The sequence below is a fragment of the Aedes albopictus genome, chromosome 2, assembly GCF_035046485.1.
Source record: "Aedes albopictus strain Foshan chromosome 2, AalbF5, whole genome shotgun sequence".
Taxonomy (NCBI): Eukaryota; Metazoa; Arthropoda; class Insecta; order Diptera; family Culicidae; genus Aedes; species Aedes albopictus.
The window spans coordinates 22,903,146-23,047,324 of NC_085137.1; the positions used below are offsets into that span (position 1 = coordinate 22,903,146).

Sequence of the window (144,179 nt, forward strand, 5' to 3'; positions counted from 1 at the left end):
CGTGCTGAGGAGCGCGGGTTCGATTCCCGCCGCAGCTGTCAGGAAAAGTTTTCGGCTGTGCCACTGGGCGTTGCATGCTAGTCCGTTGTCTAGTGTCGTGCTTCCTTCAAAGAGCAAATAGCTCACTGGAATGCATTAAACGTGTCCGTGTCTTATCCAGCATACTTGTAATATGCCCTGCCCACTAGTATGGGACACGCTTGTATGGAAAAAATAAATCCTCGCTCCAGTCAACTTTTTAGATCCCATTTAGGTCCCATATGAACTGTGCAAAATTTCAGCGCAATCGGTGAAACTAAAATTTAGCGCAAGCGGTTCACAGTTTGCATAGGATTTACTATGGTAAAAGTTACACTTTCAAACATAAAATGACAGATGTCGCCCTTTGTCTCCTTAATTCAAATTGATCAACGCTTCCTATTGAAAAATCATTTATGAAACTTTCCTTCGAAGACCGCAAAACGATTGGATGCTTGTGGAAAAAGTTATTGATTTATTACTGATTAGTGATCCAATGAACGGCTTTTTATTTTGTTTTATCAGCAGCACTGCTACTGTCGTTGTTGCATGGGGTGGCGGGAGGCATCACCACCCTCAGAAACAGCAGCAGCCAAGGCAGCAGCTACAGTGCTGCTAATAAAACAAAACAAAAATCCGTTCGTTGGATCACTAATCAGTAATAAATCAATAACTTTTTCCACAAGCATCCAATTGTTTTGCGGTCTTCGAAGAAAAGTTTCATAAATGATTTTTCTACAAGAAATGTTGATCGATTTGAATTAAAGTGACAAGGGGCGACCTCTGGGATTTTTTCTCTAAAACTGTAACTTTTCCCATAGTAAATCCTATGCAAACTGTGAACCGCTTGCGCTAAATTTTAGTTTCACCGATTGCGCTGAAATTTTGCACAGTTCATATGGGACCTAAATGGGATCTAAAAAGTTGACTGGAGCGAGGATTTATTTTTTCCATACAAGCGTGTCCCATACTAGTCAAGAATTGTGCGTCGGCGTCGTCGTGATTCGAGTTCTCTTAGACCGGGAGTGAAGATTTGGATGGAATTTGGCGCGTTCTGAGCTTCTCGGTCAGCAATTGTCAGTGGAAGAAGAATCGTGCGTCGGCGTCGTCGTGGTTCGTATTCTCTGAGACCGGGAGTGAAGATTTGGTTGGAATTTGGCGCGTTTTGGAGCTTCTCGGTCAGCAATTGTCAGTGGAGGAAGAATTGTGTGTCCGCGTCGTCGTGGTTCAAGTTCTCCAAGACCGAGAGTGAAGATCTGGATGGAATTTGGCGCATTTCGAAGCTTCACGGTCAGCAGCGATGGTGATAGCAGTTTGTGGCAAAATACCTCTTCTGCCCGTGAAGGGAGTGGATTCAGAAATCCGCTGCGGCTGCATCCGAGTGTTTTGCGAGTGGTGTGAATGAGTGAACAGTCAGTATGGTTTGGAGAGTATTCTAAACCTATTTGCTACTGATACTGGAGGCATACACGTAAAACCAGCTGAAGAGGATTATCCGGTGAGTTCATTCCTTGCTACTACCTTTCATATTTGAAAATGACAAATACATGGGGATTTCGGAGGGGTAGCCTAAGGTAGCTAAATGAACTGGTTTCCGGGCAAATGTTCGTGGGGTGGCCAGACTTTGTCACGAGATAACAACCATCAGGTTGTATTCCGAAGGTCTCCAGTGAATTTAGCTTACCCTGCTACAACAAACCATCAGGTAGATCATTCCGTTCCGGTATGACTCTGCAGACATACAGGGGTTACTCAAAATAACTGGGACAGGTAAAATTTTCACTTTTCAAAAAATGTTCAACTCGCTGTAACTTTTCGAAAAGTGCATCAAATATTCTCAATTTTTTACTGTAAGTTCATCAACTAGTTGTGTATCAGTAGCCCAATTTTGGAGAAGATCGGACCATTGTCCACGGAGTTATAAAGATTCTAGAAAAAGGTAAAATTATCCGATAGCCAACTTTGAGCTGTTATATCTCCGGATTCAATGAACCGAATGCAATGAAATTTTGACCATTCATGACTTGTATAATGAGCTATGAAAAACCTTCGACTTAACTTAAAAGTCTTAACACGGAAGAAAATTATAACGATTAGATTATTTTTCTAATAAAACATCAAATTATCCAAAACTTCAACATCGTTTCAAAATTCAAGATGCAAATTATAGTTCAATTAATTTCCCTCTAAATGACTTATATATAAATGTGTTTTGAAGGAAAGTTACAACATAGCCGCTTATAAATTGAGAAAGTAATGGGATACATATTAGAAATTGATGAATTTACTAAAAAATCGTGAAATGAATGAAATCGTTATAACTTTTTCTCTTGTTAAAAATTTAAAGTTAAGTTAGACGTTTTTAAGAGTTTATCATATAAGTCATGTATGGTCAAAATTTCATTGCGATCAGTTCATTGAATCCGGAGATATAAAAGCTCAAAGTTGGCTATCGAATAATTATACCCTTTTCAAGAATCTTTATATCTTCGTGAAGAATTGCCCGATCTTTTCCAAATTTGAACCACTGTTACACAACTAGTTGATGAACTTACAGTAAAAATTTGAGAATATTTGATGCCCTTTTCAAAAAGTTACAGCGAGTTGAACATTTTTTGAAAAGTGAAAATTTTACCTGTCCCAGTTATTTTGAGTAACCCCTGTAGGTAATCCTTGCGCTGATGGTGGGTACACAATCATCATCATCATCATCATCATCACAAGCGTGTCCCATACTAGTGTACAGGTCTGCCACCGTTCCAAATGTTCTGGCGATAATGTTCATGTTGTCCGCAAAGCATTTTGTGAAAATCGTTCCACTGCTGTTGAACTCGGCTCGTCGCATCACACCTTCCAGAGCGGTATTGTAGAGTAAGCATCAGAGTCCGTTACCTTGTCGCAGTCCCCAGCGAGGTTCGAATGAACTGGATAGTTCAACCGAAACCCTTACACAGTTTTGCACACCGTCCATCGCTGGTTTAATCAGTCTAGTCAGCTTCCCAGGAAAGCCGTTTTCGTCTATGATTCTCTGCGCGGTCGATACTGTCGTATGCCGCCTTGAAGTCGATGAACAGGTGATGCGTTGGGACCTGGTATTCACGGCATTTCTGGAGGATTTGCCGTACGGTAAAGATCTGGTCCATTGTCTACCGGCCGTCGATGAAGCCGGCTTGATAACTTCCCACGAACTCATTCGTTTTACGTGACAGACGACGGAAAATGATCTGGGATAGCACTTTGCAGCATTGAAAATGGTGATCGCTCTGAAGTTATCATATTCCAAATGCTCGCATTTCTTGTGAATGGGGCAGATTACCCCTTGATTCTTTTCCTCCGGTAGGTATTCGGTTCCCATGTCGGATTCCATTATTAATTGTATTTCTGAAAAAGTAATTGGATAATGATCATTGCAGCAAGACTTTAACCATAGTCAGATGTTGGGGTCAATATGACCCAGCCAGGCACACTGGACGTGCCTTACGCCAGCGTGGTGCGCCTCTCCTAACATCCTAGGAGGGTTAAGTGTAGTGTTGAGTTTGACTCTTTGAACTAGCACCAGAGATTCCCAAATAAAAAAACAAAATCGACTTCTGTCAATGTTCCGGCCCGAACGTTCCGAAACTTAAACATAATACAGTTGTGTTTTGAGTCAAATTAGTTATCTTACATTCCAATTACAATTAATCAATAGAGAATCTAAAGAAGAATTTGACCAAATAATACTTCATTAGGCTTCACACCAATCATAAAAATAAAAAAAAGTATGAAAAATATTGGACACGGTGTAGGTATGCATTCGAATTAACTCACATAACAAGTTGAAATGCCATGAAACTCCACTGAACGCCTTTAAATTCCCTCCAAAATCTCAAATGACCACGTAAAAACCGCTGAAGCCCCATAAAATCCTCCTGAAATTTTCTGATGCCCTCTCAAAACCTTCTGCAGCTCTCCTGAAACTTCATAACATCCCCTAACAACCCCCTGCACTCTCCTTTGCCATCCCAAAAAATCCTTGAAATGCGCCTAAAATGACCAAAACTCCCAGTTATTCTCTTAAACCCCTGAAACTCTTCTTAAACTTCCCAAAGGTCCACTGAAATCTCCATAAGTCCTTTTAAATCCCCAGTAGTCTTCTGAATCTCCCTCGGCCTCTTCAGCATCTCCAAAGGACCCCTTCAAAACCTACAGTCACGGAAACCTCACTGAGACTCTCCTGAACTCCCTCGAGAATCCCGCTGAAAACCTTATAAAATCTTCCTAAAACACCTTGAAATCTTCAATAATGTCCCAAAACAAACCCCCAAAACCTAGCTTTTAAAGTTCCTTGACTCAGCTGTTAAAGCGTGGGTATTTAGCAAGACTATGCTGAGGGTGACGGGTTCGATTCCCGTTCTTTCCAGAAACTTTTCGTAAAGGAATTTCCTATAACTTCTTTGGACACAAAGTATCTTCGTGTCTGCCACATGATATACGCATGCAAAACGCTCATTAGCAGAAGCAACTCTCAGTTATTAGCTGTGGAAGTGCTTATAGAACACTAGGCTGAGGATCAATCTTTTTCCCAGGGGCTCTTTATGCCAAAAAATAAAGAAGAAGAACCCCTCCTGATTCCTGAAACATCCGTAGCCCCCGCTCAAACATGTCTGAGTCCCCACATAGTCTTCCGTTGAGGAGATATGGTGCATCACTAAGTTTTCATAGGAATCTTTGGCTTTTTGCCTATCAATGATTGTGTGTCTCACATTTTTTAAGTGATAAAAAAACAGGCAATTCTGTAACCAGGCTGCTGAAAAAGTATCATTGCGCTCACTGTGAGTGAGCATATAGGATGATACTTTTCCATACGAATATTTGCTTTGATAACTGTGATATATCACTTTGAAATTTATATACCAATATATTCAACATAACTGCTGATGATGGGCTACTGTTACAAGTTTTATTTTTGTGTAACATGTCCTATTTTAACTTGTAAATATTGTCCCAAGTTAAATTCACATTAGTAGTGCTGTGGCATAATAGGAGCGTCATGAAATCATATCAGTCTCATTTTGATGGCCCACATTCAGGTCATTTCAGTCAATGATTAACTAGAAGACATGTGTAAAGGGTGGCACGGTCAAAATTTGGTCACATAATTTTTTTCATAACTTTAGACCGCGTACTCCAAAACAGCTTATTTTTGCACCAGTAATGATACATTATGTGTAGCTTATACCATAAAATTTTCTTCAAAATCCATTAAGTATTGGTTGATATATAGATAAAACCAACGACCTGCCTTTTTAAAATTTTGTACAAAGCGCTCCATAGTAAACGTTCGGCAATTTAAGGACAGTAAAGCACATTTTTGATTATAGAACTACCAAGACTGCTCCGATTCTTATGAAAATTTGACAGTATAATACTATTATAAAAATATGTTCTTAGTTAAATTTTGAGCCACTTTGTATGAATACTTTCATAGTTGTAGCAGTTTCAATATGAAAAAAACTAACCGGGTGCTACATAAAAAAATATAACTTTGTAACGACTAGATAAAATTGAATGAAATTTTTACACAACATTTTGGCATGCATATTTTACAAACAGAAAAATTTTCATTGAAATCGGCTAAAACTTTCGGTTGAATTGAAATCGGCTTTCAACTTTTTCTGGCTAAAAAATTAAGGTTTTTCAAAACTAAAAATTTTCAAAAAATCGTAACTTTTGAACCAGTTGGCCGATTTTAAACTTCTTTTTTTTGTTTGAAAGCTATTGAATTGTAGTTTTCAGGAAAAATACGTTATAGGGGCTGACATGAAAAGAGTACTATAAAATATGCAAATATATTAGTTTTTTCACGTTTTCTTGGTCTCGGGACCAAAGAAGTACCCTGGTTTTATATTTTTATCAGAAAATTCAGGAAATTTGGCATTTGGTATAAAAAAAAATCAGAGACGTATGTTTTTTAGTTTTTGAGATATGATTTTTTTGAAAATAAAAGGTCAAATTTTCCCATACAAGACACTTTTTTAAATTTGATTTTATTTTGATTCCTTTATAATATTATGGATACCAAAACCACCAGGAATCACTTTAAAAAGCAATACTATGCATAGTTTTATGAGAATTTGCAATTTCAAGCAATTTTAGAGTAGCTACAGGGTGCGGCAGGAAAAAATGCGAAAAGTTCAAGGCACTATTACACGCTAAATATGGGATATGTATGACTATTTTTTCATGACAGTGTATCAGTCAATGTCTATATTCTAGCACTGAAAAATAAAAATGAACATATTTGATGTTTAACATGTGATAATGTAGGCCTAATAAGCGGATATCAATAAACTGCGCGCCTAATGGTCATTAAACAAAATGACTATAACAGTAACAAAATTAGCTCAAATTCGATGAACAACCAGACCACACTGATCCAGAGCCATGTAGTTTCACATACCAGATGAAATAAGTACATATATTTGATGATATTGTAGAGAAAATCAAAAATTTTGTTTTATCAGATGCGAAATTTAGCGACCTGTGCGATTTTCTGCGGTTTGAAAATTCTGGTTGTCTTCATCTTCAGGCGCCGCCCTGTAAAGGTTAGTGACCAAAATGGGAAATTTTTTAATTAACTTTTCAGAAAACTAGCCTATTATAGATCATGGAACGTTGAAACATAGATTGGTTAATGTCAAATGGACGAAAATGAGGTTTGAAGCTGAAAAACACTTTCGCATTTTTTCCTGCCGCATACTGTAGTACTAAAATATATGACTCTCTATATTCAAAAAATCATATCTCAAAAACAAAACAACATACATTTCTGATTTTTTGATATGTTACGCCAGATTTCCTGAATTTTCTGATAAAAATGTAAAACCAGGGTACCTCTTTGGTCCCGAGACCATGAAAACGTGAAAAAACTAATATATTTGCATATTTTATAGTACTCTTTACATTTTAGCCCCTTTAACGTATTTTTCCTGAAAACTACAATTCAATAGCTTTCAAACAAAATAAAGGAAGTTTAAAATCGGTCAACTGGTTCAAAAGTTACGATTTTTTGAAAATTTTTAGTTTTGAAAAATCTTGATTTTTTGAACCACCCTATATGAAAATTGGTCACCCTAATGACGAAATAAAAAATACGGGTCTAATTATTTCCGAAGAACTACAAGCCCATCAAGTTTCACGACAATCAGAGATGCACTATATCGTTTTTCAATGGAATGGCTGTATAAATAAAACAGTAAAAATGTGTTCTTATTTTTGAATCCTCTTTGTACAAAACTTTAAAATTCAACAATATCTCCGCAAATACTAAACCGATTTTGATGAAAAGCTACATACAATGTAACATTACTGGTCCAAAAATTAGTTATTTTGGTGTACGTAGTCTAAAGTTATGAAAAAAAAATTGTATGACCAAAATTTGACCGTACCACCCTTTAGACCCTTCCCTAAAAGGAATTATCATAGTGTAGGCCACCGCTGAAGTGCACCATGGTCCTCCACATTGGGCGAGATGGTGTCCAGTGTCCGGCCCTGCAAGCTAACCGTAAGAAAAGGAGTACAAAACACCGACTGGAAGAAGCGGAGTTTGAAGAAATAGAACAGTTTGGCTACTGCTTGGATACTGCTGAAGTTCTTGTAGAAACTAAAGGCAAAGGCTTCTTGTCACAAACCGAAATGTGCAGGGTTAAGGACAGTAGTGGGTACACTTGCCGTTAACCGTTAACGCATTGCGGACGAACACTCACTTCTATGGGGCACGTTCGTGTAGTACTAGATTTGTAGCACAAAAGTCACTCTATCAATGTTCCCCAATTTGCAAGTGAGGTGTAACTTGGAAAAAGTTCAATTTGAACTATTCGAGCTATTGATGAGCAAACACAATTTAAAGGCTAACATTGAACGAGAACTGCACAACTCCTCAACGGTTTTGGATGAGTCTACTACGGACTCCATAAGAATCTGCGGTAAAATAAGATTTCACGTTCACGTTCACGGAGAAAATGTAGTTTATTTTGTGTCAAAAATGGTGGTATTTTACAAGACTGTATTTTCACCTGTCGCCTTTTAGATCATCTTCCGCACAAGTTATTCAATGCAGGATCAGATTTCAGTTTGATCGTATAGATGGCTTGTGTACGCCATAGAAATGGTTGGATGCTTTATCGTAATCTACTTTCCCTGTATTATAATGAATCCACCCCATCAGACGGTAAGCTTCTGATACGATCAACAATACACCCTCACTTTCGTTCTTTCCTACACACCAACAATGGAAACCGCAACCACGTGCGACAACTATTGAGGGGCTTGACTGCAACCTGCTCAATTAGAGATAAAATAGCAGTACGACAAAAGTCTGGAGCACACCTTACTCGATAGCAAGGCGCTAGGCCGAGACTAGCTAGCGTGGGTGAAATATGCATTATGGAAGATCACCGCAAGCACCTTGGCTTAGCAACATATATCTACTGCCAGATTAGCGGACAATATGTGAAGTACTTTCAATTGAAATGTAACAAACCTTTCTATTGAGAGAAGAGTGATATCGGGTAGAGACGTTCAATGACACTTTGACATTGCAAAAAAGGTGGAAGGGGTTAAACACTCATTTTTATGTTTTGCGCTAACGTAAGAACAAACTGACATTCACAAGACGCGACGCGAGACAAGACATAACACTTATCGTTCTTACAATCGTCAAGGATTTAAAAAAATACCTTTTCTGTCGACCGGTTTCGGGCGCGATGTTGCCCATCTTCGGGACAATGTCCGACTGGTTACGTTGTCGTACGATGTTCGTACTCGTCCGCAGAAGAGAAATGTTTTATTTGATGGTGGTGTCAGCCAGATCGAAGAGGCACGATGTGATGGGGGGATCGTCTTCGTTCATCAATGGTTCACGGCGTGTGTATGGGAAAGGTTTATAACAAAAAATTGGGCATCGCCAAATTTTTCGCTATTCAAAAATAGAGACTTCCAGCTTTCATTTGCACGGTCCCTCAAAAAAATCCACCGAGGGATCTCGAACAACTTTTTCAGAATACTGTTTTTCCCCATACAAAATGAACGGTTCCAAATTAATCCCTATTTCTACTTAACAAACATACCCAATTTTTGTATGAAAAAGTTCCCCCGATGGAATATTTCGATGTTGGGCTTGAATGAAAGCTAGTAGCGTCAACTTTCACGTAACGTAAAAATTAGCGATGCCTATTTTTTTGTAATAAATTTCTTATACCAGACACACCGTGGGTTCCTCAGTGTTGGTGATGAACATTGATTCCCAGGCGTTTAAATGCGAAGCCTTTCTGACCGGTTTAATCAGCTTCGCATTTTTCCAATTTATATTGTGATGAGATGCCGCCGCATGCACCGCCACCCCTGATTCGTTGGTTTTGTTTGTTTCAACTGCTGTTTTATGTTCTCTCAGGCGCACCCTCATCTTCCGGCGTGTTTGGCCAATATAGACTGCCGGACAGTCATCGCAGGGTATTCGATATATTCCTGACTGTTCTTCTGGTGGTACTTTATCTTTGAGGTTACACAATAGGTCCCGAAGTGTGTTGTCGCTCTTGTGTACCACGTGAAGTCCTTGTCGTTGCAATGTGTTTTTGATTGGGTTTGTGGTTTTTGGGTAAAATGGTAGGCTAATTCGCTTTACTTCTTGTGTGTTGGGCTGCAGTGTTGTAATGTCTTGTCGCTGTTTTTTTCGTTTGTGTTTTTGTAATATTTTTTCTATGAACCTTTTGTCGTACCCATTGACTTCAGCCGCTTTGTAAATCCGAGATTTTTCTTCGTCAAATTCGGTCTTATCCATGGGCACGTTATAGAGCCGGTGCACCATTGAATGGAATGCAGCTTTTTTCTGGGAACCGTAGTGGTTGGAGTCAGAGGTTATGTAGCGGTCTGTTGAGGTTGGTTTTCGGTAAATGTCGAATTTCAACGTACCGTCGTCATTTCTGTTTATCGTTAAGTCGAGGAAGGGCAGTGTCCCATTCACTTCTTTTTCAACTGTGAAATTTATTGACGTGTGCTGGGAATTGAGCATTGTCAAAGTCTGGTCTAGGTACCGTTCTTTTATAGGGGCAAAAACGTTCGATGTCGCAGCATTGTTTCCGAGCGTTCCAGTCAACGATGCCCTGCAGAGTCTACGCCGACACTTGGAACGGAGCCGAGCACCGCCGAACCACATTGAAGCGTACCTTTCCATCGCACAGGTGTGTATGCATCAAAACTTTTTCTCATTTAGAGGGAAATTTTATAAACAAACCTTTGGGCTTAGTATGGGAAGCAAATTGTCACCCCTATTAGCAGACGTTTTTATGAGCGATTTCGAAACCGAAGCTCAGAAGAACAAACTTTTCCCGCGGGTATGGAGACGCTATGTGGACGACGTTTTTGCCCCTATAAAAGAACGGTACCTAGACCAGACTTTGACAATGCTCAATTCCCAGCACACGTCAATAAATTTCACAGTTGAAAAAGAAGTGAATGGGACACTGCCCTTCCTCGACTTAACGATAAACAGAAATGACGACGGTACGTTGAAATTCGACATTTACCGAAAACCAACCTCAACAGACCGCTACATAACCTCTGACTCCAACCACTACGGTTCCCAGAAAAAAGCTGCATTCCATTCAATGGTGCACCGGCTCTATAACGTGCCCATGGATAAGACCGAATTTGACGAAGAAAAATCTCGGATTTACAAAGCGGCTGAAGTCAATGGGTACGACAAAAGGTTCATAGAAAAAATATTACAAAAACACAAACGAAAAAAACAGCGACAAGACATTACAACACTGCAGCCCAACACACAAGAAGTAAAGCGAATTAGCCTACCATTTTACCCAAAAACCACAAACCCAATCAAAAACACATTGCAACGACAAGGACTTCACGTGGTACACAAGAGCGACAACACACTTCGGGACCTATTGTGTAACCTCAAAGATAAAGTACCACCAGAAGAACAGTCAGGAATATATCGAATACCCTGCGATGACTGTCCGGCAGTCTATATTGGCCAAACACGCCGGAAGATGAGGGTGCGCCTGAGAGAACATAAAACAGCAGTTGAAACAAACAAAACCAACGAATCAGGGGTGGCGGTGCATGCGGCGGCATCTCATCACAATATAAATTGGAAAAATGCGAAGCTGATTAAACCGGTCAGAAAGGCTTCGCATTTAAACGCCTGGGAATCAATGTTCATCACCAACACTGAGGAACCCACGGTGTGTCTGGTATAAGAAATTTATTACAAAAAAATAGGCATCGCTAATTTTTACGTTACGTGAAAGTTGACGCTACTAGCTTTCATTCAAGCCCAACATCGAAATATTCCATCGGGGGAACTTTTTCATACAAAAATTGGGTATGTTTGTTAAGTAGAAATAGGGATTAATTTGGAACCGTTCATTTTGTATGGGGAAAAACAGTATTCTGAAAAAGTTGTTCGAGATCCCTCGGTGGATTTTTTTGAGGGACCGTGCAAATGAAAGCTGGAAGTCTCTATTTTTGAATAGCGAAAAATTTGGCGATGCCCAATTTTTTGTTATAAACCTTTCCCATACACACGCCGTGAACCATTGATGAACGAAGACGATCCCCCCATCACATCGTGCCTCTTCGATCTGGCTGACACCACCATCAAATAAAACATTTCTCTTCTGCGGACGAGTACGAACATCGTACGACAACGTAACCAGTCGGACATTGTCCCGAAGATGGGCAACATCGCGCCCGAAACCGGTCGACAGAAAAGGTAATTTTTTAAATCCTTGACGATTGTAAGAACGATAAGTGTTATGTCTTGTCTCGCGTCGCGTCTTGTGAATGAAAGGGGTTAAACCTTGGTTTGAAACATATTGAAAATATTACCAAACATAATGTTTTTAAGTCGAATTGTTCACACCTTAATCATTCACTTCCGAGAAAATATTTAACTAATTCAATATCAGTTATCTTAATCCCTTTGCTACGTAATCGTAAATTGTTATCATACTGCTGATAAATATGATTAACATAGCTTACACATCAGTTAACGCACGGTTCAGTAACACCTATCCACAATAAAACAACGTTCATACAGAGCTCAGCTGATAAAACTACTTGCGTACAACACACCCCACGCAAGGCAAGCCATTGACTTACGGCAATTACATCCAGGAAAAAAATACGCACCACCGTGAGTCCCATTAATCACAGTTCAATGGCAAACGTCCAGCTTAGATGCCATTATCACTGTGAACTTTGGATTAGGATAATCTTTTATCGTTGCCATCGGTTTGTTTCACTGAGTAACGAAGTCAACATCAGTAGTAGTAGACTTCAATCGAAATTTTCTTTCATATAAAAAAAAAGCAAATTACACGCGAATCATGAATCAATACCTTTATTTTGGATAAATTCCGGTATCCTGAACTCAACAAATCATTCCTAATTCGTTTTCTTACCATCGTACGAAACAAACCGTGGCCGACTGGCCCGCACCCACTTGGGATCAGCCAAGTTGGCATCCATTTCGGCCGTAAGCTTCTCGTACTCGGCCAACATTGCGTCCCGAGTTCGCTTTATCAGCTCATCCAGATTGTCCTTGGTTAGGCCCTTGGTCGGAATCGGTTCCAAAACGTTCATGATCACATGACCAGGCTTAAAGCTATACTTTTTGGCATCAATGAAGTAAATGTGCGAGAATACAACCGGAATGATAGGGACCCCCGCTTCGATGGCCGTGTGGAAGCCACCCTTCTTGAAGGGAAGCATACCCCGTTCCGGATACCGAGTACCCTCCGGGTAGATGTACATCTTGAAGCCCTGCTCGACCATTTTGCGCTTGCAGCCATCGAGGGTTTTCATCGCCGATGGGCGGTTCTTGCGGTTGATGAAGGTGATGCCGGCCAGCCATGCCGCGGGACCGAAGGGGATGATGAACAGCATTTCCTTCTTGGCGATGGAGATCACGTTGCGCATGGTGCTCCACAGGATTTCAAGACCTGGTGAATAAAGGAAGATTTGGGTGAAAGATGTAATTTTTTAAACTTTCATCGTTTTCAATGATAGGTATAGTATCATTTGTAAGGCATTCATAGTAGTAACAGCAACTAAAACATATTTGCTTGATACTTCACCGGAAAAGGCTGCAAAACGGTCAATCGATGGATAAGGATAACGTTCAACATAGCTCTGGTCCTCACAAGTTCCTACCTCATACTTCCACGGGTCAAGCAATGACAAAGGCCGCCAGCTAAGAATTGTGTGCTTAGCTGGTAAAGCAGTCTGGACACTGTTGCCTTCTGACTTCAGCTAAATTGAGGAGGTGCGTCCCGAGCGTCTGTTCACCAAGGAGATGTGGCTCAAACAGCGTCTTTCCTAGCATCCAGTGGATGAGTAAAAAATGCTGTATCACGTCAGTTATACCTAAGTAGGTAGCCCCTTCAGCGTGATGTAGTCAGCGTGGCCTCGATAAAATAGCCTGCTGAAAACCTCCAAAGACCAAGAAAAGCAATAGTAGAGTATACGGATTGATTCAACGGCAACAGACCCGGCAAGGAATTAAGGACAACGATTGGAAAGTCGGAAACGTGAGAACTTTAAATGAACCCGCACGTGTTGGGTTCCAGGCTCGTGAACTGCAGAATGATGCTGTTAATGTGGTAGCTATCCAGGAGATACGCGAATTCCGAGCGGTGGATCCCTCCCATTCGCTGATGGCAATCAGCAGTACCTACATAATACGTAAGAATATCTGAGAAAACACACCTAGCAACACCCGAATTGTGACACTTGCTCGCAGATAGGCAACGTGCTGGTCGACAGACGACATTTTTCGGACGTCATAGATGTGAGGTCCTGCAGAGGTCCGAATATTGACTCGATTCATTGTAGTCGCAAAAATCCGGGCGCAATTTTCCAGCGTCACGAGTTAAAAACAACAGAACGATCCGTTTCAATGTCCAACGCTTGTCAGCCGAAGGACTTGCTGCACAGTACAATCAGAAGTTGGACGAGAGGATGGAGATGTCAACAGTATATGGTGGTTTATCCATGAAGAAGTGGCAATAATAGCACAAAAGGTGATAGGTACCGCTCAGCGACGCAAACGTAGGAATGGTTGGTTCGATGAGAAGTGTCAACGAGTGACGAACGAAAAGAATGTCACCATAAGCCGAATGCTAGTGGCCGGTATCCGGCTCAACAAGAAGCGGCACAGGGTGGCAAGAGCCGTTGAGAAACGAATTACCACAGTAGAAAAAAAAACAGCAGCACGAAGAGAATGTGATTGCTGAAGCGCAACAAAATATGGACAAAAACGATATGCGGAGGCTTTATGTAACTATCAATGGTGCGCGGTACAAGACAGTACCAGTGCAATGACCGGGAAGGAAATTTGCTGACAGACAAAACAATGGTGGCAGCCAGGTGAAAGGAGCACTTGGAAAATGTGTTGAATGGTTACAATGAAAGCTGACCCAGGAACAGGGCTACCTACCATAATCGATGCCGGCAGTAAGGCTGCTGGGACAGATGAGATCCCGGTCGAACTATTCTTAAGCACGGAAGCAACCAGTTGCATCTATCAATCCAGCAGGTTATTGTAAAGATTTGGGAGGATAATGAATTGCATACCAGCTGGTCAATTTACAGAAAAAGCACAGACTAGAGTATGCCAATTACAGAGGGATCACCCTTTTAACCTTCCTTTCGCATCACAACATTGTAAAGTCTAGAACAGCTGAGGAAATTTTGAAAATGTTTAATAATATGATCAAAATATGATTGAATGAATGCACCTCGCAAAATAAAAGTTGGTCACCGAACACGCGACGGTATATTATATGACGAATTTAACCCTACTGTTGGGAATTGAGCGTTTGGGCGGTTGGGATCGCTTTTGAGCGAACTTCGTTTTTTTTTTGTTTTGGAAGTTGATCGAGTCTAACCTCGCTCTTGTTCTCATCCCAACAAATCTTCTTGCCCTATATAAATCCTACAACTATTCTTAAGGCAAACTTAGTTCAGTAAGTTCAGCATTTTAATTCACCGTAGAATATAAGTTTTAATCCTATTTTAGATTGTAGTTTTAAGTAGAAAATTCAATTTTTATTACTCTTCTATAGAACGTGTTTCTGTTTTTCTCCTGTCCAAACAATACGTTGCATCTCCCTATTCTTTATCAAAGCCCTATGGCCACGAGAGTGTAAATGATCAACGCTAGGTAGTCCCACATAGCGGTCGTTGTGAGTCAATCGGGGCGTATCGCTCAGTGATTCCCAAGTCGGCAACATTCCTCGGCCCGTAACTTGGTCCGGAACTGTTCTGGCCAACGTTACCTCCATCGATGTCCAGTCTTGCTAGTTTCGCAACCGGTCGACGAACTACTCCAGAAGATGTTTGCAGGATCGCCTGCCGTACTCTTCCATCGGATCCCTGAATCACTTCAAGGACCTTACCTCTTGTCCATCCATTCCGAGCTGCCTCGGTTACGATGATCACCAAATCTCCAACGTGTATCGGCTTCACATCTTTAAACCATCTAGTTCTCCGGGCAATCGTGGGTAGGTACTCACGTATCCAACGGCGCCAGAACGAGTCCACCATGACCCGACATAGATTCCAACTGCTCCTGCACGCCTGGGTGGCCTCCTCCAAAGCCTTCGCCGGCTGTGTTGCTCCGCTCGAACTCATCAACAAAAAATGATTTGGCGTTAAAGCCTCTTGCTGTCCTGGATCAACCGGGATGAAAGTGAGTGGGCGCGAGTTTACGACGGCTTCAGCTTCGACGATCAGTGTTGCGAAGGTTTCTTCATCCGGATTCCTGTAGTGTACATAGCTTCCAGAGCCGTCTTGATAGATCGTACTAATCTCTCCCACGACCCGCCCATGTGAGGCGCTGCAGGCGGAATGAAACACCATTTCGTATTGGTGTTGGTGAACGTTTCTGCGAGTTCAGCGCTAGTGTTCTCCATTTCTCGTCGAAGTTCATTATTGGCACCAACAAAGTTGGTGCCATTGTCGCTGTGTATTTCCACTGGAGCACCACGCCGGGCTACAAAACGACGAATGGCCATCTTGCAGGATTCCGTACTGAGAGACTGGACTACTTCCAGGTGGACTGCCCGGATAGTCAAGCACGTAAACAGAGCAATCCACCTTTTCGCCGTCGCTCTGCCTACGCGCACCGCCAATTGACCGAAATAGTCCAGGCCTACGTAGGAAAAAGGTCGAACATAAGCTTGAAGTCTTGCTGTTGGAAGCGGTGCCATTCGTGGTACAACGGGAGCAGCATTTCGTAATAGTACGTATCAGCGTTCGATGACCGGGAATGTGGAACCGCTGTCGCATCTCATTCAGCACCGTCTCGCCGTTCGCATGGAGGTATTTCCTATGATACGATTCCACGAGTAGCACTGTAACCGGGTTATCCTTGGGAAGTATTATGGGACACCTGGTGTCATATGACGCAAAATACGCCTTCTGAATGCGGCTCTCTGAGCGCAATACTCCCGCGGCATCCAGGAAAGGCGATAGCTGACGTAGCTTGCTGTTCCGTTCCAATCATGCTCGTACATTTTCTCGCTTCGCAGTCTCCAGTACTCGAAGTTCTTCTCCATAGGCTGCCTCTTGTACCTGTCGCCAAATGCAGGTTTCTGAAGCAATCAGTTCCTCTTGCGTCAACGTTCCGTATTGTAGAGGTTCGCTACGCACTTTCTTCCGCAGGTTGCTCAGCAATCTTTGCACGTACGCCACACTTCGCCACAGCCGCTTCCAGTTTTAAAAACGACTCCATTCAATCGTTTCCGTATTAGTGTCTTCCCGATGAACCAGGCATGCCCGAATTTCTTCCGATGTCTCATATTTGACTTGGTTGTCTACCGGCCATTCTTTTTCCGACCGGTACAGGAATTCAGGTCCTCGGAACCACCGGCAAGCTGGCGAAAAGCAGGGTCCATTTCCCCATTTCGTAGCGTCATCCGCAACGTTTTCCTTCGTCGGAATCCAGCGCCATTCTCTCTCATTCGACTCGGTCAGTATCTCCCCGATCCTGACGGCCACGTACTGTCGATAGTTTCTGTGATCCGAATTTATCCAGGCTAATACATTCTTGGAGTCCGTGTGGTAGAAACATTCGTCGATTGGTAAACTGTGCGCTTCGCGAATCATCTTCTTCAACCGTACACCCAGTATTGCGGCCTGCAACTCCAAACGAGGGATGGACAGGGACTTCAACGGTGCCACCTTGGATTTTGCCGCAACCAGCGCACATTCCACCTTTCCGCTGTAGCCCTGAAGTACGCTACGCAGGCGTACGCTCCTTCACTCGCGTCTACAAAAACGTGAAGTTGTAGCGATTCTAAGTCTCCAGGACCACGATCCGGGAAATAACAACGGCCAATGCGAACACAGTTTAGCTGTTCACATAGCTTCGCCCACTGGAACCATCTTCGACATAATCTCTCCGGGATTGGCTCGTCCCAGTCCGTTTTTGCCCTCCAAATATTCTGTATGAGCACCTTGCCGTGGATGACAAAGAATGACATCAATCCTAATGGGTCAAACAGACTCATGACCGCTCGTAGAACTATGCGCTTAGTCGGTGGATGTGTGGTCACTTCCAAGGTCGTGGAGTAGGTAAATTCATCCTTATCGGGACACCACAGCATTCCCAGAATACGTTCCGTTACGCCGCTTTTATCCAGGGTCAGGTGCTTTTTCGTAGCCGTACTGGGTTCCCCGACCCGTCGAAGAACTTCCTCTGAATTGGACATCCAGTTCCGGATTGCTGGATGTGACGAACGACGATGATCCCTGTCCCGCACTGGCATTCTGACTTGGCTGTTGAACTTCGAAGCTGTTTCTCCATTGTGAATCGCTTATCGGAGGGTCCGATCTCATCCCGGAAAGTCCTAGAGATGAACCGCACGCATGAACCGGACATTTCTACTTCACATTTTGCAATAAAAACCTATCAATGTGTATGCTCACTTGCAGTGCATATTAGAGTGGATCATCGTTTATATGGAAAAATGAAAAATTCAATGGTTTTCCATCAGATCAAAGCTTTTTTGATCCCATTTCAGGACCGAAATAAGTGTGCAAAATTTGGGAACGATCGGTTATGTCTACGTTTTGCGCATCGCGTTTGAAGTTTGTATGGGGTTTTACATGGAAAACACACTTTTTTTTGCATTTCTCTCATTACAAGCTCGAATTTGTCTAAAACCATGTAACGATCAACGATCAACGATCAAATCTGACTATACATGTCAATGGTTGCTCCTCCGTGATTGATCTGAGCTGGTACCAATTGCACTGAGATCCAAATGAATAAGGGCTGGGAACTCCACTTATTCTTAAAGTGCAATTTAAGCAGCTCATACATTTTGGATCAATAACGGCGCCGGCCACGTCCTTATAGTCAGTTGGGAAGGGAAAGGAATGTTAGAATGTGCTGGTTGTTGCTACTAAAGACCGAGAGCACCTCTGCATCCCCACAACCAGCACCGACTGGGGTATTTGTTAGACAGAAAGGATGAGAGATCTGGGAGTCACCGTTGGGTCGATGATGCGATCCAAGGATAGGTGTTCGTAAGGTGATAGATTGTGTGGTGAATAAGGTATATAAGATCAAGCGGCACAGCACGCTTCGGTTGCATAACTTGTAGGCGTTATATACACTGTGCTGTGAGTGGAACTTGGAAGGGAAGGGAGGGAAACGACTTTGTTTTCTAATTCGTTTTTGGTTCTAGCGATGGCTATGAACATATCACATCACATCATATCACAAGAATCGTATCGCTTTGCGGTCTTCAACAAAGTTTTTAGAACATCTTAGGCTATCATATAACAATATCGGTTAAAAAGATTTAGACAAACTTTTTCAACTTATGACAAAAATGCAAAAAAGTATATTTTCCCTTACAAAATCCTATACAAATTTCAATTGCAATGCGCAAAATGTAGACGCAACCGATCGTGCTCAAATTTTGCACAGATACTCAGGACTCGAAACGGAACCAAAAAAACTTTGATCTGAGAAAACGGTTCCGATGACCCACACTAATACCTATAGGCATTCCTCCATGAACTCCCCCAGGGATTTGTCCAGGAATAGCTCTAGTGATTTTTCAAGTTTTTTTTTAGGGATTCCTTCAAAGATTTATGTAGGGATTTCTCCAGAGATTCCTCTAGGAATTCTTCCAGGGATTCTTCCAAGAATTTCACCAATGATTGCTCCGAAAATATATGCAGGGATTCCTCCAGGAATTTTTCTAGAGATTCTTTCAGCAGTTCCTAAGGGAATGCCTCCAGGCATTCCTTCAAGGATTCCTCCAGAAATTGCTCCAGTCATTCCAGCCAGAATTTGCCCAGGCAATCTTCCAGGCACCCAGGTTCCTCTGGAAATTCCTTTAGGAATTTCTTCAGGCATTCTTCCTCCAGAAAATTACAGGGATTCCTCCAGGTATTGGCGCAAAAAATTATGTAGGAATTCTTCCAGTGATTCCCCTAAGAAAATCTCCAAGAATTCTTTCAAGAATTCCTACAGGAAACCCTCAAGGGGTTTCTTCAGAAACTTTTCCTCTAGGTTTTCCTCCAGGAGTTTCTCCAAGGATATATTTCTCCAGGGATTCCTTCAGCCATTTCTCCACGAATTCCTCGAGGAATTTCTCCTCCAAGGATTCTTCTACGGATTCCTCCAGGGATTCCTTCAGGAATTCCTTTAGGCATTCCTTCAGGAAATTTTTCTCAGGCTCTCTTCAGAACTTTATTTAGAGGTTCCTTCAAAAATTTCAGAAATCCTTCCATCATCTTCTCTGATGCACCCAAATATTTCCCCAGGGATGCGTCCAGGAATACCTGAAGATGTTTTTGAATTACTTCAAGAATTTCTAGAGGAATTTATTCCAGCGATTTGTATTGGAAGTAGATCAGATTAGAAATCAGACAGTTTTCGGAGGGATACAGGATACAGATACATGAGAGAGGAAATTTTCCAAAAAGTGATCCAGGAATTCTTTCAAAATTTTCTCCAAGAAATCCTTTAGGAGTTCATCCACGGCCACCGAAAATTCCTCTATAAGTTTTTTTCACTTGTGTTTTGAGGGTGTTACCTCCAGCAAATTCTTCAAGAATTTCTCCAGGGTTTCCCTTCAAGAATTTTAAATTTAAGGGTTTCCTCCAGTGATAGTTTCAAGGTTTTTACGAAAACACCCTCATGAATTCTTCCAAGGATCTTTCCGGGAATACGTCAATTGACATTTCTATACACAGCTCAAAATTGTTACATCGAGTTCGCTGTGACAAAATGGCCTCCATCGCTTTCAACACAATTCTGCATCGGATTGTAAACGTACAGGTTGTCCGCAGTATGGAGCTTGCTTACAATTTCGCGTGCAAGAATTTGTTTTATGTAGAATCAAATAAAATGAAATGGAAATTTCATCGTTCTAATATTAACGTTAAGTGTAGTTTTCAGAATTTCCCATCAGTGTAGAATTATGCTCTAAGATGAATATATGCTGACTGTATATAAGTATGCAAATCTGTCTTTTGGAAAATTCCGGTAAGCATGTTCTTGGAACAATACAACTGAAGCATTATTCTTAGAGGAATACAGATTCAGAACATTCCAAGATTGCTTGTAAGCATATACAAATAGGATGATTAATTATTGAAATAACTCCAGCTAGTCAAAAAAGACATTATGTAAACATTTTCAAAAAACCTTCGGAAAATCTTAGTCCTAAAAAGCACGTTATTTCCAAAAGGGTTCAGCACCACGCTTATTTGTGTAGAACAGGTGAACTTTTTTCAACGTATTGTACAAAATACAACAGCATGATATCAAAAGGGTTAAATAATGGTTTTAAAATATAATGTGGTGCTCGCCCACAGTGACTTCAGTGATTTCTGTGCAACCAAAACTTGCGATACCGTGACTCTTCTGTTTCATATGCGCTGCTAGGGAGTGGTAAACTATGTACTGCTGGAAATCTAATTTTGAACGAAGAAAATGCATCAGTCTATAAACGAGTTATTGAAATGCACCATTTATTTTTACCGATTCCCGTAAATTATGATAAGCTCTCACAATCAGTGCGTCTTATCACAAGCCCACTGACTGCTCCCCGAAGATTGCGCAAGCTTCGCGTCATCATGACTGAATTGTAAAAGCGTTTAGCTGGCTCCGTCAAAACATAGTCCGAATTCTTTATCAGGTGTATATCGAATCGAGATATTCGGTACTTTGACCATGTCGCCACCGAAAGCGTTAATGCCCAAGTTCAATGGTAAGCCCTACTTACCCAAAATATCCATCGACGACTGGTGGTTGGCCATCACGACCGCCCCTTCCGCTTCCCTCAGAATTCGGGCATTTCGAAGTTCCCAGGTGATGGGCAGCAGGCTTGAAGCTTTCGATGCCACTGCACAAATTATACTGAAAATTGTAAAATCGATCAATAACTTTGTTTAGGATGATAATAAAACATTTTGAAAATCACTCTCTTGTACTTACCCAGCGTTGGCGGGATTCCGCGGCCTCAGCAGCGAAAAAGGTGCAAACAGCGTGGTGAAGGCCTGCGTTGCGCAGTAAATCATGCCGTACTTGGCGTAATATCTTAGCTTGTTTCCATCGCTTCCCACTTTCGAGGCCAAGATCAACAGGAACCACAACCCCAGTCCAGCCGCCCATGCGTAGAGGTAATATTTGACGAAAAGTTCTGGAAAATGTCGAAAAAGTTCAGTCATGAGGGAAACATCACACAGCAGATTCAAACAACTCACCGACATACTGGCACAGTGAGCAATCCGTCATTTTTAGTTCGACAGCTCAATCCAAACGATCAAAGGTCAGTTTCTTTCCGGGGGAATTTGATTTAAACAGAGAGCAGAAGCCGGGAACCTCCACTCGGACCGTATCACCGAATAATACTACTTGGCCGAGTCCGGCACAAAAACAAACAACCAACAACGCAACGACGGCGACCGAGAAATTCGTTCATTTGCCAATGGCAATAATCACAATAAAACGGTAATCAGTTCATTTGGCGAAATTTGATAACCGAATGTGTGTTGGGATGATAGGATAGGGTTTGCTTTGCGCGCGCATGCCTGCCATTGCCACTCGCACGATGACTCCTCTCCGTAACGATCGGGAGGTGTGTGGCTTGTTTTTGAATATGGGATTCAGTTTCAATGATGAGAATGTGACCACGTGCTAGTAAGTGATACTACATCTAAGTGAACCTCCTCGAGATAGGTGTGTGCGATGTGAGCTAATAAAGATTCTGTAAAATTACAAACTAACCATGCGTCTCCATAATATTATGTACTTACCTTACCGATCAGGCTCAGGCCGGGGTGGCCTCTGCTGTACATAGTAGCCGTCTCCATTCCACTCGGTCCATGGCTGTTTGTCTCCAGTTCCGCACTTTGCGTAGGGTACGCAGATCGTCCTCCACTTGGTCGACCCACCTAGCTCGCTGCGCTCCACGTCTTCTTGTACCGGTCGGATGACTCTCGAGAACCATTTTAGTCGGGTTGCTATCCGACATCCTGATGACGTGACCCGCCCACCGTAGCCTCTCGATTTTCGCGGTATGGACGATGGTTGGTTCTCTCAGCAGCTGATGCAGCTCGTGGTTCATTCGCCTTCTCCAAGTCCCGTCTTCCATCTGCACTCCGCCGTAGATGGTACGCAATACCTTCCGTTCGAAAACTCCAAGGGCGCGTTGGTCTTCTGCACGTAGGGTCCATGTTTCGTGCCCATAGAGGACGACCGGTCTAATCAGCGTTTTGTAGATGGTTAACTTCGTGTTACGGCGAACTTTATTCGATCGTAGAGTTCTGCGGAGTCCAAAGTAAGCGCGATTTCCTGCCACAATGCGCCTCTGAATTTCTCTGCTGGTGTCGTTGTCGGCGGTCACCAGTGAGCCCAAGTACACGAATTCTTCAACCGCCTCGATTTCATCACCGTCGATATAAATTCGGGGTGGCGGGCGCGGAGATTCCTCCCTGGAGCCCTTTGCCATAATGTACTTTGTCTTAGACACATTAACGACTAATCCGATTCGCCTGGCTTCACTCTTTAGTCGGATGTACGTTTCCGCCATCGTCTTAAATTTGCGAGCTATAATATCAATATCATCAGCGAAACCAAGCAGCTGAAAGGACTTCGTGAAAATCGTTCCACTCGTGAATATCCTCGCTCTCCTTATTACACCCTCTAAAGCAATGTTGAACAGCAAGCACGAAAGACCATCACCTTGCCGTAACCCTCTGCGAGATTCGAAGGGACTCGAGAGCGTTCCTGATACTCGAACTACGCACATCACTCGATGCATCGTCGCCTTGATCAATCGTATCAGTTTATCCGGGAATCCGTAATCGTGCATAATCTGCCATAGCTGTTCTCGATCGATTGTATCATACGCCGATTTGAAATCGATGAACAAGTGATGTGTGGGCACGTTGTATTCGCGGCATTTCTGCATGACTTGGCGGATGGTCCGTTTTAGCGCGTTCAGCCATGAATCCAGCCTGATATTACCCCACGAACTCTCTTGCAATAAACTTGTGATAGACGATAGACGTGTGATAGACGGCGGCAAAAATTTTGAGAGAGTATCTTGTAGGCAGCGCTCAGTAGTGTAGTAGTGTTCGCGCGGTAGTTCCCGCAATCGAACTTGTCGCCCTTTTTGTAGATGGGACACACGATACCTTCCATCCATTCCTCCGTATTTTAGAAGCTCGCTTGGTAGTTGGTCTGCTCCAGCGGCTTTGTAGTTTTTCAACCGGCCAACCTCCTCCTCAATCTCTTGGAGCTCAGGGGCCGGAAGTCTTTCGTCCTGTGCAGATACTCCTAGATCTGCTACCACGCCTCCTTCGGTACGTGCAACGTCGCCATTAAGGTGCTCATCGTAATGCTGCCGCCACATCTCGACCACCTCACGCTCGCTCGTGACAATATTCCCGTGATATTCTCGTCACATGTCGGCTTGTGGCACAGAGCCTCTGCGCGAGCGGTGCAGCTTCTCGTAGAACTTTCGTGCGTCCTTAGCGCGGTACAGCTCTTCCATCGCTTCGCGATCTCGTTCTTCCTGCTGGCGCTTCTTCATCCGGAAGACTGAGTTCTGCCTGTTCCGCGCCTGTCTGTAACGTGCCTCATTCTCTCTCGGTGTTGCAGCATTCTCGCCCATGCTGCATTCTTCTCGTTTTTCAACTGTTCACATTCGTCGTCGTACCAGTAGTTTCTGTGATTCGGAGTCGCGAAGCCTAAAGCCTGGAACACATAGCGTCCGTTCCGTCGAGGTTTGCGTTTTTTTGACAGTTTTCCCATGGGAAATGTGTCAAACTACTGTCACGCACACGCAAACGGATGCATTGTGTGGAGCACTTAAGATCTACAAGGGCAATATATGGATTTTCATTATATTACTGATGCTGTGCAACCAGAGCCGTAGCGTGGTCCCATGGCGCCCTTGGCTGGATTGGCGCCCCACGACAATTGAACATTGTTAATTGGCAAAAAACGTGGTCATTTATTCCTGGAGCAATTCCTGAATATACCTGAAGGACTGGCTGTAAAAAATTTGGAGAACCATTGGAAGAGTTTCTGAATTCTCGAAGGAATCCCTGAAAAAGTTTCCTTAAAAGGTTTTGTGAAGAAATTCCTGGAGGAATCCATGGAAGGATTGCAAAAGAAAGAAGTTTTGAATGAAATCAATGGCAGATTTTCTCACGGAATACCTGGGAGAATTCTCCAGCCTCCTGTCACCGCAATACTGCCCCACAGGAAAATAACGAGCCAACATCTCTGGTTCCCACTTCCAGCCGCCTCGTTGAACACAATAGCGGCGGCTCGGTAGCTTGGTTCCCCATGACAGCGCAAAGTTTGTAAACAAACATAATTCCAGGAGCAAAAATCAAAAGCGGCGAAACTTTTTTTCACAACCAATTTTTTTTTTCACTTGAAAAGGTCGTTAGTTTAAGCAAAAAATGATTTTTAATTTCGTAATTATTTATTTAAAAATGAAGTCGTAATAGTACCAGCTCGTCTTCGTCACGGGAGTAAAGTTTCCATAAAATTTATAATTGTTATTGATATGATTCAGCCCAGCCTCCTGTCACCGCAATACTGCCCCACAGGAAAATAACGAGCCAACATCTCTGGTTCCCACTTCCAGCCGCCTCGTTGAACATAATAGCGGCGGCTCGGCGGCTTGGTTCCCCATGACAGCGCAAAGTTTGTAAACAAACACAATTCCAGGAGCAAAAATCAAAAGCGGCGACACTTTTTTTCACAACCAATTTTTTTTTCTTTTTTTTAAATCGTTAGTTTAAGCAAAACATGATTTTTAATTTCGCAATTATTTATTTAAAAATGAAGTCGTAATAGTATCGGCTCGTCTTCGTCACGGGAATAAAGTTTCCATGAAATTTATAATTGTTATTGATATGATTCAGCCACAGTCAATAATCGTTCCTGGATTTTGATGCTGACCTCAAAAACATGGCCGCGTGACAGGAGGCTGGAATTTTCTAAGTGATATGAGGGATTTTTATCTTTCTAAAGCTGGTTGGATTTCTAAAATAACTTATAGATGACTTTCTAAAAAACTTCTATAGGAATCTATGGCAGATCATTAATCATAATCCGTAATCCTTACAGAATTGTTTTGCTGGAATCTTAAAAATGGAAAAAAATTTTGAAAAGTTTCTAAAGAAATTCGTTGAAGATTTTCCAGGATGAACCCAGGAAAAATAGTGAAATAAAATTGTTAGAAGTATCAACCCTTAGAAGAATTTTTTAAGGAATCTGTGGAAGAACTCCTTGAAGAAAATAATTTCTGAAATATTTTTGAAAGAATATCTGCAGAAGTTTCTTGTTTCTTCATGGAACTATGGAAGATTATCCAATAAAATTCTTGAAGGAAGTCCAGAGGAATCCCTTGAATAGTTTCTGAAAAAATCCTAGAAAACTTCCTGAAAGCCTTCCTGGAGGAGTTTCTAAGGGAATCCAGCAGAAATTCTTTGAGTTGAAGAAAAACAAATAAAATCTCACTGAAAGATTTTTGGGCGAATACGACTTATAAGGTTTGTGCTTGATTTACAAGAGTTTTAAGCCCAAAGAAACATAAAAAATTGTATGAACAGAAAGAGCATCATCTGAATATTTTACATTTAAAATACTTTTTGTCAACGCTATAAAATGTTTGAATGAATGCGATGAATGACCTCGGAAGTAACCTCAAGAATGTTAAGGAATCATTAGAAAGAAACTTTCACTAGAATTTCGAAAGCATATTGATTTCGCTTTGTCATTGAAAAAACATAAAAAAGGTTTGTCAACATCGTGGTATTCCAAATAATTTAGAAAAAATCTAACTTTTAGAGAAATCGGACGAACGTAAAAATCATTATCAGTTTAAGATATTTTAAACAGTGAAATCATGATAACATTCATCCTGTTTGTTTTTAGCATCAGGCCTTTTCGGCGCCCCTCTGAGGTTGACGCCCTTGGCGGGGGCCAACCTGGCCAACCGCACGCTACGGCTCTGTGTGCAACATCCTACAGGTCCATGGAGAATTGTTGTGTAATGAACTTTTTTCCAAAGATGTTCTAGGTTACCCAAGAACTTTCGTGAATGAGCCCTAAGGATCCATGTAGTGCTTAGAATCTACAAGCGCAATCAATGAATTGTTGTTTCATTATGATGCGGTGCAACATCTTTCAGGTTTTCCGGTTGTCAACTGCGACTGCGATAGCTATGAGCTTTGGTCAACTCCGGACTCATTATTGAGTTCTCGCATTGGTAAATAATCCAAAAGAGAGATGATTGGGTAATTTCTGTTTAGCCTTGGTCGGTACGAAAAATAAATGTTGCTGACTTATAAGTTAGTTTTACCGATTATACATACTCAATATAATCGGCCTACAATTCGACCTACAAAAACCCCCCATGACGAAGAGAACAAACCTGCCGATAATACCCTTCGTCACCCTATCTAGCTCAAAGTCCAAGCGGTGGTGAATCAACTAGCGCTAACGCGTTAATGTGCCAAGCCCTCCCATCGCATCAAGATCGAATATCTAGGGGGAGGGAAGAATTTCTTATACAATTTCTGAAGGGATAAGTATACAAAGTTTCTGAAGAAATTCCTGGAGAAACAAAAATATCAAGTAGAAATTTGTTAGAGAACCACCAGTAAATGATATTTTTGAAGCAAGCTTTGAAAGAATGCTTGAATAAACTGGACAAACCTTTGCAGGTGTTCCTTGGAGTTTGGTTCTCAGAGTGCGACACTGGAAAGGCACTGCTATGGACCGAGTCGAATGGAGTATGGGTACACCCTAGTTCTACCATACTTTAAGAGCCACCCTAGACGGAGCTGTCAAGAGAGGAGAGTCAGTACAAAACCGGCGCGAACCAAGTGAAGACTCGTTGTAAACATTTAAATAGAAATAAACCATTGTAGTCTTTAAACCGTCCGTTTGTTATCGCAAACAGTTCCGATCCCCCACAGTGGTGACCCCGACGTGATTCTCGGCAAATTTTCAATCCGGTTCGCTAAAATTCGCGTGAAATTCCGTTTTTTTAAACGCCAGTGTAACCTAACCTCAAACATGGCTAACCCTGCCGACGCAGCAAACAGCACTGGAGCAGCCGCCGTCGTTTCAGTGAAGCTTCCGGAGTTTTGGAAGACGGACCCGGAGATGTGGTTCGCTCAAGCAGAAGCGCAGTTTGTGTTGGGAAACGTGACCAAAGACGACACCAAATTTTACCACATTGTGGCGAAGCTTGATCAATCAGTGATCTGTCACGTCACCGATCTGGTGACCGCTCCACCGCAGCAAGACAAATACAAAAGCGTTAAGGATCGCTTGATTTCCCGGTTCGCGCTTTCACCAGGTGTGCGTCTGGAACGCTTGCTAGGGTCATCAGATCTTGGCGATATGCGCCCCACCCACCTGCTGGCCAAAATGCAGGAATTGGCAACCGGCTTGAACGTGAATGACGAACTCCTAAAAATGCTTTTTCTTCAACGAATGCCGCACCACATCCGGCCGGTTCTAACCATCAGTGACGGGACGCTTCTGAAACTAGCAGAGATGGCAGACAAGCTAATCGAAACGCCGCGAGTAGCCGCTGTCGCTTCAACTCCCGCACCGGCTCCGAATGCTGTGTTCGATCAAATGGAAGACCTGAAGGAACGATTGGAAGTGCTCAGTACGGAGATACGGCCATTGGCGTAAATAGGTGGTGGCCAGGGGGGCCTGGCCCCCTCCAGAATATTTCATTTCGAAAAAAAATCACCAGATTCATGCGATAAGTATCTTTATAGTACAAAAAATCTATATCGACATGGCCTTCGTCCCCCCTAGACCTATGACCAAGTTACGCTTATGGATACGGCGACTCAAACAAGATTCCTCGGCCCCCCGTAGGAATCGCTCTACTTCTCGCTCAAAGACCACCAGCGCTGCTACTGTTCTTTGTTGGTATCACCGTAAATACGGGAATCAGGCCGAGCGGTGCCGCCAGCCGTGTAATTGTGGTGCTTCAAAAAACTAGAGTATTGCTCACCTGAATCGGCGCAGGTGAGTGAATCGTTTTCCAGCCGACGACTCATGCTGATGGACAAAACTAGTGGAATGCGATTCCTCGTCGATACCGGCTCAGACGTTTCTATTATACCCGCTACGACAAACGACCGATTCAACGAGCCGATTCCCTTCTTGCTACACGCAGCTAATGGAACGTCGATAAAAGCATACTCGAAAAAATTCGTCTCCACCGATCTTGGTTTGAGAAGAAAACTAACGTGGAATTTTTTGGTAGCGGACGTTAGCCACGCGTTAATTGGTGCTGATTTTCTGGCGCACTTTGGGTTGCTGGTCGACCTACGCAATAAAACGTTAATCGACTCCACAACAAACTTGCGATCGAAAGGCAGCGTGATGACGACAAGTATACACAGCATTACCACTGTCAACGTAAACCATCCCTACCACGATCTACTTGTTGAGTTCCGTCAAGTTACACAGCCAACAGCAATGCGAAGCACAGTGAGCCATGAAGTTTCGCACCATATTATCACGAAAGGCCCTCCAATTGCGTCCAAGGCTCGTCGGATGCATCCAGAGAAGCTGAAAGCCGCTAAAGAAGAGTTTGCCTTAATGATGGAGTTGGGGATCTGTCGTCCGTCGAGCAGCAGTTGGGCCAGCCCCCTTCACTGTGTTCCGAAGAAAGATGGCCAATGGAGATTTGTAGGGGACTACCGCCAGTTGAACAGAGTGACGACGCCAGATCGCTATCCAGTTCCCCATGTTCATGATCTGCTCAACTCCCTACAAGGTAAGAAAATTTTCACCGTTATAGATTTGGAACGAGCATACCACCAAATACCAGTCGAAGAGGATGATATACCCAAAACCGCGGTAATTATCCCTTTTGGGTTATTTGAATTTACCCGTATGCAATTCGGACTTTGTAACGCAAGCCAAACCTTTCAAAGGTTTATGAACAAAGTACTAGGGGATTTGGACTTCGTAATCGTGTTCATTGACGACGTCTGCATTGCATCGTCTTGCGCAGAAGAACATAGCCAACATGTTCGCATTGTTTTGAAGCGTTTACAAAAACACGGGTTGGTTATTAATATTGCCAAAAGCCGATTTGCACAGGAAGAAGTTGAGTTCCTTGGTTATCGGGTGAATCAAGAAGGAATTAGCCCATTGCCGTCGCGGGTGCAAGCGGTTGCCAACTACGCACTACCAACCACGGTGAAAGAACTTCGACGATTTCTTGCACTTGTGAATGTGTATAAGGGGTTCATACCAAAAGCGGTCGACCAACAGTTGGCATTACGTAAAATGATTCCGGATAACAGAAAGAACGATAACAGGAAACTGCAGTGGAGTGAACATACTTTACTGGCATTTGACCGCTGCAAAAAGTCGTTAGCAGAATCTGTGTTGCTGCACTACCCGGATTCGAATAAAACGTTAGCTCTAATGATTGATGCATCCAATTCCGCAGCTGGAGCTGTTCTCCAACAGCTTTCCGGTACTTCGTGGCAACCACTCGGGTTCTACTCCGAAAAGTTCTCGGAAGCTCAACAAAAATATTCAACTTTTGGACGTGAGCTGACAGCCATGAAAATGGCCGTCAAGTATTTTCGTTATTTTTTGGAAGGAAGGAGATTCGTTATCTTTACCGATCATAAGCCACTAACCACCGCTATGGGTACCAACTCTCCTAGTAGGCTCCCTCACGAGGAAAGATACTTACGGTACATTTCCTTGTTTACCACTGATATTCGTCATATCAGCGGTATGGATAACACGGTGGCCGACGCCTTATCACGGATTGAAGCTGTTAGCATGATCGATCTTTCATCGATCGCTGAAGACCAGATTCAAGATGAAGAGTTGAAGAAGCTCCAGAAATCCTCAGCGCTCAAAATTGAACCTATACGCATTCCGAATGTAGCACGACCCGTCTACTGCGACGTTTCGATGAAAAACAAATATCGTCCTTTCGTTCCAGCAAAACATCGGCAGGCAGTGATTCGTCATTTACATGGAATGGCGCACGTCGGAGCTCGTGCAACTAGGCGACTTGTATTTGTATGGTGTCCCCGCTGGGAACCTTCGATCCACCAAAGTGCAGATTCCGTCACATTCATGTCGACCTTGTTGGACCCTTACCGCCTTCAAGGGAAAACCGCTATCTTCTCACAATCCTGGACCGTTTCACCCGGTGGCCTGAAGCCATTCCTCTGCCGGATATGACAGCACCTACAGTGGCCAGGGCGTTGACACAGCACTGGATTTCAAGATATGGATCACCAGAGACAATTACGACTGATCAAGGGCGCCAGTTCGAGTCGGAACTCTTCCGAGAACTAACGTACATCTTGGGAACACATCATATCCGGACAACCTCCTACCACCCGCAATCTAATGGGATGGTGGAAAGGTTCCACCGTACTTTGAAATCGGCCCTTATGTGCAAGAATACTAATAACTGGTATGATGAGCTACCGATTGTTTTGCTCGGCTTGAGAACTGCTTTTCGAGATGAGCTGAAGTGTTCCTCTGCTGAGCTTTTGTACGGGCAGCCTCTTCGAGTTCCGGGTGAATTCTTCGATCCACCTGAGAGCTCTATCGATCGATCTGATTTTGCTGCAACGCTTCACCGAACGTTTTCAAAAGTGCGACCGCCCAAAACCAATCATCATGGTAAACCTACAATTTTCGTTCACAAGGACCTTCAAAAGTGTAGCCAGGTATTCGTTCGTACCGACGCGGTGAAACGCTCACTGCAACAACCCTACGAAGGACCGTATCAAGTAGTTCAGCGACACGAAAAATTTTTCGACCTGCTGGTAGCCGGAAAGAAGCAAACAATTGCAGTAGATCGGTTGAAGCCAGCCTACGGTTGTGAGGACAACATTTCCAACTATCCTTCGGATGATCCCTACACCAAAGTTACGCCATCTGGACACCGTGTAAGATTTTTGGCGTAACTGGGGGGGAGCCTATGGGTACACCCTAGTTCTACCATACTTTAAGAGCCACCCTAGACAGAGCTGTCAAGAGAGGAGAGTCAGTACAAAACCGGCGCGAACCAAGTGAAGACTCGTTGTAAACATTTAAATAGAAATAAACCATTGTAGTCTTTAAACCGTCCGTTTGTTATCGCAAACAGTTCCGATCCCCCACAGGAGAATCCTACGTACATCAGAGGACACTCTGGCCTTAGTCAGACCGTTAAGGTACGTAAGTTTTTTGTTATTGGTGATGACATGGGTAGGTTGATCTTAGGAGGCGCTAAGTCGACAGAAACGTGTTTGTTTACGCAATGTTGATGTGACCTTTTCATTTGTTGGTCATGAATTACGTTTTCAACGATGCTCAAACATTGCGCAGACAAGGAATTTCAATTTCTTTCAAAATAATTGTTAAACAATGGATTATTGTTTACAGCTCAAAATCTTACTTATTCAGTATCGAATATAATTTATGTACTATTACGACATCGATGACGATACATGAGACCAAATGAATTAGAATATAAAAAATCGTTACTGCTTCAAATTACGATTGCTTTGAATTATACGCAATATTACAATAATAAATACTATGTTTTATATATAAAAGGGAGACGGTCGATAAACCTTACGTTTTATGTACGATAGATTATACAGATTTTTTTTCAATGATTATCGTTTAAAGAAAATATAATAATTTGAAATTCTATTTGAGTTTCTAGAAAAAAAATCGTGCGCGTGTTTGCTACATTATCTGACAATAAAAAAAATCTCATTGAGGAAATGCCCACATTGCCGCAGCTTTTATAATTGAACCTGCGGTTAATCATCAATTTGTGTCGATATAGATGTAGAAGATACTGCGAATTTAGAAAGCAGTATGGGAAATACGCAACACAAAAGATTATATGTATTTCCTAAAGAGCCATTAAAAGTGTCGTATATTGTTTTCGTTCTAGAAAGAAAAGAAGCTATTCTGAAAATGGTTGAAGAACTGGTGCCAAAAAACCCACACTTAGTCAGTAAGACGGATTTTTCTGCCAAATTTTCATCGGCTCAACGGTCCGTATCTACGTTATATATGAAAACGTAAAAAATATTACAATCAGCGTTATCTGTAAAAATAGGCACGTCACTATTTATAATAATAAAACAATAAATAATTTAAACCCATGTGAAAAAAATGGGGTGTTACAATTCAAGACAGTTAAGTATTTGACAGTGATACAATGACTGAAAATTAGAAGTTTGATAATCACGATAGTCTGATTTTAACCAGGAAAAACTAATATTGTTTCTACCTTCAGTAACGATCGAAACAGGTTAAACAAAGAATTCTATAGTTACAGTATATCGTAACAAACCGACCATGATAAACCTTCGTACTTCTCCGAAAAACTCTACAACCACAGTTGGCAGTTCATAAATTAGTAGCAAACACACGTTGAATCTAAGCATCTACTCCTCAAACTACCCTTATCGACACGTTACGCAGAAACGCTCCCACTCAACTTACAGAAATGTGGCCGTTGGGGCCAGTGCTTCCATCGCCACGTCCTCGTTCGTATACGTCATGTCTCCGGCCATCAACCGAAGGTCTGCGTGTTGCCCCTGGTCAATCATGATGATCATCTCCGGTGGCGGCTCCTGATCATCCGGGCGTTCCGACGCCATACAGTGAATTTTCGAATGCAGGCTCAGCGCTTCCTTGCGCAAAAACTTGGCATCGCAGGCCTCGCACGAGTAATACTTATCCCGGTGGACCCGTTCGTGCCGGAGCAGTTTGTCCTTCCGGGAAAATCGCTTTAAACACATTTTGCACTCGAACGGTTTGTGGTTGCTATGAACGGCCGTCAGATGGCGGTCCAATTCGCGCTTTCGGATGAACTTCTTCTCGCAGGAGTGGCACCGAAAGTTGCGAACATCCGAGTGAGTCAGCTGATGGGTATGGAGGGTGTTTTTCGTGAGAAATTTCTTCGGACATTTCTGACACGCGAAGAGCTTGGTTTGAAGCATAGAAGGATGTGCTTGGAAATCGCTGGTCAAAGGAATCACGTTCGAAAAGTTGGAAATGGCCGAAATTGGAGCAGCATTTGGAACTCCCGGATCATCTTCCGTGGGCGGCTGTTCAATTTCCTGATATGGATCCAATGCAATGACCATACTTTCCCCGTCAAACTCGCCCTGAATACCACCGGACGATCCGTGCGGGATGGACGCTGCAATCACATGAGTCATCGAGCGTTGCGTCTGATACTGTTCCTGAATAGCCTTGGCATAGCAGAGCCGCTCGTGGCTGAGTAGCTTGTCCTTCCGGGCGTAGGTATTATTGCACTTGCTGCACGGGAACTGCTTCCCCAGGGATAAGTGGATGTTCTGATGGCGGACCAAATCGGCTTTGTTGGCGAAAGATCTGTAAGAAACGATGTAATATTACAAATATATATAAAGGGAATGAGTCATTCTATATCTTACCTCGGACAAACGTTGCAAATGTGCGGCTTGAACCCCGAGTGAATTCTCAGATGTTTCGTCAAATTCGTATTCCTCGAAAAACTCTTCCCACACACGTGACAAGCAAACGGGCGCACTCCACTGTGTACAAACGTGTGCTTCTTGAGATCCGACCTCCGATGGAATCCTTTATTGCACTGAATACAGATATAGGGACGATCAATCCCATGAATGTCCCGAATGTGCGTTATCAAAAGTAATCGGATTTCTGTCTTGAATTCGCAAAACTGGCAAGCGTATGGCGCCAACAGGTCATGATCCTGTGTTTCATGGACGTAACAGGCGTTGGACATGGCGAACGCCACGTCACAATACTTGCACATGTGGACCAGTTTCTTCAACTTACTGTCATCCATGTCTTCAGAGGACTCATTGTTTGTAGCTATTTTTAAGCTTTCGTCATTAGTATCGTCTTGATTGCCCCCATCATCGTTGTCCTCTTCATCCGAGAACAACTCCTGAAGGCTTTGATTCGAACTTTCGTAATCTTTCGTCGGATCCACAACGATGGTCTCCGCAGATTCCTCTTCCTCTTCCTTTTCTTCATCAGCGTAATCATCTTCCAGAATTAATTCTTCCTTTTTAAAAATAATGCCAGTCTCGGCCATTGGCATCGGCATTTCCGGCTCCATGACACTTTCCTGAACAAACACCAGCTGTCTCAATTTCTCGTCGTTACGGATGCAGGTTTCACGAAACTCTGCGCAACTCTCGGTCTGCAGTAGACACTGCTGGCAAATGTGCGTCGGGAGGACGTCACTTTCACAAATCTGTAAAATTCAAGACTAGTTTTAGATTAGCGGCAACAAAGCGGAAACAAGCCTGACCTGAACTTCAAAGAATCGATGGATCTTCCCGCACAGCGATTCCTTCCCGGGCTCGTTAAACTCTTCGCTGAATACACTTATCAACTGCGTTCCGTCTCCTCCTAAGCAAAGCCGGCAAAAGTCCATATCCAGCACGGTTGCCGTCGTCGTGCCGTGGCCATTCTGCAGGGAGACCACTTGAAGGACCGTCTCATCGGAAGCGGAAGCCACCGTGACTACTTTGGATGTTCCAGTGTTTCGAAATGGTTCCCGCTTATCTTTTCCGATGATCAACCATCCACGGACACGGCTAGATTACCTCCACCACATAAATTGCGGCAGTTTAAATCGAAAGAGTTTATTCCGAAAAGTTACTCAATCGAATCGGGAACACAACGTAAACATAATCCTCTTGAACCCGTTAGCTATCACCAAATCCATAAACAAGTCTGTTTTCACTGAATTTTGAGCAAATTCACTGACACTAGTTTTACTCCACAACGCTACAATCTTCCAACACATAAGTTGAACCCTTTGAGCTGGAAAATCCACGAATTTCCACAAATTTTACACTAAATTTCAGAGAAAATCTTGCACTGAACACAGAAAATGTTGTTGTTGTTTTGGTTGTAAAAGAAAATCGATTGGCGTCGCAGAGAAAAAGAAGAAGCCAAGCAGGGCATCAGCGGACAGAAAAGCGAACAAAACGATCGAAACGAAACGAGAGCGGGAGATGGATTCTCATTGATCGGCCGTAATCTGACAAAGGGACGTAAGGGAAGATTCAAAAATTACGTCCATCGCTTTTCGGGATTTCCAGACCCCCCCTCACCCCTCTGTCACGCTATTTCCCTATACCCAATACACGTACTGTCACACTTTTCTAGACCCCCCCCCCTCCCCCAAATGTTGGACGTAATTTTTGAACGTTCCCTAAAAGCGCCAACGTATATTTTTTCCATTTTTCCACAGTAATGGTAAGTTTCCAGTTCCCAAGTAGAGCGCTCAAGTAAAATTCCTCCTTTTTCCGTAAGTAATTTTGACATTTGTTTAACCGCCAGCATTTTTACGAAACGATGCTGTAAGAAGGATGTGAAGAAAAGGGCACTGCATACGGCGGTTGCTAGATAAATTGTTCGTTGTTCGTGTGGCGTTTCGTGACCTTGTTGTTTACGATTTGGACTTACAGAAATTTTGTTCGTTTCCTCAGGTAGTGTGATTGAAATTTAAATTTAATTTTTGCGCGCGTATGGGGAAAATCCAGATAGTGAGATTTCAACGCCACGGTGTCAAAATCTCGATTATTATCAAACTTTCATGTACCTCGAATTTTTCTTCGGAAATTGTTAGTATTTGGTGAAGACGGCTAATTAGCCGTCTTCGTATTTGGGCTATATATTCATAATCGGAAGACGAGAAAATACTTTATCGGTGAAAATTTTCCCATACATTTTGTATGGGACGTTTTTTGGTTAAAATCAGTATTTAATTAATTTTAGTATGGAAAATAGCCAAAAACTTAGATAAAACAAAATTTCCCCGATGTAATATTTTAAAACTTTCCAATTATAAAGACATAAATACTGACTTTCTGTGAAGAAAGATCCGAGGTACATGGAAGTTCGATAATAATCGAAATTTTGACACCGTGTAACGGAGTTCCAAGGGAAATGCTGATGAGAGACGCTAGGATTCTGAGGGAACTTTTAATGGGTGTGTGAAGAATTAGCCTAAGTTAAAATTCACAAATAAAAAGAAATTAAAAAAAAAACTTTTAATGGTATTACAGCGAGAACTATGGTTGGATACTAATTATAAATTCTGCAATATTGGAGTTGGGACTACGGTGGGAGGAATTCGGCTGGGACTCTGACGGTTACCTTGTGGAGTTTTAGATGAAATACGAGGTAGGACGAAGCTTCACGGGGAATTTAATGAAGATCCACGAAAGATTCTTTGTGATGAATCTTTTGGCATTCCGTACGTAGGTTTTTCTTTGGGGTTTCACAGAAAGTCCTCTTGAAATTCTTGCAGATGTTCCACCGAAAAATACACCAGAAGTTCACAGGGGATTCTTATACAATGTCTCTGAGATTTTCATTAGAAGTTCTACAAAAAATCCCTCCGTGAGTTCCTTCTAATTCAGGATTTATTTATTTTGTTTTTTTTCTATTTTGGGATCTTCTAGGAGTTCCTTCAGGGTTTTCTCCAGAGGTGTTTTCTAAGATTCTACCAGGAGTTTTTTCGAACTATTTTACAATAATTTCATCCGGGATTTCTTAAGTATTTTTTATCCGGAGTTCACTCAGATATTTATTCGGAGATTGCTGCAGGAATTCCTTCCGGGATCATTTCAGGAGTTCCTTCTAGGATTTTTTCCTAAGATACAACTTTTGGAGATTCATCTAGGTTTTCTCTGGACGTTTCTCATGTGAATCCTCAAAGAATTCCTTTTGTAATTCCTCTGGCTTCTTCCGGGATTCCTCCAGGAACTCCTTCTAGGTTTCCTCTAGGAGTAAATTTATGGGTTCCTCTCATAGCTTCTTCTGGTATTTCTCCAGGATTTTCTTCTAAGATTACACCAGGGGTGGCATCAGGGACCTCTCCAGAAATTTTACCCGGGGTATCTTCCGGGAATTTTTCAAAAGTTCTTTCCGGAATTTCTTCAGAACTTCCAGACTCCTGGAAAATAAGTCTAGGTTCTTCCAGGAGTTCCTTCTAAGATTTGTCTAATAATTTATCCAGGATACGGGATTCCTCCAAGAACTTCTACTGGGATTCCTTGCAGATTACATATTCTGGAATTCATTCTGGAAGTTTCTTAAATTTTGCTCATGGAAATACTCCAGAAGTTTTTTTTTATTCTTTATGGAAGTACTCCAAGACTTGCTCTTGAGTTCCTTATAAAATTCCTCCAACAGCTTCTTAAGGAATATCTCCAGCAGTTTTGCAGGGAATATATCTCTCTCTCTCTTCTTGGCGTAACGTCCTCATTGGGACAAAGCCTGCTTATCAGCTTAGTGTTCTATGAGCACTTCCACAGTTATTAACTGAGAGCTTCCTCTGCCAATGACCATTTTGCATGCGTATATCGTGAGGCAGGCACGAAGATACTCTATGCCCAAGGAAGTCAAGGAAATTTTCTTTGCGAAAAGATCCTGGACCGACTGGGAATCGAACCCGTCACCCTCAGCATGGTCATGCTGAATACCCGTGCGTTTACCGCCTCGGCTATATGGGAATATCTACAAGATCTACACGAGCGACTTCAGAGATTCTTTCAGTAGTTTCTCCCCAGATAAAAATCTGAAGACATTCCAAAAGGTTCTGGAGAAATCATAAAAAAAACTCGTGAAAGAATCCCTGAAAGAACTTCTAGAATAATTTCATAGGAATCTTCTGGAGGAATCTCGGAAGGAATTTCTAGAGAATTCCATGAAGGAATCTCTGAAGGAATCCCGTATAGAGTTACGGGAATAATCCTGGAGAGAACTCCTGGAAGTTCTGAACAAATCCTAAACAAATTGCTGGAATAATATCTGAGGGAACTCGCTTAGGTATCCCAGAAAGAACTCCTGGAGCAATCCTGAATTAATTTCGAGAGAGATCTAGGATGGAATTTCTAGAGAAACCCAAGCAGAAATTCTGAGGGAATCCCAGAGCAATTCTCGTAGGGATCTCGGAACGAATTCCTGGAATTCAGAAAGATTTCATAATAAAATGATAAATGACTCATTTTTTACCAGGAATAGTGTATTACGAAAAGCTAATACTATATAAATTTCATCAAAATCGGTTGAATATTGGTGGAGATATCGTTGAAACAAGAATTTTGCCATTTGAGAAGTTTGAGCAAACGAACGTTTTAAAAAAATATCACTTCTTCACCGTTATAGCTCTAGATTCAAAAATACTGAACAGATTTCAATCAAAACTGTTCTGTATGTAAAGTATACATGTAGAAATATTGTGTAAAAATTTCATTCAATTTGATCTAGCCGTAATAAAGTTATAGCCGTATGTGGCACAAAGTCACAATAAGCAAAAATGTTTTTTTTTGTATCGTGACATTCACACAGTTATAACATGAAAAGTTTTCAAGCAATTTGGCTAAGATCAGTTTTTATAATGGTTTTACAGTTTCAAATGCTAATAAAAATCGGAACAGTCATGACAGTTGTACAAACAAAATAGTACACACGGAATAAAATGGTTAAAATGTACCTAAAGTATGCCTTGAAGCGATTTGAGTTTTGAATACTAGAAAAACGTATTGAACCGATTTTAAGATTTTTTTACCAGGTTATTGATACTCTGTTAAGAACTTCAAGTCAAATTTTCAGACGTCTTGACGAGTTACATCAAAATTATAGCTGTTGCGAAGGAATGTCATCTTTGGCGCGATACACCAATGATTGATAGCAGCTTTTATGTTATGCAGCTTCAATGCTGGAATTCAGTTTATTTTATTACAATGAATCTTAATCTAAAAACAATTATATACATACATTTTGGTATCTTATTCCGCGTTTTCCAAAGATGCACCTCCAATCAACAAATTATGTTATTCTTCACGGTTATCTTTTATGCCGTCCGTGTTGCCAGTTTCACAGCATTTTCATCTCAACATTCTCCCACCCGTGAAACTGGTAAACAGGTTAAACCATCTTATTGACACATTCGCTTGGAATGAAACATCACAAACAGTACGATCATTCAGAACGGCAAACAATAGCCTTTACAATTTTTAAAACGGATGAAAAAATTTGCTAAAATCTTATTTTATGATATTACCAATATCTGCGCCAATACCAAACTGAATTTGTTGTCATTGTTATGGTATTAGCTACACATTATGTATTATTCCTGATCAAAAAAATATTTGATTTTGTGAACGCAATCAAAAGCTATACATTATTTTCTGTGTCCAAATTTCATCGAATACAGTCTTTACTTCTCATGGTTCTAGTGCACCATAGAACATTTATTCAACAAACGAAATGAAATGATTATGATGCAACAGTTTTTAGAATCATTGTCTCCTCATCAGCTAAACTCAAATGCTATTTACTTTTTTCAATAGTCGAACTATTTATAAACAATTCAGTTTTGGGGTGTCTTTATAATTTTTTAAACTACGTAACGGCAAATTATTCAACCTCAAGAAATTCAATCTCGTGTTCAGATGCAGCCATGCTGAGGGACGACGGAGCATACATTATAGAGAGACACGGCTAAATACTAATGCACACTGTGAACGCGCAGGCGTGAAAGAAGAAACACAAAGAAAGAGAAATGTCCCTTTTACTCACGGAATAATACATCGACATATTATTCCGTACGGAAAATCAACAACATGACTGACAGCATCGCATGACAGTGTCATCTGTTGGCAAATCTTTCCGGCTGTGAATTACTTATCAACTACGAACGCCTAAGTAATTTTGATTGCAAAAGTTTTACGTGAGCATTACTTGTCCTATCCTTTTACACAGTACTTATCAAGTGGAAACTAGCCATAAATATTCACGCAGAAAAATGGTGCTTGTTTAAAATAATAAAACGCATGGTTAATATTCAAACTGAGAATTTACTTATTTCAAAGTCATATATCATTGTTTTTATTTAGAGTTTATCGTTAAGGCCGCACGGGACGACGTGTATTTTTTCCTATCTTCCCTCTCTTTCTAACAATTTGCCTCGCGATTTTGAAGAAGCAAATATCAATTTCCACTGCATTGACGTAGCTGAAACTTTAGTCGATTGTGCACCACAAGTGAGCAAATGAACGATCAAATTTCTAGCCAATAATATGAAGTAGAAGTTGAGATTTCCATCTTACTAGCAACAGAGCAATGGCGGACGATTCAACCACCGTCCCGTCCGGCCTTAAAAACAACCGATAACCATCATTTTATATTTACTGTCTACCCTCGTTGGTTTGACCGCATCTAATCTGAACACTTTTTAATTTGACCCCCGCTAATCTGCACATCATGCAAACTAAAAATGGTTCAAACGTCATTCTGCTCATAGAACGAGGTGAAACGGAACGCAGAACCAAAACAAAACAGCAAAGAAGGTTACCATCAGTATGTTTTCTGATGCCCACAGGGCTACCAGAAGTTCAAACTAAAAATGAACCTCGTTGGTTTGCATGAGTTGTCGTTCAAACCAACGGGGGTAGACGGTATAATGTCAAAAAATTCATTTGTTTCAACAAAATAAAAACCATAAACATGGTCCGAAAGCACTCACACATCTATAAAATGCTTACCCCAACATCGCCACAACGAAGAAGGTGCAGCAAATCCATCACGCCAACTTCCAAGTGCAGCTTTGGCCGTGATGGATAACGCGCAGGTACTCACGACAGCATCCACAAAAAGTTGATCGGTTTCGCCTTTTTTTGTCTTTTCTTAGCCGTTCTCCTCCCCATCCGCTTACCGACGGTCTAAAAATAGATTTCCGAGCTGCCGCAGTTGCTGCCGTCACCAACACAATCACATTTCGGGTTTGTAAGTGGCAAAAGTGCAGTCGTTTGAATCAATCCATTATTTCATGTTGAAAATACTATATTTCTGTTTGTTTTATTGCCCGTTGTGAAGATTTATAGATTCCGACGCAAATAAATGATTAGGCTCATTTTCAGCGTAGGTGCGTTATAAATGTTTGTTTACAATGCAAAACTATCACCAAATGTGTACATAACAATACAGCGTAAAATATTCACCAGGACGCGGTCTGGTTTTATATCTGTGGGCCCACGCAAGAAAAATCCACGGAACTAATTTTCGCGCAGGAGTCTAAACAGGTGGAATCTCCGCAATAACAAAATGTCAAAAATTTTGACAAATGGAAATATTTGTATTATTTAACAATAGAACAGTTCAGTTTAAACTAGAAACCAGTTTGTCGCAATAGTAAACTGAAAAATTGGTTGATTTGAACTAGAATTTAATTGTGATTACAATTTATTTTTCTGCGTGAGGAGTTCTTCGGGAATTTCTCCAGGAGTTGCTCGAAAATTCCCGCTGGAGTTTTTCAGGAAGCTTTACTCGCAGCCACAGTTGATCAGCAGGAGTAAATCAATTTAATTTTGTATGGCGAAATGCATCTAAACTTGAATTACTTGAAATACAAAGCTTTTCCCGAAAAAATATTTGGTAGGCCTAATAGTGGTCACCATTGTGCACAACCACTACCAAATATTTTTTCGAATAATGTGTTCCACTTTGAAGAATTTGCCTTTAGATGGTATTCGCCATACATTTTTTTTGCGATTTACTTTTAGCGATTTTTCGCGCATAGAAGCTAGCGCCACATGGGTCGATGCGGAGAGTAGGAAAACAGCCGATGTAGTTAATTCATTCATTCAGAACGCCAAGAGGTTATATGTCCACAGGGTCAAATATTTGACAATCCAATCGCAAGCCACAAACAAGCATGCATGCTGAGTAGTTGCTTTATAATAGTAATGAAAGCTGAACTAAAATTATGCTGTACTGTACAAATGCTTTCTCTATTGACGTAATATACGTAACAGACACCTCGAACAAATTTCATGAAAATCCGTTGTCCATTCACATCATCATAAACGCTAACGCCGCTCAGCACTAAAGTGCATAATTTCCAGACAACACCAAAAATGTGTAACCCTTGCACATTCACAAAATCAGCTACTGTGTCCGCAAAATCGTTAAATTCGCAAAAAAAATTGTACAGCAATCTTGCTAGGTTTATTAGTGACCTTGGAAAACAAAAAATATCGACATTTCGCATCTAGACGAGTGTACACTGGAATAAATTTTGTTGTGAAAACTACCGATTCCATAGTAAAATTACTAGCCGTACCTATGATTCTAAACCGACAACAAAATCTGTTGAGGTAGCTGAAATATACTTGAAATTACAATGCATTGTAGTAAATTCAACTAAAAGCATAGTCGTCTCAACAACAAAACATTGTTAATTTTTCCAGGACACGGATTTTACAACACAGTACGGTTAAAATACAATGCTCATTTGTTAAATTAAGATTATTTTTGGTAATGTTAACTGCACTGCTAATTAAGTTGACAGTGTTTTAGTGGAATTAACTGGAAAATAATGTCGGTTGAGAATCATAGGTACGGTTAGTAATTTTACTATGGAATCGGTAGTTTCCACAACAAAATTTATTTCAGTGTACGAGCTTTTTTTGAGAATGTGTAACTGTAACACATTTTTGTGTGGTCTGGAAATTATGCACTTATGAGTAGGGCTTACACATTGTAGTGCTGAGCGGTTTACTAACTAGTTAGTTAGTTAGTTAGTTAGTTAGTTAGTTAGTTAGTTAGTTAGTTAGTTAGTTAGTTAGTTAGTTAGTTAGTTAGTTAGTTAGTTAGTTAGTTAGTTAGTTAGTTAGTTAGTTAGTTAGTTAGTTAGTTAGTTAGTTAGTTAGTTAGTTAGTTAGTTAGTTAGTTAGTTAGTTAGTTAGTTAGTTAGTTAGTTAGTTAGTTAGTTAGTTAGTTAGTTAGTTAGTTAGTTAGTTAGTTAGTTAGTTAGTTAGTTAGTTAGTTAGTTAGTTAGTTAGTTAGTTAGTTAGTTAGTTAGTTAGTTAGTTAGTTAGTTAGTTAGTTAGTTAGTTAGTTAGTTAGTTAGTTAGTTAGTTAGTTAGTTAGTTAGTTAGTTAGTTAGTTAGTTAGTTAGTTAGTTAGTTAGTTAGTTAGTTAGTTAGTTAGTTAGTTAGTTAGTTAGTTAGTTAGTTAGTTAGTTAGTTAGTTAGTTAGTTAGTTAGTTTGTTTGTTTGTTTGTTTGTTTGTTTGTTTGTTTGTTTGTTTGTTTGTTTGTTTGTTTGTTTGTTTGTTTGTTTGTTTGTTTGTTTGTTTGTTTGTTTGTTTGTTTGTTTGTTTGTTTGTTTGTTTGTTTGTTTGTTTGTTTGTTTGTTTGTTTGTTTGTTTGTTTGTTTGTTTGTTTGTTTGTTTGTTTGTTTGTTTGTTTGTTTGTTTGTTTGTTTGTTTGTTTGTTTGTTTGTTTGTTTGTTTGTTTGTTTGTTTGTTTGTTTGTTTGTTTGTTTGTTTGTTTGTTTGTTTGTTTGTTTGTTTGTTTGTTTGTTTGTTTGTTTGTTTGTTTGTTTGTTTGTTTGTTTGTTTGTTTGTTTGTTTGTTTGTTTGTTTGTTTGTTTGTTTGTTTGTTTGTTTGTTTGTTTGTTTGTTTGTTTGTTTGTTTGTTTGTTTGTTTGTTTGTTTGTTTGTTTGTTTGTTTGTTTGTTTGTTTGTTTGTTTGTTTGTTTGTTTGTTTGTTTGTTTGTTTGTTTGTTTGTTTGTTTGTTTGTTTGTTTGTTTGTTTGTTTGTTTGTTTGTTTTTTTTTTTTTTTTTTGTATCTGTATTAACGAGATTTTTAGCCCTAGGCTAGTTCATCTCGGGACCCACGCTTTACTTCCCTTCCGAAGGAAGAACCCACATTTTGTGAGTTTGTCGGGAGTGGGATTCGATCCCAGGTCCTCGGCGTTATAGTCAAGTGTTCTAACCATCACACCAGGTCCGCTCCACTTTGTTTGTTTGTTTGTTTGTTTGTTTGTTTGTTTGTTTGAAACAGACCAAAGGAGCGGAAGAAAGAAGTATTCAGCCCCAGGCAACCATATGAAGTGTGAAAACTTCAGAGCGATCTCCATTTTGAATACCGTCTATATGATACTGTTCTAACAGGCTCTCATACCTACTCTCCAGCATCGCTGTAAAGTGAACAAATAAATGTATGTAACGTGCATCTCAATAAGTATTTCCGTTAACGCCCAATAATAAAACAAATAGGGGTTCTCAAGAAGCAGTTCATAGGAAACAGGAAAATAAAGTTCGCTAAATCCAAACCAGCACGACGGTAACATCCTAACACACGTATCGATCGATTTCAAATGTCAAGGTAACTTGCTCATCTTGCCAGATCAGACTCTTTCCGCAACACGATTGGATTCTTGTGAAGTTGCGCGCCTGTGTTGTTGAGGATGGTTCGGTTAGCTCAGCACCGCATGGTATTGATGACGTCTACGACCGGGGTGCATCTTCCATGTGAAGAAAGATCAACGCTGACGGGGTTGGAGTAAAAAAACGTGTGTTCTAACGTGATGCACATATTGCTTCTAAAACAAGCTTATTTTTAAAAGAGCATCGACGTAAAACCGGGCTGGACACTGTCTGTTCTGTTAGTCTCGCCATACATCACGCGCAAAAAAATGGTCTGACTATCGTGAGATTTATCGTGGGGTGTTTCATTGTTTTGGATAGAACACCGGTTGACGATGGCGTTATTGATACATATGTAGAATATTCTCGTTTTTCACGTGCATAATTTGATTTATGGGAAACCTTTCGTCCCGTAGGATGACCTTTGCGTACTTCGTTATTCTTGCGTTTGCGTGACTTGCGTTATTCTCAAGGCATGAAGATGATCCTAAAGAGCATTGCCAACACCTCCATAAAACCGCTGGTAGCGCATCTGAAAGTTTTGTTTTAAACATCTATTCAGAAGTCAGTTCACGTAGTCTTTCGTTCTGAGTCGTTAAACTTGTTAGAGTTATATGTCGACTACAAGAAAGCGATATATGCTTAAAAACATAAAAAAATACATGATATAGTTCGGCTATTAAATTTGAAGGATATGATCATATGGCTTCGATCATGAATCATGAAACCAAAACATATAGGAAACTGTGAGATGAATAATTGAAGCTGTGTTCTGTGAAGTTTCTCAAATTCTTGCAGATGTATGATTCTACAGTCACCCTCAGCATGATCGTGCTGAATATCAGCACGTCACACGCTTCGGATATATGGACCATCTCAAACCCACAAGAAATTTCAAGGCAATAAGTATCAAATTTAGCACATTATGAGATGAGAATTTCGACCTTAATGGTTATCGCGATTTTGCTCTTCAAGGTCTCTCTCCACACATGTCCTCTAATACCTGTCTTCACAGGTTCGTTCGTGAACTTGATTTGCGTACCATCTATAATTCCTCACCATAGAGAACACCGAAGTCACATTGCTTCGCCACCCCATCCTACTGCTATTCTGCTATTCTCCCGGCGATGCTATCAAGTGGCGGTGAACTTTTTGTCGCGCCAGTCAGCGCCTGCAACAAGATTCACCCCCAAAAGCCCACCTCAGCAGAGATGCTGTCGCCAAGTCACCCTTCCCCTGCGCGCGATATCCGATTGAATTGCGCGCAGAACAGCGGCAGCAGCAGCGCAGATATTCAGACACCTTCCGTTCAGTTTGAATTTGGATTGCAGTGAGAACGGTTTGAGTTGAAATTTGGCGCGCTAAAATCTTGTAATCGTCGAGGATCAACCCCCATTGAAGATGGCCCTGTCCAGAGTGCTCCCGGCGGTGACGATCGTCACCGTAGCCCTGTTCTGCATTCACGGTATTACACCTATAGGCTTAGCGGGATTTCGTGAGGAAAGCGAAAGGTCGATTCGGAAACGGAGCTGTTCTAGAACAGTTAGACGCGATAATTGAAACCTGTGATCGTGATCGCGAGAAGCTTATTGCGCAATGAGGGATTAGCAAGATGAGTGGGAGTGATCATCGTAGTGCAAGTGGGTTTGATGGATGGGATCGTCGTTGGCGGCAGCCGCCAATATTGAGTGATGCATTCTGGGCCGGGTTCCGATATGCGGGATGTTCCGATGCGGTTGAGCGTAGTGAGAAGGTCATTTCACGCTGGCTGCGTGATCGTGCGCAGTGATGAATTTATAATTGAGAAAAAGATGAGTCTCCCAGGGGCGGTTCACCTTGAATGTGGAGTTTAGCATATTGCTCGTTGTCGTTCCGAAAGGAAGACCTGTTTTTATTGATGTTGGCTGCTTAAGTCTGAACCGTTATTGAATAACCTTTTGTTACATAAAAGATTGACTAATTGTTTTGTAGTTGGCTGCTGATAGTTTATCTTTCAAAAAATTGCGATTAGAATCAAAAGCTTTCAAATAATTACCACATAATTGTAACTTTATTTGAGAATATAGGCAGTAATTTCTATATTATAATTTAGCAGGATTTTGTTCCGCAGCTGTTATAGTGCTACTCAGGAAATTGAATCTCTTCACTAACCGGCCATCACGTCAGAAATAACAAACTTGAAACAGATTCTTGAGCTTGGAAAATATTTGTATTGTGGATCGGCCTCTCACAATTTTTTTTTTTTTGGTAATTCTTACCATTATTTATGATTCTGTGTTAATTAGCGACCGAGTGATGTTGAAGAGTAGGGGTAGGCGGGGTATAATGAGCAGCTTAAGCATTTTGCCACTAAATCCAGTAAATTAAGTGCAACCAAAGTGTAATTTCAACGTTAAATCCTCATTTGAACCTTAACTGACAAAAGCTAATCGTTGAAATTCAGAATAAAGTGATAAATGTTGTAAAATTTTATGTTTTTGAAAACGTATAAAATCGCGAGTTGCGTTTTGAGGGTTGGGCATAATGAGCACCCTAGGTGGGGCAGGATGATCAATACCAGTTTTGCACACAATCAAATGCTAATTGACTATTCTTGCTAATGATAAAGCAAACCATCAACAATCAATGAGAATTTGAAGGGATTACGAGGTTTAATTTGTAGGGAACTGTGGGGTTTCAAGGAGTCTTCTATTGAGGAATTTTTGAACGGTGATAATATACAGATACTGAAATTTTCAAGCTAATAAATTGAAAGTTACAGACAAAACCTTACTATATGCATCAAAACAGAGAAAACCATAATTACAATTCATTTGTTGAAGATGTTTACCATTTTCATTATTTTTTCACCAGTTGCTCATTTTGCCCCACCCTACTACCAACTCTTTGAAGCATATTTTTTCAACAAAATAATTATACAAATAGTTGAAAAGTGATACAAATACATTTCATTGGCGTATGGAATATCAAGAAAATCGATAGATGCCCAGTAAGTTGTGATTTCGATTTCCAAAACCTTATTTTAGGTCACCTGATTTTTATAATATTTTCCCACCAGGACACCAAGGAAATCGATAGATGCCCAGTAAGTTGTGATTTCAATTTCCAAAACCTTATTTTAGGTCACCTGATTCTTATAATATTTTCCCACCAGGAAACTAGGAACCGGTTCCGGGATGTTACCAGTTCATCATATCTGAGACTATTTTCCTGCTTACCGTTCCTCAGGTTATAGAAAAAGCGGCGATTTGATGTATCGCATGCATGGGTTTGGTTCACTTTTATATTTGGCCACTTCCGGCGGGATACCCGGAACCAGTTCCGGAACTCTACCGGATCAGATATGGTCTGCAACTATTTTCCTGTTTACCATTCCTCAGGTTACAGAAAAAGTGGTGAGTTGATGTGTCGCATGCATGGGTTTGTTTCACTTTTACATTTGGCCACTTCCGGCGGGATAAGCGGTGATTTGATGTGTCGTATGCATGGGTTTGTTTCACTTTTACATTTGGCCACTTACAGTGGGACACCCGGAACCGGTTCCGGTATGCTACCAGTTAAGATATAGTCCGAGACTATTTTCCTGCCTACCGTTCATCATGTAATACAAAAAGCTGCAATTTGATGTGTCGCATGCATGGGTTTGGTTCACTTTTATATTTGGCCACTTCCGGCGGGACATCCAGAACCGGTTCCGGAACACTACCGGTTCAGATATAATCTGCGACTATTTTCCTGCTTACCGTTCGTCAGATAATCGAAAATGCCGTGGTTAGATGGGTCGCATGCATAGGTTTGTTGCAATTTCATATCTGGCCCCTTCCTGGGGTACCGGTCCGGAACACCTAAATGGCCATAACTCTGGAACGGCTGGACCGATTCAAACCATTTTCAATAGGAAACAATGGGACAATATTCCGCGTCGATTGAAAACAAAAGCGTTGAAATCGGATGATATTTACTATCAAAAAGTGAGGTGACATTTTTGTACACATACACACATACACACGCACACACATACATACACACACACATACATACACACAGACATCATCTCAACTCGTCGAGCTGAGTCGATTGGTATATGAGACTTGGCCCTCCGGGGGTTCTATCAAAATTTCATTTTTGGAGTGAACATATAGCCTTTCGGTACACCTTGGTGTACGAGAAAGGCAAAAAAAACTTTTGCAGATAACAAAAGAATTTCTGCAAAGCCAGTACCTGGTGGATTTTGATGAAACTACAGAATTTTTTTCAACAAATTTAAACTCAAAGTTAAATAACTTAAAAAATAAAAAAATATCAAATGTCACTTTGGGGCGAATTTGATCAGTATATAACTGTACATCGGTGAGAATAGAAAATTTTCCTAAACATTGATCTTCTGAACACGAATAACGCGTCAAAACTCTTACAACTAATGAATTCGGCTGATAAATTGCATAATTTAAATTTAAAAATTCGGCGTTGGTTTCAAGATTCTAATCGTAAGACGTTATGTTTATTTATGAGTTCATCGATCTGATTTGTCTAGATATCATATGATTTCAAGGACATCTAAGTTGCCTGCCATATGAAATTTATTCTAACCGGTTGTGAAGGGAAGCAACTCATACAGATGTATGCTTAAACCCAACCAACGGTGCAAATTAAAATAGAATGTGCAAAACTAAGAAATGATAGGTTAAACATAAGCCCATGTTTATTAAATTGTTGTTCCATTTTGTACAAGGAGATTCCTTGCTGTGAATGTATCGCTAGTATGGTGCACGAATATTTTGAATTAATCAATTTTCCGCCAATAAAAATATGTATTTTCTTCCAGGGTTTGCTGAAAGAGGGGAATTCATATCACGATAGATATGAAACTACAACATTTGTGATTAAGAACAGCACTTTTGTGAAGCAAAAAATAATGAAGCAAAAAAAACATAAAATAAATTTATTTAAACAAATAAAACATCATTTGATTAAAAAACCGGAATGTGTTATTTTAAATCAAAGGGAATTGATATTTTAAAAAATAAACAGTGTCATTTCAATACATTAAAATTGTTGTTTTAAAAAAATGTCTTGTAGAGTTGCGAATAACCCAGCCGTCAAATTAAAAAAAATATTTTTTGTTGATTTAAATTCATAATGCATAGAATCTATAAGGCTGACACAAATTTCGATTTTCTCTTATGTCACCACCCCCTCGGGAAATTTTGGTTGAAATTCAACATTTCGAGGGGGGGCACAAATAAATTTCACAAGAAATTTAAAAATTTTAAGGTGAAATTAGAGCCGCTCAGAAAATTCCTTAACAAATCCGATGAGTTTAATGATTTTACCTAATTGTTTGGGTATTTTTTCATCAAAAGCATTTATTATTTATCATCCACCCCCTTGACGAGTGAACGAGCACTGTGACAAAAGAAGAAAATGATATTTGTTCCGGCCTAAAAGCCTATTATAGGCCGGCAAATAATGCAGAGTTTTGGTTGCAACAATACATAGTTCATTTAAGTTTAAAATTCTTTTCTCTGTGTGTTGAACGAAAACGGTTATGTTTCGTACATACGTTTCGGTAACGTTTGTTACCATCTTCAGGGGAACTAAGTGGAGTAGAGGGATGTTTATTTGTATCGTTCTAGAGAATCATGAACTGATAAGACGAAATCCCTAACCTAGAATTGCATAATTGTTACAGAGAGGTTTCCGAGGCTTGATGAGGCTAAGGGGGCTTTCAAGGCAGTTGTGCAGCTGTTTCAGAGGAGTTTCAGTGCATTTGAGGGGTTTTCAGTTGGTTTCAGGGGGCTTTCAATTGGTTTTTCGGCATGCTTCACAGAGTTTTCAAGAGACAGCAATGCGATTCAGAGGGTTTTGCACGGGTTTGTGGTGGGACTTCATGTTTCTTTTTTTTTTAAGAATGTTTGCTGGAGGTCTTAGCGACAAATGGGAGCTAGAGAGACCACTCAGGCTTTCAGGACGCAGGCGTTTCAAAGTGTATTAGGAGGTTTTAAAAGAGTTCCAGGGAGGTTTGGAAGTGGTCTTCGGGGATTTCAGAAGGTTTAGAAGAGGGTTCAGGGATGTTTCATATGGAATTTAAGGCATTTCAGAGAGTTTTCGGAAAGATTTAGGGGTCTCCAGGGGGCTGCCAGGTAACTTCCAGGCAATTGTATGAGTTTTAGGAGAGTTTCGCATGATTTTCGTTGATTTCAAGAGGTTTCGGGGAGATTTCTATGAAGATTTTAAATGGGGATCATGTCATGCTGTTACCCGTTGAAGAAACGAATTCAGAAATTTTTTAGAGGAGAAACAGGGTATTTCAAATGGATTTCATTTTCATTTTGCAGCATTTGGTGGGGCAATAAGAGCGCAAGTCAATCCAAAGCCGAATATCAAGGAGGGGTAATGGCCGTAAGAGTCCGTGCGGACCACATGAATACCATCGGAAGGGTAATGTATAGGTTGGGGAGAGGAATTGGACTAGACTTGAGACATAATAATGCAAATAATGCCGCGAAATTTAATGAAACATAGGTTTAACAATCTAGTTCATTATCATTGAATTCAAACATGAAATACTTGAATAAACAATAAAGTATGCAACATTAATTTTGACGGGAAAAGTAATTAGGCCTCAAAATAATGAAATATAAACAACTATTCTGAATTATAAAATTTGGAGAAAAAAATATGTATTTGAAATTAATCGAAAACAAAAGTTTGTGTTAAAGACCCATGAAAAAAATAAGATTTCCTAACACAATTTAATTGTAATCCTGACCATGTCGTTATGAAAAAGATGTCTTTTTGCCTTTCTCGTACACTAAGTGTACTGGAAAGGCTATATGTTCACTCCAAAAACGACTTTTTGATAGAAGGCCCGGAGGGTCAAGTCGCATATACCAATCAACTCAGCTCGACGAATTGAGGTGATGTCTCTGTGTGTGTATGTGTGTGTGTGTATGTGTGTATGTGTGTATGTGTACAAAAAACTCACATCACTTTTTGGCAGTAAACCTCAACCGATTTTAATGACCGACGGTTCATTCGACGCGGAATCTGGTCCCATTGTTTCCTATTGAAAATGGTTCGGATCGGTCCAGCCGTTCCGGAGTTATGGCCATTTACGTGTTCCGGACCAGTACCCTTGGAAGGGGCCATACATAAAAATGTAACAAACACATACATGCGACACATCAAATTGCGGCAATTTCGATAACCTGATGGACACTTAGCATGAAAACAGTCTCAGACCATATCTGAACCGGTTGTGTTCCAGAACCGGTTCCGGATGTCCCGCCGGAAGTGGCCAAATATAAAAATGAACCAAATCCATGCATACGACACATCAAATTGCGGCAATTTCAATAACCTGATGGACAGTTAGCAAGAAAACTGTCTCAGACCATATCTGAATCGGTTGTGTTCCAGAACCGGTTCCGGGTGTCCCGCCGGAAGTGGCCAAATATAAAAGTGAACCAAATCCATGCATGCGACACATCAAATTGCGGAAATTTCGATAACCTGATGGACAGTTAGCAAGAAAACAGTCTCAGACCATATCTGAACCGGTTGTGTTCCAGAACCGGTTCCGGATGTCCCGCTGGAAGTGGCCAAATATATAAATGAACCAAATCCATGCATGCGATCTATCAAAGCGCGACTTTTTTGATAACCCAATGAAAAGTTGGAATAAAAAAAGACTCAGACCATATCTGAACCGGTAGTGTATCGGAACCGGTTCCAGATGTCCCGCTGGAAGTGGTCAAATATAAAAGTGATCCAAACTCATGCATGCGACACATCAAACTGCGGCATTATCGATAACCTGATGATCAGTTAGCAAGAAAACAGTCTCAGACCATATCTGAACCGGTAGTGTTTCAGAACCGGTTCCGGATGTTCCGCCGGAAGTGGCCGTATATAAAAGTTGACAAAACTTGCATGCGGCACATCAAATCAAGGCTTTTTCGACAACTTGATGACCGGTCATTGAGGAAGTAGGCTAAGACCACATTATGGACTTCAGTTGTGCCGAAAGTAGTTCCGGGTTTCCCTCCGATAGCGGCTAAATATTAAATTGAACCAAACCCATGGCTTTTTTTATAACCTAATAAACTTTAGCAAGCAAATAAGCTCAGACTATTTAACGACTATCGGTAGTGTTCCGCAACCGCATGCGATACCTTTTTAGGCAACATGATGAACAGTTGCAAGAAAATAGACGCAAGCCATATCAGTGTGTTACGGAACTGATTACGGGTGTCCCGCCAGAAATGGTCAAATGTAGAAGAGAACCAATACATGCGACATATCAATGACTTATTCAGTAACAAGATAAACGGTGACCCACAAATAATCTCAGACCATATTTGGAAGAACCGGTAGTGTTCCAGAACTGGTGACAAGACGAGTAACGCGTCGGAAGTGGTAAAATATAGAAGGGAACTAAGCCATAGCGGCGTTTTTGATAATCTGATGAACGGTCAACAAGAAATTAGCCTCAGGCCACATCTAGAATTAGTAATAGTATTTCGGAATCGGTTGAGGGTGTTCCTTTGGAAGTGATTTAATAGAAGTGAACCAAAATCATGCATGCGATACATAAATCGCGGCTTTTTCAAAAAAATGCCGAACGGTTAGCAAGAAAATAGCCTCAGATCACAATTATTTTCGGCTTTTCAGGTAACCCGATGAACAGTTGACAAAAACATAGTCTAAGACCATATTTGAGACAACCGGAATCGGTTCCAGGTGTCCCGCCGGAAGTGGTCAAACGTAAAATTTAACAAAACCCATGCAAGCTGCACATCAAATAGCGGAATTATAAAAGTGAACAAAATAAAAGTCAAAGTGATAAATCAAATTGTGGCTTTCTTGATAGCATGTACACGTTGGATAAGATTATAAGTGAAGAAATGATCAAAGTCTTCATATATGCAAGAGAACAAAATCGTGACCAAAGCCATATCTTCAAATCACACCATTTCAGATTCCTGCGGTGTAAATGTATAGTAGGATGGATCAACGTTTTATGGAAATTATATAATTTAATCGCATCAACACCTTATACAGTTTTTCAATCTTCAATCTCCTTATGCTTCTTAAATTATTGCTCACAGTTTGGTCGCGGCTGGTTGAGCCCTCACTCTTCTCATTGCGATTGAAATTTGAATGGAAAATTTACATTTTCTACATTTTTCTCGTAAATTTTACATGAATCGTGTTACCAATGATAATAAAATATAGCCTAAAGGGTGCTGAAATGAACATTGGTGAAGATCACAAAGTGCTCTGTGATTGTGAATAAAGTTAACCTTCTTCATGCATTAGCTGACGCTCACCCGCTGCCGTAGTGGATGGAATGGGGTCATAATGACCCAAATACACGACTAGGATTAAGGTGGTCAAGCAGTCAACTGAGGGGTCACAAATCTTATAATACTTTTATTAGGATTTGTAACGATCATCAGAATCTTCTCAAATCCAACCGACATGGAACTATTGCTTGGGAATAGACTCTAGTGAGCCCCGGCGGTTCCTCCGTGTTTATTGAGCATGTCTGATGCATATAATCAGCCATACTCCATCTGCAGCAGCCGGTTCGTGATGAACCGTTGGAGGCGCATTAAAGTGTTAAAAAGGTGATATGTTTCACTAAAGAACACTACATTACAATAATCAAAATGAAACTCCTTCACTTTAATACCGTCAACCCCTGCAAAACTTGGCCAGGGATACAGGGTATTTCAAATGGATTAAGGGAATATTTGGGGTTTCAGGAAGTCTCCAAAGGGGTTTCAGAGATGTTTCAGAACAGTTTCAAGAGGTTTTAGAGGGATTTAAATGCGGCTAAATGTGTTTCATATAGTTTCACGTGAATTCAGGGGTTTTCTGGTGAGCCTCACTCACGGGAGTCCTTGGATATCATTAGACAGTTTCATGAGATCCCTACGCTCCCCCAACCCAAAATGAAATAAAATTAATACGAGAACGGTCACTTCGGGAACTGACGCACACGCACCATGAAAAAAGTACATTTGTGGTACACAGCGCCAGCGTGGACGTGGTGTCATTGAGAGTGGTCGCAGACGCCACTGCTTGAGTGTTAACTCGCCTTAACCATGTTTTAACCCCCCGTTTTTTGGAGTACAATCAATATACGTATCTCAGAACAAACGATATATTACGAGAAATTTAGTGAAAGTTTCATAAAAATCGAAAGATGACAAGAAAGAAGATCAATTATCGTAATATAGTAGAGAAGTCGTTTAGAATTGCTGAGTGAAAAATTATAAGAAAATTTGTTTATGGAGCGATAAATTGTGATCTGGCTATATTCCAAAATTGCCAAGAAGATCTACTGGAACAATATACCACGTTGTGACAACCATGTCGAATCAATTTTTGAATCTTACAAATTTTCACACATCATCCAAGGTCAAAGCACATTGTTACCTTGATTGCCATTTCCCAATGCCATACTAATCATCAAATATTTTCCTGCTTATTACACCTAACAGCAAACAGCCAGTCATGTCCGGATAAGAATGGCCGATTTCCGGTTTCGGGCGAGTGCGATGCCTACCTCGAATGTATTGTAAATAATTCGACATGAATATGTCACTGGAAGTTAGCCTAATTTTGTCTCGCATTCTTCTAGGAGGGTGTCCCGAACCGTAAGCTCTGTCCGGATGGACTTCTATTCAACGACAAAGCCAATCTGTTCGCCTACCCGTGTCAATACCCGATCGACGTAGATTGCGGCAGCCGCACACGAACCCAACCCGCTATTCCGACCGAGGATTGCCCGCACCAGTTTGGATACTACAAACTGGGAGATCGTGCCGATTGCGCTCGTTTCATGAACTGCGACAACGGTCGGGGTCACGTACTGGAATGTCCGTACGGACTTGCTTTCAACAGTGCCACTTACCAGTGCGATTGGCCAGATCTGGTGGAGGATTGTGACGCTGCGGCTTATCTTGGATTCAGTTGCCCACCTCAGGGCGAGCTGGTTGCACCGATACGGTTCTTCCGGGCCCAGGACAACTGTCAAAAGTACTTCATCTGCGTTGGCGATAGCCCAAGGGTCAACCTATGCGGACCGGACAAGGCGTTCAATGAACTCATCAACGCCTGCGACGGTTTTGAAAATGTTACTGGGTGTGCTTTTTAAAGTTGAGCAAGATCTGGTAGGACTGTAAATAACGCACCTTGCAAAATACTCAATCACCTAGCACTTAGGACTTAGTTCGGTATTTCAGAAATAAAAATGAACTATAGTAATTGTAAGACTTGAGTTTTATTTCACTTCACAGACGGCAATGTTTGTTCTTACCGTACAAAACCTTCAGTTCTTCGAAAATCACCTCCTCCACGAACTTTCGCTGCACTTTCTCCTGGTCCGGGCGAGCTGCTTCCGTTACATTCTTGAAACCGGGCTTGTGCACCAGGAATCCATTGTCCAGAACGTGGAAATTGTAGCCGAGTACGCACATGATGTAACCCTGAGGAAACAAAGTTCTATTGAAAGATTTCAACGACGTCAAAAACAACGAACCTGTGTCATTTTGTCGAATTTTCCCTCCCAGTTCAGCCGTTCCTGGTACTGCGGCTCCCGCTTGGTTCCCACGTAAATGGGTTCCCACAGGTCGAACCGGCCCTCCCGTTTGGCCGTCACCAGAATGTCCATCGTTTTATCGGCCTTGACGATCGCCAGCCACTCGTCGTAGTTTGGCACCGTGTGGCACAGGGCGCAAATCTTCTCGTGGAACATGATGGCGTCGCCGGTTTTAAGCATACGTAGGAGCTCAATTTTGTCTTCTGGTACGGGCGATGAGTCGGCAACCTCGAAGACAGGCAGGACATAGACACTGGGCGTGTTTAGGGTGTACCGATAGACTGGTTGGGCTATCATTTTCAGGAACATTTCGATGAATCCCGGGTTGGGGTAGAGTTCGATGTCACTCGCAAGGACAAAATGTGTTTGCGCGGCATCTCGAGCAATGTTGCGTCCGACGTTCACTGGGTAGGTATGGTTGGAGGGGTTCTCGAGCGATGGAAGATAGGTGGATGCGTTTTCAGAGGGACAGTCCAGCGGTGTTCGGAGCAAGTCCTTGTAGAAGTCGATCTGGAATTGAGACAATGTGTTTACATGTTGTGTTTAGTCAGATCTTTGAAAGCTCCTCCAAACCAGCGGGATTGCCACCGGCGATAGGGAAATTTTGAAATTCAAAATAATATAATAATAATTGTAATATAAATATAACAACAATAATAATAACAATGCTAAGTGTGCCGTGACAACGACGTAACAATTATTAATTTTTTTTTCGGCTAGAATAGTCAGTGGCTAGTTTGCCTCAATTCTGTTCACTAGCGGACGAAAAACTGTTCTAACTGACGAGCGACTATCAATGGTGCAATAAAGGTATGCATGTATGAATTGACGAGTTCGTTTCTTGCTACATACTATTATACACTGAAATCTATGTTATTGTCATAGGATAAGGGTGCATAAATTAAAAATTGCATGTTCAGGACATAAAAAAGAGAGTTTTGTGCATAAAAAGGCGTCACTTTAAATTAACGAACTTAATTCTAGACAATAGTTTTACCTCCTGTTTGTTGGAGATGAGTCTCACGATGATTGCTGGGGCTTCATGGAAGCCTAAAAAGTGAAGGTTCCATGGGAATTCAGAGGTGTTTTGAGGGGCTCCAGGGGAATTCAGGAGAGCTTAAGATGGATCCAAGGAGTTTGAGGTGCGCTTCAGAGGAGGTTTAGTGGGGTTTGAGATTTGTTTTTGAGAGATTAAAACCCTTCCAAAGGTGTCTTAGGAGGTTTAAGGTTCTGAAAGTCTTTGAAACCTCATGAGATTGAAGCGCGCCTGAGGCCTCCTAAAACAATCATGAGACCCCCTTAAGCGCCCCAGAGACCCTCTGGAAAACCCCTGAGACTCCCTAAAACGCGTCTGTGAGCTTCTGGTACTGCCTGAGACCCACTGATACGCCCCTGAGAACCCAACAAATTTCCTGAAACACTTGGAACGCACCTCAGACCCCCAGAACTCCCCTGAAAACCCTGGAACCCATCTGAAACACCCCTGGGACCCCTTGAAATGCCCTTCAAACCCTCTGAAACACCCCTGAGACTACCTAAAATGCCCTTGAGGCCCCCTGAAATGCCCCTGAGATCCCTGGATCCACTTTGAAACGCACTTAAGACCCTCTTAAACGTCTCAGAGTCCCCCCGTTTAAACCCCTTTGACATTTTCTGATATCTCCTGAAGCTTTCTGAAATGCCCCTGAAACCCCTTGGAATACCCCTGAGATCACCAATTTTTAATGATTTTTCTGAAGAATTCCTGCACTGTGTCAACTATCTGGAAATCCAATACACCCCAAAGAATGTTATAAAAGGTTCCAATGTCGCAGCCAATGTCACAGCAAAGAGTTTTTGCTATTATATGTGAAAGTCTTCATTAGTAGTTTGGAACTAGTTTAAAAATTGGCAAAATTCTTCTGAAGTTCCGATAGCACACATCTGTAGAACCAAAAGATCAAAACGGAATTTATACAGTAGACGTTCGATAAGTGCAACATGTTTACGTTTCAGTTATCGAATGTAATTCGCTAACTGCAACGACTGACAGCCGTCAAACAGTTGTCAATAGCTGTTGGACGGACCTAGAATGCTCTCAAAACATCGCAATGCAGCTGAAGTGCAAACGAAAAAACATCGCAACTCTGTTGACGTTTTGTTTTTGACAGATAGCGGTGCGATAATTGCTAAATTGTTGTACTTAGCGGACTTGCAGTTAAACCGTTTGCACCGAGCGAACGTCTACTGTAGTCGGTGTCTGGCCATTTGGCCGAATTAAAATCCAAGGAATTTTGAAGCTATGCTTTATAGTTTTACACATTCAGAGATATAAGTTGACGCTGAAACCGTTATTATTTTATCGAAGATTTATCCTTCTTTGAAACATTGGCTGTTCCCTTGAGTTATACTGATTGTGGGAAACAGTAGCATTATCATTTGAATTAATAATTCATTTTCGGCCAAAAGGCATTCGGCCAAACGACAATCGGCCAAATGACCCGAATAGTCATCGACTACTAATCATTGATTAATTCCATAACCGACTACATTAATGTGTAAAGAACAAACAAAAGTTAATTGTTAGAGTCCCTAAAATTTGGCGGCCTGGAGCCACATTCTTGGAAGAGTTTCTTAAATAACCAAGTTCTGGAAGATTACTTAAAAGATTTCCTGGGCTGTGATAGTTTTCAGCAATGGAATACAATCTATTTTTGGCCAGATTTCGGTCGATTTTATTGGACTTCGACCATCGTCTGTGGACTCCAAAATACCTTACTAAGTAAATTTCTTGGGCACTCAGGGAAATTTGAGTTTTAAATATACGTTTCTGGAAATATTGACAATATGTTCCTGAAAGTAAGAGAATTATCTGGGAGAATTCCCAATTAAAACAAAAACTAGCAAACTTATGCAGGAATTTCTGAGGAACTCCCAAATTATTTTAAGACATAATTAAAAATATTTTTTCCAGGGAATTTCATCTAGGAAATACTGGAAAAAAACAGTGGTATTTTCTGATGCTTCCTGAAGATTTACTGTAAAAAATCTGAGGGAAATTTTAGGAAATTTTTTTTATGAAACTTGAGCATATTTTGTAAGAAATGTTGAATGATGTGTACCTATATAGAATTGTTGCCAGATTCAATTTTGGAATTTTACGACCATTTATGAAATGATAGAATTAACCCTCTAATACCCAAATTTTTGATCTTGATCTAAATATCATTTTTCGTCATCTAAAATCGATTTAAACATGTTTTGGAAGATGATTCTTTTTAATTCTCGATTTCGTGAACTTCAGTTTTTGATTTTTCTAATTTTTATTTTTGAACATCCCCACACTTTTATATTTTTCCTGGAAGCCAATTTGGGGAATGGGTTTTTTGAGATGAAAACATTTTGAGATTTTATGGTTATTGTTGAAATATTATTATTTTAAATTTTTTTCATGGAAAATTTTATTTTCCGTGTAATTTGAAGGAAAATAATTTTAGAGTGTATTCGATTCCCTTAAACTATTAAACAAGGATAGAATGATTTGGGAAAAATTTAAAATTGTTAATTGTAGCGATTTAATACAAAATAAACAATGATTTCTGAAAGGTGACTAAAACATCAATTTTTCAATGATTTTTATTAAATGCAAATACGTTTTAAAATACACCAAAAACCATTTTGAGATGTACAGAACAATCCTAAATATCAGCCAAAAATATAATAAAATTGATTTTCTACGAAACAAAAATTACAAAAATGCTCAAACTATACCCCGTCTAAAGGCGGGATTGGGTATTAGAGGGTTAAGGTGAAGATTTGACGAAGCCATACCTGAAAATTTCAAGAGCACAAATCTGAAGAACCAAATGTCAGTTTGCGCTGAAAAGTTGATCGATTGGTAACCACCAGCGGATAACCAATCGATCAACTTTTCAGCACAAACCGACTTACGGTTCTTCAGATTTGTGCTCTTGAAAATTCGAGGTGTGGCTTGAGGTGTGGCTTCGTCATATCTTCACTTTAACAAAAGGCTACGTGATTGATCCAAAACTTATGTAGCCTTATAAGGATATATCTTATTATTTAAAAACACCAGTAATTTACGACAGTAACAACTAATTAGTTGTTAACTGTTAACAGTATCGAAGACTGTAATGGAATATTTCTTGCGACGAAGCATTGAAGATTTTTGTGGAATTTTCGGAGGAATTCTAAAATCGCAAAATTTGTATTGCACAACTGTACTAAATATATAGCCATGATTGGGTCTCCAGTTAGCCTAGTGGTTAGGCTATGGATTGCCAATCCGGAGACGGCGGGTCGATTCCTCGGCATAGTGTATCATTTTACTTGCCTCACAATTTACAAATTCATGCAATGGCAGGCAAAGAAAGCCCCTCAATTAATAACTGTGGAAGTGCTCAAAGAACACTAAGTTGAAGCGAGACAGGCAAAGTCCCAGTGGGACGTAGTGCCATACATAAGAAGAAGAAGAAGAAGAAGAAGAAGAAGAAGAAGAAGAAGAAGAAGAAGAAGAAGAAGAAGAAGAAGAAGAAGAAGAAGAAGGAGAAGAAGAAGAAGAAGAAGAAGAAGAATAAGAAGAAGGAGAAGAAGAAGAAGAAGAAGAAGAAGAAGAAGAAGAAGAAGAAGAAGAAGAAGAAGAATAAGAAGAAGACGAAGAAGAAGAAGAAGAAGAAGAAGAAGAAGAAGAAGAAGAAGAAGAAGAAGAAGAAGAAGAAGAAGAAGAAAATAGACATGATTAATTTGTTGAAGATCTTTTCATTCTTATTATAAGTGTCATTAGTAGTAGACATAGACTTCGAAATGATAGTGTTGGACGCACTTTCGAATATGCGGGGTTGCTTGTTCACAACATTTTCGCCTTTGATCACCACCAACGCATCGATTCGCGGCGATTGAACCGTTAATACCATTGGAATCCTTGGAAGAATATCTGAAGGAAACTTTAGAGAAATGCCTGAAGAAATTTTGAATTTCCGATTTTCTGTAGCAATCGCTTGAGATTTTTTATGATATTTGTGAAAGTTATTCCGAAAGAATCTTCTGGATGATTTCTGAAAAATAAATCAATTTCAGAGAAAGTCCATGAAAAGTTTTTTTAGGAGATTCTTCGGAATCAATTCCGGAAGAATCTTTAGACTCAGAAGGTTTAGTGAAAAAAACGGGAGGAATTTCTTAAGGATTTTCAATAATTTCTTAAGGAATTATTGGATGAAATTGGAGAGGAACATCTGAAGGGATTACTGAAAAATTCCAAGAGGAATTTCTAAAGCTGTCTCTGGAATGCTTTTTCCAACAAAATTCTGGATTTTTTTAGCGAAAGGCTTAAGGAGTTGGTAAAGGAATCCGTGAGAGATTTTCCAAAAGAATCCCTGGAGAAATTTTCTGAGGATTTCTTGGAGAATTCTCTGAGGTTACCCATGGATGAATAACTGGGGAATACTGTGACCCCTTTGCCCCCAGCTGCGAAATAAAAGTTCAAGAAATTGCCAACAGCCCATTTCTCAACAGAATTTGACCAAATTTCGAATACAAACTTGCACAACACTCTGGTTTTGGAAGTATACGGGATCAAAATTTTCTTGGACTTCTGGACGGAGTAAGGCCGGTGGGTTACTGGGTCAAGTCGGGTAAAAATAAGGCCAAGTACGATTTGCACCACCATAACTTTCTTCTTAATGAAGTATTTCAATGGGAGTTTATATATTCCATTGCCTAATGATAGTTGAAGTTGCTACAGGTTCAATTTTGAGATTCTTTGATAGGTCTCCTTTGAGTTCTTGGGATATTGAACATCCAAGACTCAATTTACGTTTGTTGTTTTCAAATGACATTAAACACGACATATGATTCTCTTATTGACCCCATAGGTCATCGGAGACATCTTTAGAACATGTGTTGCTCTTGTTCTACTGTTCATATTTTCTGAATCTCTCGGTGGATTTTCCGAATCCATTCTCGGAATAATCACCACGGCTGTTTTTCAATATTTTTTATAGCTCTAAATTGCATCAATACTTGAAAGTCTGTAAAATGTTCGTTATGTCAACGTACTGCAGACAATTTGGACGATCAGATTGAAGTCGTGCCTTGACTTCAGAGAACCACAGATGGACAACAGTAAGAGTTCATTGCACCCGAAAACAACGGTTAGCTCCAGAAACGATTACTACATTTAACAGGAGTAAGTCAAATCCTGGACTAGATTCCTGAGTACCTGGGATAACCGGGTAAAGTCAGGCCTTGAGTTCATGGAACTGTTGATAAACCGTAATCACAAATTATGTTTCAAGTTTTGATATGTAGAATATTGAGTATGCTGAATACAAAAAGCGAGATTCTTTCAACGTGTTGTACAAAATACAACAGCGCGATCACTCGAGGCTTTCATAAGCATTTTCAATACTCACCGGCTTGGGAGGCATTCGTTCGAAGTCAAAGTACAGATGCACCGATGCGTGCTCGTCCATCAGATAGGACTGCCGGTCACAGTATATCAGATACCGCAACGATTCAATAGCGATCCCGAACTCCTCACCGGGAGCGTAGACGGCCAAACTGAGCGGTCCCTGCCATCGCTCCAACAGTGGAATCATATTGTCCAGAAACCGATAGTCCCCATGGGTGGTATAGGTGATGCTTTCGTGGCACTCCGGCGGTGGTCGCTTGGGTTTGATGAAATTTTTCAGCACATAGAAATCACCCCGGGTCTCGATTCGGGGCCGGTCATCTACGGATTTGCAGTTCAAGAGATGTCTAATTGATTTTTTTATAATGACAAATTTAAAAAAGAAACCTTTGAAACTCACTTTAACGTCTCCAGTGTGTTGGAGTCATTGACCAAAGGCTGGACATCCGTGCTTCCTTCGTACCAATCATATCGATTGGTAGGTCGTGGAGTAAGTAATCCAATGATGCAAAATATTACAAAGAACAAAACTACGATGGGGATGACTAGTTTCAGAATGATGGATTTGTCAGGTACTCGTTGGACGTTGAGCCGTTTATAGGCCACTTTGCTGCTATTGTTGGAGAACATTGTTTCGATGCGTGTTGCGTTATCTCATATCGATCACGTTATATGCTTCTGAAATGAGACAAATAGAATCAACAAGTGGATGGATGAATCCGTTAAATTGCAGTAAAGAACACGATGAACGAACAGGAAAGTAGCGACAAACGCACTGGGTTGGAAAAGTTAGCGAGACATGCAGCATGGTTTTCACAGACTGCAGACGATGCGAGGCACAGTGGCTTACAATGAGGAAAGCGAAATTTTCTTAGTGTTCTATGAGAACTTAATTAGTTATATAACTGAAAACTTGTGTTCATCAATCAAGAATCAATTGTACAGGAATACCAGTTTTTTGTAGTCATGCATATGTAGTAAACAATCTATGTCCAGGAAAGCCAAGATAGTTTTAAAATTTAAAAGACCCTTGACAGAACTGTAAATTACAACCAGTCACGATAAGTAAGATTTTGTCAAAAGCTAACAAAAAAGTAACACCGCACTTCGAACCACCGTGCGACCGTTGCAACAAATTACTTCTGCATGCAAAACTGTTACACCCATCTTGGTTAAATGTGTCCTCCCAATGATGACGATTGGTGGTGCATCATTCAGTTTCGTAGAGCTAATCAGAGTGGATGGTGGTAAGCAGACAGTTCAGCCAGAGAGATGAAATTCGCAGTTCCAACGATAGTTTTGGCTTTCCTAATTGGAAAGTGCAGTGCAAAAGGGATGGAACCAAGCGTTTTCACCATAGATATGAACGACATATTGAATGAAAATCTTATGCCAGCAAGTTTTTTGATGCTGGAGGGCCCGGAAAGTTCAGAAGAACTACCGATGGAAGGTAGGACAGAATCGGCAGCGGCTGTGGATCCCGAGAATAATCTGGTGAATTTGACTCGAGAAGATGGTACCTTTGGAACGGCGTTCTCCACGATGGGATTTCATAGGTGAGTTGTAACTGGGTTTTTACTTTTCAGCATTCCATTTTAAAATTTTTGCTTTTTTTAAATCTTATGCATTATACAAAAAACATAAAGAATTGCATACGAAAAATAATACAAGGGGGAAGGGGGTGTCGAAAAATGGTGAATATGAATAGACAGCCCCAACAACAGTGATAACCAAATTGTGGCCCGCGAACAAATTTTGAAATAAATTAGACCGTTGCCCAACAATACATTCTACAATGACAATAAGAAACTTATCTACTGAAATACTGTACCGTAAAACGGGGTAACTTTCATAGCTTTCCAGCCATTTTCCATAATATTGATCCATTTATTTTATTTTCCTTAGTTTTATATTTTTAAAACAAGCACTGGAATCTCTGTTATCAATTGGAATTGAAAGACCGACACATTTTAATTTTTTTTGGTAATCAATAATTTTTCATTTGAGCGAGAATAACATTTTCAATTTAAGGTCACTATGAAAGTGCCCTGAAAAATACATCAAAACAAAAAAAAAAAAATATTACAGATTGCAATCCTAGGCATATCAACATGATGTGAGAAGCCATGTGAAGCATATAAGATTGATTTTTTTTATGATAAATACGTGGATTTTTCATAAAACTCTACATATACACTCCCGTTCAAAAGTCACCCACACCCCCCCCCCCCCCCCCCAAAAACATGTCATTTTTTTAGGCCCATATCTCCGCCAATTTGCGTCCGATTTCAAAACCCTAGGTTTCATTCAAAAGATAATAAGTAAAAGAAACTTTGAACATGATTTAAATAAACTTTTTCAAAAAAATTTGTATGTAAACTTAACCCAAAGTTGCCAAATTTTCTAAAAAATGAATATAAACTTACGGCAGTGTCGCTGGAAGTTGGGTCGACAAAATTTTAAGATGAGAGCGGTAACATGACCCATTTTCTATTAGCTTTCAACTGCTTTTTACAGAACTTAGCTAAAAAAATCTAGAAAAAAAGTTATTAAGTAAATTAATCCTTGATGTCATCGACCAAAAGTTTGGGGTCACTATCGTAAAAGAAAAGTGATTTTGTAACCGTTCGCCGAATTTGTTCGAGAGGTCTACAAAACTCGGTGGCTTTTGCGCCACTCTCGCGAACGAGAGACCACCGGTTCATTCTAAAGTTTGCCCGACCAAGACGACTCTTACCTCAAGGCTTTCTCGAACGGCCGTGGCTCAAAATCTTTAAACGTATTAAAAACTTAAAACAAATAACGTTTAAACTGAAACAATAACGGAAATTTACACTAAACGGGAGAGAAAAACTGAATACACAACAAGTAAGCAATCAAGAGAACATTTAGGTGTCACTGAAGTGAATTTATTTGAATGAATTTAAGGAATAAAACAAAAAAAATATTAATAAAACAAAGAAAAACTAAAACAATTGAATTCGTTCGTATGTATATAGTCTTTTACAAATGCTCGTCAAGTGTGTGTGTGTGTGTGTGTGTGTGTGTGTGTGTGTGGTGTGTGTGTTTTGTGTGTGTATGATCATGGCCATGAACTCAAAACGACGTACCTGCGCAGGCTTTTCCGTTGTCGGTGCATTTCCGTGGCCAATCGTCGTCGTCGCGCTCTCCTTATCGTTCGCCGGTCTATAGGTGCGGAGGGGGAGTGTCGGCGGTCCGGTACTCTGCCCGATCGTGCTTAAACCGCACGCGGGTAGGCCGGATATCATCCCTACGGTTCTACCCCATTACCCCGAATGCCACTACCCCGAACGCCATTAGCCCGAACGCCACTACCCCGAATGGGCCACTACCCCGAACGCCATTACCCCGAAAGCATGTTTTTAGATGGGTTATTCAGATGATGGGTATTTTATATTTTTATTAATTTAATAACATTACTGACAGCTTTAGTACCAGAAGATATCATTGTAAAGAATAACCTTAAAACAAAATAATGGAATAATACATATTAGAGATGATCTTGTATGAGATAGAGCTGTCAGCAAAGGTCCTTCAAATACTGGCTATCGATATTGGCTCATTAGGCCGAAAAGACATTTGGCCAAAGTATCACTAATAAGTCTACTGATCATTAGGCGAGATCAAATAATACGAATTGCAAAATAGGCCCGGAAAGAACATTTTATAGTTAGAAAAAGAAAAAATCTTTTAAGGAGGAATAGACGATTTGCTAATAAAACACAATAACAGTGTAACTTAAAAAAAACATTCCTTAAATGTGAAAAAATGTGCTTGATAGGTTGGCCGCCAATAAGGTCTACAAGGATATAACTAGAAAGAACAGCATATAAATTTAAGAAGGGCAAATCTCCTATGGGGCCATTCATAAACTATGTAGACCAAATTTTGGTCACCTTGGTCCTCTCCCCTTCCTCACAACAATCACACCGTCTTCGGCCAGAGGCCGCATAGACTGTACATTACTAACATTAGACAATGGACAACACGTATAACACTCAGTGGCCCAGTGGAGTATTTTCTGTTTAGACGAAAAGTTTTCCTCGACCGGAGCGGGAATCGAACCCACATTCCGAGGCATGCGAGATACCTGAACGACTAACGCCGCTAACCGCTCGGCCACGAGGTCCACGATTTGTTCATACAAAAATTTGTAAATTTGTATAGAGCTTAGAATTTGGATAGACCCTCTCCTACTTACATAGTTTATGCACGGCCCCTTTACATAAATCTGCAAAGAGCAACATGGCTACCAAACAACTCTGTAACAATATAAGTTGAAAGAACAGCCCAACTTTAAAAGAAGGAAAAACACCAGATGGAATTAATAGAGATATGTCGCCAGTCAACACGGTAACGACGTAACAAGAAAGAACAGCCTATAAATGAAAGAAGGGCAAATCTCATTTACAGTAAGCAACTTTCACTCCCAGTAAACTATATAAGTGCAGCTAGCAGAACAGCCTTTCATGAAAAGAAAAGCTACAGTTTGGTCGCCAGAAAAAAATAGTTTATTTGGTCCAACGATGCTGGATCTACCTTGCTAAGTGAACTGAACTGAATATCTAAAATCCAGTCCAGTACTACAATATTCACGAAACGCGACGCGAGACAAGACTCGACACTTATGGTTCTTACAATCGTCAAAATAATTAAAAAATTACCCGTCGGACATTGTCCCGTAGATGGGCTGCATTGAGCCCGAAACCGGTCGGCATTAAGGTAATTTTTTAATTATTTTGACGATTGTAAGAACCATAAGTGTCGTGTCTTGTCTCGCGTCGCGTTTCGTGAATGTCGTGATGGTTCTTACGTTAGCACTAAATACACCAATTGATAGTGCAGTACTACAATCTTGAAAAAAATATTCAGAAAACAATTTTAGGGCTTGATGTTCTGGAAACTGATCTTAAAAATCAAAAGAAAATCAAAAGAAATCTAGTTGCCAGTTTGGCCGCAAGTCAATTCTGAAAAATTTTACTTGAAAGAACAGCCTAATATTCAAAGAAGAACAAATCCGCTATGCAGTTAGTTATTCGTCTGCAAATAAACTACGTAACACTCAAACTCGAAAAAACAGCTTCTGATGAAAAGAAGGAAACTTTCTATAAAGAAATTAACAGTTTGGCTACCAAACAGCTCTGCAATAGTACACGGTTGGAAACTGCAAACTCAAAAGAACAGCCTATTTTTAAAAGAAGGAAAATATTTGAAGAAGTGTAGTTTGATAACCAGAAGGAAAATATTTGAAGAAGTGTAGTTTGATAAGTGTAGTTTGATAGTTTGATAATCGTTTGCCACCCTTTACAGTCGTGCTTGAGGCCAACCAACTTTTAAAAGAAGGGAAAATGTCAGTTTGAAATACTTGTAGTTTTTATAGCCATAGCTATAAGTTCGAAAGAGCAGCTAATTTAAAATATGGAAAATTTGTCTTTACTTGTCTTCTTAATTTCATTGCGTTTGCTGCTTTCGTTTTCACGAACCTTACTTTTGCATGAAGCACAACATACGGAAACCTAAGGGAAGCGGAACCCAAGGGGGAGTCGCTGAGCACATCTTTACTTGCGCCAATTATTTTCAGTGTGCCACCGGGTATTGAATTGTGCCTCAGTTTGCCCCGAAGTGCCAATGCTTGATGATTCAGATTTTGCTTGGCAACTACCAAAACAACCAACTGTTTGTTTTCATTTTGCAGGTCAAATGCACATGGTTGCCTAGTTTTCTCACCCAAACTCAAGTGTCAAAATTGTGCCTCAGAGTGCCTCGGTGTGCCACCCAGCGTATAAGACGGTGTGCTTGGCACCTCTTGGCACAATGTTCCAAGCGACTAGCCCCTTGGCGGAACCTATCTTAAACAATGTGCTCCATTGTCATGCTATCTAAAACGAAGTAAATAAGAGCTATTTGATTTGTTTTTTTATTTTTATATTTTTTTTACTCGTTACAAAAAGAAAACGGAAAAAATCGGTACCCAAATCGTCTGTTTAAGAATAGAATTAACATTGGGGCATAGGATGGAGAAGAGTATTCATACCTACACTAGTTACTGATTACCCTTTTCTAACTTATAACCACCTTCATCAACTTCTAATCGGTCACCACTTTTTTGGTGATCTCCTGAACGATTCGGGATAATGGCCCTTTCGGGGTAATGGCTTTCGGGGTAATGGCTTTCGGGGAAATGGCTTTCGGGGTAATGACCCATTCGGGGTAATGGCTTTCGGGGTAGTGGCCTATTCGGGGTAATGGCATTCGGGGTAGTGGCGTTCTGGGTAATGGCGTTCGGGGTAATGGGGTGGAGCCCATCCCTACTCTCCGTTTGACTGCCAGTTTTGGCGGGCGAGGAGTAGCGAGAAAGGCTTGAAGCCAAAATAAAAAGCGTCTTTGGACGCTGAGGTCCAAAGAGGGAACACAAATTAAAACAATATACACTAAAAACGAATTCACTTTCAATAATTACCTTTTGAAAAACAAACAAATGCTCAGGGAACAGAGTGTCTGCCCCTGGCGACTAAATCCACAATTTAAATAACTACAAAACGAAAAACAAAGACAAATAAATTCAAATTCACTTTAAACTACACTGATTTACTAAGCTATAACTCTAATAATCACTACACACCTTAAAAAACTACAAACTGGGAGAAGGTCGCCGAAGCTCACTTCTGCTCTCCAGCCGACTTAACTATAAAGTGATGGAGTCAAGTCAATTTCTCTAGTCAAGTAAATTTCCTGCTATTGAAGCAGTCGTCTATTGAATGTACAAACAATTATTTACAAGTGCGCCAAATTCAACTCGCACATGGCTGCAAATCTATTTTGCGCCATCGAAAAAACCCTATAAGATACGTAACATGAATCGTCATTAGCTTAGCCTAGACACAAACCTTACATGAAATGGATAATCTCTACTAGATGAAACGGTTCAAATCCAAAGTCAAATTCAACGAATCCAATTCAAATAAGATTTTACTTGAAAAGATAAAAACGTCAAAAGCTACAAATTAACTAAAATAGTAATAAATTAAAGAAACGAATTTTGATTTAGAAATCTTAAATATTGAAAAAAAAAAACATATTTATCCAAGGTTATCGAACTGAATTCAAACTTTATTTTACTTAAAAATATGAAAAACGTTACAATTTGTTGATATCTTTGTCAAGTGTAAAAGTGAGTTCGTAGAGCACTGAGTGAAAACCTCAGAGAATTTAGTTATCAAAAATCATTATCTGTGTATAAATATATCCTTTACGGTACATCAACATATGATTACATGATACGCATAGTAGGTTTCTTTGTTTGAGTTGTTTTTGAAATTTTATTAACAAATTAAGAAAACAACAGCTTTAACTACTTGGAAATAGAAGGGCTTTGCATACTTTAAGGCGTTATTATGGCGAAGAATTCTGTCCAAGTTTACAAAACAGATTCCAATTCGTGAAAATACGTTTCGTTAAGAGATTTGGTGCTAAATTTATAATCTGCTATGATCGATCTTGCGTAAATAAGTGGCCATTCGTTGAAAAATAGTCAAAACATTGTTTTACAGTAGATTGTTTGAAGGTGTTGACAAATGGCGAAAATGTCGACAATTTTTATGTTTTGCCAAAAAGATTAATGTAAGTTTGATTGTAATAGAAAAACCTTTGAAATGAACCTTTATATGTATAGTATTGATCCACGTTAGCCATTATCTTAACTGATTATAGAAATCATAGTTATACGATAAAATATACAGGGGATAGACAAAATGATCGGGATAGGTAAAATTTTCACTTTTCAAAAAATGTTCAAACAGCTGTAACTTTTTGAAAAGTGCATCAAAACATCTGAAATTTTTACTGTAAGTTGGTCAACTAGTTGTGTATCAATGGTCAAAATTTGGGAAAGATCGAGCTATCCTACATGCAGTTAGAAAAATTCTAGAAAAAGTCAAAATTATCCGATAGCCAACTTTGAACTGTTATATCTCCGGATTCAATGAACCAAATGCAATGAAATTTTGAGCGATCCTGACTTATATGATTAGCTTTGAAAAAAGTTTGACTAAACTTGAACTTATTAATAAGAAAGAAAGTTACAGCAATTTCATTTATTTTATGATTTTTTAGTAAATTGGTCTAATTTTAATATGTTTCCCATTACCATTTCAATTTACTGCCGGTTATTTTGCTACTTCTATTCAAAACATATTCATATTTAAGTCAATTAGAGGGATTTCAAATAAACTATAATTTCTATATCGAATATTAAAGCGATGTTAAAATTTCCGATAATTTGGTTTTATATCGGAAAAATAATCTAAGCGCTATAATTTTCTTCCGTGTTAACAATTTTAGGTTATGTCAAATGCAGTGAAGACAATTGTCAGACAAAAGAGGCACAAAACAAGCAACAAAGAAGACGTGGCGATTACTCTTTATCCCAACTGGTAACAGATAATGACATGATCTCGAATTTTTTTGTTGCAGACAAAACAGAAGCAGAATTTGTTGCGTACTTTTCAACTCGTGAATAATCAAGTATTACTAACCCAAAATCGAAACTTTTTGATGATACATCTTCAGCAGCGTTGCAGTGTTTACCGACTCGAAGTTACCGCTCGAAAATCACAATGCAAGGCTTAAAAATCTCTAAACTTATGGTGCACGATCTTTGTCCTATTCTGTTCAAGTTGGGACAAACGTATGTCGCATTGGCAAGAATGTCGCAACAAATTCAGGTTGCGACATTGTCGTTATTGTTGCGCGATGGGTGAATTTTGATTCACTGGTCAAATGTTTTTCAAAGCTAATCATATAAGTCATGATCGCTCAAAATTTCATTGCATTTGGTTCATTGAATCCGGAGATATAACAGTTCAAATTTGGCTATCGAATAATTTTGACTTTTTCTAGAATCTTTCTAACTTCATGTAGGATAGCCCGATCTTTCCAAAATTTTGACCATTGATACACAACTAGTTGACCAACTTACAGTAAAAATTTCAGATTTTTCGATGCACTTTTCAAAAAGTTACAGCTGTTTGAACATTTTTTGAAAAGTGAAAATCTTACCTGTCCCGATCATTTTGTCTATCCCCTGTATAATGCCTGCCCTGGTGCCTGCCGTACTATCAAAGTTACCCGCATTATCAAAGTTACCCCGTTCTACGGTATATTTCATTGAGATTTTTTAAACACAAGTATAAATAACTGCATTTTTGCCTTTTTCGTTAATCTAAAAACGATTTTTCGATAGAAGGCTTGGAGCTCGAATCGAACCGGAAAATTACCGCATTGTTTGCTATTAAAAATAGTCCGGATCGGTCAGGGCGGTCCGGAGTTATAGCCAATTCAGTGATCCGGACCAGCACCGCGGTGCACCGGTAGAACTGGCCGTATATCAAACTGAACCAAGTCCTATCACGCGACACATCAAACAGCGGCGATTTGTGTAACCTTTAGCATGGTTGACGAATTCTGTGCGGAAATCAACACTGGAGACCGTAAATTCCACGATGTTGGCTCAACATTCAAGATGGCGGTCTAAAATACAAGATGGCGGATCCAAATTTCTTGATGACGACTGTTTTATGAAGTTTTAGGCCCTAAAACCATGCAATGTGGGTATATTTTGTATGGGGAAGATGTCCGGAGTCCAAAGATGGCGACCAGAATATCAAAGATGGCCGCCTAAAATCCAAGATTGCGGCTCAACATTCAAGATGGCGGCTGTTTATTGGAGTTTTAGGCTCTAAAACCAAGCAATATGGGTATATTTGATATGGGGAAGAGCTCCGGAGTCCAGAAATGGCGACCAGAATATCAAAGATGGCCGCCTAAAATCAAAGATGGCAGTTTCAAAATTCAATATGGCAGCTGTTTAAGGGAGTTTTAGGCCCCTAAAACATGTAATATGAGTATATTTGGTATGCAGAAGATGCCCGGAGTCAAAAAATAGCTACCAGTATATCCAAGAAGGCGACCTAGAATCCAAGATGGTGGCTCAAAATTCAAGATAGCGACAATTTAATAGAGTTTTAGGCTCTAAAATCATGCAATATGGGTATATTTGATATGGGTAAGAGGTCTAGAGAGTACGAAAACGGCGACCAGAATATCAAAGATGGCCGCATAAAATCCAAGATAGCGGCTTCCAAATTCATGATGACGGCTGTTCAGGAAGTTTTACACTCTAAAACCATGCAAAATGGGTGTATCTGGTATGGGAAAGAAGTCTGGAGTCCAAAAATGGCGACCAGAATATTCAAGATTGCAGACTTAAATCCATAGTGGCGGCTAAAATTTTAATATAGCGGCTTTTTCTTAAGGGTTTGAGGCTCAAACATCAAAAGTCAGATAAACGATAAATTGTGGAATGAGCCGAGGTTAAAATATACTGAAAGAAAAACTAAAAAAACGAAATGATTTATGATTTATGGTGCTATGAAATGGATTTCTATTATACACATAAAAAGTGCGATATTCATCACCATGTCACTTGAATTTTGTTGAAATGGGGTTTCAAAAGCACGAGAAAGGCGCCATCACCGCTAGGTGGATTCATTAGGGTTTTTTAGAATCAGAATAACAGAAGTAATAGGGGAAATCAGATATTTTGGAAATTTTTAAAACATTTTATCTCAATATGTACTTGATGAAACTTTTTCAATTTTTTTTTGTGTTACAGCTTATACCTAGGTGTTCATATGCAGTGGATTTACTTCATTCTTTCACTGTTGTATTCGTACAGGGCTCCGGCGCGTGCGTACGGAAAAATAATTGGAAAAAGTGTCCGGGAAGGCAAGAGAACATGAAAATCTGAAATTCCGTTTTAAGCGGCATTTCCTTATGGAAGTGACTGTGAAAAAAACACAGTACGCAGGCAGTACGACGTTTGCCGGGACAGCTAGTTATACATTAGACTGGGTCAACAAAGTCGATTTTTTGGAACAAAGCTTTTTCGATTCCTTTTAGCGTCCAAAACAACTATGCAAAAATTGGGAGCGATTGGTTGAGTCCCCGTATTCCGCATTGAGATTTGAATTTGTATGGAATTTAGTATGGAATAACGTGATTTTTAGCATTTTCCTCATACATTGGAATTTTTTGTCTAAAACGATCTAACTAATGACTTCGAAGTATAGTCCTGCATATGCCGAAAAATTTTGCCGAAGACCCCAAAGTGATCCGACACTTGCGAAAAAAGTTATTATGTTGAGATCGTCTGATGGTGCTTAACATTTAGCACGTAAAGGAATAACATCAATAATAAAATCTCAATTTTTGGCCTAAGTTACCAAGCGTATAACTTTTTTCATGAGCGTCAGATCACTTTGCGGTCTTCGGCAAAGTTTTTCAGCATATCCTAGACTTCACTTCAACGTTATTTGATGAATAGTTACTAATATTTATGGCAAAAATTCAAGAATATTTGTTGAAAAACTCAAAACATCTAGAGTTGCATACTTTAGAGTCATTTTTCTAGAAATTAGATAAAAGACACACGATCCTCTCTGACTTAACACCGACCAAATGGGATCGAGTCGACTTTTGTCACCTCATTCGACTCGTCCCATCTCACACGCCGCGCAAAATAAGCCTGAATATAAGCATTGTCTACCGTACACATCCTGGGGTGGCGTGGCTGTCGATAGAAATGGTCTGTGCGCCAGGGAGTTGGCATACTTTCCATTGAATGACCTTTTTGTTGTACACCTGATCAGGCTCTTTCGATCAGCGGGAATGGGGAGAAAATGTTGATTAGATGCCCAAGAGCTTGATACCTACTACCAATCAGCCACTCAGCTGTGAATCCCCGGTTTGCTCACCTTGCTGGATTGCGAATCCGTATAAGCGGAAAAAGATTCCGTAAACAGTCACGCGATCAAAAGTAAAGCATCGTTATGCTGCGGATGAATTCATCACAAAAACTGCTCTAAACCGACACAAAAGTACTACTTGAAGAAACAATGTTTAATTTATTTACCTAAGTGTTTTGAGTACCAACATTTTCACCACCATCGGTCGAATAGGTTCAAAAAGATGACAGCAGTACGACATCACACAGCAACTATTTTTTTTTGCATCCGTCTTTGCGCGCGGTTCACTACGATCAGGTAAAACCCCACGTTAGATTCTATGTTAATTTATTTTATTTTTGTGTAGTAGAACTCGTTTTCCAGCTTTTTGGTCTTTCTTGAACTACTTGCGGCCGGTGATCTATTTCAGAAATTCAATTTTTGCCTGCCGAGACAGTTAGGCTGTAGATCACTGCCCTACAGCTACTTATTCGATAGCTCATAACTTCATCACAATCTCACTTTCTAATCAATTCATCGCTTAACAAACATACTTCACTCATTTACTCACTAGCTCACTAAATCATCCATCAATTCAGTTACTCACCAATTCTCTTTACAATTTTCATGCTCACCCACTAACTCTCTCAGCACTTCATTTACACACCAATTCACTCATTATAAATAAGTCTACTATTATAATTGATTTGTAAATTGAAGAGATAATCAGTTGGTAGAAAAGTGAGTAAAATAGCTTTATCCTTGAGATACGAACTTCGAATTTTGCAAAAATAGGGACGGTCCAATGTGCCTGTATTACGCTATTCTTTTCTGTTTCGAAAGCCGCCATTTAAAAGCCAACCTCCCAACCCAAGCTCGAATTCAGTTTAGCTTTCTATTCTGTAGAATCCTTGGTACAATCTCAACCTGTTCTATATCCTAGATTAGAGCACTGGTGCAACATATGCGAAAAACGTGTATTCGAATCTTGGTAGAAGGCGACTTTTTTTAGCCAGTTCAATCACACATAAATGAAATAGATATTTATGCAATTCAGTATCATAATTTTAATTTTAAATAACTAATTTTGATATTATAATAACCATTTTTCCGAACTGGTTCATTATGCAACTGAAATGAGTTTCATAATGAAAAATAGTTGCATAATGTTCATAATGCAACCCATTTGAGTTGCATTATGAACATTATGCAACTCAAATGAGTTGTATAATGAAAAAATCATTGCATAAAATTTTTTATGGAACTCGTTACAAAACTCGATTTTTTCAGCACTCTTCGTATTTATCCAACTCGGCAAGCCTCGTTGGATAAATGTACGACTCGTGCTGAAAAAGTCAACTTTTTACAACTCGTTGCATAAATAACTATTATGTAACGATTTGCAAAAAGTTGATTTTTTCAGCACGATTCGTATATTTATCCAATGAGTCTTGCCGAGTTGGATAAATACGACGAGTGCTGAAAAAATCGAGTTTTGCAACTATTTCCATACAAAAATTTATGCAATGATGCAAATCAGCTGCATAATGAACATGTTCATTTTCATTAAGCAACTCATTTCTGTTGCATATGAACCAGTACGGAAAAGTAGGTCATTATGATACTGAAATGAGCAGTGAAAAATATAAATTATGTTACAGAATTACACCGTATCATCAAATTTTCTGAATTCTCCATGGTGTTTAAGGGTAATTGGCCCATAAAAGGGGAATTTATGTATTTTCGGCAGTTTTGTTCTCTTCATCAATGAACTCAAAATTGGTTTCAAAGCTTTCACTATCAGACAGAACTATACGGTTAAGTTTAAGTTAATTTGGCCGAAAAAAGCCCGTCATGATGAAGAGCACAAAGATGCCGACAATACCCAAAGTCACCCTATTATGCTAAGTGTGACCCTGTTATTGATTTTCTTCCTCACTCTTCATCCCAACAGAAAAATGATCAACAGCTACCTTTGCAATGGCTTCGTCGCCAATCAAATCATGTCCGAAGTCATTCCTGGCTCATTTGGCATATCGAGACGCGTCGGAACTGGTGTAGTGATTGCAGACAACGGTGTTCCCCTGTCCAAGGACGCGATGCTCTTCGACCAAGGATCGTCCGGTTATGTCGATTGGTTGTCCAAGTATAGATACGATTGAAGTTTGAAAACTATGATCTTAATAATATCTCGTTTTTATTACAGATCTACGACTCTGGACGACATTTACCGCAACTACCTATCGTCATCATTCAACGGCACTGACCATACCAACCATCGCTCAGATGGGATGCATCCGATTTCGAATCCTCGAACTGGTGAGGATGAATACTTCGACGAAGGGGTTATCACGGGATACGCCGTCCATCATCCCGATCCCCAAACTATGCAACAAGCTCAGCCCGCTCAGCCACCTTATCACGGTCCTTACAACTCCTACCAGCAACAACACCGTTCCCCGTACAATCCTAATCCCTACCAGCATCCCAATCCACCTCCCCCAGCCTACGCTCCACAACAGGCCCCAAGCCATACCCACAATCAATACGAACTCCTTCAGGGCGAAACCCCGTACAACGGAGCCCGTGGTGACTACGGCTACCACACGTCCATAGGGATCGAGGAAAAGAGCATTGGCAAGGGTTTGGGGCTAAAAGACCTGTTCGACATAGCCCTGACCACTTTGGCGTTTCTCTCGTTCGGGATGTTCATCCTGCAGGTGATCATGTGCATTACGATGACCAAAACGGACGCCAACATGATGATGATTCCGGTGGATGGTGAAGTGGACGGGGATGGGTCGGTGGAAGTACGGCGCCGAACTGCTCGGGCTCTGTTGGACATGGAGAGTGCCCGGTTGAGGGAGATCAACGAGATTGCGCGGAAGCTGCTGGACTCGATGGATGCCGCTGTGTTTGCCCGGCGAGACGAGGGACAGTGTGTGCAGCGAGTGATTTGCGAGAGTCAGCAGTTGTCGAAGGAACTGAAGTATGCCAGAGGGTATTGGATGTCGGTGTGGAAGTGAGTTGGTGATGTGGTGGTTTGTCAAGATGTATTGGAGTTGTAATGAGTGTTTCGTTTCAGTTTGGGAGTAAGCTGGCTGACGGGCAGTATGGTGGATCCGGATAGCAGCTCTGGAGCCACTCTCGGCTGTTTGCGGGCGATTCTCGTTGGCCTGGGAGGCGGAAAGTGCGAAAAGGTGTATGGTTGCACAAAAGTTCAGAACACTGGTTCGAAGAAGTCATAGTTCTGAGTAATTTTGTGGCAAGATCAACACTGTTTAAGACTTATTTTATTTGAAGTGAATAAATTATCCTACTCTTTATTAATGATTTTACCAACAGATGTTGAGCCTGCTTCTAAGTTTAATGTTCTTTAAACAATACTAATTGATCAAGTGCATCACACAACCACAGACTAGTTTAACAGCAGTGATACTATGATACATTGATACATACTGCCCTTTGCTGGCACTTTACCAGATTTGCTGGTATGTCTGAAACATACCGGAAAAACTATATATAATGAGAAGGCACGAAATGTTGCTAATTGACAATGAAATTTATGATAAAAATCACGTTCTGGTGGGAATCGAACTGACCAGCTTTAACCAACTAAGCCACAGAACAGGAAAGGATTCTGAGGAATACAAAGCCAAACTGACTCCGAAACCACATCGTGAACACTGCTTTTTCACAAACCCATCTCTCTTTCGCGTTACATAACTTACTTACTTCCAATCCTGGGCACCCACTGTGGTGCAGAGGGCCGAATCGAAAGATTTCCATCCTGGGCGATTGCCAGCCATCGCACAATGGGAAAAAATAGGCATATAACGCGAATAAATTCAATATCTCCGCTCGGAGTGGATGGATTCGAATGAATTTTTGAAACAAACTACAAAAATCTCTAAAGTTTCAGATAAAGAGGGTGTCATTTGCCGCACGTTGCTGGAAATCTGTGTATCGGGTAATGGGGTAATATCTCTCATTTTCACCTTTTCGGAAAAAAAATCTTAAGCGCACAATATTTTTTTTAATTTGGGTTTGTGTAAAAACTTCCGTAGTATCGAATGGAACTGGTTTGGGTCACCGCACGGCCTTTAAAATTGAAATATTTTTAAATTACCCCGACATCCCCTTTTTCTTTGAAATTTCACATACATCGCTGCCCTCGCCTTTTTGATTTGGTCTTGTTGACGTTGATGGTAAGACCTGCCGCTGAGGAGTGATTGGCAAGATCATCGAGCTTGCTCTGCATATCAGAGCGCCGTTGAGCTAGGAGAGCAACGTCATCAGCCAGTTCGAAGTCATTTAGGTGCTCCATGGTAATGGGCTGCCATAGCAATCCACGATTTGGTTGACGGTCAATCGCACCTGCTCGTCGATTACGATGAGGAACAGTAGCGGTGATAGGACACATCCTTGCCTCACTCCAGCAACGACCCGGATGGGATAGGACAAAACATCGTCGTGCAGTACTCTGCACGAAAATACTCTATACAGTCGAGTCTCTTACTAAACGAATTCCTATTAAACGGACTCCTATTAAACGAACTCCTACTAGACAGGGGTGAGCGTTATAGGAGACTAAGAGCTTATGGGATTTCGGCATTTTGGGGGTGTGGCCTATTATCTCGGGTGTGTTAAGAGTTAACGCAATACTTTCTTCGGCAAAGTTTTAGGGCTTGATAAGATCTACCATTTAGAACTTTGGTTCATATGATTAGTTGGCAATTTGGCCGCTTGAGGGACCATCAACAATTTGATGCTAAATTGCACTACGGGAACCATATCAGGTTGTCAAGCAAACGTTACGATATGCGACAGCTCAAGACCCTGATAATTTGGAAGGATAGTGTCTTCGGGAAAGTTGTTGGGTACGCCAATAACTTACTGACGATGAGTTGCGAAGTTCGAAATTCCTCCACTGGGCGGCGCTAGTGAGCAAGTAAAATTTCAAAACCTCATATCTCAGAATCCCGATAACTTAGGAAGTTGGTGTCTTCGGCAAAGTTGATCAGTATGACATGAACTTACATAAAAATAATCACTTGTTTCGCAATTCTGCCACTAGGCGGCGCTAGTGAACATGCAAATTTTAGAAATCTCATAGCTCAGAATCCTGATAACTTAGAAAGTTGGTGTCTTCGGCAAAGTTGATCAGTATAACATAAACTTACATAAAAATAAACACTTGTTTTGCAATTCTGGCACTAGGCGGCGTTTACCAGGTTTTTTTGTCTTTTTTCGATTTTTTTTTGCGGTTTTTCGGCTTGGCAAAACTAGTGTCGCTCCCCCCGATAACTTAGAAAGTTGGTGTCTTCGGAAAAGTTGATCAGAATGACATGAACTTACATAAAAATAAACACTTGGTTCAAAATTCTGCCACTAGGAAGCGCTAGTAAACTTTCAAATTTTAAAAATCTCAAAGCTCAGAATCCTGATAACTTAGGAAGTTGGTGTCTTCGGCAAAGTTGATCAGTTTGACATAAACTTACATAAAAATAAATACTTGGTTCAAAATTCTGCCACTAGGAGGCGCTAGTGAACTTGCAAATTTTAGAAATCTCATAGCTCAGAATTCTGATAACTTAGGAAGTTGGTGTTTTCGGCAAAGTTGATCAGTATGACATAAACTTACATAAAAATAAACACTTGTTTCGCAATTCTGCCACTAGGCGGCGTTTACCGGGTTTTTTCGTCTTTTTTCGATTTTTTTGGCGGTTTTTCGGCTTGGCAAAACTAGTGTCGCTCCCCCCGATAACTTAGAAAGATGGTGTCTTTGGCAAAGTTGATCAGAATGACATAAACTTACATAAAAATAAACAATTGTTTCGCAATTCTGCCACTAGGCGGCGCTAGTGAACATACAAATTTTAGAAATATCATAGCTCAGAATCCTGATAACTTAGAAAGTTGGTGTCTTTGGAAAAGTTGATCAGAGTGACATAAACTTACATAAAAATAAACACTTGTTTCGCAATTCTGCCACTAGGCGGCGCTAGTGAACATGCAAAGCCGAAAAACCGCCAAAAAAGTCGAAATAAGACGAAAAAACCCGGTAAACGCCGCCTAGTGGCAGAAATGTGAAACAAATGTTTATTTTTATGTAAGTTTATGTCATACTGATCAACTTTGCCGAAAACACCAACTTCCAAAGTTATCAGAATTCTGTGCTATGAGATTTCTAAAATTTGCAAGTTTACTAGCGCCTCCTAGTGGCAGAATTTTGAAACAAGCGTTTATTTTTATGTAAGTTTAAGTCATACTGACCAACTTTGCCGAAAACACCAACTTCCTAAGTTATCAGAATTCTGAGCTGAGATTTCTAAAATTTGCAAGTTCACTAGCGCCTCCTAGTGGCAGAATTTTGAACCAAGTGTTTATTTTTATGTAAGTTCATGTCATACTGATCAACTTTGCCGAAGACACCATCTTCCTAAGTTATCGGGATCCTGAGATATGAGGTTTTGAAATTTTACTTGCTCACTAGCGCCGCCCAGTGGAGGAATTTCGAACTTCACAACTCATCGTCAGTAAGTTATTGGTGTACCCAACAACTTTCCCGAAGACACTATCCTTCCAAATTATCTGGGTCTTGAGCTGTCGCATATCGTAACGTTTGCTTGACAACCTGATATGGTTCCCGTAGTGCAATTTAGCATCAAATTGTTGATGGTCCCTCTAGCGGCCAAATTGCCAACTAATCATATGAACCAAAGTTCTAAATGGTAGATCTTATCAAGCCCTGAAACTTTGCCGAAGAAAGTATTGCGTTAACTCTTAACACACCCGAGATAATAGGCCACACCCCCAAAATGCCGAAATCCCATAAGCTCTTAGTCTCCTATTAAGCGGATTCCTATTGCGCCCCCCGACCAGTGATCTTATAAGAGTCTCGACTGTACTGTGCTTCAATGAGGCCGATGATTTTCTCAGGGAGACCCTTGCGCCTGGGGCTTCCCACATGTTTCCGTGATTGAGCTTACTCTGTCGAAAGCAAAACACCGAAGAGGCAACTGTAAAGATGGTGACATGCGACGCTGGACCGCTCGAGGGACGCCCCATAATGTGAGCACACCGACGGTCAAGTTCAGCTCCTTTTACACTAAACATTGGGCGTTCCTTTGCACCCTGACAGCAGCTATACATTACACCTTAGAGTAGATTAGCGCTCTTAAACCTGAGCACACCTACTTCATTTTCACCGACAGTCAAAGCTTTCTGGCTGTTCTGTCTATGAAACCTTTGTCCTCAGTCTTTTTTCGCCCCACTTCTGTTTGTTCTCTTCTTATCGTTGTCTACCGATAAAGCCCTTATTTTTGGGCCAAAAAAATCCTTACCAAGTAATTTAGTCTAAGTTTACAAAATCCCTCTTTTCTATCTTAAAATTTTTGTTATCCTTGACCTCAGAACAGTCGCGAGTGCACTGTTGTCCTTCTAACTTCAACTAGGTTGTGAAGGTACGCCTCGAGTGTCCGTTCACCAAGAAGGTGCGGCTCAAACAGCGGCTGCTCTGGCATCGGGCGGCTGAATAAGAAACGCTGTATCGCGTCAACTACACCTAAGATGAAAGCCCATCAACACGATGAAACCAGCGTGACTCCGGTAAGGTAACCTGTTGAAGTCTTACATCACCACGAACAATGAAGATTGTAGAAAAAATGCGAACGGTACTCCGGCCACGACATAAGGACTGTGATTGGAAACTCGGTACCTGGAACGTCAGGACTAGGGACAATGGAAATTCGCGGAAGCCGCGAAATCCGCGAAATTGGACTATGGTCACGAAATTTGAGAAAATACGCCCTGCAAATTTCGATCAATTATAAATATTTTAGCATAAATTGACTGATAACTGTAGACAGTGTACGAATTTATGACATATTAGACAGTATGCTTGGTTATACTTTTTTATCAAATTTTGTAGCTTTTTTATGGAATTTATGATTACGCCTCACAAAACAAAGTAAATCATTCAGATGACATGCAAATTTGGAGTTTTTTTTTTTTCAACAAAACGGTTTTCAACAAAACGCGAAATTGCCGCGAAATTTACAATAGTAGTCCGCGAACTAGTCAGGACCTTAGAGAACCTAAACGAATGAGCCTTTTGGCTCGTAAATTGATTATATTGACGACGACTGCTTTGAAGACTTTCGAATAGTTTTTGGCGTTTCAGTCTTTTCGAGGTAAAAAACACAACTAAATGTTTTCTTCTTCCAACGTTTCGATCCTTATTGGATCTTCCTCAGGGAATCGTATAAAATTGTTGCTTTATCGTCCAGTGGTATTTTTTTTTAACTTTTAACCGTCATTTGTTGTTTTTTGAATTTGTCCGTTTATTCTGTTCCGAAAAACCTTCAAATTCAAAAAGATATTGTCTGTTAGTCGGAAACCGGACCGCGATCCACTACTTTTGCTTGCAATTTTCAAAAAAAAAAAAAAAGAATTGCAGAAAGTGGGTGTGTGCATGGCTGCTATTCAAGAAGTGCAGTGGCCTAAACCTAATAAATGTGAATTCAGGGCGGTGAATACCTTCGCCACAGACAAACAGACGTAACACCTTGAACGATTTTCATGAAAATTCATCGCCCAGTTCACACTACCATCACCTGGTGGAAAAGTTGCACGAATCACTGTGTTGTGCAATATCGTCAACAGAAGGCGCTAGGTGAAACGTCAAATGCATAGAAAAACAATGCACGCGCCTCTGTTTGTGAAAGCCACAACTATGAAAATTTAAAATGATCGTTAACCCTCTACTTCCCATGGTTGCTCTAGAGCACCATCGATTTTCGACGAACTCGAGACAAACGAAATCAGATGAATATGATGCAATAGTTTTTAGAATATGATTGTAATCTCATTAGGTAAACCTAACTCCCAACTACTTGTTTCAATAGTGGAACTATTGATAAACAATCAAAATACTATTGATTTACAACTAACTTTTTTTTCGTTGATTTCGAAAAATTTGGCCAATTTGCAATAACTTTTGTTCGAGAACTTTCTTGGGAAACGATTTCTTGGCATAGAAAAAGTCGTTCAAAGTCGTGGGAAGGAAAGGGTTAAAGGGTGGTCGATGGAAATTTTGGAAGTGTTTGTCTGTTTGTCTGTTTGTCTGTGCCTTCGCTAATACATTGTTAAGATATAACATTTATCACAGCGGCACCCAAGTAACACACTTCTCACGGAAGAGTCATGGCAGCGCAGGTTTTCGCTGCGCAGAAGTCACTGAGACTTATTTCTAACAAATATATACTTACTTACTAGAAGTAAGTCACTGCACATTGGGCAAAATCAAGCCCAAAGGTGGAAAAAATTAATAACTTTCTCAATACAAGACCATATGTGACCATCAATGGCTTATTCGAAAGCAAATTTTCTCAAGAGTTGGTTGGTGGATGATTCATGTACGGGCAACTTCTCTGAAGCGGGTTATAGAGCCCGTTTTACCTCAGTTCCCCCTAAAATTTGTGAATTTCTGTTATTTTACGGCACTTGTTATAATTCTAATGATTATTTCGCTGGGATACCATCGCCCCACTCCCATTGAGTAACGTTACATATAAAAAGTTAAGATAGCGGCTCCGTTATGGTTCACTGCCGTGTGAGCCTTTAGTTTTAAGTTATTTTTATAACGTTTTTTTGAAAAGAAAAAGAGGTTTTGTGCCTCTTGGAGAAAGATTTCGTTTTTGAAATGCCATAATCACTCATAGGGGTTTTTCCCTCTTTCAAAATTTCAAGTTAAAATAAACAATAATAATAATAATAATAATAATACAAAAAGTTATTAAAATGTTGGAATTTTAGGGTGTTGTGGGGTCAATTAGGCAATGGTATATTTTCAAGGTAGAAATTCATTTTTTTTTTATTTATGATTTTTGAAGTGACAATAACAAAACAAATGATCGAATACACATGGTTCATTCCTAAAGAAACCATTTTGGCGCGTTTGATCTTAAATTATTGCTTATATTTAAGTTTTCCCGCATACAAATATGAGTAGTTCCCATCCTTATACCACAGATTCCAAACATTTCCAAACGATGAGCCATTGCTTATATACTCCAAAAATATCCTAAATGTTGTTTGCGCATAGCCCAATAGACGGGAGGTGACGGCAACATATAGTTTTAGAGCTTAGTTTACCCAAAATCCCCTATAAACTTATTTTTTTATTGTTTACCGTGTATTGTTTTTTACAGTAGTGCAAATCGAAGGGATTTCCAGTTGATTTCTCTGGTGGGTTTGTTTTGGACCTCAAATCAACACTGACAGCATTGCAATCTCAAAGAAAAAGCATTTCAGATCATGTTGATTAGGACATTGAATAGTTAAGGGATTTTTCCCTTACATCGAGCGTGCAGAATTTTTACCGTGTACGATCCAAAGTGAGTAACTGTTGATTTGGTAATGACTGTTTTGAGCATGAAAGTAAATATAGATGACAGGCGGTAGAAAGTGCTTCGCTTTGATTCGCACCTTTCTAACAGATGTGAAGTAGTGTAGTGGCAAATCAGTTGATCGTGACTCTAAAGGTCCTGGTATCGAATCTGGGTGCGGCTGTAAACATTTTTTTTAAATTCTAGTTTTGAAACCAAAACATTGTCAACAACGAATTGATGTGAAGTTCCATTAAAATTGAAGAGGCATTGGATGTTCTTTGTCAAATGATATGTAATTGGTAACAAACTGATTGAACAGTAGTGCAAATTCAAGTGCCAATCAGTTCATATCGCAGTGCAGATTTTTTACCGTGTGAACAATGTCTTTTGACATCGTTTCAATCGGCATTCAGGATGTTAAGTATGAATATGGGAAAGCTCATATCACCAAATTTGAGAAATTCCGTCGTAGATATATAGATAAGTTACTAAGGTAAGCATTCTGTACACTGAAACAAATCCACCGAATCGATCTAATACTGGATAAGTTTGTTTTTCGAACACTTATATCGCCATTTCACGACACAAGACTGTTTATTTTCTAATTATTCACACTGATTATTTGTATTACAACATCGTTAGCACCTAATAACAACACGAAAGCGGATGTCTGCACCTGTACAACCGTAACGAAAAACACTGCACACTTTCCACGAACTTTGGACTAAATTTGCTTCTTACCTGAAGAGCCTGCGTAAAACTGCTGACCGCGCAGTTCGCAAACGACGCGATTCCCTCGCAATCGCAGCACGTGGTGTATCGTGACGTCGTCGCACGCGGGCCGACCGTAGCTGACCAACAGCAAGGACAACACTCTCCCAACCGTCCGAGTTCTAATTGGTTGTTTCAACAAACAATTCAAAACCGTCCGACGTCGTCGTCGTCGTCGACGTTTGTCACGCTTCACTTGCCTCGATTGGGCGTTTGCAGCAACAACGAATAATTAGTCAATATCGGAACGAACGCTGCACCGGCTTCCGAAGTTGCACCTTCCCGTGACGAACGCCTCAACAACACTGTGGCCTACTTCCAATTCCGCGCTAGGAAGCTTCCGCCGCATCAATAGTAAACATCTGCCCTTTTTCCTGATAGAGATAACAACCTACTGAAAGTGCGGTGCGAACACCGCGGCACCGGAGACAATGCCAATGATGATAGGTGTTATCACACACCTATCGAATCGCGCGCGCGTGATGTAATGAGCGGGGAAGAAAAACTAGAAAATACCTACCCGGACCGCGTCGCGAAGCGAATCAAAACCGAAGATTTTGGGATTTCTCATATCTTCTACTATCAGCAAGGCCCGCTTGGGTTATTATTTTGTCCAATACATTTATTCCACACGGATTCGCTCACTAAAAAAGAGTTGGGCGCTTGTGTTTTATTTCCCTATGTTTTCTCACTTTTCTCACAGATATATGATATTTTGTGTTATCAATGCATACGCGTCGATTGGTGACTTTTTATCGATTTTTTTTTATTTGTTTGGGTGAACTAGGCCGTTGGTAGAGAAAATTGGAAACGAGATAAATTCAACCTGATAAGAGATGGGCTTCGACTGAAGAACGAATATGTGTCAGCAAATACGTTGACAAGCTGAAGATAAATAAAGCTTCATAAAAATGGTATAATCAAGTATAAATAAAAAGTTGAAAAAAATGAACGAGAAGTTTTCTAGATTATATTCTTTTTCTTGGCATAACATCTCCACTGCAACAAATCCTGCTTCTCAGTTTTGTATGTTCTATGAGCACTTTCCACAGTTTTCTATGCCCAATAAAATCAAGGAAATTTCCTTTCGAAAAGACGTTGGATCGACCGGGAATCGAACCCATCACTCTCAGCATAGTCATGCTGAATACCCACGCTTTGATAGCTGCGGCTATATGAGCCAGAAGACATGTTAGGTAAAAATCAGCAACGAAACGTGTTCAGCATCATTAGAAAGATTATTTCAGCTTTTAGAGGATTTTACTGAAGTAAATGTACTGTAATCAGTAACATTGACAAATTATCCGTTTTTTGTTTTTCAAATCTAGAGAATGTAATAAAAATGAAGTGTTCATCTGATGAAACTAAAAACCGCGACCAAATACGAGATGAATAGAAAAAAATAAATAAATTTTGCAACAAAAGTTTTTAGAATACAAATCAAATTCGAATATCCGGGACCCAGTTGTACCGTTATGGGTAGTACGCACCTGGAGCTATCTCTTGTCCGCGCGAAGGATTTACCTTTTTTTTGGAATTTGTTGAATGATTTCATCAAGAATTACTCCAACGAATTCTTCCAGGTATCTCCATCGGATGTATTCCTGATCATTTATTCTTTTGAACATCTTCAGGAATTCATTCAGATATACTTTCAGAAATTCCTACAGGAAGTTTTTTTTTTAATTTCTTCAGAAGTTTCTCAAGAAATTTCTCAAAAATTCTGGGAACAGATATTCCAGAAAATCGAAAGTTTCTCCTAGGAGTCCTTTAAAATAGTTTTGTCCTATAAACTGCGTGACTGAGATAGCCGCCGCAAACAAAAGTCAATATCAAGTGTCAGTCGCAACTATCATTGATTCCTCCAGTAGCTTCTGTGAAATTTCTGGAAGAACTGCGGAAACATTCCTAGAGGAATATCTGAAAGAATTCTTGGATGAATTTCTGGAGGAATCCTAGAATTCCAAGAGATATTTCTGAAGGAAACACAGCAGAAATACAAAATAAGTTCTATTGTGAATTTCTACAGCAATCCATAAAGGGGTCGTCCATAAATGACGTAGCTTTTTAAAGCGATTTTTGATACCCCCTCCCCCCTCGTAGCATTTCGTCACATATTCAGATACTCCCCTCTATAAATGACGTAGCTTCTTAAACACCCCCCCCCCCCCTAAAAAATTCATATAAGAAAACAAAACAAAACTCAAATTAAGCTCTGATTTCAATTCTAACTTCTATGTGTATAGAATATTATGAAAAAAAAAACAACAATAGCAAACAAAAACATTGCCGACTGCCAGGATAAGATCGCCGACATCAAGACCATAGCTGCAACCAGTGGAGATTATCACCAAAGCTAATGACTCAATACTTGTTGATGCCAAAGAACAGGAAATTGATTCTCCCAATATAGTTAAATACCATATTAATCTGAGCTCTTCCGAAGATATTAGTTTCCTCACTAATAAATCTCTTCAGAATATCAAATTGGTTTCATTTGAATAAAATTCACCACGACATTTGAAGGACCCTGTAGGAGTTTCTTCTAAAATTCTTACAGCAGTTCATTTTGGAATTTCTCAAGGAGTTTCTTTTTCTTTTGGGATTCCCGTTTTTGAGAATTTCTCCATTTTTAATTCCTCCAGGACTTCCTTCTGGGATATCTCCAAGAATTTTTTTTGGGATTCCATATGAAAATTCCTACTGATTGTATTCCTTCAGGGGTTCCTTCAGAGATAGCTCCAATATTTCCTTCTGGAGTTCCTTCTTAGATCCCTCCAAAAGTTCCTTCTGAAATTTCTCCCGAAGTTTGTTTTCTAATGTTTTCCTAAAAGTTTATCCATGGTTTCTTTCAAGAGTTCTCTCAAGGTTTTCTTCTCCTCTCTTCCACCAGCAGTTTCTTCAGGCATCTCTCCAGGGATTTTAACCGGAATTTCTTTTGAGATTCCATCAGAACTTCTTTCTGTGTTTCCCAAAGAAGTTTCTTTCAGGATTCCTCCAGGAATTCCTACTTGATTTCCTTCTGGAATTCACTCAGATATTTATTCCGAGATCTCGGCAAGAAACCCCACCGGCATTCTTTGAAAGCCCTCCCAGGAATTGCTTCTGGGATTCCTCCAGGAGTTCTTTTTCGGATTCCTTCAGGAATTCCTTCCTGGATTCTTCTGGTATTCCTCGATAACTTCCTTCTAGGATTTATCCAGGACTTTTTTCTCAGGACTATTCCAGGAACTTTTTCCGGCATTCCTCCATTCTCTTAGAATTCCGCGAGGAATCCCTCTACGGATTCCTTCCATTGCTCCTTCTGGAATTGCTCCATGATTTTCTTTCTTGGATTTCACCAGAATTTACATAAAGATAATCTTCCGGGATTCCCCAAAAGTTACATTCGGGATTCTTTCAAAAGTTTCTTCCGTGTTTTCTTTAGAAGTTGAACCAGGAGTTCCTTCTGAAAATCTACAAATATCTCCTTCTGAAACTCTTCCAACCCGTAACGTGGGTAGATCACCTTAGAATGGTGCGTTGCGGTGTAAGATCTACCAAATCAAATTTTGATCATGATATTTACCGTATTTTTAAATATTCCAAGATCAAAGTTTGATGCTCTTTTCCTTGTGTTTTGTAGTATTTGTGTTTCAATGTACTGCTAATTAACATTTTATTTCAGCAGGATTCAGGTAAATGTATCGTACGATATAAATAATATTTTAAAAATATGTAACTGTGGCGAGCGTATCACTAATATGTACCTTATTTGACGTACGATGTTAATATTATTCTATATTTCAGATTATCAACCGAAGAATCTAGTAATTCAACCAAATGCCAACCAGGATGAATTGGGCAGACAACTGATTCGAAGCAGTCTAACAATGGTGTGCCTGAACGTTAACCAAGCGTATCCTTTGGAGTTTAACCTTCCACTAACAACACCCAAATTCCCGTGACACCTAGGCCTGAGAAATCGTAGAGTTGTCTACATTTTTCATAGGTGTCCAAAACTAACCATCCTTTTCCATTCCTCAGCAGTCGCAAGGACGTGGCCAGGACAGTGCTCGACCATTGGAGGATTGCGTCAGTCTTGTCTAAGAGTCACAGATTAGTCCCAAATCTTTGTGCTTTGGTTCGGACAGGAAGGAGGCAACCCTCATAACAGCGGTCTAGGACTGTACCACCTACGAATTTGTGCGACTCGCTTAATGCTAATGCTAATGCTAATGCTAACCCAAGTAACACACTTGTCACCGAAGAGTCACGGCGGCGCAGGTTTTTGTTGCGCATAAGTCACTGTGACTTTCTTCTAACAAATAAACACTTACTTGGTAGAAGTAAGTCACAGTAACTTCTGCGCAACAAAAGCCTGCGCCGCCGTGACTCTTCGGTGACAAGTGTGTTACTTGGGAATATCTCCTTCTGAAACTCTTCCAGGAGTTTATTCAAGATTTCTCCGGAAGCTCCATCGAGAATTGCTCAAGGACCTCCTCACGGAGTTTCTTTTGAAATTTCTCTTTGATTTCCTTTCCAAATTCCTCCAGGAGTTCCTTCTGAAATTCTTCTTAAAGTTCCTTCTGAGATTTCTCCAGATTCTTTCGTAATGTTTTCAGAAGTTTTTATTTCTGGGATTCCCAGTAGGAATTTCTGTGGAAATGTTATACTTCTCCTGTTGGGAAAACCTAAAAGAACACCATGAGAAATTCCTTACAAAGCTGCTAGAGGAGCTCCTTATGAATTTATTGGAGGAATTCTGCGAGGAAGTCCTGTAGAATGGAGCTCCTGGAATAATGCCAAAACTTAGAAAAAGTTTCCTTTGCAACCTTGGCGGCGTGCAGTGCTCTATAGCAAGCAGCAAACTATTGATCGTGGGAAGCATTTGAGCGAAATTGATTTTTGTCTGCAAACCTAATACATTATTCTTTAGGCAGGATTTCAAAACCATTTTCTCAGATACAGTTATTACGTCAAAGAGCTGCATGTCTTATAAAATGAGGCTGCCTTTAATCTCCATTATTGGTTATCTACATTGATGTGAATAAAAAAAAATAATAAATGCAATATTTTTTTTTATTTTGATTTACTGGATAATGATACTTATTGCAAGTAAAATTTTTATAAATTACGAAATACTTTTTTCAACAGGCTTAGTAGAAAGCTACGTAGCATATCATTAACCCCTACCCCCCTATCGACACACTTCGTCACAAAATCACAAACACCCCCCTCCCCCCTAAAAAGCTACGTCATTTATGGACGCCCCCAAAGGAATTCCTCAATGGATCCCTGGAGGAAACCTTGAACGAATTTCCGAAGAAATCTCTGAGTCCTAAAGGAATTTCTGCAAAATCAATGGGAAAGCTATTGAAAATATCCTTTGCTGATATTCCCGAAGAAATACTAAAGTACACTTTGGACATATTTCTGCAAGAAACTCTTGGAGAAATTTCAGAAGGAATCTAAAAAAATACTAAAAAAAGAATTTTGAGAAAATCTCCTAGAATCTCTAGAATTTTAGAAAAAAAACCTGGAGGAAAATCTGGAGAATCTCATGGAAATTACGCGGGAATTTCGATCCAGATCCTATAAAGAAATATTTCGATGAATATCTGGATAATTTCTTTAGTTTGGTGAAAATCTTATAAGAATTCATTGAAATTTTTTTTTTAAAAAATTCCTACACAAGCTCTTATATAAATTTCCTGGAGAACTTTCTAAAAGTGTTCCTTGAGTGCACATATATTTGAACAAAGAACATCTAGAAAAACTTAAATAAATATTTCTATAAAAATTCATATAGAGGAAATCAATTTAAAAATGTATATTAAATATATATAATATTTATAAAAATATTTCTGTACGCATTTCTGAATGGATTCTTTAAAAAACCCGCGAACAAAATCTTAGAGGTATGTTTGGAAGATATCTGACAGAAATTTCTTGAAAAAATCACTAACGAATTTGCGAAGGATTTTGTGAACAAATCTCTGATGAAATTCCTGGAGAAATTCTAGCAGGATTTCAACAGAATCTCTGAGGAAATCGCTGGGAAAAAATCTTGCTCAGGATTACTAGCAGGGTATGTGTTCCATCATTAATCTCACGCTCCCATATTCATCCTATTCGAAAACAAGCGATAACGGCACCGATTGATTCCGTTCTTTTTGTTTTCATGGGTGCTCACTCCTAACAAAAAAATACAAAAATAAGAAACAAAACAAACAGCGCTTCAATCCTTTGTTTTTCGTAGGATGAAAATGGGAGCCACATGCTTAAGAAGGGAACCAATACCCTATCTATTAAAATTTGATACAATTTTGTATCATTATTTTTCAAATGTCGAAGACTCAAAACTAAATTATTATAAAATGAGTTATCAAACAACATTAATAACATAATGTGATATAATTGAGTTAAAGTATTTCGAAAACACCAAGGATGCTGAACATGATTATATCACAAGGAGTTGTGGTTTGTTAGGATTATGTTATATTTTTGTTACAATGTTCTAGTCAGGGTCCCCTGGAAAATTCTGAAGTAATTCCTGGAGGAGTTTCAGAAGGAATCCACTTCCCAAAAGAAAAAAATCCTGAATTCTTATGAAAGAATTTAAAGAAAAACCTGGTGACATTTTTTAAAGAACCCCTGGTAGAATTTCTAAAAAATCGCTGCGGCAATTTCTGAAAGAATTTATGCAAAATATTACGAACGAATTCCTAAAGTATTTTTTTGTTTCATCGAAAGCAGTTGTGGTAGGAATCCATAGATGATTTTACAAGGAATCGATGGAGAAATTCTGGAATCTAAAAAAATCTCTGTGAAAATTTAAATAAAATTCCTGCGAGAACTTCTAAAGACAATTTTGGACAAATTATACATGAGTCCCTCTAGGATCTTGAGGAATCCCTAAAAGATTTTTAGAAAGAAATTACGAAGGAATATCTGAAGGGATTCTTTGGAAGATAGTCTGAACAAATTATTGATGAAATTTCTGAAGGAATTCAGGATTTTCGATTTCCTGAAGTAATCGCTGGAAAACTTTTGGAGAAAATTCTGGAAAAACTTCCTGGTGAAATTGAGGTAAGAATAGTCCATGGACCAAGCCCGTGCACAAGGGGGGGGGGGGTTTGGGTGTTAAACCCTCCCCAATGCCGATGCTCCATACACTAGGCGCCCCTTCGCCTTTTGCCGAAATTGGCAAAAACCCCTCCCTTGGCGCCGCTTCTGTGCACGGGCCTGCCATGGACAATCCATTTCTAGAAGAATTCCTGAAGAATTATTGGAAGAAAGCCGTTGAAAATCTTTTGGAAAGAATCCCTGATTCATGCAAGATATTCTGTAAGAACCCGTTGGAAAATTTTAAAGGAGTTCTAGAAGAATTACCGAAGCAATCCCTCAAAAAGCCCTCCGGAACAGCTGGTTACTTAGTGAGTAACTTAGAGTTACCTCGATGGCATCACTGCTTGGCCATTACTTGTCCTATATTTCTGTACAGTACGCACGGAGTGAATACTTGCCAAAAGCTATGGATCGTTTTTCTTCGCCCTCACGATATCCACATCCAGGGATGAAATGCTCCTTAGTGTGTGTACAAGTGTGCGCGGTTTTAATATGAAAATCAGCTGCACTGTGCTTATTTCCAGTGCGGAATGCAATCCCTTTCCACATCCAGTATTGAAAGGAGTATTTTCTCTTTTTCCTAATGGTTGTAGATTGTTTGAGAGGTATATAATGAGATCCGCTACTTGGGTGCAGTAGAGTTCATTCAAGGATCCAAACAGATGTCTCATTTTAAATTTCTCCACGATTTTCCAAAAAAAAATCATTTCGAAATTTCACAAGAAATTGAAATTTCTTAAGGAATTCATGCAGGGTTTTATCCCAGAGGAATTCCTCTAGAAGTTCCTTTTGAGATTTATCAAGATTTGTCCTCTGATGTTCATCCAGTAGTTTTTCAAGATTTTTATTTTTCAAACCATCATGTAGGAGTTCTTTCAATTTCTTTAGAAAATTTTCCAGAAATTTCTTCTGTAATTCCTGCAAGACTTCCTTCTGGGGTTTCCTAAAAGTTCTTCCTGGGATTCTTTTAAAAGCATTCTAGAATTCCATCAGGAGTTCCTTCTAGGACTCTTCAAAGAGTTCTGATTTTTTTTCAAAGGAAATCCTTTTGGAATTCGGCATCGAAGCTTTCAAGGTATAAAAAGATCCAAGTACATCTGGACGTTTTTCAGGAATTTGTCCAGGATTTTTTGGGATTCCACTGAGATTGTACATCTGAAAATTCTCCATCACTTCCTTCTGGGAATTTTCAGGAGTTTCTTCTAAAAGTTCTTTAGAAGTTGCTCCTGAAAATCATCTAAAATTCCTTGTACAATTCCTCCAGGAGTTCTTTTTGAGATTTTTCTGAAGTTTCTTTTCAGAATTTCTCATGAGTTTCTTCTGTCAGAATCCCCCAGACGTTCCGGGAGAAATTTCTAGATCGAATTTCAGGATTTATCGTCAGAAAAAAATCTCGTAGGAATTCCAAACTAATGGAATTCCCGTAGAAATCCCCAGAAAAATTTCGTAAAGAAATCCCTAGAAGGACTTCAAATCTCCAGTTTGAACTGATAGAAGAATCCCCAGAAGGAATTACTGAAGGATACATTAGATGAAATTCCTGGAGGAATCCCCAGAAGGAGTTTGTAGAGGACTACCCAGAATAAATTTGTGGAGTGACCTCCAGAAGAAACTCCTAGAGAATTCCCTAAAATGATTTCTTGAAGAAATACCCAGAAGTATTTCCTGAAGGAACCTCCAGCAGATTTTTTCGGGGGAATTCACAGTTAAAATTCCTTTATGATTTCCCAGATGGCATTCCTGGAGTCTTTCAGATAAAACTTATTGTAGATTCTTTTTTAGCAAATATAGGAGGAATCCCTACATGAAATTTCTGAAGGAATACACTAAAGAGCAGCTACCTGAATGAGCTTGTGGAGGATTCCCTAAAATAATTTCTTGAAGAAATTCGGGTTTTTTCCTATAATAAAATCTCACAGGAATTACTATACAAATCCTCAAAAGGAGTCCAAAAAGTAATAAAAGATGAGTCCTCAGATAGAACCCTTGAAGGTATCCCCAGAACGACTTCTTGCAGGAATCCCCAGAAGAAATTGCTGGTAGAATACCCTCGAGCAGCTTCTAGAGTATTATGAATACTCAGACGGTATTCCTGCAATAATCGACACATGAAATACCTATATGAATCTCAGTTGGAATCAGTTGGAATTTAAAGAAGACTCCCCAGAGGTAATTACTGGAGGAGTCCTTGCATGGAATCTCCAAAAATCCGGAAGAAATTCTTAGAGGAAATTTACTGGAAGAACTCCTAGATGAAATACCTGGAGGAATCCCTACATAGATTTCGTGATTCACCTGATGAAATTGAGTGGATCCTTAGGATATATTCCTGGTTCAATTCATTGAAGGAGTTTCTGAATGATTTCCCTGCATTTATAAATTACCAAATGGCATTCCTGTTGTAATCGACAGTTGAAATTTATAAAAGAATTCCTAGAAACAATTATTGGAATTCATGGAGGAATCTCCAGCAGGAGTTTTTTCGAAGCCTCCCTTGAATGAGTTTGTGGATAAATCGACACTGATTTTTCATTTGGGCCTAACTGACATTTTCGAGTTCTCTTCATAGATCCTCTCTTTGTGTTATCACAGAATGTGTATTGAGTTTTCCAAAGTTTTTTTTTGGTTGAAATGCGAAGAAGACGACTACATGTTGCAATAGAAACAAAAAGAACAATGATTTTGTTTGTTTTGACCAAGTTATTAACGAAAGAGAGAATCGACGAAGATAAATCGATCAAGTCAATTAGGCCCTTATGAAAAATCATTGTCGAAATACTCAGAAGAAATGCCTGGAGAAATCCCTAAAAGGATTTTTGCAGAAATACCCAGGAATAGCTTTTGGAAGAAAAACCAGCAGATCTTGGAGGAATTTCCAACAAAAAATCATGTAGGAGTCTCCAGATGGCTCTTCTGGAGTTTGCGATAGGTGGAGTTTCTGATGATAATATCCTGGATAAAACCTTAGAAGAAATTTACTGGAGGATTCCCTAGATGGAATACCTGCAAAAATCCCCACATAGATTTCTTGGAGGAATCGCCTGGTTGGAATGGGGTTCCCAGGTGACATTCTGGAGTAATCGACAGATGAAGTTGCTGGAGTTATCCCTAGGAAAAGGAGATTCTAGAACAACACTCTGAATGAGCTTGCATTCTCGATGAAGTCTCCAGATGACATTCCTGAGGAATTTTCTGGATGAATTCCTAGAAAGACATTTCGTAGGAATCCCCAGAAGCAGTTCATGGAAAAGCTTCAGCAAAAACTCTTGGTGAAATCCCCTGCAAAAGCTCTGTAGGAACCCCCAGATGGCATTCCTGAAGTATTCGACAGATGAAGTTATTGGAGTAGTCTCCTGATCAAATTTATAGAAGAATCCCAAGAAGCAATTATTGGAGTAATCCCTAGTTGAAGTTCCTGAAGAAATCCCCTGAAGAAGAGCAATCTCCTCAATCAGTATGAGGAGGAATCTCTATAAGATATTCCTGAAGAAATTCCTAGAACAGCTTCATCCGAGCTTGCAGCATGCATTCTAGGGGAAGTCCCCAGATGGCATTCCAGAACCAATCCACAGATAGAAATCCTGGGGTAATCTCTAGAAGAAATTCGTAGAAGAATGCCCAGAAGTATTTCCTGGAGCAACCCCAACATTTTTGGGATAATTCCAAACAATCACCTCAGAAAAAAATTCTGGAGAAAGCGCTAGTTGGAATTCCTGGAAGAATCCTCAGATCGAATCTAAAGAAGGAAGTTGTCGTAACAAAAATAAGGGTCGATTATCCGGGTGATTCAGATATCTAGAGTAAGTTTTTTTTTCATAATCCCTTGATAATCTAGTTCAACCCTGAGATGAATATGAAGTATACTAAAACCTCAATTTACGTTCACTTTGTTGATTATGCTCAGTATTGTGTTATTATGCAAGCAGTCCTGCAAAATATCTGTCTCAGTGCCTGTTTTTCAGCCGAAAATGAATGACTGCGGCGGTCGTTTTCAGTTCCTCGATGTGAGAACTGACAGAATCCGAGAGCTCCATTCGTGAGCGACCCAACAAGATCAATTCCCAATCATGCACACACTACTCATGCTAAAAGGCCATTCGTCTCAAGCGGTGGCTTGTGAGAGTGAGTGCCCTATACGTTATCACGGGTGAAAACACTCAACTATAGAAAATTGAATGGCAATTTAGCCCTGTCAGCTCTCGCTTTCAGCACGCTGCGTGCGAGTGTGAGTACTTATTTCATTTCGCTGCCGTGTTGCTGATCGGAAAGCCAAATTGACAGGAAAACCAAAACGGAGAAAATGAAAAAAGCAAAATATCGCTATCATAAAGGTCTGTCGAAAAATTGCAGCACTGTATGCAAGTATGTTTCAAATTGGGCATCTCATGGATCATTACAACTAATCAAGTGGTGTTCAAGAGTGGTTTCCCATTTAGGTACATGTGTTACGCAAATTTCTCAAATACTGAATGTGATGCGGATTCTATCCGTAAATCTGATAGCCCTTACTTCTGTAAAGTTTCGTCATACGTAGGGTGCTGTCCATAAACTACGTAGACTCCTTTTAGCTATCATGATTGACCACCTGGCGGTGTCACTCCAGCATCGCGAGATGTAGCAGATCACGAATAACCAATGTGATAATGGCTGGAAACGAACAGTTATCTTCTGAGTGCTAATAATCTTGGATTTTTAGGCAAAAATGGCGCCTGTTACGTCAGATTACTGGTCGTTATGGAAAAGGTGAAAGAAGTGATGATTGCAATTGCTTGCACACAACATACAAGCGCTTTGCTGCAAAAGTTCATGCGGATGTTGTGTGGCCGAGGGTTCACGCTGGTGCGTGAATGCCCGGTCTAAGGTGACGATATTCGACACAGCTCGCAACGTTGCATAACTTGTAGCCGCAGAATATATGAATTTTACATGATTGGTATAAGCAGAAGAAGGAGAAAGCTTTGAAAATGATACAAACTGAAATTGAAGGGGATGAGTCAGGTATTGAACCCTGGATCTTCGACATACGAATCGGTAATGGAAGTCACCAGATCGCCTACCCAAAAGGGTAGTCATCGTTCATTCGAGTTAAAACACTGCATCTTTCACCAGGTAGATTCTAAAACCTTTCCAATTTTCAAAGAATAACCAACAGCCTAGTATGTGTGTGTGTGTCGTGTACAGTACCTTCCATGGTGAAAGCGTGTAGAACGAGGAGGTTTTCTCCCTCCTGACCGATGAAAGTGATTATGAATGGAGATTGAAAGTAGAACTAGATTCCTCTAATAAGAAATGTAATAAATAAGTGGTACCTTGGTTGGCTTACTTTTTCTTTTTAGATAACAAATCTTTCAATATTCGGTTCGGAACGCTACTGTTCTATTGCCTTATCTCGCTCACTATTGAAGTTGTTCGTGGTAAAACTTGTTGCTTTTCCTCCTAGTAATTTTGATAACGGATTCTAGAGCTACGGTAAACTCGATACGGCGGCGTGGCGCGATGGCGCCTTGCCTTACTAAAAGAAAGATTTCTATTATTTGGAGGGTTGCCTAGAGCAAACGATTTTTTTTTCTTGAAGCATACTGTGTATTAGCTACAAGTCTGACTTTCCGTCTAGCTTTATGGTACCTACTGGAGTTGACCTAGACTGACAAAGTGTAACCTAAAACTCCCTAACTAAAGATAAAATGATGAAATTCGGATAGATGGTGTGGTGATATACGTCACAAGAGGTTATCGAGGAGCTACTAAATTTAAAATGAGCACTTGTTCCGTTTGCTAAACTATAATCTAAACGTATTTTAGCTAAGCTTAAAAAGAAAGAACAAAGTCTATGTACAATTGAAATGAACTAAGAGCTACGGTGGTGGTGATGATGCTAGAGTGTGATCCGATAAAATGACTTTCGATTCTAGTAATGGTTCTGATTGTATGTGTACATCGACCGGATTTTTATATATTTTTTTTTTGCCATATTTAGAGTATGCCATTGTTGTTTGACGGTACACTATGAAGTCGTTTTTTTTAGTTTTATTCTTGTAGTATTTTTATTTCCCAATACAATATAAGGCACTCATCTTATAGAGAAGAAGAAATCATTGAACGAACAACTAAGATTAAAAGTTCACATTTTGGTAGGAATGGTTGGAAGAAAGAAGTTCTATTGATTTGTTCTGGGGTATCGTATTTTTTTTTCTTTTGTAAGAACCAGGTGATTGGTTGACTGTCAAATTATTCAAATAAATACCTCGATATTTTAGACACCCTTCAAGAAATAACCGGGAAAACTCGCAAAAAGGAAATACTCTTTACAATGTCTCGCTATTTTTCTGCTGAACTTTATGCAACGTATCATTTTATTCGGCCTGTTTAATGCTACTACTAGTTAATGCAAATCCTCGAATTTTGGTAAAACTTTTCAATCAAGTTGTTTTCATTCCCAAGTTTTGATCGCATTTGGAAGTTATAAAACATGTTTCAAGGTATCTGGGTGGGGCCGGAAGAGGTTTAAACAATCCACTTTTACCGGCAGAGCTCATCTGCCTGCATATTCGTTTACGTACAAGCGCACAAAGGAGCTTTTTTGTTTTGGACGTGGCTTCAACGCAGTTTATAAACGCAGTTTTAGTCATTATATGAACGTGATAAAATCTTGAATCTAGAAGTCCGTCCATGGGTGTGAGGTGTGGAACGACATGACAGTCAATTAACCACGAGATTCTGCTTCGTCAGATTTATGGAAGAAAAGGCAGCTTCTTAGTTCTTATGTAACCTAATAACTGTGTGTGTGATAGATTGAATTCATCTTGTGTCAGAATAAACGCTTTTTTTGCTTTTGTTTTGGAGCAGGATGATGATACAAAATGCTTTAATTGGAACACGGAATTTGAGAAGGGTGACATATTTATCAAAGAGTTTTGAGTACCTTTTCAAATAGTTGAAAGTGGGTTTTGCGTAATTCAGGTGAAACCACCAACAAATTTTATTTGTAAACATTACTCGAAACGTTCAAGTGAAATCGAAAAGCAATTTCTGTTCAGTGTGCTAACGCACAGTAAACAACCTCTTCCGAGTAACGCCTAACGCCCAACTGTTAGTGCGGTGTAACCAACGCAGCGCCAGGTTGGCATGACTTTGCCTCCTACTTCGGTTGGCTGTCGAACACATTTGTAAGAAGCCTGGTGCGTGGAAGAATCATATCCGGAAACCGGAGAACCGCTGGGTTGTCTTTCTCTTGGCTGGTGATACCGAAGACGCTCTAGAAAACCGCTGATGTGATTTGATTCCAGAGAGACAAAAAGAAAACAGAGACCTGGAGAAGTACCAGATTGTTTTGGTTCCGGCTGGTGATACCGGAATGCCCATTAAATTGGAAATATTTGATCTAGACGTTTGATACTCACTAAAATGACGTCGGATACATCTCCAAAGTTGAAAATCGAGTATGTGAAGACGGTTCCCAGATTCCTTGTTCCACAACTGCATTTTGTATCATCTGTTCCCTAAATCCAACCAGTCAGTGTCTAATCGAAAACACTAAGTTCCAACACCGCAGAAGCTACACTTGTCTACTTACGGTGAACAGCCAAAGATTAATTTACTATTGGTTTACATTTCTGTGTATGTGTGTGTGTGTGTTTGTGTGTATAGCGATTTATCAAGTGGTAGTAGGTTTGTCACTGCTTGTTCGGTAATACTAGGAGTTTGTTGTTTCTCGTGACTTCTCTTTAGTGTCTTCTTCCTACAGAATGTTACGTTTTGGTTACGGTGTTTGTGTGTTCATTGTATTCATTTGAATTATTTGTTTCTATCGGTGTAAAAATGATTAAAAAATATCCAACGTTGCTCAGGTTATATTCTATGATCTGATTTTGTTGTTGCTACACGATTGAACTTCCTACGAGCGTTGATCGTTTTGGTTAGTGTTTCTGACAGTAAAGTTACAAAAATTACCACAATGAAACATTACTACATCTTCCAACTATAGAAAATAGCCTATAGTTTGCGACAGCTGTTCTCCTTACTTCTGCCTTAAGCCTAGGAGTATATTAAGACTGTATCACTTTTCTGCTTACACATCTAAAATTCACACTTCTTCCGCATCTGATTGCTCCGTAACACACCAATTATTGCATTCAGTATACACATACAACGCACACTTCCCAAAGTGTGATCATTCCTAAAAATTTACAAAAGCCGCATCGCACTCACACTTATCTCGTGACGCTCGCTTTTCCTATAGTTACTTTCGTCTGACGAATCCCTTCCGCTTGCCCTTCTTCCGTCGACTGCCGACATGGGGCCGCTCCTGAAGCGACAGCAGAAATCCGGCCCCAGCTGTGGCCATGGACGACGAGGTCAACAGGGACGCAGCGACAGACGTCCCATCCAGACTGAAACCGCCACCACTATTACCGTTGTGCGGCGCGACAGGCTCTCGGCTGTTCCGGCTGTACCAGCTCAACCCGCCTACGCCTCCATCACCGTTGTTGTTGTTGCCGGGACTATCCTTACGCTATTGAACCGACTGTTTCCCCTTCAACTATACAGCACAGCCTTTCCGCGAACCGTACATGACCTGCAGTTCCGGGTAGATGATCTTCTTGATCAGCTGGTTGGTTTTCGCCGCGAGCATCGCCCGCTTGGGGTCCTTCTTAAGCACCTTGATGCCTGGCTTGTGCACCAGGAACGCATTGTCCAGTATGTGGAAATCGTAGTCCAGCACACAAAGTGCGTATCCCTGTGGGTTGACAAGAAATCGTTATGGACGTCCCCAGTCTTCAAATGTACTGTGAAGCGCACTTACCTGCGTCATTTTATCACTTTTGCCTTCCCAACTTAACCGCTCGTCGTAGTGGGGATCGGCATGGGTTCCAATGTAGATTGGCTCCCAGTGGACAAAATAGCCCACCCGTTTGCCTATGTGGAACACTCCCAGATCTGTGAATTCAAAGTCAGTGTTAGTGTTCATCGTATACCGTCAAAGCTAGTTCTAACAAACCGTCTGTTTCGTTGGCAGCCATCCACTCCTTCGATTTGGGAACTCCATGGCAGCTGGAGCAGACTCGCTTGTGGAACGGGATCGCCTTGCCCGTCCGAAGCAACTCCTGCAGTTCGGTTTTATCCCGCGGAACCGGCGAACTGCTGTCCACTTCGAATATCGACAGTGGGAATACCCTGATGACAAGAAAGAACAAGTTAAATAACAAAGACCAAACTTCCAGCAAACTGCCAACATACCTGGGATTCTTCCGCTGCAGCACCGGCTCGTTCCGGACGATCATCTCTAAGAACTTATGCACTAGACCCGGGTTCGGGTACAATTCGATATCGCTAGCTAGTATGAAGTGGGTCATCGCCGCGTCCCGGGCAATGTTCCGGCCCACGTTGACCGGGTACAGCAGCTTCTTCTGCGTCTTGTAGAGCTGCGAGCTCGACACGTTGAAGTACGGCGCCGGCAGCGAACAGTTGAAGGGAGGCTCTAATACTTTGTCGTACTTAGGAACCTGGAAGGGATATCCGGAGGGAAAAGCATATTACAAGACCTAATAGATTAAGGCTGGATAAATAAGATACTCACGTTTTTAGGAATATGTTTACTACTAAAATAAATATGAAATGTGACAAACTGACGAACTAAATGACTCTCTGGTAGGCAGTCTCGGAGATACTTGACGGCGTTGACGGTGGGCACAAAATCCGTACCCGGGGCGTGCATCGCTAAGCTGACCGGTGCGTTCCACCTTGTTTAGTGAAAGAAAAAAAAACGATAAAATAATCTGGTTTTAGTTCAAGAATATGCATAAAATTCGAAGGTAATCTCATAGAAAATAATAATTCATGGGGTTTTGAATGAAGTTCTGAGTAACAGGGCTTGAATAAAAACTCTAGTTGAAAAAGTATGTATCACACTCTTGAGATGAGTAGCATTTCTCAAGAATTTCATGTGTGATCTAATCAATATTAAATACAGGGGATGGCCAAAATGTTTGGGATAGGCAACTTTTTTTCTCTCACAAAAAAATTCAACATGCAATAACTTTTCATAGAGTGCATCAAAAAATCTCAAATTTTGACTGTTTATCAACCTGTTATATGTGCATCACTGGTACAAATTTGGGCTCGATTGATTAATCTTTTGCAAAGTTAGAACCGTTCGGGTAAAACACTATTTTTTAGACAACTCATTTTTGAGCTGTCATATTTTGGAAACCAGTGAACGGAATTGAATGAAATTTTGAGCGTACACTAACAATATACAAATGCTTCACAAACTATTAAAACATAGATAGGGTATCGCGCCACTTGGGCGGTGGCTTCTATATTCGTCTGTTTGCCACTATAACTCAGTCAATTTTGAACCAATTGACTTGAAATGTTGAACACGGGTAGATACTATACCTATCTCACTGCATTCCAAAAATTGTGCCAATTGGTTCAAATTTGACTGAGTTATAGCGGGAATCAGACGAAAATAGAAGCCACCGCCCAAGTGGCGCGATTCCCTACTTTTTGAACGTTGAAAAAAGTTATCATGGATTGACACTTTTTGGATTTTTCTCGAAAAAATGTATTTTTTTACGTCAATGTCAATAAATTTTAGTGTTGATGTCCAAAGGTTTTCCACTTCTGTTCTCAAGTTATCGTTAATCAGATATATTAGAGCCTATTTAGATTAAAGGAAGAACACATTTAGTAATTTTTGGGTGGTATTGTTAATTTCACTTATTTCCCTCTATATGCGTAAAAATTTCAACCCGGTATAACTTAATTCGTCGTGAGAAAATATTACATTTTATAACGTTGTATTAAGTATCAATATATTGTTGATAAACGTTAAAAAAATCATTAAATTCGGTTCACTGGTTTCCGAGATATGACAGCTCAAAAATTAGTTGTCTAAAAAATAATATTTTACCCGAACGGTTCTAACTTCGCGAAAAATTATTCAATCGAGCCCAATTTTGTACCAATCATGCACATATAACAGGTTGATAAACAGTCAAAATTTGAGATTTTTTGATGCACTCTATGAAAAGTTACAGCATGTTGAATTTTTTTGTGGGAGAAAAAAAGTTGCCTATCCCAAACATTTTGGCCACCCCCTGTATATGATAAACTGAAGCTACATAACCAGGGTTCGAGAGGATTTTGTGAAAAATCCATCGAAGATTTTTTGAATCAATACCAGCTAGAATTTCTGAAGAAATCCTTAAAATGCTAAACGAGTCTGTGGAGATACTTCTGACGCGCTGTCCACAAATTACGTAACGTTCTAGGGGAAGGGGAGAATGGTCAAGCGTTTGGGAAAATTTTAGGATTTTTATTCAAAAAAGCTTTCCGGAGGAGGGAGAAGTTAATAAAATAACGATTTTCTGGCGGAATTTCTCTATGAATTCCTGAAAGAATTTACGAAGCAATTTCTGATCGAATTCTTGTAGAAATTTCTGCTGAAATTTTCGAAAAAAAATCTGGATAAATTTCTGAAGGAATCTAAGTGAAATTCCCAAGGGTTTTTGAAGATATTCATGGTGGAATAACTAAAAAAATTCTTGAGAAACCCCTGACAGAATTTTTAAAATATCTCTTGCGAAATGTCTTAGAACAATTTCTGGAGAAATACCTGGGGGAAATTGCAGAGAAACAAACGTCAGTAAATATTCCTAGAAAAAATCCCAAAAGTTCTGATGGAATTCATGCATATTTTGCATTATTTTTTTTTTGTAGAAATTTCTGAAAAATAGAAGGAATAACTGAGGAAAGTATCGGAGACATTCTTACGGAAATTTGCAATGGAATCCAAGAACCTGAAGTAGTTCCTTGAGAAGTTCGTAATATTCGAGAAGTTCGTACAAATTTCTCAAGGAATCCCGGTTGAATGTCTAAAACCGCTTGAGAAATTTTCAAAAGATCTATTTGAAAAAATTGTGAAGGAATTTCCTGAAGATTTTCTGAAGGAATCCTTGAAAAAAATTGGAAAGAAGAAATGTCTGAAGGAATTTCTAAAAGGGCCTCATCATGAAATTCCAAAGCAACTACTGCACTGGAAAAACTCCTGAAACAATCCATGGAAGATTTTCTTTGCGTAATTTCTGCAGAAATCTGTTTAAGATTTTCTGAAAGTATCCCTGGAGGAATTTCTTAAGAAATCCATGATGCAATTTAGAGAGACATTCACGGAACAAAGTTTTTGCAGGATATTCAAAAGAAATCTCCAAAAAATTTTATAAGAAATAGGATTTTTTTTTAATTTGTGAAAAAATCACTGACGGATTTTTTAGGAGTCCGTGGAAGATTTTCCGAGAGAATCCATTAAGGAACTTTTGAAGGAAACCGAGAAGATTGTGATTTTCAAGAAGTGCTTTCAAATTTCTGAAGGGAATCCCTGGTTGAATTTCTTAAAATCGGTAGATAAATTTTCAAAATATCTCCATGGAAATTGTTTTAAAGAAATTCATTGAAGTCGTTTTGAAGGAGAAATTTGTGAAGAAGGATTTTTTAAAGAACCCCATGATGAATTTCTAAAGTAACCACTGGATGAATTTCTGAAAGAATCTTAAGAAGACTTTCCTCGAGTAATTTCTGCAAGAATCTTGGGAAGATTTTCTGAAATTATTCCTGGAGGAATTTCTGAACAAATCTATAAAGCAATTTAGACATAAATTCACCGAAGAAGAATACTTGGAGGATTTTCAGAGGCAATCTTTGGAGAGAATCCACGGAGGAGTTTATAAAGACAATTTTAGGGAAATTTCTGCAAGAATTTTGAATTGTTGGTGGAATCATTGAAGGATTTCTGAAAGAATCCGTGGATGATTTTCCGAGAGAATCCCTGAAGATTTTTTAAGGCATCCGTAGAAAATTTTCTAATAGTTTTAATACAACAATATTGGAAGCAATACATGGAAGACTTTCCAATATAGGTTTTGGAGAAACTTTAGAAGGAATCTCTAGAGGAATTTTTGAAATAATTGCTGGAAGTTTAGTGTAAGAATCCCTTGGACAATTTTCTAAAGAATGACTGGAAATTAAGGTGGTATTTCTAAGGGAATCTGTTGAGTGTTTTATTAAAGAATCCGTGGAAATCGTCCTGAAGATTTATCAGTACACGTTTCAAAAGAAATGCTTTGATGAATTTCTTCTAATCCCTGAAAGATTTTTTTGTTCAAGAAATCACTGGAGAAATTTCAGAAGGAACCATCAAAGATTTTACAAAATAACATGAGGAAGGATTTTTGAAGGAATCTTTAAAAGAATCCTTGAAGGAAAGTATGGAACAATCTAAGGGGTTTTTTTCAAGGAATCCTTGCCGAAATTTCTAGAGAAATTTATAAATCAAAAATATTTTTAAAGAACTTTAAAAAAATAAAAGGAATTCCTAAAGCAATCCACGAAAAATATTCTAAAAGAATTCCTTGAGAAATTTCCAAGGCATCTCCCAATGGAATCTGGAGGAAACTTATAAAAAACCTTGACACATTTTTTAAACAATTTCTGGAGGAATTTCTAAAAAGTTCCATGGAAAGTCTTTTGTTAAAATACCTGTGGAGAATCCATAGAAGATTTTGGGAATGTGAAAGGGGTGAAAGGAATTAAATCTCTCTGTAAGAATTTCAGAAGGAATTCATTGAAGACTTGCTGAGGGAATGTTGGGAGAAATTTGTAAAGTAGAAATGTCTGAAATTCTTGAAGAACCCCATGATGCAATTCTTATGTAACCATTGGAGGAATTTCTGAAAGAATCCTTGGAAGATTTTTGTTGAGAAATTTGTGAAGGAATCTGTGGAGGATTTTCTGGAAGTATCCCTGGATGATTTTTTTTAGCACAACCATGAAGCAATTTTGAGAGAAATTTTCTGGTGTTTTCAAAAATACTTGGAGAATTTTTAAAGATTTTCTGGAGAAATCTCCGGAGGAGGACGCTTTGGATAAATGTCTAAAATAATTCTGAATTTCCGAAGGAGAAAGAAGAAACCTTGGAGAAGTTTTTGGACAAATTTCAGAAGCAGTCTTTGGAGATTTACTCAAGGCATCTCCAGATGAATTAAAAAAAAACTTTGGAGAAATTTCTGCAAGAAATTCTAAATCTGAAATAATTGGAAGAATTCATGGAGAAATTAGTGGAAGATTCTTTTGAGAGAATCCCTAAACAAATTTTGAAGGAATTCGTCAAATATTTTCAGTTGAGTCAAAGATTTTCCAAAGTAGTTTTTGGAGAAATTTTAAAACGAATCTCTAGAGGAGTTTCTGAAATAATTACTGGAATATTTTATGAAAGAATCCTTGGCCACTTTTCCATAGCTGTTTCTGGAATAACTTGTAAACGAAACATTGGAGATATTTCTAAAAAAAATCTATGAATGTTTCATAAAAGAATCCCTAGAAGAATTTCTGAAGGATTAGCATCACATGTTTCTAAAAGGGTGCTTTAAATAACTTCAATGGGAGAATTTCTTCGACTACCTGATTTTTCTTGTTATTATGATAAACAGAAGAAATTTCAGAAGGATTTCGTGAAAGATTTACCAAAAATCCTGTGGTATAATTTATGAAAAAATCTTTAAAAGCATCCTTGAATGAATGGATGAGGGAATCTTTGGAGGGTTTTTTTTTTCTATGAATCCTAGACGAAATTTTAAGAAAAATTTCTGACTCAAAATTATATTTTAAGGAACGTCCTAAAAAAATAGAGAAATTCCTAAAGTAATCCATAGAAGATTTTTTCAAAGAATTTCTGGAGACATTTCTGAAGCATCTCCTGAAAGAATCTGGAGGAAATTTCCGAAATAATTCCTGAGAGGTTTTCTGAAGAATGCCTGGGGAAATGTCTATAAAGTTCCAAAGAAAGGTTTGGCAATGTAATACTTTGGACTCCTCTAAATCTAGATAAATCTCTGGAAAACTTCATTAAGGGGTTTAAGGGGTTAGATCTGGGGATATTCTAGAACGAATTCATTGAATACTTTATGAGGGAATCTTTGGAAAAAATTGTAAAATAGAAATGTCTGAAGGAATTTCATGAGAAACTGCTTGATGCAGTTCTGAAGTAATTACAGGAGGAATTTTTGAAAGAATCCTTGGAAGGTTTTTCGTGAGCAGTTTCCGCAGGAATCTGTGGAAGTGGAAGTATCCCTGGAGGAATTTCTAAAGAAATTCATGAAGCAATTTTGAGGGAAATATGCGGAGGAAAGAATCCTTGGAAAAACTTTTGGGAATTTTCAGTAGCAATCCTTAAAGATTTTCTAAAGGAATCCCCGGAGGAGTTTATGAAGGAGCTTTGGATAAATGTCTTTATGAATTATGAATTTTCGAAGGAATTTTTTGAAAAATTCTTTTTGGAGGAATTTCAGAAGCAATTTTTGGATATTTTCTAAGAGTATCTCCAAAAAAATTAATGAAGAAAACTTTGGATAAATTTCTGCAAAAATTTTGAATTTCTGAAAGAGTTACTGTAGGAATTTCTGAAGGAATCCGTCGAAGATTTTCTGAGAGAAACTATACAGATTTTTTGAAGGAATTTGTAGAAGATTTTCTGAAGGCATTCAAGTAAAAATTTCGGAAGCAATGCATAGAAGATTTTCCAAAGCAGTATTTGGAGAAATTTCAGAAGGAATCTCTAGAGCAATTTCTGAAATAATTACTGCAAGAGTTTACGGAAGAATCCTTGAACAATTTTCTAAAGGAAATACTGGAAGAACTTCTAATCGAAACTTTGGAGGTATTTCCAGAGGAACCGTTGGAATATATTTTAAATGAAAAAATAGTTTCTGAAGGATTACCGACACACGCTTTTAAAGAAGTACTTTGAAGAATTTACTCTTATCCCTGAGATCTGAAGAAATTTCAGAAGGATTCTTTGAAAGATTTACCAAAACAACCTGTGCAAGCATTTCTGAAGGAATCTCCAAAAGAATCCTTGAATCTCCATAGAATCTATGTGGAAATGTAGAGGTTTTTTTTTCAAGGAATCTTTTCCTAGAGAAATTTATGAATCAAAAATAGTGTAGGGTACTTTCTCAAAAAATGTTCGGAGGAATTCCTGAAGCATCCCATGGACGGTTTTGAATACGGTTGTTCTTCGAATAGGTGATTAGGCCAAATACCCTAGTAGCACACATGCTCCAGAAAAGTATATGCAACTCTTGCATGGCCAAAATCAGTCAGACAAGTGTTGCATATACTGTTGTAGAACTACTATGGCTAATGGCTACTCAGGTAGGCCATTAGGCCGAACAGGTCAATAGGCCGCAAATGCCGTTAGACCGCAAAGGCCATCAGGCCGCCAAGGTCATTGGGCCGAACATGTTATAAGACCGAACAGGTCAATTTTTGACACGTGCTGTGAAGCCAGATGTGAAGGGATAAACGAATGATTTCAGGGACTTTCCCGAGTAGAGTAGAATAGCAAATTAAAAACTACGAAATAGCATAACCTGTTTTATATCTTGTTTTGTAATTATTAAATTATCAAGACATAGCTTTTCCATAACAAATTTTGTTGGACAATCTCATTTTGTTATGGTCAAGCTATTGACATACTATTACTAAATTACATTTCAATAACATGTTTTGTTGAAGTACAAGTTTTGTTGCTGTTCTACTATTGATCAACTTATCAGCAACAGCACAACAGTTAAAAGTTTCAAAATCAAAGTTACAGCATTCAAGATTTGCGTAGTTTACGTTGTTCCATTTTTGTATTCAGTTAAGACAAAAAAAATCTGGAATCGAATCTGAAGAATTTGTTAAATAATATTCAGAAAAACATATGGAAATTCTGGAGGAATCCTTCGATAAATCTCTAGAAAAGTTTTCTAAAAACTCCTGGCACAATCTTCTATCAAATGCCAATAGTAATTCTTCTAAGCAATCATTGGAATTCTTGAAATTTTTGGAGAATCCTTCGGAAAAACTTCTTGGGAAATCCTCATTTTCAGAGAAATCTTAAGATGAATTTCGGGACAAACAATCACAAGAAATTCTGAAGAAATCCTTTAAGAGATTCTATGCAGAAAACTGGAACTCTCAGAGAAATTTCCGAAAGACTTTTCCGAGCTATTTATGGAAAAGTTTATGACGAAATCTAGCGACCAATTTCTGGTAGAATTTTAGGATAAATTCCTGAAAAAAAATCTCTACAGAAGGCCCTTGATAAACAAAGAAGGAATTCTGACGGAATCCTTGATTGAGTGATTTGTCTTTATTAGAGAGACTTTCAGCCCTTGGCTGGTTCGTCTCTTGACGGAATCCTTAGAGAAATCGATGGAGGAATTTTAGAAAAAAAAAAAAAATATTGCAGAAATTTCTGGTGGACGTTCTGTAGGAATCATCAGAGGAAATTCAGGAGAAAATTTTTGGAGCAATACTTGAGGAATTTAGGAGGAATTATCAACATAATTTTTGAATCCAGGGAACAAGCGGAGCAATTAAAACGAAGTTTCCAAAAGATTTGTAATAATTTGTGAAATATTTCCAATATCTCAAAAGTGTTATGCAAAACTGTTGAGCATTCTAAAAAATCTCCAGTGTCAGTGCTGAAAAAGAAATAAAATGAAAGTCTCAAATTGCTATCGACGACCAAACTATTTCAAGCATAATTACGTGTAGATTTTTATTCCATCACCATGAAGTAGAAAAGTTTATAAATTACCGCTGGAAGTCGAAGCTCGTATTTTTTGAAAAAAATATAGAAATTACTAAAGTTCAATTATCTTGCGTTGTAGTGAACCAGCTTCAAATCTCAAGATGAATTAAAAATTTAATATACAGTAATGTTCCGACTTTATCACGCCCTCCGCACATCAGTCCTTCATTTTTCATTAATTTGATGTTACATTTGAGAACAAGTGTTTCCCCTCTTCTTGAAGATGAATGTTGAAGGCGTGTTTTACAACGTTAAAAATATTGAAAATGCATATAGATTTTGAAGAATATTTCAAAACATTTTTGAAAAGGGGCGTGATAAAATCGGAACAATACTGTAGTATTTTTCGATCATTTGAAAATATTTCCTACGACTGAGTGATGAAACTCATGTTATTGGCGGGTTTGTAGGACAAAGTGAATAATCTTATATAATTAGTGTTAGACTTAGCTACGAGTCTGATATCATAACAAATTTTGCTCTCCAATTATTATCAATAACATATTAATATAAAAATTTGTTATTGAAATATATTCGGCATTCACTGTTATTATGTTGTTTTTGAAATTTACGAAACAAGTTAGTCAAATTGTCTACCAGGAACATTTCTTTGTTATGATATTTGTTATTTTGCCGTTTATGACAGACAAGTTTATAACCCAATATTCTATTATTCAGTTATTTTGCTGCACGGGGTTCGTGGCACGAACGATCCAAACCGTCGTATTCGATAAGAGAATGCTCGCACAGTATCCCACAGGATTCTCCACAATCCATCTTCCAAAGATATAGTCGTGAATTTTCTTCAGGATTTTTTTTTTGCAAAATACTTTCCAGAAATATCTTTACTTTTCTTTCTCATACAGAAAAAAAAATCGTCAGCTGATTTCTTCAGAAGTTCTACTAGATATTTATACATATTTATTTTCAGAATTCATTCAGAGGTTTCTGAAAAAAAAAAATCAAAAAAGTCTTCAGAAATCTCTCTAGAGATTCCTTTAGAAGTGTGTCCAAGGACTCTTTCAAAACATCTCATAGATATTTTTTCCAGAACTCATTGAAAAAAAACCGGAATTCCTGATTCAGAAATTTCAGTGGGGATTCCTCTTTATTTTTTTTTTCAAAAAAATCCAAGAAAAACTTGCATGGATTGTTTAAGGACGCGTAGTGCGTCATCAGCATCATTTAAATCTCGCTCAAAATTTCAAAGTTATAAGACTCAGTCACCAAAGCGCATATTTGTATGAAAATGTATCATCCCATATGCTCACTCGTGGTGAGTATGATGATACTTTTCTGGTGCGTGGCTGCAGAATATCCCGTTTTTTGTCACTTCAAAATTCTGCAAGGGTTCCTTCCGAAATTCTTCTAGAAATTCCTCCAGAATTTTCTTAAAGTATTTTTTTAGAATCATTCCATCTATTTTTTTCCAGAAATTCCTCCATTAATTTCTTCAGTAAATCCTATAGCATTATCTCAGAAATTCTTCTAAAGAGACTTTAAGGAAGTTTTCCAGATATTTCTCCAAGTGTTCCATTACAAAATCCTCCATGGATTTTTTTTTGAAATTACTACAAACATTAAAAAAAATCTTTTAGGAATTACTCTAGATTCCATTAGGAGATTCTTCATAAATTTCTCAAGGAATTCTTTAAGAACATCTTCCATAGGCTATGCGCATTTTTTTTTTGCTGTGAATACAGTCAATTTCCGTTTAAGTTACTAGACTTAAATGGAGGGACTTTTGTGGAGTTCACATTATTGGATGGAGGTTTCAGTGTAATTATGTATCATTGTATTACGTTTTGGTAATGGATTCAAACATACAGAAATGTTTTATGTACGTATTTGTAATTGAATTGGCAATACCAAATAATTCAGTTTTTATTGATGACGATCTGAAACAAAGATGCATCTCAAAAATGTGAGGAGAAGACAGTTTCATGAAACTCAAGTACTTTGGCAGTGTTTTAGTTTAAGAATTGGACTAGGATGTAAATAAAACTTTTATAACATCCGAAAATCGTGATAACAAATCACATAAAACTAAACACACTGAAAAATGAATTCCTATTCCTCCATAAACCCTCCAACTCCAAGTAATTATGGTGCAGCGCAACTTCCATTTGATGATGTCATTAAACGTTGACTGAACGTCCGTCGACGCGCGCGCAAGTCGCCGCGTGCCACAAGCGACGAACCTTGACCTTGACGGTGGTGTTGTACCAGGTTGTTGCAAACGATCATACATAATAATAAAAAAGTAACCCCTCAACCATATACTCCCTTCTCAGGTGTTCGTTTAACAACACCCAAGCGAGCGTCTTCTTTAGTACAGCGCCGCGTCGCGTCGCTTCCCATCATCGCACACTTACCTCTCCAGCAGTGGTATCAGATTATCGAGGAACGTATAGTCCGCGTGTGTGGTATACGTGATGGTTTCATGGCAACGCAGCTCGCCGTGCTCGGCGCGGATGTAGTTCTTCATTACCCAGAAGTCACCCCGCTGGCCGATGTACGGTTCGTAGTCACGATCGTGACAGTTAAGCAGTGACCTATGTATGGGAGAGGGAGGAGAAATTGACATCGTTAGCGTTAGTTCGGTGTATGAAGACATCGTTGTGGACTGTGTCGAAATAAAGCTGTAAATTTGGAAGTGATAAATAGTAAGAAATAGCAAAACTACACTTTTTGCGTTGGAGCGTTACTGTTAGTCTTGTTTTTGTTGGAAGTTGCAAGATGTCGTGGATTCTTTTCTAATGTTGAGCTTGAGCTTGACTGACCGCCTATAGATGCTACTCCAATCTCGCCAGATCAGCTGGACTCAATAAAGGAACAAAATGAGATGGCTGCTTGGATCAACCAGACATCTACAGTGAGTGTTGGCGTTCTTTCTATTTTTAGGCGAAACTGGCGCCTGATACGTCAGGTAGCTGGTCAATGCAGGGAAGAAGATGGAAGTGATGATTTTGCAATCGCATGGCCATGACAGATCATTTGTACAAGTTCATGCCAGTATCGGAGTGATTTTGGGATATAGTTGGGTCTCAAGTTAGCCTAGTGGTTAAGGCTATGGATCGCCAATCCGGAGACAGCGGGTCCGATTCCCGCTCCGATCAGGAGAATTTTCTCGACTCCCTGGGCATAGTGTATCATTGTGCATGCCTCACAATATATCATTTCATACAATGGCTGGCAAAGAACGCCTTTCAATTAATAACTGTGGAAGTGCTCAAAAGAACACTAAGTTGGAGAGAGGCAGGCCAAGTTCCAGTCGGAACGTCGAGCCAGAAAGAAGAAGAAGAAGAAGAAGAAGAAGAAGAAGTTGTGTGGCAGAAGGTGCACATTTACGTGGATGCCACGCGTACGGTGGTAGCAGCTACATCACAGTAGTGATTTTTCGGCAACTATGACAATGGCGGCCAAGGGCGTTGGTTAATTCACTGAATGGAATGGAAGGTTAACTGAACGATCACATAAGTACTGAGCCAAACTTAGTATGTTTTGGGCCTGAACAATCGGTTTTCTGGAAACATTCGAAAAGCTTACGTCTGGGTATGTTCGGTTTTCAACTATTACCTGTCCTGCGAAGAAAATGTTTTCAATTTGGCTCACAGTACCGAAATTTCCGGACTAGTCTTTATTGTCGGTTACATGGAATTGATTGATTTACTCTTCAATCCCTGGATCGTGAGGATCAGTTAACCTGGTTTTCAATATGGTGGCTCCAGAGAGGACACATACAGTTTTTGTCCTCTCTGGAGCCACCATCTTGAACACCAGCTTCCCTACTTCTCATAAATCAAAGGCAAAGATGCTAGATTGTGAACGTTGCAGCTGAGAAGACACAGACGCAAAACAAACCTACTCGTGAATAACAAGTGCCCGAGAATACTTGCATTTTTTTACTCGCGAAGCAGCTGTGAGATTTTCGCAGTTTATCCCTCCTGCGGCATTAGGGTCATTTTTGACCCAAACCCTACACTACGTCAGCGAGCTGCTGCCAACGTGATGCAAAAGAAAGGTTAATGAAAAACGCATTCACTTGACTGTTAGATCTGCTTTTCAGGAACAATGAAGCACAATTGTTACCACATCAGTTTATTATGGATAGTCACATGTTTTGCTATTAAAACCACAATAAAATGAACTCCCACTAGATGTTCGCGAATTTGAATTCGTGATTGTTATTGTTTTGCTTCGTACTCAAGAACCACGATGGTGCGAATAAACTCATACACTACTTACTCTCGGAACTAAAACTAGAAAACAAAGGGTAACATTGCTAGATTCTCCAATAAATTAATTGTATTTTACTTTCGATACAGTTTTTACTATCCTGAAATGTTTATATTGCTTACTTTCGATACAGTCTTTACTACCGTTGAAACCATTACTTACCTTAGCTTCATGTCGAGATCAATCGACGCCGTGGTCGAGAAAATATCACTAGCGTTGAGGAGTCCAGCTCCAGCGCCATTCGGGGCACCTCCGTCCTGGTACAGGATTTCGGCACCGGCAGCCCTATTGTTGTTGTTGCTGTTACTGTTGCCTGGGCCACCGTTGTTGCCCTGGCTTGTTTCTGTTGGCACATCGAATCGACTATCATCTACATTAACGTTATTATTAGTGTTATCTACATCGCCGCCACGGCCGGCGGCCGCCTCCAACAGCAGCTGGTCCTGATTCGATCCCTGGGGCTGTTGTTGCTGGGGCACCTCCTGGACGCTGATCTGCAAAGAAGAGAGCGGAGGAGGAAAAAAAAACGCCGAATCAGAAAATGAGGCACCACTTATACCGATACCTATTTCGCTTTCGTGTGCATCGTTCAAAGGGCAAACTAATTCATATCAATCAGAACGGAATTGCTGTATGAGTACGCGAGCTTCAATTACAAGATCGATTCAAGATTTGCCGGCCGGCTGAAGACTGTTAAGGAGAAAGTGGGGCAATAGATTGAATGAGTCAAAATATTTTCTAACTCTCTCAATTACTGAAAAATATACATGGTCCAATAAATACCAAGTTACAAGTTGCTAATTGCAATTCCTTCATTCAAAAACTATTTGTATGATTTTTATTTTGAAAAGTCATTCTTTGGAGATAGTTCTGCGTATCTTATTTAAAGAATTCAACATTTAAAACTGTTATTTTCTCGAAACTGCATCTATAACTTTAAGGATGTGATGTAGTATGAACATCGAATGAAAGCCAAGCCACACAAACTAATATCCAGATTATTGCCGAATTGCTGTGGAAATGTTTTGTCAACCGATGCTGAAGATACAAAGGTACAGATCAATCTTGCCTCTCTTGAACTTCCACCCCGCAATGCCCTACATTTTGCGTACATTTGTACCTCCACGATGAGCATTATAAGTCAGTAGGTAGTGTGTGCAACTCCACATGCGGCATGTTTTGCCTCCTCAACATGAAACTTGTCATTATCGTCATTTTCGTTTCGATTCAGCGAAATTACTCTCCTTTACCGGCCGGCGGAGGCCGCGGTCGGGTTTGGGAGCCACCGCGATCTATGTGCACATACGTCATATTGTCTGGGCCTGGAGTGCGACGAGGCAGTCGGCAAGGGGTTTGAACTACTTTTGCCGGGTTGTAAATTGGTGGAATAATTGAGTTGGGTAATTTCGAGTAGTTCACCGTCGGAGATACGGTACGGGGTTGTCCTTGCAGAAAGGGATGATGATTGGTAGGGCAAGCTTTCGTGTACTGTGGATGGTGGAATGATTGGTTGTTTGGTTGGGTTTGCTAGTGCATTTATGAATAATTGATAAAGGTCACAGGTCTGGATAGCGGTCAAGGACACACTGATGAAGCAGAGTTACTGATGACTGAAGCAACGGTAAAACAAGCTATAAAACGAATACCAGGTAGTGAGGACACAGATTGCAAAATGTTTTGAGATATTTTTTTATGTTTTTTGTGAGTGAGGAAAATACGAGGCAGGATTTCCTTTAGAAGGTGTTTTTAAATGAAGGGCTAAAATCCAAGATTTTTGAAGTATCGTTAAGAAAATCTTCTCTAGATTCCCTGGAAGTAGGTTGAAGTGGAAGTAGGCTCAGATGAACACTTCTGATTAACGCTGTTCCACCTGATAATCACCAGGATAATTGGTAATTACTTCATTTTCAGTGAGGGATAGTGGCTCTAACCCAACAGAAATGACGACTTCTAAACACATGAATAACAACAACGTGATCGAGAGTGGAGAGGCAGAGAGAACGGCGTTGAGCTCGTTCGCGCGAGAAGGACTGGCGAGATCGCCAATATGAGGAGCTGGTGTATCCACCAGCGAGCACTCAGCAAGAGGTTCAACGGGAGGAGCACGAGGCGGCGCAGCACCGACCGAGGAAGCTCAGATGATTGGCGCGGACCTCACGCAGGCGCTGAACCGCAAAGGAAGGTGGTCCCATAAGTTGATACCGAGGGTAGATAGTTGGATTAATAGGCGCCATGGAGAAGTAACATTCCACCTGACACAGGTCCTTTCAGGCCATGGTTGCTTCCGACAGTATCTACACCGTTTTGGGCATGCGGATTCTTCCAAATGCCCTATGTGTGCTGGTTTCGAAACAGCCGAACACGTTTTGTTCGTGTGCCCGCGCTTTCGCGCAATACCTAACCGTAATCATGCCACATGCGGAGAAGACACAACTCCGGACAATCTTGTCCAGAGGATGTGTAGGGATGAGTTGGCTGGAATGTCGTTTCAACGGTTATTACCAAGGCCATTACCCATATTGTCTGAGAGCTACAGAGGAGGTGGCACGTGGACTCGGAGAATGGCTAGTTTAGATGCGGTACAAGAGGTGGTCCAGGGGTTCGGAGTCGGCTTCGTGGGTCATACCGGTGCCCTGCAGTCGAGATCGACCCTTACAGCGATTAAGTGGGCGCGGATAGGAAGTCCCAGTAGTGTTGCTGTCATGGCGTCGGTCTACTGGGTTGGATCCGAGCCCGTGGTTGGAGAGGGGTCCCCGGTAAGGGCCGGGATAAGTGGAGACCCTGCTGTCAGCAACCTTCTGGTGCATCTGATAGGGCCTGAAGGGTAGCGATACCCTTCCTTACGGGCAGGTCATATCGGGTTGCACGTAGGCATCAGTTCTTGATGTCTGCTAAGCAGTTGGGCGCGGGCGGAGTTGATCCTGCCCGCCTTCCGAGGACAAAGGGAGTGGTAAGGACCACTCGGGCCCATATAGCCGAGGCGGTAAACGCACGGGTATTCACCATGACTATGCTGAGGGTGACGGGTTCGATTCCCGGTCGGTCCAGGATCTTTTCGTAAAGAAATTTCCTTGACTTCCTTGGGCATAGAGTATCTTCGTGCCTGAGCAGGCTGAGAGCTGAGAAGCAGGCTTTGTCCCAATGAGGACGTTACGCCAAGAAGAGAGAGAGAGAAGGACCACTCGGGAAACTGGCTATGCGCCAGCATGCTACCGTAATAGACTCTTCAAAGTGAGCCATTGATGTTCGTTGCTGCAGGCTACGCAGCTAACCTTGCGGGTGCGATGTGCACTAGCCCCTCTCTGAAGCAATGCCTTCTTGGTGGTTCCGGAGAGACGAAGGGTTTAGCGACCATAGGAATGTGTTTTAGTGGATCGAGGAGAGAGTAGTCCTGGCTTTTACAATTGTTATAGAAGACGGCCTTAACCCCACACTAGCCAAACCTTACTGTTAGGATGTCTGTTGGACAGATTCTCCCCCTATGGTTTAGAAGGAAAAAAAGCTCCCCGTAGGAGAGGTGAACAACGCACCTGCAGTCGGCAAGGTCACTGTAGGCTGGTCAGTGTCGCACTGCCAGAGGCGTGTTTCAAGTGCTTCGAGCAAGGACACAAGTCGTGGGCGTGTAGAGTCCCCAGCAAGAGCAACCTCTGCAGGAAGTGCGGAGTGGAAGGCCTAATCGCCAGGGAGTGAAACTGTAACCGTTGTTGATTCCAAGGTAGCCTTGTGGCTCCACCACAATTTTAGATTTTTCCTATTTACCTTCCTAGATTTCCCCTCAATACGCCCCTGGTAAATATTTCCCATCATAGGCGCCAACTTAGGGGGGGGGGCAAGCATGGTTTTGCCCCCCCCCCCCAATATTTGACGATTTTTCAATTTTCCCATACAAAAAATCAGCAAAACCCGACTTTGCCCCCCCCAATAATGTGACCAAGTTGGCGCGTCTGTTTCCCATTAAACTTCGGGTCTGTGGCACTCATGGTAGACGTGTAAGTGTATGGGTGCTCCACTTTAATGTCACTGTCAGCAGGCCCGGATTAAGGACTGTGGGGGCCCGGGGCCCGAGCGGATGTGGAGGCCCCTCGGAGAGATGACCAAAAATGTTTTTCCTTATTTTCGAACAGTACTTGAGCAATATGAAAAATAAAGGTAATGTTAGCAACTAAAAAGGTTTTTGTGGTTTTTGAGATCTATGAGATATCGAGTAGTTTGATCAATAAGAGGGCAAAACATTACTAAGCCTTTTGTTCACCAGCCAACAGATGGAGCGCAGGTGTAATGGTAGATAGGGTGCGTCGTAAAAATGAATTATATCTAATGATTGATATATGTGACCGATTGATATAAAAAGACGGGGGTCCAGGCAGAATACTCTCTTTCGTCTGTGATCCTGAACCGATTCGTAGAGTGCGCGTGTATCAAGTTTTCCGTTATTTGAGGTTTTTGTACGAAGTATTAGTCCGTTAAAGTAAAGAAAAATACCAAAAAATACAGGTATTCTTCGATATAACGTACCCTCGATATAGCGAATTCGATATAACGTACATTTTGCTTCGATATAACGTACGACATTGAAAATTTTTATTTTTTACAGGAATAACCTTCAGATAAACTACGAAATCACTCAAATTAATGTTTTGTTGCAGTATTAGCCTTGTTACCCAGAATTAGCGCAACTTGGGGAAAAAATTAAGTGTACGTTATATCGAAGCAAAATGTACGTTATATCGAAGCACAAAAAACGAAATGACTTTTTCGTCAAAACTCAAGTTTTTCATTATTGGTTTTGTGAATTTCACCGAAATCATTATTTGGGATTAATTTCACATCGAATACATCAATACTAGCACAAAAAATTTTATATTTTTCTCTGCTTCGATATAACGTACACTTCGATATAACGTACAAAGAGAAAACTTTTTTGTGCGTTATATCGAAGAGTACCTGTATTACTTTATTGCATTAGCATGCAACGAAACAAAAGAAAAACCTGAAACCTTCATCACATAAAAGAAAACGACAAGAAAAAGGCCTTTTTCTTCTATTTATCAGCAAATCGTCCTTGCTGAGAAGTCCGTTAATATGCCCCCAGGATCGAAGCAGCGAAAGTGATACCCTCCCTAGTTTGTACCGATCGTCTGCGGATGAAAACTAGGTGAAAAGCTATGTGCCGCCATCTTCTCTATCGGCGGACAAAACCGATACTTCCCGGCTTTGGATGAAGCTTTACGCCGTCAGCGGTGGCCGATACCGCTCGTTATTAGTGCCCGGTCCCAACATCACTTAAGTTCTACAACCAACACACGCAACCTACCGGCGAACACCTAGGCCAGTGTTTCGTGAACGATCTGCATCGATGCAATGGCCAATACCACAATGCGCAAGTACCCCTCTATGTAAAGTATGTGACGTCACAAATAAACCATTGTATAGTCTATTTTACGAAACGACAACAGTGTTGATATTGATATTAACACTCACGGGCTTGGGCGCGACCTCCTGTCAAATTTTCATTCATGAAATGAGCAATCAGCTGATCCGAAACGTATCGTAAAATGGCTCATGCAGGAGTTATAGAAGCCACAGTGTATTCCAAATATCGAATCTTCTTGAATAGTCTTTCCACCATCTTTTGTGTTTGTGTCGTTGTCCCGGGCTCGAAGAAGCCACCAAGCCTCGTCGTTTTAGTGGTCCAGTGAAAGCCCTTTTGTGTTTGTGACACCCCCCCCCCTTATCAGGCATCACTCATGCTATTCAACTGTTCTAGCATTCCTGAGTTTCCTCAATAGGCACCTTCATACGACTACTGGTCCCATCTTAAGAGAACACTGACAGAAACACAGAACGAATTAACTCAAAGTCACGCTTTACGACCCTGAAAATCCCTTACCACCCCAATTCCTGAGCTACAAGGTTATAAAGCTGGGCACCAAAATGTTTGATTTGCACGGCGAACAAGGGTATATGGGTATGTCAAGGCACGCGAGGAGATCGAACCAACAGACGCTAATGCAGGTTACCCAGCTAAACCTAAACTTGCGAACTTGTGAAGCTGCACAACAGTTGCTGTGGCAGTCAGTCTTGGAGTCAAGTATAGACATCGCCCTAATATCGGACCCATATAGTATCCCTCCCGATAACGTGAACTAAGTAGCGGATAAGGCCAAGCTAGCGGCGATCTGTACAATCGGTCGTTTTACGGTCCAGGAAATAATTTCCACGTCACACGAGGACTTCGCAATAACGAAGACCAACGGTCCTCCCAGGTGGCTGATAGACCAGTTCTCGCCTATGCTAGATTTGCTAACAAGCGTACTAGTGGGATTGAGTGCCGTGGTCATCGGTGGAGACTTCAACGCCTGGGCGATTGAGTAGCTTGACTAACGCAAGAGGCTGGGCTCTATCCGAAGCTATGGTTAGACTGAGCGTGGATATCGCGAACGTAGGCGACAAACAAAAACCTACAGTAGGACCGGTGCAAAGTCCATCATTGATGTAACCTTCTGAAGCCTAGGTCTAAACCCTAGATCGATACACGCACAGTGACCATCTGGCGATTCGATACAGGGTGGAACTCGGAGTAAAATGGACACAGGAAAAGGTCATCGACTGTCTTGGGGGATGGCTGACCTCACGCTTAGATATGCCGACATTTGTGGAGCGATTGCTTATAGAGGGCAACACTGACGATCTATCCAGCGATGATCTAGTCGGAGCTCTATGCCATGCATATAATGCCGCAATGCCAAGGCGATCCCTACCCAAAAAAAACGTAAACCTGTTTACTGGTGGTGTTTAGAAATCGCAGAACTCCGCCTAAGAACTAAAAGGAGGATGCAAAGAGCTCGCAGGGTAGAATAGAACGAAATGAGGCCTACAGGGTGGCTAAACTGGCACTGAACAAAGAGATTAAGGCACGCAAACGGGCGTGCTTCGAAAATCTCTGCCAGGCAGTCAACACGACCCCTTGGGGTGATGCCCACAGAGTAGTCATGGTCAAAACGAAGGGCGCGTTAGCACCTACAGAACGCTCCCCTGAGATGCTGCAGAAGATCGTGGAAACGCTGTTCCCGCGCCACGGTACAAGCCTATGGCCAAACCGGCCAAAGCGAGGTCACCCCGGTGACGAATAACGACCTCATCGCAATAACGAAGTCGCTTATGTTGAACAGGGCTCCGGGTCCGCACGGTATCCCCACAGTAGCCATCAAGACGGCCATCGAGGCCCTGACGTGTTCAGAATCGCTATGCAGATGTGCCTAGACAGAGGCCAATTGATCAGCCTGTGTCGGATACTGGAGAGCTACTTCCAGAATAGGGTGCTAATCTATGACACCGAGGAAGCGAGAAGAGCTACAAGATCACCGTGGGGCTACCTCAGGGGTACATCCTGGGCCCGGTTCTATGGAACGCGGGGTATGATGGCGTATTGAGGCTCAAACTATCATCGGGCGCAAAGCTGGTCGGCTTTGCCGATGAAATTACCAGTTCTGGTTGCGACTGTGATGGAATGGAACTTGAAAATGACTTTTTCAGTCTCGATAACATTTAAATTCTGCTATTCAATCTTGTCTGACGTTTCAGTCGCAAATAGGACCTTGAGTCCATGGTGAAGGTCCTATATGCGACAAAAACGTTGGACAAGATTAAATAGCAGTATTCGAAATTTGTCGAGACTGAAAAAGTCATTTTCAAGTTAGATGATATTACCCTCGTTGTACATGGCGAGTCTATAGAGGAAGTGGAACTAATAGCAACGCACGCAATTGGCAAAGTGGAGGACTGGATGAGGTCGAGACAGTTGGCACTCACGCACCACAATACGAAGGTGGTGGTGTTAAACAATCGCAAGTCTGAACAGCAGACAGTGGTCACCAATGGCGGGTGCAACTCTAAGCGCTCACTGAAGCAATTGGGGGTCATGATCGACGATAAGCTAAAATTCGGAAGCCACGTGGAATATGTCGGCAAAAGGGCAAGCATGACGATAATGGCTATATCAAAGATAATGTAAATTAGCTCGGCAATAGTCTTTAGTAAGCATTAACTGCTCACGGCAGTAGCGGTCTCCTTATTACGATATGGCGCCGCTGCACGGTCGAATGTGCTAGTGGTCAATCGAAACGTGAAACGACTCGAGAGTACCCACAGGTTGATGTTCCCTAGCGCACACGGTCTCTAAGGACGCGGTATGTGTGCTAGAGGGTTTGATACCCATAGCACTAGTGGTGGCAGAGGATGAAATGAAGAGTGCTTCAAGCAACGTAGCATAAGAGGCGCGATGCGGGTCGCCAGAACATCGTCTGTTGAAGTGACAAAGGGAATGGGATTCTTTCCAGCAAGGGTAGATGGACATACAGGCTCATACCGAGCGTGTCTAAATGGACGAGCAGGCCCAAAGCAAGCTTTATTTTTTACTTGACAAAATTTCTGTCGGGTCATGGGTGCTTTAGGTGGTATCTGCACAGATTCGGACGTGCAGGCTACCCTTCATGTCCAGAATGCGCAGACAGCAACGAGATCGTGGAGCATGTGCTCTTCGAATGCCCACGCTTCGTGGAGTATGCAGGAGATATGCGGTAGAGATATCACTCCGGACAACATTATTGAAAGGATGGGTACGGAGGCGAACAAGTGGGATTCCGTTATTTTCATGGTCTCCTAAATCGTACTTGAACTACAGAGAAAAAGGCGGGCCGACCAACAGCAAATTGAGTCCCATCCGGGAGCTGTAGCTGGTGGAAAGCTAACTAATAGAGAGTACTCATGTACGGTCCCCCCCCCTTCTCGAAGTCATCCCTAACGGGCGTACCGCGAAGGTAAGGAAGAGAAGGAATAACCCGAGGAACCACCCCTTGGGCTGATCAGCCGATTTTCTCATTCTATAAAAAAAAAAGGTTCTACGCAATGATACGAGAACATTTTTATGAGGTGGTACGGCATTGTAAAGTATGAAAAATGCTCTGGACTTCAACACTTTCAAGGTCTACAGAATCTACCACAATCGCCATGCAATCAATGCTTGCAGCTAGCCTCTGTTGATATCCAGGATGTTCCAGAATCCAAGAAGAAGTCTTTTTTTTTCACGGTTGGCTGACATTGTAGTATGGCTTGTAAAATGTCCTAGAGGTAGACTTGATATTTATTCTTTCCAAATGCAAAAACATATTGTACCATTCTGTAAGCAAATCGGCATGGGCAGCTGTTATTCCGAATATCACATGCCGACTGACGAATCAAAATCCGGTCACCTATCATCCATCACAGTTGAGTGTGAATTAAATACCAATTCACAGCATTAAACGCTATATTCACTTCCAGACACAACAAAGAAGCTCTTGACGTTGGCCTTCTTTTGATTCGGAAATTCCTTCCAGCCGCGTCCCGCGTGAACGCACTTATCCCCCATCAAGTCTGTCGCTGGCAGGTGGCGTGGCCAGCGGCATCGGAGATGCCGATGACACCGCGTCGTTAAAAATGCATCAGTCACGTATTCCATATTATAGCGATGACTGGTGTTGATTCGACGCACTGTGCGCTCGATGATGACTGATGTCATTTAGGTACCTACCTGCGCAGCAATCTAAAGATCACTCGAAATTTGCATCTTGGGTTTCTTTCCTATGGATGTCTTGAAACCTGGAACAGGAATTCGGGTCATGCCTTCTTCGTGAGAGAGGATCTGCAAAGATTGCTCACCACAAGCCACAAGGAAGCGAATGCAAATTCTTCTGGGGATTGTACCACGCTGAAGTGGCCAATGAGTGTTGAAATATGAAGAGGGTTGCGATGCATCGCATTTCGGGTGCGGCGGTAATTTACATGATAAGAACACTTCGCGAGGAAACTCATGTGTGCAGACAACTGTGATGTTTATTATATTTGGGGAGTTTGTGGGTCCCCGTCTTTTCCTGGTAGAATCGCTGAAGAAGAGCATTTGGGGCTGTGCGAACATCGCACCAAGCGGTGACCACCATGGTGCAAATTATAATTAGCCAATTCCCAGGAGCTCGTTAAATATTAGCCAAGATGTGCTCGCGGAACCATCATCATTATAATAATCATCGTGTTCACTCAAGATTGTTGACCAGAGGGCAGATTGTCACCGAAATTAATTTACCGTTCGTTGACTGAATCGGATGCAGTTCGCCGACTCATCGTGCCCATTAAGAAGATCTAACATGGTGATCTACAACAACTGAATTTTAAATTTTGTTTCAGTGATTTCCCAATACGCAGTGAACCTAGTATAAACACCATTACAAATCTATATTGATTTGAGTGATCTTTTTAACGTTGGCAATGGATGAGCAACTTGTTTTTTAAGTGAACACTATAAGACGATTTGAATTTGGAACACCTTATCCATGTACGTACTTTCAATTGAAATATTAAAATAAGAAATAATCCGGTCCCAAATCCTGTAACAAATGAGCCACTTAATTCTCGGACACGAAAGCACACTTTCCCAAAATACGATTAACACCAAAAGAGATAATGCCAATACTTACCCCATTTTCCTGAATTTTTAATACCACACTACTATGTTGCTGTGATTGCGTCTGCTGTTGCTGCTGCATTAGCAACGCTTCCCGCTCGTCCTGTCGCAGCTGGGCGGCCAAGTGCGCCGGGATGTGGGTCCGGTACTGTGCCGCCGGTTTCAGCATCGACTCGTCCGAGATGATGTAGGCCGGCCCCAGGGCAAAGTTGCCCCCGCCGATCAGCAGGTGGCTGCACAGGTACAGCAGCACCGCCACATTGATCAGGATGCTGCACCGCAGCAGCCAGTTTCTCCGGGTCAGCATTCTGATTAATTTGATCTTCTGGTCTTTGAACTGTTTCATAAATGTGATCGTACGTTTGGGACTCGTCGTCGTATTCGATTTTTGTCGCTTCTTCTTTTTTTTTGTTTTGTATCGTGCTGGGTTTGCTCTTGTGCGTTTTGTGCTTTTTAGAATTCGAATGTTCTTGTTTTTTGTCTGTGTATGAGACTCAGTCCAAAAAGGGGAGAGGCTGTGCGTTGCTAAGGTTGGATCTTCAAAAGGGGAACAGCAAAAAGTTACTGCTGCTCTCGGGTATCGTAGGTATTATTGTTGTTGTTGCTGTTGATGATATTTTTGGTCCAATCAGTTCCGTCGATCCAGTCGGGTGCACAAGTTTACGTCATTTCTTCGATCGGTTCGTCTCCGTTTGCTTCTGCCTGGGGGACCTGCTCCAGTGGTAGACATAGAGTCACAGCTTCTAATCGTTCCGGGATGCTGATGAAATCTGGAAAGAACACAGAAAGAAGGGAGATAATAAAGGGTGACTCAACATATCTCTGGAGGAATGTTTATTGGACGTTTATACATTTTAATGAATTGAAGGGAGCTCTGTTGATCAAATTATAACGATGTTGAAGCAACCACACCGTAAAGCGACTTATACCTTCGATGTTAATAGTCCTGTTCAACGACGTAGGTTGAACTTGCTCGAAGTTGCTACATCCCGCTCTTAACCGTTTGGTGACAAATGGGTAAAAGCAAGATGCAACAACTTCGAGCATGTTCAGCTAACCTGCGTCGTTGAACAGGACTAATGACTTCTAGAATTGAATTTTATCCTGAAATATATGATCATCTTCCTTGCCAACTTTGGCAACAAGAGATGCGAGGGCAAAAAAAAGTCGAAAAGTAAACTTACGTATTTCAATCCAAAAGTATTTTTCTATTTTTTGTCAACTTTTGTATAGTCTTTTTTTTAATGTCACCTATTGGATGAAAAATGATTTTCTTAGAGAATTTCATAGTGTTAGTCCATCCAAAATAATGCTCTAGGCAATTCTTGCTGAGTATCCTCTTGAGGGACTCCTGAGAGCAAATACTGTATGCAGGAAATGCTTGAAAAATCTCAGAAGAATTCCTGGAGAAACTTGTTTAAATATCTGAAGCGATCCTTGAAGAAATCTCTGGTGGAGTCTAGAGTTACAGGAGTAACTTATGGAACAATTATTGGAGAATCCCCTGAAGGCATTTTTGGAGGAATCCTACCACACGTTTCTGAAGGAGTTTCAATAGGAATTCTGGGAAGAATTCATGGAGAAATCCCTTATGTAGTCACAAGAAGATTTTTTAGAAGAATTTCAGAAAACGTTCAGAAACGTGGATCAGTTATGGAAAACTCGAGTCGCATCAAGAATATCTGGAAGAATCATTTCATGAAAAAATTCCTGGATAATTAATTTGAGAGATTTTGTAGGAGTTGGTAGGCCTGGAAGACCTTCAAAATGATTTCCAGGAGCATCCGTCCAGTAATTTTGCTGTGGTTTCTTCATGGATTTCTCCAATAACTTCTTTACCATCGTTGGGGGTGCGAATGGGTCAAAAATGCATAATTCCACATTCATGGTTCAGTAACTTTTGCTTCTTTTCATGAAAAATTCCTATGATAACTGGAATGTGATCTTTGGTAACGCATGCACAGACGGGATCTTCAGTTAGCCTAGTGGTTAAGGCTATGGATCGCCAATCCGGAGACGGCGGGGTCCAATGGGGTCCAGGTATCCCTTTTAGGGTTAATAACTGTGGAAGTGCTCAAAGAACACTAAGTTGAAGCGAGGCAGGCCAAGTTCCAGCGGGAGCACGAGCCATGAAGAAGAAGAAGAAGAAGACGAAGCACAAATTGAATGAAAAATGATTTTCTTAGAGAGAGTCTGGAGTCACAGGAGTAACTTATGGAACAATTATTGGAAAATCCCCTGGAGACAATTTTAGAGGAATCCTAGCACACGTTTCTGAAGAAGTTTCAATAGGAATTCTGGGAAGAATTCATGGAGAAATCCCTTAAGTAGTCACATTCAAAATTTCTAGAAGAACTTCAAAAAACGTTCCTGGATCAGTTTTTGAAAACTCGAGTCGCATCAAGATTTTTTGGAAGAGTCTCAGGATAAATTTCTGAAGGAATTCATGAATAAATTCATAAAAAAATCCCTGGACCAACAGGCCTGGAAGAATTTGAAAATGATTTCCAGGAGGCCCCCTCCAGTAATTTTGTTGTGATTTCTTCATGGATTTCTGCAATAACTTCTTTACCGTCGTTGGTGCGAATTAATCAAAAATGCATAATTCCACATTCATTGTTTAATAAATTGTGCTTCTTTTCATGGAAAATTCCTTTGATCACTGAAATATGATCTTTGGTAATGCATGCACAGATGATGAAAAAATATTTGGAGTTCGTCAATTTTCCATGAAACTAAAGGGCATGAAAATTGACCCTTTCTCACCCCTTCGAGGGTGTGAGGATGGGACAGGAGAACCAAATTTGTTCCGCATTGCTGTCAAGTTAATAAAGTTCTGGTCCAGGTTGATACTACTTACCATTGATATATGTATAATATGATGGCTATGAGTTTGAGATTCTAAAAAGTATCAATCCACTTAAAAGTGTAATGTTTCATCGAGCCTTAAGGACAAACGTCTTAAAATCCCGCTTGAACAGGGCACCAGAACTTCAGACGCACAAATCTCAAAAACAAGCTTCAAACAACAGTGCATTTTATTATTCTGTTATTGCTGACTTGTAATAAGCTTAAAATAAGAAGATCAGGTGCGCTGGTTTTATTTACGAAGAGATTTGTGCCCTCGAAAACGTGAGGTGCCAAAGTCGGCCATTGTGGCGGCCATTTTGGGATTCTAACAAGTTTGTCCTAAAAAATGGCCTTAAATGGTGAGGCCTTATTTTCAAGCTTTTTTCGATGATTTATCAAAAATAACTATAATAGCTCTAGAAACCTAATTTTTCGACGGGAACTGCTGGCAACTAAGAGGATGACACCATAAAATTGGAATTTGGATCAATATTCGCAATATTTGATGAGATGTTCAGGAATCCCTCTTGAGATTCTTCCTGAGATTCATAAAAAAAATGCTCCTGTGATTCGTTTATGGACTTCTCCAAGGACATCTAAAAAATCTCTTGAGGCATTTCAGGAGAAATCACAGCTGGAGTTTCTGGAGGAACTTTTAAGAGATATTGCTGGAGACCTACCAGCAGTAATTGATGAATACCTTGAGGAATGTAAAGAAAAGCAGAATTTTGACCCTTGTAAGTAAATATCTGACATTTTATATTTCCTCCTTCATATTTCGTTTGCAAGATAGCAGTTTTATGAGGGTTTACTGATAACCTCTCAATTTTACACCTGACTAAAATCAAGTTCAGAGCGTACTGCAGCCTGTCTCTAATTACTGGATCAAATTTACCACATACTATAATAACTATATCATCTGCGAATCCGATTATTTTGAATCCATGTGCTACAAGATTCGATATTAGTTCGTCGACTAAAAATGATCTCAATACAGGTGAAAGAACACCTCCTTGTGGACAATATTTCACAGTCCTAAACATAGTTATTGAATTATACCAATGACAAGCTATTTCTCCTTTTTGAAACATTCCAAAAAGAAAACAATTTACTATTCACTTATCAAAGTTACGCTTGATCATCACATTTTTCGTTGAATTGGCTTCTTTAACGGTGTTGAGATAATTCCATATTCTGAATCTGCATGCAAAACTGAGCCGAAATCCAAATTTTCATGAATTTTGGTGCCCGGAAACCTATTTAAAACCCAATTTGAAGTTTGTATGGGAGCGATTTGTCGAATCACCCCTCGTCGCATTTTGTACTGGGCGGAGCTGTCAAGCAGTTGCCCAGCTGTCAAAAGGTGATTTCGAAAAATCTCTTCGCAATCGATTTTAGGTACCAAAATGAAGTTCTAAAAATCTGAAAAAAATCATAGTGGTTCAGAAAAAGGTGCTCTTTCGTATAAAATCAAAAAATTAAAACATTTTTCTTAATTTAAAAACCCAATTAGGAGAGGTATTGCCAAAGGCTCCTTCAATATCAAGAAATGCAGCTAACAAGATCTCATTAGCCTCAAAAGTTTTTTTCAACTTTTATTACCAGTGTATGGAGTGCTGGTATTGTCGACTTTCCATGCTGATACTCAAATTGGTTTTTATTAAATGGAATCGTTGTGGAGCGGACCTGGTGTGGTGGTTAGAACACTTGACTATCACGCCGAGGACCTGGGATCGAATCCCACTCCCGACATACTCACAAAATGTGGGTTCTTCCTTCGGAAGGGAAGTAAAAACGTGGGTCCCGAGATGAACTAGCCTAGAGTTAAAAATCTCGTTAATACAGACAAAAAAAAAAAAAAAAATGGAATCGTTACCAGATATTTTGATTTGATGTAGTAATCTATGGTTTTTTTTTTCATTATTTTCACCATGAATGACGATAGACTAATTGGTCTATCGAAATAATCTGATTGGATTTCTTTTTATTTTTTATTGGCTTTGGGAATGAATACACAATGAATTAAACGCCAAGTGGAGCGGACCTGGTGTGATGGTTAGAACACTTGACTATCACGCCGAGGACCTGGGATCGAATCCCACTCCCGACAAACTCGCAAAATGTGAGTTCTTCCTTCGGAAGGGAAGTAAAGCGTGGGTCCCGAGATGAACTAGCCTAGGGCTAATACAGATAAAAAAAATTAAACGCCAGCTTATTGGAATATAATTCTGGCTTAAAATATTTTAGTTAAACAGTGTTTTCATATTTTTTCCATGCTGAATCTAGACGAATTTTATCTGTCCCCGGTGATTAATATGGTTCCAAAAAATCTATAGCCCATTCAACTCTTGCTTGAGTGCAACGCAACTTGCTAGATCTTGCATGAATGTCCTGGTCAGTACTTCTTTCGATTTCATTAGCTTCAAATATTCGTTTCGAGCACAGTTTGAGCCGAGAAGTCGCTTCTTCACTTAAGACCGGCAGATATCCTGAGATCCTGTGCTTATCGCATTGGTCACATTACATCATGATTTGTAATTATAGATTCTAAAATATTGTACAAAACCACATTTTAAATAAACCCCTTCCCCACAGTTGCCCTGAAGAAGGCACCAACAATTTGCCGAAACGTAGGGACGAATCCTAAACGTTCGTTCTCGAGAGCTATTGTAGAATGCAAAGCCGAACTCTCAACCAATCGATAATATCAGAGAATTTATCGGCAGTCGCAATCGCGTTGCGTTGCCACTAAGGGCCAGAATCGCAATCTAGCGGAACTAAATTAATTACTCCAATACGAAGCATTTCTGACACATGATGTCTTCGACAAAGTTGTTTGACATCAGCAGGAGCATCTATTGCTTAGAACGTAGTAGTTCGCAACTCGCCCGCATAGGTGGCGCCACCATCTAACTTCTTTGTTTTACGTCCTAGAGACTTAGCGTCTTCAGCAAAGTTGTTTATTTTGGCAAAATAAACAACTCTTTCTCAGACGTCAAAATTCCACAGCCTACTGTTTTCGAGTTATTCAAAAAATAAAAACCAATCAATGAAAAAACCTTTTTTGAGGCTTATTTTGACATTTTTACTAGAAACCATGTGAGTTTATTTTTTTCCCTAATGCATATGTGTCAAACCAAACACATTGTACGGGAATATGTTGAATATTATCATTAAAAACTCAAAATAAAAATACAAATTCGAAAAAATTATGTGAATTTCAAGCCTTAATATCTCACAAAGCGCAAAAAATCACAACTTCTAATTTTCAGCAAATACTAAGCAATACTATGTGAACATACTGCCAAAAATGTGAAGAGGTATTTTTTGAGAACTTTTTAGTAACAGTATAAATATAAGTAGTGCCAGCATGTAACTTTTTACTGTTACACATTAGAGAGTTTATGTCTTCGAAAAAGTTGTTCATTTTGACTAAATAAACAACTCTTTCTTAGACGTCAAAATTCCATGGCCTACTGTTTTCGAATTATTGCATATAAACTAGATTATATTGTCAAAAAACGACTATAAAACACATTTTGATGTAATAGTATGAACTATTTTTTATTGTTTTTACTTTTACGATACATAGTAGGTCATGAACATGTCAGTTTTGTGGAGCTTGAGTTTCACAATCTTCTATCAACGTCCTTTCCATCCAGGAACAGATCCACGAGTTTTCGACAAGATATTCCACGCTCTAAAATTTAAAAAGGTTGACAAAATAGGTTAAGCATAAAACATTTTGAAAAAGACATGCCAAAAATTAAAAGATATCTTGACCCATGCTGAAATAGTAAACTGACACTTGCTTGACCTACTATGTATCGTAAAAGTAAAAACAATAAAAAATAGTTCATAGTATTGCATCAATATGTGTTTTAATATAAGTTTTATCAAAAACATCTAGGTTATATACAATAATTCGACAGTAGGCCGTGGAATTTTGACGTCTGAGAAAGAGTTGTTTATTGAGTCATTCGAAGACATAAACTCTCTAATGTGTAACAGTAAAAAGTTACATGCTGGCACTACTTATATTTATACTGTTACTAAAAAGCTATTATCTCAAAAAATACCTCTCCAAATTTTTGGCAGCATGTTCACTTAGTATTACTTCGTATTTGCTGAAAATTTGAAGTTGCGATTTTTTGCGTTTTGTGAGATATTAAGGCATGAAATTTACACTATTTTTTCGAATTTGTGTTTTTATTTTGAGTTTTTAATGATAATATTCAACATATTCCCATACAATGTGTTTGGTTTGACACATATGCATTAGGAAAAAAATTAAACTCACATGGTTTCTAGTAGAAACGTCAATATTAGCTTAAAAACTGTTTTTTCATTGATTGGTTTTTATTTTTTAAATAACTCGAAAACAATAGGCTGTGGAATTTTGACGTCTGAGAAAGAGTTGTTTATTTTGCCAAAATAAACAACTTTGCCGAAGGCACCAAGTCTCTAGAACGTGAAACAAAGAAGTTAGATGGGGGCGCCACCTATGCGGGCGAGTTGCGAACTACTACATTCTAAGCAATAGATGCTCCTGCTGATGTCAAACAACTTTGTCGAAGACATCATGTGTCAGAAATGCTTCGTTTTGGAGTAATTAATTTAGTTCCGCTAGATTGCGATTCTGGCCCTTAGTGCGTTGGCTATACGCGGTGATGGAGGTCTGGGAACCAAAACTTGCGTGAATACTGGATGAGAATCGGCCAAGACCGCGACGAAAACGGAGCTCTACTACACGTTCAACACTACCGGAGTCATGCTGGAGGCATAAAAATAGGTAAAAATAACCCTCCAAAAACTCATATCAATTTGCTACTATATTGGACATGGCTATAGAACAGACATATTATATAAAAGGCCATTCTCAACGAATACCTAACGGAATATTTAGCAACAGCAGAATCTATTTGAGGTCAGTAAGAAAAAGAGCAAACTCTATTGCAAAATTTGAATAATTTATTGAGGTTGCGGATATATAGCTTGACCACAAAACTAGACACAAATTCATAAAACCGGTTCAACGCATCTCTTACGTCACTGAGGCAATTATGAAGATCCAACGTTGAAAACTTTTATAGCTTTTTCGGCTTAAGCGCATATGAAAACATCATAGCGCCTAACGGTTCCCGAGATTCAGCGACCCAAGGTGACAAAGAAGTCATTCTACACTTAAGCTTCTATGCTAATGAAGCATAGAAATCGATTTCATAGCCACGGTCAGATAGTCTCACTTCCCATTCTTCCCAACATCTTTCATCAAAACCCAAATACGCGACAAGGGATTCTAATCGGGTATAATGGGCGCTATCCCACCCACAAAGACAAGTTCCCACCAGAACCTGACAATGCTCCCTAGAAACAAGTGTCGAGTGTGGTGCATTGCAGTCCAGTACCAACTTAAAACAAAGGCGCCAGATTACCAAGCAACGTTGCATTCGAAATTTTCTTTCCTCGATCCCACTAGGTACCAAGTCCCAGTAATGTCCATCAGGCGAGCCACCCATCAGGTTGCTATTGTAGTGTAGGTACCTTTGGTGTTTAATGGTCACTTTAGTGCAGTTAAAGAAACAATGCCTAAGATTCCCCATGATAACGCAACTCAACTGCCACACTACAGCACAGTGGGATGTAACGAAACAGAAAAGGTTCAAAAATCAGTTGAAAAAGATGATATTTTCGGTGTTACTTAACTGTTATAAAAAGTCTATGAACATTTGGTACATTATTTAGTATACATTTAAGCTTAGGAGTATATAAGTGTATATTAGCCGTACATAATCTTTGTCATCATTTGCATTTGCAATTTCTGTTGATGAGAAAAGATGAGGAAGAGGAGGAGGAGAGAGAGCTCAATTGGTAGTTCAGCTCTAATGGGCTTTTCCCTGCTCTGAATAAAAGATAAAAGAAACATAAAAGACACGTTATTTGATACCTAGTTTTTTTGGCCGCAAGTTGCAAAATAACTGACCAAGTTATTGACTTTTAAATTTTAAATCACACCTATTGTACTTACCTCCCTTTCTTATTTCTTTTCATTCGTGAATTTTTACTTAGTGCTAATTCCTCAAACATCATACTTTCCTACTGTGCTTGGGTGGCCGGCAACCTGTAGGAGCCTGATAGACACGCGACAGGTTAGCTATTCAAAGGAAAGGCAGGAGACTAACTGACGGACTGGGTGCGTTAAAGATGCATAAGATCCATGGAACGGCTGATGATCTGGTGGACGTTAGGCTTGTTCTGTTTTTCCCTGCCTGGAGGATGACAGTGATGGATTAGATTGCATCCAAGTTGAGTTTCATGATCATTCCCATTCGAATGTGCCTGCTTAAACTTATTAAGACGTTTATACAGATGGCCATGCTTGTTCACGGTAAAATCTTTCTAGACACTGTTGTTGAAGCTTGTAAACCAAATTTCGGTCATCTCTATTCACCCTCTCTCTCTCTCTCCATGCCATGGGCAAATTGAAGCAGCTGGGGTAAGATGAAACAGCGGGTTAATATGACGTTATCTAATCGTAATTAACAATTGAAATGTTTTAAAACATAGTTTTTGAATAAAACAGTCTTTTGGTAAATGACACATTTTAAAATTGTTTTGCAATATTTTCCAAAACTTCGCATTTCATCATGTCCCTCCTGTTTCCACTTGCCCCGATACACCTGATTTAACAAGTGGAAGTGAATTAAATCATTCATAAATTCAAACCACGCCGAGGTTTGACGGAACTCAAAACAGTGTCTAATTACACCTATGTCGTCGAAGAGAACAATTATTATGACCAAGCACCTACAAATAATGTTCATGGTTTGCATTTTTTTTTTCGCCCCGGTCATATTGATATTATTTACTTGTTCACTCGTTCCAGCTTTACAAATAAGAAGTGTGATGTGTAACATATGAGTAAATAACAGAATTAGCTACACAACAAACCAGACTGTTTGTCCACAACAATGCAAATGGCAACAGTTGCCATTCACATTCTTGTAGATGGAACTTGAAAAGCCGTGCCGTGCGCTTATGTCAGGTGTGCTTAATTGGTTGGTGGATGTATAGCCAGCATATCATTTTTCACAAATTGATTACTATTCTTCAAACAGGGTGTGTTAAGTGGTATGATTATTAACGAATTCGGTGTGAGCAAATCGTGCCCAATCAGCAAATATCTAAAATTTGTGATGTTTACATTCAGAGAAAGCAATGTTTTTTTACTATTATGACATTTTTCTAACATGTTTATGACCAAGCTTTGTAAAGCAACCAACCTCATACCGATGTTCCAATACATACTACTTATAACTTATTGAAAATGATTCATCACACAATTAAACCATTTGTGAGACAAGTTGTTTTTGATCAGAAATACGAGACGAAAGGACAAAACCATACGATAAGTACATATCACATTCCACGGATGTAAGATAATGAAGAATAATGCTGGAAACGGAAGAAAAAAGCGGCACTGACCTCTGACTGACAAGACCAATTGACTCTCAAGTATGAATTATTTAAATATTCATAATGACATGACGATATACAATGCGTTTCACAAAGTTTGGTGTTAGTGTTTCTTTCTTCATACGAAGAAGTGTTTGCAGTTCGTGAAGCATGAAATTAGATTCAAATTTGGCATCCAGTTGCTGGTTTCGCGTAAAAGTCTAACTCCGTTGTCCAATTCTTTGTTCTACTTATTTATGCGTTCATGAACTTCTTATGGTCATCGACTTTCTTCCCCAAACACCTGATGGAAATTTGTAGGATAGATTCCAAGAGAGTTTTAGCCTGTGTGGTAGGTTATTTTCTCCTATTTGAGGCTTTGAGAAATTATTGATTATCAATAAAGTTAGAAATTTCAGAGTTTTTAATTGCAACATGAAATCTGTGCTTTCATACGCCAGCGAGACGTGGTGCGTATCAGCAGAGACCTCATTTTTTTCGGTTGGGTACAGTTCCACTATGACCATTTCGTGATCTACTTTAGCGACAGAGACCACCTAGAAGCTGCAGATTTCCATCAATCGATGTCTTCTATTTTTAACCCGTGATTACCGGGATTACCCGGGATTTTACCCTGGATTACCCCACAAATTGCTCCTGGAATATGGTGTAAGAAAAACTTGTGCGGCTAGTCCAGTTCTACAAGAAAGTCACGGAAAAGCCGCTTTTTTTTTGAATTTGTAAGGTAAATGTCACGGACTACCTTCGAATAATGCCAAATGATTTCCACCTTCAGGTTCAGCTTCTAAAATGAGCTGGTTGAATTTACATATATCGAAATGACATTTTCAGTAGTTTTCATTGATTCATCAGAAAATTCACAGTATTCGTCAGAGTTTTCTTCAAAGTTTTCTGAAGTTTACCCCAGAAATTAATTGAGGAACTTTTTTTATTAAACCTTCCCTGGATATCAAAATGCTTCACAGCTTTCTTATCAAAATCATTCAGGAATTCGTTTCGGAAAGTCTTCTACGAATTTCTTTCGAAAGTTCTTTAGAATATCTTCCATGCATCGCTTCACGAATTGCTCTAGTATGTTCGTCAGAATTTTCGTTAGACGATCCTACAGCAATTTCTCTAAAACTTTTCTTCATTCCATGGGTTTACTTAAAAATATCCTCCATTCATTTATTCCAGGAATCCGTACGAGCTTATTTTCAGGAAACCATTCACGGGTTTCATTATCAAGAAAATTTTCCGCACAAATTGTTACAAAAATTCCTTCAGAAATTCTTTTAAAAATATTCTGAAGATTTCTTTGAAAATTTCCTATGAGATTCCTCTATAAATTTGTCTACGAATCCAAGTTCAAGCAAATATTCTAGGGATTTCTGCCATTACATGAATATGTATATTGTGAGGCAAGTTCAATGATACTCTATACCCAGGGAGTCGAGAAAATTTCCCGACCGGAACGCGAATCGAACCCGTCCCTTTCGGATTGGCGATCCGTTACCTTAACCACCAAGCTGAGACCCGAGGCTATTTTCATATATTTCTTCTCCAGGAATTATTTTAAGATTTTCCAAGCAACAGCTCGATGACTAATTTGCTTTTAAGATGTTTTGGGAACCGTGGATAATTTTATTTTGGGGTTATTTTGGTTCTTATACCCTCCTCGAAGCCACTTGACTTAAAAATGTCTGGGTTTCTTCTGAGACTTCACCGGGAATCACTTCGGAAATTCTTCTGGGGATTCGTTTAAATTATCATTGGAAATATCTACAGGGAGTCTTTCAGAATTTTCTACATGAATTTCTTTAGAAATTCGTTCGAAGATTCCTTCACAATTTCTTGCAGTGGGTCAGAAAATTTTCCAAATGTTTCTTCAGGTACAGGGGATGGCCAAAATGTTTGGGATAGGCAACTTTTCTTTCTCTCACAAAAAAGTTCAACATGCTATAACTTTTCATAGAGCGCATCAAAAAATCTCAAATTTTGACTGTATGTCAACCTATTATATGTACATCATTGGTACAAATTTGGGCTTGATTGATTAATATTTCGCAAAGTTAGAACCGTTCGGGTAAAACACCTTTTTTTAGACACATCAGTTTTGAGCTGGCATATCTCGGAAACCAGTGAACCGAATTGAATGAAATTTTGAACGTACACGAACAATATGTAAATGCTTCGCAAACTATTAAAACATTGGTACTTTTTAAACGTGAAAAAAGTTATCATAGATTGACACTTTTTGGATTTTTCTCGAAAAAATGTATTTTTTTTTTACATCAATGTCAATAAATTTTAGTGTTAATATCCAAAGAATTTCCACTTCTGTTCTCAAATTATCTCTAATCAGATATATTAGAGCCTATTTAGATTGAAGGAAGGACACATTTAATAATTTTTTTGTGGTATTGTAAATTTTACTTGTTTTCCTCTATATGGGTAAAAATTTCAACTCGGTATAACTTAATTCGCCGTGAGAAAATATTACATTTTATAACGTCGTATTAAGTACCAATATATTGTTGATAAACGTTAAAAAATTTATTCAATTCGGTTCACTGGTTTCCGAGATATGACAGTTCAAAAAATAGTTGTCTAAAAAATAGTGCTTTACCCGAACGGTTCTAACTTCGCGAAAAATTAATCAATCCAGCCCAAATTTGTACCAATTATGCACACATAATTGGTTGACAAACAGTCAAAATTTGAGATTTTTTGATGTACTCTATGAAAAGTTACAGCATGTTGAATTTTTTTGTGGGAGAAACAAAGTTGCCTACATTTTGGCCATCCCCTGTATTTCGTCAGAAATTCCACAAGACAGAATCCTTCAGTATTCCCTCCAGATATTCCTCGATGTATTAACCCAGAAATTCATCTGCAAACTTTTCAAAACATAACTCCAATAATTCATCCAAGGTTTCTTAAAAAAAAATCAACAATATATGCTAGGGACTTCCACGAAAATTCCTTTAGAATTATTAAAAGAGTTTAGTTTCTCTGGATTTTTGTAGACACAAACTTCAGGTATAAAGATTTTTTTCAGTCCACTGATTTCTACAAGAATACTGTGAGAAAAACCTCCAAGAATTTTATCAAAGGATTTCTCCATCAACGATTCCATGAGAATTTCTCCACGAAATTCTTAAGACCGGAATTTACGGGAATTCCTCCATAGGTTCATTCAAAAGTACTTTCTAATATTTCTACAGTGATTACGTTGAAGGTTTATTCACTACCACATATCCCTGCACCTGAATATGAAGTTTCGCCGGAGTGAACACATGCGTTCAAAGAATGAGAGGTGTGTGCAGACAATACAGGGGGGTCCTCCTTCCTGATCACAGAACTCATCAGGCTTTCTCTCGCATGTGCATGCTGGGATTCATTTTACAATACCTTTGAGGTGATATTTTTATCTCCAGATACTTGTTCAGAATTTAAGAAATTCTTCTCTGGGCTTCTCCAAAAAATCTTTGAAAAATGAAAACCTTCAGTGATTGCAGCAGAAATTCCTACAGGGATTCTTTTTAGAAAGTACTCTTACGGTTACATTAGAAAAATCTCTGTGGATGTCTTATTTGTTCAGATATTCCACCAGGGATTTTTCAGAAATTTTTCTAGAAATTGCACAAAAATGACTTAAGAGTTCATTAAGGACTATCTGAAGGAATTTCTTATAAATCCGAAGAGGATTGCCACAAGAAATATTAAAAAAAAAACTCCAGGAGGTATCTATGGAAACTCCTACAAAAAAAATCTTCAAAATTTTCTGAACGAGCTCCTGAACAAACATTTCAGAAGCAATGCCTGGTTGAATTTTCAAAATAATATGTAGGAAAATACCTGGAGAAACATCTTAAAAACTTCTTTATTCTAAGAAAAGAAAAATCATTAAGATTTTTTTAAGAAACTCTGCAAGTAATTTCAAGGCAAAAAGTCTTGAAAAACCTTTGCAAGGATTCCAGGAAACAAAAAAAAACTGTAGTGAAAATTTTGAAGGAATCTTTTTAAAAACTCTACAGAAATCGCAGCAAAGTTACTGCTGTAATATAGGTACTGGAAAAACTTGTAATTAGAAATGTTGCCAATTGACAAATTGAGAGACGGAATTTGTGAAAAAATCGTGTTCTGGTAGGATTTAAACCCACGACTCCGTATTCGCTAGACCGGCGCTTTAACCAACTAAGCCACAGAACAAGTAATGATTCTGCGGAATAGAAAGTCAAATTGACTCCGAAGCCGCACGGTGAACACTCCTATTTCACAAACTTATCTGTCTTTCGGCTTAGAATTAAAAAAGATTCGGCTTAGAAATAAAAAAGTATTTTTGATAAAGTTTTTGAAATAACACCCTGAAAGACTGTAGAACCCTCTGCAGGTTCCTCTTCTTCTTTATGGCTTTACGTCCCCACTGAGATTTGGCTTGTCTCGCTTAACCTTAGTGTTCTTTGAGCACTTCCGCAGCCCTTCAACTTTCTTGCATTTCTGCCATTTCATGAATTTGTATATTGTGAAGCAAGAACAATGAGCCATTTTACGAGACGTTTCGGATCAGCTGATCGCTCATTTCATGAATGAAAATTTGACAGGAGGTTGCGCCCAAGCCCGGAGTGTTAATATCAATATCAACACTGTTGTCGTTTCGTAAAATAGACTATAATACACTATGCCCAGGGAGTAGAAAAAAAAATTCCCGACTGGAACGGGAATCGAACCCGCCGTCGCCGGATTGGCGATTCATAGCCTTAACCACTAGGCTAACGTGAGACTGAAGGTATCCAGAGAAAAAAAAGCATTCATCGTAATGCTAAGGAATAGATTCTAACTTAATTTCTGCCTTAATTGTAAAGAGATTCTTTAAAAAAAAGTTTAGAAGAGTCCCTGACAGCTTTGAAGAAATTCTGAAGTAATCACTGAAGATTTTTGTAAACAAAATTATCCTGGAATTGCATCTTTTGAAGAAATGTTTGGAAGAACTCCTAGAGAAATGCTTAGAACATTTTTTGAGAAATTTCTAAAAAACTTTTTTAAGAAATCCTAAAGAAAAACTTCTAAAAAATATTTTCCGGAGGATTTGCTTTAGAATATTTTTTGAAGAAATAAATTAAAAATACAAGCATGAACTTATGTAGCAATCTTTGAAGGAATTCCTTATAGAATCCCTTAACCCTTTGAAGCCGGATTTTTTCCAAGCGATATTATGGAGTTTTTTGTCTCCATTTTTCTGTAGTTGATCACCAACAATAGCATTTAAACGATAGAATATTACGCAGATAATTTTTCTGAATATCCTAGGTCATCCAAACTGTTCTTGAGATCAGATCCAAAGGTCCACGGGTGTAACGGTAACTTCTTTAATTATACAAAGCTGTTGCTGCCAACACTGCCCCGTGATGTCATGCAACCGAGCTATCATATCGAGAAAACACAATAGAGCGAAATGACAGAAGATTAGATTTGTGAGTGAAGATCGTAGGCAAGCAAGTGTAATTTTTCTGATTTGTTGTTTGATAATTAAACTAAATAATAACCATCTAATCTACTTATAGCTAATGATAAATAACTTACAAATACCTTTAAAATGAATTATCCCTAAATAACACAGAAGTTTCACAGTATGTTATTAATAGTTGTTACAGTATATTATTGTTAACCTTAAATTCTACTATCACAGATGAATGAACACAGATGTTGCGGATGAAATTGATAATTGTGCTAAACTATGCCTAAAACCAAATTATGTAAGTAAAAAATGTCAAATAATTGGATTCTATTAAGCTAACTGGAGAATAAAATTCCAGCTTAAAGCTGTTTTGCACTCGCAGTACGGCGTTGTGATCAGCTCATAAGAATTTGGCGATGACCCTCCAAAGAACAACCCTTTCGCCGCAACAAAAGCCACGATTTGTAATCTATCATGTCCAGTAAGTCTTCAGAAAGGTTAATAGACAATATCAGATCAGTCGGGATATCCTAGGACATCCAAACTGTTCTTGAGTTTAGATCCTAAAGTCTACGGATGTACCGGTAACTTCTTTCATTATACAAAGCTACGATTTGTAACCTACCATGTCCAGTATGTCTTCTAAAAGTTCAATAGACCAGTCGGGATATCCTACTTAACGTAGTGGCAAAAGCTATTATCACAAGTGTATATCTGCAGTTATGGCCTCAGGAGTAGTGTTGTTGATCATTATAGAACAGTTTGGACGAACCTGAATGTTCCAATGGTATGTAATAAAAAAAGTAGACTTCAGATTGGTCCAGTAACCACGGATAAATATACAACGTTACTCAGTATAGCAGATATGGGTATTGTTATGAGTGTAGACCTAAAATCCTGAACTCTAGGGTAGTTTGGCTGACCTGGAATATCCCTGTAGTGTCTTTTAATGACATTTGTGGTTTGAAGAGCTTCGCTGATCCCAGCAGATTATGCAATACTTTTATTTATGGCTAAAACACAAAAAGTTATTCTTGTAAATTTGAAGGACTTCATTATAGAACAGTTTTTTTTTTTTTTTTTCCTTCTAAACCATAGGGGGATAAATCTGCTCATCAGACACCCTAACAGGGAGGTTAGGGTAGTGTGGGGATGAGGCCGTCTTCTACAATGCCGGTAGAAGCCAGGACTACTCTCTCCTCGACCCACTAAAACACATTCCTATGGTCGCCAAACCCTACGTCTCTCCGGAACCACCAAGAAGGTATTGCTTCAGAGAGGGGCTAGTGCATATCGCACCCTCAAGGTTAGCTGCCGTAGCCTAGCAGCAACGAACATCGATGACTCGCACTGGAGAGTCCATCACGATAGCATGCTGGCGCTTAGCCAGTTTCCCGAGTGGTCCTCGCCACTCCCTTTGTCCTCGGAAGGCGGGCAGGGTCAACCCCGCCCGCGCCCTACTGCTGAGCGGACATCAAGAACTGATGCCCACGTGCAACCCGATCTGACCTGCCCGCAAAGGAAGGGTATCACTACCCTTCAGGCCCTATCAGATGCACCCGTAGGTTGCAGACAGCAGGATCTCACCTACCCCGACCCTTGCCGGGGACCCCTTTCCAACCGCGGGCTCAGATCCAACCCAGTAGACCGACGCCACGACAGCACCGCTACCGGGACTTCCTCTCCGCGGCCACTTAATCGCTGTAAGGGTCGATCTCGACCGCAGGGCACCGGTATGACCTACGAAGCCGACTTCGAACCCCTGGACCACCTCTTGTACTGCATCTGGACTAGCCATTCTCCGAGTCCACGCGCCACCTCCTCTGTAGCTCCCAGACGATATGGGTGATTGCCGTTGAAACGGCATTCCAGCTAATCTCATCCCTACACATTCTCTGGACCAAGTTGTCCGGAGTTGTGTCCTCCCCGCATGTGGCAAGCATGCGGTCACGCATTGTGCGAAAACGCGGGCACACGAACAACACGTGTTCCGCCGTTTCCTCTAAACCATTATAGAACAGTTTGAATGACCCTGAATGTCCCATAGTTTATTAAAAGCTAGTAGACTTCAGATTGGTCCAGTAACTACGGATAAATATGCAACGCTACTCAATATAGCAGATATGGCTGTTTTTACGAGTGTAGACCTGAAGTCCAGAACTCTAAGTTAGTTTGGCTGACCTGGAATATCCATGTCTGTAGTGTGTCTTTAAATTACATTTGAGATTTCAAGAGCCTTGCGGATCCCAGCAGATTATGCAATGCTATTATTTATGATGAAAACACATAAAGTTATTCTTGTAGAATTGAAGGACTTCATTATAGAACAGTCCTGAATGTCCCAAAGGTTTATTATAAGCTAGTAGACTTCAGATTGCTCCAGTAACTGCGCTTGATTTTGCAACGTTACTCAGTATAACATATATGGCTACTGTTACGAGTGTAGACCTGAAGTTCAGAACTCCAGGGTAGCTTGGCTGACCTGGAATATCCCTATAGTGTTCTTAAATGACATTGTAGATATCAAAAGCATCACGGACCTCAGTAGGTTATGCAATGCTATTATTTGGGGCGAAAATACATAAAATTATTCTTGTAGATTTGAAGGACTTCACTATAGGACTGTTTAGAACACCTAAAATATCCCAGAATATAAAACACCTTTTGATATTCTTGACGAAGGCTGAATGGATAGATATAAACGTAACCCACATCCAAGTTCTGCTTTCAGAACAACTGATATGTCAATTATTTCGTTTTTCCAAATTTCATGGTGGTCAGGATGTTCTAGGTGGAGCGGATCTGGTGTGATGGTTAGAACACTTGACTATCACGCCGAGGACCTGGGATCGAATCCCACTCCCGACAAACTCGCAAAATGTGAGTTCTTCCTTCGGAAGGGAAGTAAAGCGTGGGTCCCGAGATGAACTAGCCTAGGGCTAAAAATCTCGTTAATACAGATAAAAAAAATGTTCTAGGTTATCAATGAAGTCCCAAATACAAATATTCCCATTTTTCCCTAATAGAAGACTCCATTTGCAACAACTTTTCCGAAGACAGTATTCTATTTTATCGAATGGG

At 39.9% G+C, this 144,179-nt stretch overlaps 7 protein-coding genes across 10 annotated transcripts in view; 3 read left to right on the forward strand and 4 right to left on the reverse strand.

Annotated features, from left to right (window-relative positions):
- Nucleotides 1-12,390: 12,390 nt before the first annotated feature.
- Nucleotides 12,391-22,085, reverse strand: LOC109429617 (1-acyl-sn-glycerol-3-phosphate acyltransferase-like). The gene is made up of 4 exons (XM_029864103.2): nt 21,814-22,085; nt 21,545-21,749; nt 21,333-21,466; nt 12,391-13,022 (listed from the first exon to the last, which is right to left on the reverse strand). Exons 1-4 carry the CDS (start codon nt 21,842-21,844, stop codon nt 12,466-12,468), a joined length of 927 nt encoding a protein of 308 aa, XP_029719963.2. The 5' UTR covers nt 21,845-22,085; the 3' UTR covers nt 12,391-12,465.
- Nucleotides 22,086-27,655: 5,570 nt separating this feature from the next.
- Nucleotides 27,656-28,285, forward strand: LOC134285985 (uncharacterized). Its single transcript, XM_062847549.1, has one exon. The coding sequence runs from the start codon at nt 27,656-27,658 to the stop codon at nt 28,283-28,285; it is 630 nt and encodes a 209-aa protein (XP_062703533.1).
- Nucleotides 28,286-32,010: 3,725 nt separating this feature from the next.
- On the reverse strand, nt 32,011-35,549 carry LOC109429618 (zinc finger protein 883). The gene is made up of 3 exons (XM_019705614.4): nt 34,929-35,549; nt 34,063-34,871; nt 32,011-34,000 (listed from the first exon to the last, which is right to left on the reverse strand). Exons 1-3 carry the CDS (start codon nt 35,052-35,054, stop codon nt 33,100-33,102), a joined length of 1,836 nt encoding a protein of 611 aa, XP_019561159.4. The 5' UTR covers nt 35,055-35,549; the 3' UTR covers nt 32,011-33,099.
- A 10,591-nt stretch (nt 35,550-46,140) lies between these two features.
- On the forward strand, nt 46,141-56,138 carry LOC109429621 (protein obstructor-E). Its single transcript, XM_019705618.4, has 3 exons — nt 46,141-46,317; nt 55,367-55,443; nt 55,507-56,138. The coding sequence occupies exons 1-3, from the start codon at nt 46,254-46,256 to the stop codon at nt 56,020-56,022; spliced, it is 657 nt and encodes a 218-aa protein (XP_019561163.3). The 5' UTR covers nt 46,141-46,253; the 3' UTR covers nt 56,023-56,138.
- LOC109623402 (beta-1,4-glucuronyltransferase 1-like) lies at nt 56,130-87,944 on the reverse strand. 2 transcript variants are annotated; one of them, XM_062849299.1, is made up of 5 exons: nt 85,815-87,944; nt 63,276-63,550; nt 62,877-63,222; nt 56,407-56,976; nt 56,130-56,353 (listed from the first exon to the last, which is right to left on the reverse strand). In XM_062849299.1, exons 2-5 carry the CDS (start codon nt 63,503-63,505, stop codon nt 56,159-56,161), a joined length of 1,341 nt encoding a protein of 446 aa, XP_062705283.1. In that variant the 5' UTR covers nt 63,506-63,550; nt 85,815-87,944; the 3' UTR covers nt 56,130-56,158. The 2 variants fall into 2 exon arrangements, with proteins under 2 accessions (XP_062705283.1, XP_062705282.1); XM_062849298.1 differs by having other exon boundaries at nt 63,276-63,553; nt 85,815-87,943.
- LOC115262247 (uncharacterized) lies at nt 63,892-78,582 on the forward strand. Its single transcript, XM_029864653.2, has 4 exons — nt 63,892-64,431; nt 76,634-76,825; nt 76,886-77,701; nt 77,765-78,582. The coding sequence occupies exons 1-4, from the start codon at nt 64,148-64,150 to the stop codon at nt 77,925-77,927; spliced, it is 1,455 nt and encodes a 484-aa protein (XP_029720513.2). The 5' UTR covers nt 63,892-64,147; the 3' UTR covers nt 77,928-78,582.
- Nucleotides 87,945-98,170: 10,226 nt separating the features above from the next.
- Nucleotides 98,171-144,179, reverse strand: part of LOC109623404 (beta-1,4-glucuronyltransferase 1) — a 416,723-nt gene continuing 370,714 nt past the window's right edge. For all 3 annotated transcript variants that reach the window (XM_062849306.1, XM_062849308.1, XM_062849307.1), the window contains 8 exons: nt 125,346-126,102; nt 114,997-115,328; nt 112,971-113,150; nt 102,532-102,694; nt 102,192-102,457; nt 101,953-102,128; nt 101,758-101,891; nt 98,171-101,691 (listed from right to left, as the gene is read on the reverse strand). In XM_062849306.1, coding sequence (XP_062705290.1) covers nt 101,494-101,691; nt 101,758-101,891; nt 101,953-102,128; nt 102,192-102,457; nt 102,532-102,694; nt 112,971-113,150; nt 114,997-115,328; nt 125,346-125,678 — 1,782 coding nt within the window. In that variant the 5' untranslated portion in view covers nt 125,679-126,102 and the 3' untranslated portion in view covers nt 98,171-101,493. The remainder of the gene's footprint in view (nt 101,692-101,757; nt 101,892-101,952; nt 102,129-102,191; nt 102,458-102,531; nt 102,695-112,970; nt 113,151-114,996; nt 115,329-125,345; nt 126,103-144,179) is intronic.

Bases quoted from the DNA above. Each gene is read 5' to 3' on its own strand.
- LOC109429621 (XM_019705618.4), top strand. From the start codon at position 46,254: ATGGCCCTGTCCAGAGTGCTCCCGGCGGTGACGATCGTCACCGTAGCC. The intron at 46,318-55,366 runs GTATTACACCTA...TACACCTAACAG, and splicing joins AGCCCTGTTCTGCATTCACG to CAAACAGCCAGTCATGTCCG. The intron at 55,444-55,506 runs GTAAATAATTCG...GCATTCTTCTAG, and splicing joins ATGCCTACCTCGAATGTATT to GAGGGTGTCCCGAACCGTAA.
- LOC134285985 (XM_062847549.1), top strand. From the start codon at position 27,656: ATGGCTAACCCTGCCGACGCAGCAAACAGCACTGGAGCAGCCGCCGTC.
- LOC109623402 (XM_062849299.1), bottom strand. From the start codon at position 63,505: ATGTTCTCCAACAATAGCAGCAAAGTGGCCTATAAACGGCTCAACGTC. The intron at 56,977-62,876 runs GTGAGTATTGAA...TCTCAATTCCAG, and splicing joins AACGAATGCCTCCCAAGCCG to ATCGACTTCTACAAGGACTT. The intron at 56,354-56,406 runs GTTCGTTGTTTT...TTGTTTCCTCAG, and splicing joins AATTCGACAAAATGACACAG to GGTTACATCATGTGCGTACT.
- LOC109429617 (XM_029864103.2), bottom strand. From the start codon at position 21,844: ATGACGGATTGCTCACTGTGCCAGTATGTCG. The intron at 21,467-21,544 runs GTAAGTACAAGA...TACAATTTTCAG, and splicing joins CGGAATCCCGCCAACGCTGG to TATAATTTGTGCAGTGGCAT. The intron at 13,023-21,332 runs GTAAGTAGGGCT...TTTATTCACCAG, and splicing joins GTCGTCGATGGATATTTTGG to GTCTTGAAATCCTGTGGAGC.
- LOC109429618 (XM_019705614.4), bottom strand. From the start codon at position 35,054: ATGGACTTTTGCCGGCTTTGCTTAGGAGGAGACGGAACGCAGTTGATA. The intron at 34,872-34,928 runs GTCAGGCTTGTT...TGAATTTTACAG, and splicing joins ATCGATTCTTTGAAGTTCAG to ATTTGTGAAAGTGACGTCCT. The intron at 34,001-34,062 runs GTAAGATATAGA...CGTTTCTTACAG, and splicing joins ATTTGCAACGTTTGTCCGAG to ATCTTTCGCCAACAAAGCCG.
- LOC115262247 (XM_029864653.2), top strand. From the start codon at position 64,148: ATGAAATTCGCAGTTCCAACGATAGTTTTGGCTTTCCTAATTGGAAAG. The intron at 76,826-76,885 runs GTATAGATACGA...TTTTTATTACAG, and splicing joins TATGTCGATTGGTTGTCCAA to ATCTACGACTCTGGACGACA. The intron at 77,702-77,764 runs GTGAGTTGGTGA...GTTTCGTTTCAG, and splicing joins TATTGGATGTCGGTGTGGAA to TTTGGGAGTAAGCTGGCTGA.